Source organism: Homo sapiens, chromosome 8, assembly GCF_000001405.40.
Source record: "Homo sapiens chromosome 8, GRCh38.p14 Primary Assembly".
Lineage (NCBI taxonomy): Eukaryota > Metazoa > Chordata > Mammalia > Primates > Hominidae > Homo > Homo sapiens.
The window spans coordinates 63,355,940-63,477,835 of record NC_000008.11 but is presented as its reverse complement, the minus strand read 5'-3'; the positions used below and the strand labels follow the sequence as shown (position 1 = coordinate 63,477,835).

Here is a 121,896-nt window from a genome sequence, read left to right as displayed (position 1 = left end):
AGCTGAGATTACAGGCATCTGCCACCACGCCCAGCTAATTTTTGTATGTTTAGTAGAGACGGGATTTCACCATGTTGGCCAGGCTAGTCTCGAACTCCTGACCTCAGGTGATCCATCCGCCTTGGCCTCCCAAAGTGCTCATGTTACAGGCATGTGTTATTCCTTAGCTCTGGCACCTTAGCTGTAATGAGAAACCAGCAGGTGGCTTCCTAGCTGCAGTACATTTCTAAGTTGCACAACACCTCTGAGCATCAATTTTCTCATCTACAAATTGGAAATAAAAACCATAGTTAGTTGTTGTAAAGATTAAATAATACAGCGTTGTTAGAAAGATTAAATGAAATAATTTATATAAAGTGCTAAGCAGAGTTCCTACTACGTACTAGGTGCTAAATAAATACCAGTTATTATTAGAATTATTATGATAAAAGGCCCTTTCCATGGCGATGTAAATGCAATATAGGGACCCCATTGTGAAAGTCTAATCAGAGTTACCTGTTTAACCTCTTCCTATAGTCCACAATATCCTGCTTACCTCTGGCTTACTGCAAAACACCAGCAGAAGCAGAATGGACAAGTACAGAAAATTGATTAAGTCTGGACATAGAAGGTCTCCATACTGAAATACAGAAGAAAAACAAAGCAATGAAACTTTATCAAGGTAGTTAGAATCCAGGAAGTATGGGCATCCTTGAAGATGGCATTTGCAACATCTAAATCATCCAGTCTGCAGAAGTTGAATGCCCATGTGCCAAGATCTGTTCTGGGCACCGAAGACTCAGCAGTGAACAAAGAGTCAAGTTCCTCTTAACAAGCTTTTGTCCTAGTTGGGAGAGAAAAATTAGGTGGAGTTGAAGAAAGTACAGAACTGATGCAGTGCCCTCCCTCCCAGGATGCCTCAGAGCCTTCCCTGACTCCTCAGTGACCCAGTTGTACATATCAGTCAGCATCAAAGTGGCATTTATTTGATTTTCTCATATAAATTCCCAATCTCTTCCTCCTCCAATCCCACTGACACTACCGTCAGCCAGGTCTTCACCCTCACTTGCTTTGGTTACTAGACTAGCTCCTTAACTGGTCTACCTGCCACTGGTCTCAACAACCACTGAAATGCCCCTTTCTACTTCATCTGAAAAACTTGTACTCAACCTTCAAAACCCCAATTCACCTGCTCCATGGAGTCACGCTCAGAAACCTCCTCGCCTCACATTCCAACACTGGTAAAACTAATTATACTCACTTCATAATTTATTTGTGTTTCGCTTTATTGTTTTTAGTGTTTTATTTTATTTTGTTTTGTTTCAGAAGTGAGGTCATCTCAATATATTGCCCAGGCTGAACACTCAAATTTCTGAATTCAAGCCATCCTCCCACCTAGCCTCCCACATAGCTGAGACTACAGGCACACACCAGCATGTCAGGCCACATAATTTATTAATTTGGTTAAGCTTCCAGAATATCACTGCTATACTGTGACAGAATCCACTTATTCATTTGATAAATTGTTATTAAAATTTGTACCCTGGACAAGGTGCTGTGGTAGGCACTGGAGATGAAAGAGTGAATGAGACAGACTAAGCCCCAGTCTCAGGGACCCAGCAATTCTACCTCCTCGTCTTGAAGGTGGAGGTCATGTCTTGTAACCTGAGTGCTCCTGGCACGTGGCCTGTGTTTGGGGTTTATTGAATGTCAGCTACATCACCATAATTTGATCCAGAGAGAGGAGGAAAAGCTGACTTTGGCCAGGCCCAGCCCACCAGGTTCAATAACAGTATTAGGCAAATTGTTTGTCTACATCACCCAGTGCATTTCTCTAAAATGGAGAGGAGATAAATATACATCCTTAGTGTTTACCCCTTTATCCCACTGTTTTTAATTATATATGGGAAAAAACATCCAGTTCCCTTCATGGCAAGGGAACTTTTTTTTAATCTTCATTTTAATCTTTTTTTAAGGTAAAATCAGTCATTTTCTATCACCCACAAATATTTTCTTTAACAGTTATGCAAAAAAAAAAAAAAAAAAAAAACTTAGTAATTTGAATAAAACAATTCCTAAATTTTCCCCTCAGGAGAATTGTTATCATCAGAGCAGATTGAATAAGCATACAGATTGAGAGAAGATGCCAAGATCACAGGACTCTACAAGGTTTAAAATTGTTGCTCCTTCAACATAATGGCTTCCAGATAATCAGCATGGCCATCAGATACGAGAAAGAATGGGTGGTGCTGGTAGGGGAGGAGCTACTTTGAGGGATCTTATTATTAATGAAATGATTATTATTACTAAAATAAGGTGTAATAAGGCTATCTGAGTCAGCTTGGGCTGCCCTAACAAAATACTGTAGATGGGGTGGTTTAAACAACAGAAATGTATTTCACATGGTTCTAGAGGTTGGAAGCCCAAGATCAAGGATGCAGCAGATCCAGTGTCTGGTGAGGGCCCTCTTCCTGGTATGCAGATGGCTGTCTTTCTCCTTGCATCTTTCCTGGTGGAGAGAGATAATTGTTCATGCCTCTTCTGATAAGGGTACTAATCCCATTCATGAGAGCTCCATCCTCATAATCTAATTACCTACTAAAGGCCCCACCTCTTAATACCACCAATTGGAGTTTTAGGCTTCAACAAATGAATTTCGGTGGGACACAAACAGTTGGTCCACAGCAAGAATTATTAAATAAGCATAAGAAATTATAAAAGAACCATATAAAGTAAGAGGGTCAGCCTAAATAAAACTTCAAAGCAGTAGAATTATAATGTCTTACATTTTCACATGTGTCATTTTCTGCCAGGCCATCAGCTAAATGAGTGCCTGAACGGCTATAGGCCTTACCAGAACTGTGCTTTTGGCATGATAGAAATATTGAGGGAACTTATCAGTACTAGGCCTTTATTTTGCCTCTTCTATTTATTTTAGGATTAACTCATTCATTTCGTGCGTTTATTCAACATTGTTAATATACATCATGTGCCAGCCATTGTATCCTAGGCTTTGAGGATACAGAATAAAAATCGATCATCCCTCCCTGTTAGGAGCTCATAGTTTGGAGTGAAGACAGACAAGCAAACCCTCATAATCCAGGGTCACATAAGCTGTGCCAGAGTTAAGTGTTGAAGACTGGGATCTCTCAAGACAAGCACAGAGTTTGATGAGGGGAACAGGAAAGGATTCCTGGAAGAGGTGTGAGCAGCACTAAGGGAAATCCAGAGAGGAAGTATCAGGACAGTGAAGGTACAGAGTCCTAAGAAAACCTAAAGCACTTCAAGGGTGACACATTGTTGATACAGGTGTCAAGGGGGAAGAAGTGTTAGACAGAAGTAAGGGCTGCAGTGCCTGCATCACAGGGTTCCCCTTTATCAGGAGCCTTTACAGAAGGTCAGTCTTGATGTCAGGTAATCATAGGCCTCTCCTGGGCCATTCTGGGAACATGACCAAGCCTGCACACCCTCCTTGGTCAACAGTGCGGAGCGGTATTGGTATGCTCTATTCAGCTATGTCTTAGAACAAAGCAAGCATTCAACAAATTTCAGCTGAATGAAATTTTAAGATAAACATTTGGGATATTGGCCCTGGTTTCATCTACTTTTTCAGCATTATGTTTTTATCTGATGTTAGTGTTTTTATCTCTAAAAATCTTTGAAGGAAAGTGGATTATAAATAAGTTAGGTAAGTGCATTTTTAAAATACATCTTGCTTTATCTTCACGACTCCATTGGTAAGTAAAAAACAATACTAAAGAGCCATTTTAAAAATAAGAAAATTAAGGACTTGTCATTCTGGCCAAGAAGGAGTAGCAAAGACTGGTTTTACCTGAAAGGCTTCCTGGCCAGAACAACAAAAATACTGGAGGAAATGTATGAAACAACAGTTTTGAAGACACTGGATATCGAGTCATAAAGGCTAGGAATCCCTGAAGGGCAGAAAGCAAATAAAAAACCCATCACTGTTCAAGATTCTTCCTCAAGAGAGGCTTCCAGGTATGGAGAAGAGAAGGGGAGTCAGGCAGAACCCAGTGTCTCTCTGAGGTAAACAGTTGAAGGTGAGAGTCAAGGGAATAAGTTTGAAGTTTGAAGAACAGAGTACTGGAGAGGAGAGAGTTATACAGAGAGAGAACTCCAGTGATCTGCAGAGGGGCTCCCCTGAGTATTCAGCAAAGCACTGATCAGCTCATGTATGTGAGGAAAGTATGCTAGGCCAGAGATAGAACCATCTGAGAGGATTAGAGGGAAAATTACCCAGAGCTTACACAGGGTCAAGAATGGTGCCTTCCCACCCACCCTACCCCCACTTCCCCCAGTCAGACTGGAAATCCTCATGATTCACAGAGCATTAGATAAAGCACCCTGAAGGGTCTTGCCTCACAAACAGGGCGAAATTAATGCTAGATTAATTGCAGTTCTAGACTCACCTAACAAAGCTTAAAAGCAATACTTGAAAGGATCCCACCCAGTTTTAAATAACTTAAAGGCATCCCAGAACAAAGCTCAAGAAGATCTGTGGGACGAAAAACCTACTCAGGACCCAATAAGATAAAATTCACACCCTGTCAAAAATTATCAGGCATGAAAAAAAGCTAGAAAATACAATTGATAATGAGGAGAAAAATCAACAAATCAAAGAGACCAAGAACTGACATATGTTAGAGAATTAGTAGACAAGGACATGAAATCAGTTATTATAACTCTATTCCATATGTTCCAAAAGCTAGAGGAATAAAGGCATGGAAGAGGTACAAAAAAAACCCCATATCCAACACCTGGAGGTGAAAACTACGATGTCTGAGATGAAAAATATACTTGATGAGATTAAGAGCAGATTTGAACGAATATGAGTAGAGCACCAGTGAGGTCTGAAACACCTTCAGATGGCCCACTGGAGGGGTGGGATAGGCCTAATGAAATTGGAGTTCTCAAAGGAGAGGAAAGAGAGTAGGGGACAGAGGAAATACTTAGTTGCAATGAAACCAGCAAGAAACATGGAGAAAACACCAAGGGATATCTTAAATTACTAACAACAATGAAACAAAAACTCAGCATATCCCTAACTTCCTCTTCATTATATAAAAAGTGGGTCTATTCACAATGGTCAGACTTTATTTATATTTAAAGAGGTTATAGAAATGGATTGGCAAGTTATGGACTGGGAGTGAAAGAAGGAGGAGAAAAAACTATCCAGGCATGAAGGCAGAGATGCAACCATGGAATCTTTAATAAAATTTTCTAACACTTCATGCACCTGACCAGTGTCACCAAGACCATGCTTCCGAGGTCAGTGAGGACGCCCAACGTCACAGAGCATGGAGCCAGCACTTTCGTTCAGGTCACTGTCTTACCTACTTTCTTTAGTCTGCCTTCTTCCTCTCAGGCCTTAATTTTTGACTTCTTGGAATTATTGCCTTGGTCAGTGTTTTTCTTCTTATTCTTTTTCAGTCACTGGATTTTCTCTTGCTCTGGAAAAAAAAAATGCTGTGGGGGAGGGTGGGATATGTGTCATTTCCAAAGCTTATAAGACAAAGACAATTATCAATTATATTTCCTTTTGCTCATTTTGTATTTGTAAAGTAGAAATTCCAGCTACTGTTTCATCACTTATCACTCATACACTGGAAAATGCTCATTTATTCATTATTTACATGATGAGTATCCTTGTTCATTTGTTTTTTCTTAAGGAATCTTTTCATTTCTTAGCTTGATTTTGCATCTGTGATTTCTTACATTTCCATCTTAAATAAAAATAAAAAGAACTATTGGTAGAAATCTAGAATGATATTTATTATCAAGTTAAGTATACTTTTAGGAGTTTCCCTGCCTGCCCTCCCTCTCCACTCCACATACACCTAAATATTGTTTTCACTGAAGTTGAAATTCTTAAAATATAATCAAGATTTTACCTAACTAAAAATTATTCTATACCCTATTATACACAAACATCAAGCAAGACCTACCGGAGGATATAAAAACAAGTAACATTGACACTTCCCATGGAGAGTCCACAATCTAGAAGCAGATTTAGGCAAGACAAAACTAAACAAAATTCAAGCCAAACCATTCTAAGTACTTCCTTATTAATGGGTATTTTTCTGAATAGTTTGTTCAGATACCAAAACAAAACAAAACAAAAACACTTCAAGTTACAAAATTCTTGTTCTTTGTTCAAAATCAATTCAACATTAGTTGAGGCAGTATTCAGGCCTGGACTCATGAAATCCAACATGAATGTATGATTTTAAATAGTGCTCTTAAAGTTTTAGTCTTAACTAGTATTATTGTATGTAAACATACACCAAAAATACATAAAAATTATTAGGGCTATATTAAGCTTATGAAACTTAGAAACATGCTACAAGTCAGTGGGCCAAAAAAAATGAGCATCTTATAGCCTAGAAGTTTTGACATCCGGAAACAAACCTTGCTTTAAGCAATACGGGCACTACTTGTATATCTGCTTATCTTCTTCTACTTACAAAATAATTGCTAGAAATGGTTGTGTCTAACAAATATTATTATACTTGTTCATAATACATTATTCATAGTGATGTATAGTCTTGACATAATTGTAACTATGAAAGGCAGACCATGCAGTGAAATATACAACAGTTTGCCTTACAACTCTTTCTTGACCTCCTCACTTTCCCAAAAATTGCAAAGGGGAAGTAAATAGCTATAGTGCTGCACTAACTGAATATAGAAAAAGAGAAAGATGCCAAGGAGAACTATTAAATTTATTTTATAATTATTTTTTCTTTCCAATTCTCTGGACCAGCCACAGCCAGATCCATCATGCAGAAATCAGAAACTGTGGTTCAGATGACCGAGCAATCAGGGTGGCAGGGCTGCCCGTCCATTTGTCAGACTCAGCCAGACAAGGACAGAGCCTAAAGGAGCTAAGTGGAAGAGTGAGCACGCGTTATGTTCTCTGGCCTTGGCAATGGAGGTAGAATGTCAATGGGCAAATGGATGTCTGGGAGCAATGGGAAAAGAGAAGCACCTGAGTCTGGGAAAGGAGCCATGAACAGTGGGCTAAGTGAAAAGTGCCTGGGGACATTTGTGTGTTATTTCTGGAAGAAAAAATAAAAAGCTACTTGCAGCAAAATAGCTTTATTTCCATTTCTGAACTGTTTTATAGGTGATTTCCATAGAAAGACTTTTCCCCTCTAAACAATCCAGCATACATACTCTGAGGATTTTCTCTTTTCTATCCTAACAGCAGTGTTCATATCCTAACACTCTTGCAGTTAAAAGTGCTCTACTCTGCTTCATCATCTACACCTCCTGTCTTTCCTTTGTTATAAATGCTCTGCCTAGCAAGACAAAAGATTCTTTCTAGAAATAGCAAAGAGATGAAAGTGGAGGAATGAGGGAAGGAAGGAGTTTGGGAGGGGAGGAAAGAGGAGAAGAAGAATGAAGGGATACAGGAGGAGGATAAAGCAGGAAGGCGTGGCCTATGGCATCTTTGTTGGTCTATTGTTGCCTTTCTTTCTCTGGGCTGGCCTTGCTGATAGCTGCAGCCTAGGTAGGTGACTGCTGCTGCTGCTGCTGCTGCTGCTTCAGGTGCTCTTCACCATTGTGATGCATTAATGAAGTGGCGCTGCCCCGTCAGACCTCATCAGCAGTCCTGTGCAGGCAGAATGAAATCACTCCTATTGACCCCCTGGCATATTTATAGCCTCTCTCTTTCTGCTGAGACTGGTAGTTTTCACCTTCCCTTCCCTGTGTTGTGTTTATTCAGCAGCACGCTAAATCACACCCGGGCACAAGTGGAGCATTCATCAGGAACCACGAGCCCCTCTTTCAGTCTGCCAAACCTATCCAATTACTGGGGCTGGAAGAGCCTGCACAAACCCTTCTGCCAGGCAAGTTCTCTTGTTTGCACCCTCTAAAAATAATACCTTCTGAGCTCCGCACGCTTCCCCATCCAATCTTCACATTGACTTTGAACTGGCAGAGCACTCATTTATTCTTCATTGGCTTTGTCTCCGAGATCCCCCTTTTCTTCTTAAACAATGAGAAAGAGATGCTGCATTTCTTTCTGGAGGGGATGGGAGAGGATGTGGGTAGATCCACTTCCCATTCTTTTCTCTATTTTCTTGGCTACCTCTTCAGATGTGCAAGTTGTACAGTCAGGTTCTTCTGAAGGACAGCTGCACTCTGGTCCCATGCTGCCCTCTGTCTTTCTGTTTCTTGCTAAAGATGTTACAGATTTCTTTAACAAGCAAGCTGGGAGAAACAGTTAAAATTACTGGAAAAATTGTGTCACTTCGATTGAAAGTCATAAGAGCTACATCCAGGCATTCCTTTAAAAGTTGACAGATGATAGTAAATTGTTTAAACGTATGTCTCTCTTAACATATATATATTAATTTGTTAGGAGTTTTGGTTTTTTACCAATATTTTTACATTTTCTACTTTTCTTAATGTATCCTAGTTTTTAGATTAGAAAAAAAGCAAAGATTAATAGTATTAGAGCTAAATCTGTGGCTTGCAATGCTTTCTGAAGCTTATTACAATGGAATATTTATGATTTAGGATTTTTTGAAAATTATTAGAGAGTTGTATAACAGCAACAAAACCTACCTGGGACTCAGAAAACCCAGATTCTTGTCCCAGCATCTTTCCCTCTAACTAGAATTGTGACCTTGTAAGTCATTAATCACTCTGGGCTTTAGCTCCCTTATCTATGGTTCTGTCTAGAGCTAACACATCCATACTTACAAGCATAGGACCGAACAAAGGAAGCCAGACCAAATGATCATTTGATTAATAACCAAGCTATTTATGAGACCTGGGACAAAGGTTTATTACTTCCCTTATCCCCAGAGACTAATGCATAATAGCTGGTAAAGCCACAGGAGTAACACACAAAGCATACGGAAGACACCTAGATCAAGCATCAATCAACCTTACAGGGTGTGCTGGTACATACTTAACGAGTTCTAAAAAAAAAAAAATTAAACTTATTTGTAGCCTTTGCCAATTTCTGTGATGTAAATATCCTCCACCGTGGTAAATTTCAGCTACCATCTTGATTTCACTGATGGAAGAGCTAGAAAAAAATGCTAAATAAATTCTTAAGAGCTCATACAAGGGCACACCCCACCTCCTTCCAGAGATCAATTGGGCTTTGAGTGGGAAATGATAGAATTTCATTGACAGCCAGAGATATAAGATGAAGACAATAAAGAAAAGGAGCTTATCTTAATAGAGTTGTTTCGAATACTTCTCAAAAATGTCATAGCAATATCCCTAACAACATTGAAAAAGGAGTGGGAAGTATTTTGATGCCTCCAATCTGTCTGGATATGTAATCCAAAGACAACTTAGAAGAAAATTTATTTAAAATTTCAAAGTAAATTTAAAATGTAAACTTTGCATTCTATTTTGGGGATATCTGGGATGATTTTAATACAAAAATCATATAAAAATAATAAAATCATATAAACATTCTTTGCAAATTGGAAAAAAAGCTTTCATATACTCCTAGCATACCAACATGTAATTTCAATAAAAGACTGTAAACTCAAACCACAATTTGAAGGATTTAGAATGGTTTTTCCCATAAAGGAAAGAAGAGTGGAAGGAAAGGAGAGAAGGAAGGGAGGAAAGAAGAGAGATGGGAAGGGAGGGAGGCAGGCAAAACAAACTATATAAAAACAGTATCACATGGAAGGAGAGATGATTAGAAAGGTAGATGCCATAATTGGGAAATTCTTGTTATCACTAAGCTCACCATCACCCTCCATGGCAAAAAGGTTCCAAATTTCTGAGCTCACTGGCTCACTCATGAACACTTTTTCATTTAAGTTATTGCCTATTTAGGCAAAATTTGAAGAACAACAGAGGAGGTATTATAAAAGCCACCAAAATGACTGTGTTAACGGGAGTAAGTTGAGAGACCACAATGATAGTGCGAATCAAAAACAGACATAATGAATTATGAGGAGATAAGAGCTTTAGTTTAGAAGAAATTAATACCCTAATGGCATGAATATGCTTAGAGAGGGAAAATGAGCACTAAGCTAGAGGCCTTGCTGCCTCAATTAGAAAGGGAATATTTTAAATAATTTGGACGAATGGATCAAAATTTTTCTGAATTGATGTTGGACCATTCACTTTAATCTCATAAATATTCATGTCACATCTGTGAGTACAAAATCCCAAGTGGAACAGAAATTGATGTAAGAAAAGGGGCAGGCACAGGAAGTGTGGTCAAAAATAAAGATAAGATCATCACCCTAAAGAAGGTAAGGATATAACAAGGGTTGATAAGCTGCTATCTAAAGTACAAGGACGAATGACAGCTATGATAAAAGGTAAAAATACAGTGCTTGAGTAATAAAATCCAGTGGAGAATTAGGAAATGCACTGTGACCTGATTCTATTTCTATTCATAAATTCCTTTTTTTCTTGTAAGTAGTATATTTTGCCTATGCAGGAGAAAGGTAGGCATTTTTATTTCAACTAGATACATTCAGCTTCACCACATTTTTTCTTTTCTCAAGTATCATTTAGCCATGAAAAAAGAACTTTCTGTCTTACCAGCTAAGTCAAAAGGAGTTTACAAATTGCCTACCCTTCTGAAGACCTTGCATACCAATTCTTAGCGATGAGCTCACAGAGTTGTGTGGTCCGAAAACAGTTTCATATACTTCCCAATGCTGAAGTGAAGACTTGACTTTCAGGTTCCTGACATGAGTCTACAAATATATATGTTGAAAACATATTTTTTTCCACTGAGGGACATAATCCAGAAATTCACCTTAAAAAAACTGTTAATGTCCTATTGAAATTTTCTGTAATTTTAAATTTTAATAATGCAATTCCAGTGCTTATTACTCAAAAATAGAGGAGCATATGGATGCTGCCAAAAAGCAAAAATAAAAAACAGTCACCACCTGGTCCACAAGTTGGTTTACCTTTATGTCACTCAATGCCTTACACCTCATAGAAATCTAATAAATTTGATTAGTTAGTCAGGTGTATAGCTAAACATCCAAATACGTTAAAATTTCAGGCAATGAAATTTTTAGCTTTCTTATAACATTTTCTTGGCTCCACAGCTAAGGGCCCCATTCCAACCCACCTCAAGATGTAAAGCCAAGGATAGACAGTTTATCACCCCTCTCAAAACTTCCCCTAAGGTGAGGTTGTGATGGTTAACAAGTAAAATTCTGTAATACACTGAAACCATCCTTAAGCACTATATAAGTATGACCTTTTATTATAGCCCTGTTCCAATCTGCAACTCCATAGCTTTCTTTTCCCCTAGTTGTATATTTCCTCAAAAATGGACGTTGCTCTAGTTAGGCTACTAATGAAAGATTTGTTTACATTTGCAGGCCTTGCAAAATTCTAAAGAACAAAGTCCAACCATCCAAGCAATATTTTAAAGAATGAGATCTGTGTTAACACTTAAAGACATTTTCCACGTTGACCTCATGAACCCCAAAAGAAGGATGAAAGAAGTCTGGAATTAATGAATTTAGGGAACCTGTAAAACTCCAAAAATGTTTAATGCAAAAATGTGATATTTTTGGTAGGAAATTTCCATTGCTTTCAACAGATTTGGGAAGGGACCCAAAAGATGACTAAAAGCATCTGCATTTTAACCAAAATATCATTGATCTTACAATTCAAATGGAGCTTAATTTGGGTATTTTCTAATTTTTTTTTCCTGAAACTTACCCCTAGTCTTTATGTGGTTGCCAATACTTTATGTTGTATGGAAATTATTATATTTATACATCTTAAATTTTAACTTTTAGTTAAAACATACAAACTATTATCAAACCCTATCCTAAATTTCAATTTTATTTATACTATTTTGGACTTAATACTTACTACCATTTAGAATTTTTGTGATTCCCCTCTATACTTCAAATTTTTCTTTCTTTCTTTCTTTCTTTTTTTGAGACATAGTCTCACTCTGTCACCCAGGCTGGAGTGCAGTGGCATGATCTCAGCTCACTGCAACCTCCACCTCCAGAGTTCAAGCAATTCTCTGCCTCAGTCTCATGAATAGCTGGGATTACAGGCACCCGCCACCATGCCCAGCTAATTTTTGCATTATGACGTAACACATCAAATGCATGACCTGCTGACACAGTGGAAATGCAAAGGTGATTTTCTTCCCTTTGCCTTCCCTTTTATGCTCTCTATCCCATAAGAAATATTATTATGTTGAAAATAGCACTAAGTCAAAATCAATGTAATCACCTCTGGTTTTATTCACTATATTCAGAAGCATAATTTCCACGGAGGAAGAATAACTGGTAAAAGTAAATAAATAGTCAGCTTTTGATGTTTCTCTTAAATGCAGTAATTTGTTCTATAATGAATTCGTGTTCATAAAAAAATTTAAACCCTACATAGAGATACAGTTAGAAATTGTTAGTGTCATATTACTGAAAATGACCATATTCTCAGACAATTATTTTATTTGTGTGCCCTAAGTGAAAATTTTTACACTTTTATTTGAAAAGCTTTTTACATAAATTCATTTCTTTCTCACTGATGCTCTTTTTTTAGAAATACATTTTTTTACAAAAACACTTTCAAAAATATTTCTAACATTGCAGTGTTGGATAATACACATGGAAAAGAATGCTAGTGATGCAAAGGCTTCATTTGTTGTTTTAAATTCAACTCTTACCTCCTCAGAAACAAACTTTTAAAGTTGTCTCATGGCTTATATCTAAAAAGAAAAACTCATTATTTAAAAATTAGAAACTATCAACAGCAGTCTCTTCAATAAGACAAGGAATAAAAACTGGTTTCTAATGACTGCAATGATACAGATTTTGAGTTAGCCCAAAGGTAAAGTTCGGATCTCTGGTTTCGGATTACACAGACATTAGATTTATTGATGTTATGAAATAGTTGCCTGTGTCATTTACATTTGGGGACCTAGTAATAGCATTTTATTGCTACCTAAGACAAGACCTGCACGTGCATGTTTTTCCAATCTCACAATGAATGAGGATCTGAGTTAAAGCACCTGGGGAGCAAACGAAAGGATAATAAAGCATCTTATGGGGGTCCTCAAGGGACTAATAACTCCAGGTGGTCTTAGAAATCATGGAGAATATCCCATCAGGAGCTCTTGGGAGGAAGCCAGGGATATGCAGCTGGTACAGCGTTCAAGTCCTCTTCACAAGCTGCCTCAATACACACCCTTGTCACTCCTCGGGGCAGCCCTGCAGTGAGCAATAATTACATCACATTCTATAGATTATCTCTCTCCAAGTAATTTCTCAAATGTTCCCGTTAAGTTATATTTTGAAAGTCACTGACAACCAGCTAGGGAAAGACAATGAGAAGTGCAACTGGTAAGCACAGGGACTAAAATTAATCAGAGGCCATTGAGAACCCCTCACCCATCCCGCCCCATCCTTCTCTTTCCTTTCTCTGGCCTTCAGGGACAAAAGGCTTTGGAGGCTTTTAGAAACTGGAGAATGCAAAAGAACCAAGCAGGAGTTCTCCTCAACTCCTATGTTCACACACTGAATTCTGGTTTTGCCCCTTAACAACTGTGTGTCCATTAGATTGTGTTTCTTTAGGTCTCAGTTTAACGTCCAAGGAAACAAGGAAAAGACCCACTTTACAGACTCATAGCTGTTGATATGACTCAATGAAATAAAGCACAGAAGGTGCCTGGGCCAAATGCCTGCACATGGTATGCAACCGAGAAATTATCGTGTGAATAGTTAGAAGTAATTGAGTAGCTTATCCCTGCCAGGCACTGTGTCAACTTTTTCAACCATCGTACAGGGAGCATCGAGGGGCTTGTAGTTGTGTCCAAAATTCAGCCTTCAGAATCCAAAACATTAAAATGCCTGCCAGTTCCGCCTTACACTTACTCTTTGACTAGACAATTGTTGAGCACTTTTTATCTGTCAAGCTGCACATTTGAGACTGGAGATACAAAAACTTAACAAAATTACCTTCATATTTCACAATTGAATGAGAGACATATGTATACTAACTTTAAACACTAACTGCAAAAAGCAATCATGAATAGAGAAAAGATTATTAAAGATGAACCTTATAAAAATTTTCTCAAATGTGAATGTTTTTGTTTTTAAATGAATTTACTCCCATGTTTACTATTCTATTCTTTAACACATAATTCTGTTAAGGGGCTGCATTTTGCCACCTCTACAAATGGTGTTTACATTGGAACAAAGTGAAAAATGACAGACCCAAGCAGTATCAATCAGTCCTAGATGCTGTGATGCATCATTTCCAGCATTTCATAAGTTTGATAAGGTCCCTCAATTTTTATGGTAGGCTAAGGATATGGAACTGTTAATAGGGCAACAACAAGAAGAAAAACATTCCCCCCACCCCCGTTGCCACCGAACCCTGCCAACACTAGCTTTTGAAGACAGTCACTGCTGAAGCCTCACAGTACTGACTCAGGTACCTGTGAAAACAGAAGTAGAAAAAACAAAAATTGGAGGTGGTGTAGCTTTAGGAAAATGTAGGAGAGGATTGGGAGAGAGAAACTGCTCCAGCCTTATCCCAGGCCAAGGTAAGTCACTACCTCCATGCCTGCAGAAGCCTGCCTGGGCTTCCACTACAGCTTCCCCCAGCTCTGCACAAAGGGAAGCTAAGGGCTTAGTCCAGAAGTTCAGCTCAAGCTCAACTCTGAATATGCGTCTCAGCATGAGTTACATATCTAATGAGGTACATATCTAATAAGTAGCCAGCATTTAAAATCAAAAACAGCTTCGTTAAATGCTTATGATTGTGTGATATAAATGTTTACTCAGCACACAGCATCGAATTTATCCTCAGAGCAAGGCAATGACCTGCCAGGAATGACACGATTTAAACTGTTTCTTAGGCCCAAGTAGTGTTTGCAAACGCTTTAGAGACTTCCTTATAAATGTAAGCTGGAAAGCCAAGCTAAGCCTTTGTTTATAGCATCTGAAATCTTAGAAAATATTCTAGCCTGCGAATTATGAATTAGCAAGATTTCATTATTTTTCCTGAAGGAAATGGGAGGCACTGGCCCTGCCGAAAACCCAAACAAGTCCTTAGAACTATGGCATTAAAAAGCCTCTCAGTATTTACAGGCCTATATGTGGGGAAAGGTCAAGGCCTTAAAGAAGCACATCATTTAAAAGAAAAAAGCAGAGAGAACATCAGCATTTTCCTCTGAAAAGTCTACACTTTTCCCCTGGAAAAGGAGCAATTATCTGAGCCACACAAGATGTAGCAATGTTCTACTTGCCCTTCTAGATACAGAAAATAAATGTATTTCAATGTGAGATCTATCTTCAGTAACCTTTCCCTGCCCTGTTTAGCACCTTCGGCCATCTCTTGGAACCCCCTGAGTCTCTAGTACTATTTTCATGCCTTAAAATCAGACCTTTTCCCTCACCTCCTTCCCGTCCACACTTTCTTTTGTCCAGTTTGCTATTTCAAATGAGTTCATAATAAAGAGGAGAAATCCCTGGACTTGAGATCAGAGGTCCTGACTTTGAGTGGTTTGAATTCATGGAAGGAGTCTAAGCATCAGTATTTTTAAAAACTTCCCAAGCATTCTGATGTGAAGTTAGAATTGAGAAGTAACTTGCTGTTAACTGATGATATTAATACTCAACTAGAACGCCTCCTAGTAAGCAAGTGGATAAACTCCTGTTTTTCATTAATATAAATTTATTGCGATACCCAATATAAAAAAGAATTGTCTAAGGATGAATGTTTGGGCTCTCTGGCAAGCTAGTGAGAAAGCAATCTTGTGTGTCAGTGAGTCTTCTCAAATCTCCAACTCTGCCTACCCAGAAACTGGTCCTAACTCAGACAATACTTGTTCTTCCTTTTGCTGCCAGTAAGGGATACTAAGGGACAGCACGAGATAATCAAAATGCCACAGGGTTCATTCATTTAATTGTATTCATGGTTGAACTCAAGCATGATCTCATAAGTGTAGACCTTTTCCAATTTCCTAGGAAACAGAGTCTGGTAAACTGTATTTTTCCCTGAAAGAAGGACATTTTTGTTTTTCAGAGGAGAAAAATATAACCCAACATGCAAAACAATATGCTTAAATAAAAAGGTAAACCTACTCATATCTCCTATGTAAAGCCCAAAGAACTGTTTGAGGGGAGATCAGGAAGCATGTAAGTTTGCTGATATCATATCTTATCAATAAAAATCAATCCAGGCAAATATATTACCAAACCATTTCTGGAAAGCAGCTGTCTTCTCCCCAAATTAAGAGTAAGCTTCCAGCCAGTCATTTGGATAACATTCATTAAAAAGCATACTCTCACCTTCACTTCCAGATGAACCTTCTTGCTGTGATTCATAAACATGGCTGTACCTCTAAATAGACTGGGACTTCCTTTTGGTATGTTAACAATATTTACTAAATAATATTTAAGGGTGGCTCCTGGGAATTCATATTATTGAAAAATTTCTTGTATAAAGATGGATTATTCAATAAATAGGGTTGGGATAACTAGAAGTTCTGATCCAAAAAAATAAGTTGGATCTGTCCCTCACACATTAAAACAGGATAAAGTTTAAATGGATCACAAACTAAAAATAAATAAGTAAAACGATAAATGAACAAGAAAGAAACTATCATAAAAAATTTTTTGTCACCTCTGAATAAAAACAGCTAGAACACATGACAGAAAAGATAAATTCAGCAATGTAAAAACTATATATTAAAAATAATAACTATATATTTATATATGTTACAAATACATAAATGTATATCTTGTGTGTATTTGTGTGTGTGTGTGTGTGTGTGTATATATATATATATATATATATATATATATAAAAAATAAGTAAAGTCAAAAGTTAAACACCAAACTGGAAAAAAGCATAACTTATATGACACTTAAAATGTTGATTTTCTGGCTGGGCATGGTGGCTCACGCCTGTAAGCCCAGCACTTTGGGAGGCCAAGGCAGGCAGATCACAAGATCAGGAGTTCGAGACCAGCCTGGCCAATATGGCGAAACCTCATTTCTACTAAAAATACAAAAATTAGCCAGGCATGGTGGCAGGCACCTGTAGTCCCAGGTACTCGGGAGGCTGAGCAGGAGAATCACTTGAACCCTGGAGGTGGAAGTTCCAGTGAGCCAAGATCATGCCACTACACTCCAGCCTGGGCGACAAAGCGAGACTCTGTCTCAAACAAAAACAAAAACAAAAACAAAAACAAAAAACTGATTTTCTTAATGTAAAGGATTCCAACAAATCAATATGGAGAATTCTTGGAGAGAAAGAGAAAGACATGTTGGAGAGGGTAGGCAGGACAATTTAACATTACCCATGTCACTCCTTACCCAACTCCAGGCAGCACAGCATGGAGAGAGGTACCATCCACTTACGGAAGAGAGAGGAAAGTAAAGTGTAGGACTTTGCACCAGCCTCAAATACTGTCTCACCATAGTAAAACTCAGTACTACGAGATCCCCACAGCCCCTGACTCCAAGCTGGTACACATGGACTGAGTCTCTAGACTTGCTCTGGCACCAGAGGGGAACCCATAGTACCTACAAAATAAACTTAAGTTCCAGCTCGCATCAATGCCAGCCAACTTTAGTGACCTTGGGCTCCAAATAACTAACCCACGGTGACAGGCAGAACTCGGCAGCTGGGGGCTTGGCTTCCAGACCAGTGCTATGCCAGCTTCAGTGGCCAGAGAATTCCAGTCGAGCAATGCAACCAGCCATAATGGTCCTGGACTTAGGATACCCTCTAAAGCTGAAATTGCTCCAGCAGGCACAGGCTCAGTCACCGCAACAAATGACCTGCCTAGAATTTCTGGACAGGTTTACTGTTGAAGGATATTCCCAGGCAAAGCCAGACTGCGAAGGCTGGAGTAAGTGCCTACTTCTTCAATGTGCATTCATTAACCTACAACAAGGATCAAGAACATTCAAGGAAGCATGACATCATCAATTGGGCAAAATAAGATGTCATCATAAAGAGGTGGAGATATATGAACTCTCTAACAAAGAATTCAAAATAGCTGTTTTAAGGAAGCTCAAAGAACTTCAGTAATATAGAGAAACAATTCAGAAATTCATCAGATACTGAAACAATTTTAAAAATCAAATTATCGAGCTAAAATAATATAATGAATAAAATTAAAAATGAAATAGCATCAACTGCAGAGTTGATCAAGCAAAAGAATATGTAAACTCAGAAGGGCTATGTGAAAATATATGGTCAAAAGAGAAAAGAGTGAAAAGAAATGAAGAAAGCTTACAGGATTTATGGGGCAGCATCAAAAGTCATTGGTGTTTGAGAAGGAGGAGAGAAAGATAAAATGGTAGGAAGCTTAATTGAAGAAATAATAGCAGAAAACTTTCCAGATCCAGAGAAAGACATTGATATCAATGTACAGGAAGGTCAAAGGTCACCAATCAGATTCAATCCAAATAACATTACCCTATGACATATTATTCATCAAACTATCAAAGATCAAAGACAAAAAGATGATCCTGAAAGTAGCAAGAGAAAAAAAACACATATAAGGAAGTTCTTATAAGGCTACAGAGGATTTCTCAGCAGAGACCTTACAGGGCAAGAGAAAGTGGGATATTTTAGAGTGCCGAAGGAACAAATTGCCAACCAAAAATACTGTATCTAGCAGAGCTGTTCTTCAGAGATAAAGACTTTCCCAGCCAGACAAAAACTGAAGAAGTTCATTACCACTAGACATGTCTTACAAGAAATGATACAGGAAGTACTTCAAGCTGAAGAAAGGGCACCAGTGAGTAACATGAAAGCATCTGAAAGTAGAAAACTCACTGATGAAAGTAAATGCAGTCAGTCTTTTGTATTTGTGGATTCCCCCTTCACAAATTCAACCAACTGTTGATCAAAATATAGTGTTCATGTAATACAGAATCCACCAATACAGAGGGACAATGTTTTGCATCCGTGGGTTCTGCATCCCACGTGACTCCAGGACTTGAGCATCCCTGGATTTTGGTATCCACGGGGGGCTTATGGAACCAATTTACCGCAGATACTAAAGGTTGACTGTATGCAGTCAAATTCAGAATACTTTAATAATGTAATGGTGTTATGTAAATCATTTGTATCTTTAGTACAAAAATTAAAAGACAAAACTATTAAAAACAATAATTATTGATAATTTGCTAAGGGATATGGAATATAAAAAGATGTAAATTGTGATATTAAAAATACAAAATGTGAGGAAAAGTGGAGTTGAAGTGTAGAATCCTTTTGGAAACAAAGTTAAGTTGTTATCTTAGTTTCATGTTGCTATAACAGAATAACTGTGATGGGTCTTTTATAAAGAAAAAAGTTTTATTTAGCTCATAGTTCAGCAGGCTGTGGAGCTCAAGGTTATGGCCTTGGCTTCTGGTGAGGGCTTTTGTGCTGCATCATAACATGGTGGAGAAAGTCAAAGGGGATGTGGACATGTGCAATGAGAAGCATCCTGGCTTTTTAACAACCAACTCTCGCAATAACTAATCCATTTCCACTGGAACTAATCCAGTCTTGCCAGAGCAATAATTCACTATGGTGAGAATGGCACTGTGCCGTTCATGAGGGATCTATCCCAATGACTAAAACACCTCCTGCTAGACCCAGTGGGCCCACCTGTCAACATGGCCACATTGGGCATTAAACTTCAACAGGAGTTTGGGTGGGAAAAAAACTCAAACCATATCCAAACCATAGCAGTTGTTATCAGCTTAAAAACAGCCTATTATAACTATAGGATGTTTTTGTAAGCCTCATGGTAAGCACAAAGCAAAAACCTGTAATGTACACAGTAAAAATAAAAAGCAGAGAATCCAAATATACTACTAGAAAAAAAATCACTGAACCACAAAAGAAAAAGAGTAAGAGAAGAAGAAAGGAAAAACAATGATCTCTAAAACAAATAGAAAACAAGTAAGAAAATGGCAATAGTAAGTCATCTCCTATCCATAATTACCTTGACTGTAAATGCATTAAATTCTGTAATTAAATTAGATAGAGTTGCTAAGTGAATTTTTTTTTAAATCCCAACTATATACTGTCTAAAAGATACTCAATTCACTCATAAGGACACACATGGACTGAACATGAATGAATAGAAAAAAATATTTCATGCAGATGAAGACCAAAAGAGAACAGGGATAGCTATACTTATACTAGATAAAATGGATTTTAAGTCCAAATCTATAAAAAGAAAAATTAATAATAAAAAAAGCCAATAACCCAATAAAAAATGAGCAAAGAATTAGAATAGACAGTTCACAGGACAAGAATAGCAAATGGTTTGTAAACATATGAAAGGATACATTTTTCATAACAAAAAAGTAAATTAAAATAACACTGAAATATCTTTTCACAGTTCAGATGGTACAAATTCCAAAGTTTGGCAACACACTTTTGTTGAAAAAGGTATGGGGGAACCAGGTCCCTTTCATGTGGAGGGCAAATTAAATATCTGTGGTAGACAATTTAGCAGTTGCTGTCAAAATTACAAATGGAATGTCATTCAACCTGATAGCTTCTCTTCTTAGACAAACTTTCACACATATGAAAATATAAATGTACAAAGGTATTCATTCAACATTCTTTATAATAGTAAAATATTTGAAATAATCCAAATGTTTATCAAACAGAGTCCATTTTATTAAGTTATGGCTGAATTACACATTGGAGTACCTGGATGCTATAAAAGAAGATTGGGAAGTTTCTTTATGTACTAACATGTAATGATCTCTAAGGTAACAAATCAAAGGGCAATGCAGCCTATACATCATTGGATTATTTGTGTTTTGAAGAAAGCAGAGAGAAAGAGTCACTGATTTTCCTTGTTACCTGAATTTTCAGTCTCAGAAGAGTCACTATAATGACTGCCAAAATTTTTTATTCAAAATTCCCTGTCCAAATTGATAAACTGCTAAAATGAATCCACATGCAGGCAGCAACAAATGTTATGCATGATTCCAGGCAAGACCAGAGCGAGCTTCAATCATTTCTCAGGTGTTTTCCAGGAGGCATTGAGTCTCTGTTGATGTCTAATCAAGTTCCACATTATTGTCATCATCTTCTCCATATGCCAGGTAAAAATACCTTCTAAAAGCAGAAAAGAAAATATGTAAGCCTAAAAGATATAGAAATGTTTATACATATGAAGAAAAGTTTGAAGTGATAAAGCATATTGAGAGAGGTGAGTTCATAAAAAGAAAGTATAATTTATAACTGCCCCTGTAGAGTAGTGCTTCTCTAACTTTAATGTGCCTACAAAGCAGCAGGGGATCTCAGCAAAATGCAGATTCTGATTGAGTAGGTTTGAATTTGGGTCTGAGATTCTGCATTTTCTGACAAGCTCTCGGGTGATTTCAATGCTTCTGATATGCAGAACACATTTTGAAGCACAAACTTTGTTGTCACTGTGTACTGCACGTAATGAACGTAATGAACTCATGATGAGTTCACTAAGTGTTGAATATTTAGGTTGTTCATGCAGCTATCCTTGATATACAACAATTGGACAAACGAGCTGTAGTTTTTGATTGCCTGGGAATATATTATTTTTACTTGAAAAATAATATAAGCTCCAACTATCCAAAAACTTGCAATCCAACAGGTTTTCAGAAATGTGTGTGTGTGTGTGTGTGTGTGTGTGTGTGTGTATTAACTTCTGTATACATAAAATAACTCTGGAAAGCTTTGTAAAAATAACAAGAAATTTAATATTGAATAGATGGGAACCATGAATAGTAGGCATATTTCACTGTATTTCCTTTTGTACCTTTTGAATTTAAGTCATGTGACTACATTATTTTTAAGCCATTTAAAATCCTCCCTTCTGAAACTGATGACCTGTTGAAGTAGGACAAAAGGGAAGAAGGATTAATGCAGGTCTGAATCTACAGAAAGCTTTGCCAGGAAAAACATGGTGCTGAACTGACCCTGGCCAGTTTGCAATAATTTATATCTACACACAGAAGCTAATAAGCATACAATGGCCATATACTTATTAAATGAGAATTTTTTATTTTTTCAACAATGTTGTGAAAAATATTTACTAAAACTATACGTAAACAGGATTTTTAAATCACCTCATATGGAAGAACTTACACTGAAAAGAAACAGTAGCCTATCTACCAACCTCTATTTAGGATAGATCCACAGAGGAAGCCATTTTTAATATTTTCTTCCCATGATTATGTCTATGCTGACAAGTCTATAACTAGGCTTATGCACCTAGTTATAGATTCGGGAATTTATACATTAATCATATACTCTCTGCTGTGATGGATGAAGATTTAGCTCACACCATTCCTCACCTCCTCCCACCATCCACTTAAAATAGTTATATCAGTATTCATTTTAGGTTTTCCATTTGTTACACTTATAATGGTGAACAATATGTTTTCATTGTTATTTTTTAATCCCATCAATTGACGCATTATCTCTTGACTCCCCACTCTGTATGATGAGAATGTTCTTGCTCTTGCCCTTCCTTGTAGCTCACTCTCCACCTTTGGTCCTCCAAATATTGTCATCTGTATTTTACATTGACAAGCGTATGACATTTACATTCTGTTCTCAATCATAAATATGCAGCCCACATTTCACCCTAAAAGGTTTATCTTAAAAGTTGAACGTTGATATGATTTGACTGTGTCCCCACCCAAATCTCATCTTGAATTGTAGCTCCCATAATTCTCACATGTTGTGGGAGGGGCCCAGTGAGAGATAATTGAATCATGGGGGAAATTCCTCCATACTGTTCTCCTGGTAGTGCATAAATCTCATGATGGCTTTTAAAAGGAAACCCCTTTTGCTTGGCTCTCCTTCCCTTTTTGCCTACCACCATGTAAGATATGCCTTTCACCTTCCACCATGATTGTGAGGCCTCTTCAGCCACATGGAACTGAGTCCATTAAACCTTTTTTTCTTTATAAATTACCCAGCCTCAGGTATATCTTTATCAGCAGTGTGAAAACTGACTAATACAAACATTTAAGGCAGTGTTACATAACTATGACCATAAAATTATTGTTGACTATAGCCAAATAGTATATGATTAAATTTTATTTCTTATGCAGCTTTTTGTTTTTCCTGAAGTTCCTAATTAATTTCTTGTCTTTCTTCCATTAACCATTTAGTAATTTTAAGAACTCAGAATTTCCCCAATACTCTTATTTTTCTTCTAATATATCATCATATTTTTCCAGTCTCTCCCTTCCCAGACTCTTCTATTTTCTGCTGCAATCTGTACCACTGCCTGCTAACATAATTATTTTCTTCAGCTTTTCTTTGCTGCTGTCCTGGGTTGTATCCCTGCCACCTGGTGGGTCTTTTGACTAGAGGGAAAGCTCTTGGCCAATGCATCCCTCTGGCTACTGCAAGAAGACATTGCTCAGTCTAACAAGGGGTTGAGCTTCTTGAAGAAAAGAATATAAAAAGCCAAAATACCATATTCTGTGCTCTTCTTTGCATGCCACTAGAGTAGCAATCTGTCTTTTTGAGGAGTTCTCTATAATGATGATTCAAATAAGGCAATTTGGAACTTGATCTTAATTTAGTTATTTAACTCATGCCAGTTGTGATTCATTCTGTTTCATATTGAAATCTTATACTTTATTTTTATTTCTGGTATTATTTGGCAGACATGAAATAGAACCACTTTTTTATAATAAAGAATGCTTCATTGTCAAAGAAGTTAAAATATCATGCATAGACTAATGATTAAGGTTTTACAATATTTTACTAATGTACTCTGATTCTATTTCCTTTATAATGATCTATTATTTTAGAGTCTACTTCTTGAGACGCTGTTAGATGAGGTAGGGAAGAAGGTATATGATTACTCACCAACCAGATTAACTTTTCACTTTTTGACAAAGTATTATGTCATGGTTATATACAGCCCTGATTCCATTTAAATATCTGTGTGACAAATATTCTGCAGAGAAAAAAAAAAACAGGACTTGAGTAATGTGACTAATTCAGCATACATAATTTGTTAATGCAGTTAGTTCTGATTCAGAACTATGAAATTTTTAGAATTAATGGAATGCATAAAGATGGACAATCTAAGTTTTACTTTCTTGGTAATGGTTCAATTTACACCAAACCCTAACCTTTTTATGAAGAGATCAGTATCTTGAAGACATTTAATGTACAAATGGCTTATTTTGTTCATTTCCATTTTAAAACCAGACCTAGAAAACTTAATTTGTTTTCAGAGCTCACCGTCCCATCTTTTGCTTCTGCTTAGTGAATGTTTACTGAGTGTGTAGTGTTTATGGCTTCCTCCAACTTACCAAGCACAGTGCTAGATTCTCAGACAAATCAAAATAATTGAAATATACACCTCACTCCAAGTATCTAGTAGTATAAATAGAGATATAAGAAATGTACAGATGAAACAAAAAAAAATATTTAGAACAGTTCATTGTCAGAAGTACCTTGTATGGCACTTAGAGAAAGATGAAGAAAGAAAAAAGAGAAACAAGGGCTGGAATGCCCATAGAAGCCTTCATGAAGAGATATGTGATGATAGAGTTAACCTGCAGGTGATTTTGATGCAAACATTTCAAACCAATTTATTGACTATGAAAGACAAGATTTTTCCACGTCATCTGGAGCATTATTTAACTTCTTGGGTATGTTTTCTTTCTCCCTATGTGATGGGCATAAGATAAAAAGATTAATGCTTGCTTTTGAAAGTTGGCTCTAAATGTCAACATTTTTGTGTATGTGTATGATATTGAGTAGTGCCTATTATTATAACTAAAAATCATACGAGAAAAAAATCTTTATTCTTTGCAAGTAACTTGAACTCAGAAGACATGAACACTTTAGAACATGCATGGAAAGTACCTGACGACCAGCCTAAATGCAATGGAGCAGTCATCCCCCATGACTCTCTGGATAAGCTGACTTTCAACACCAGACCCGTAGCCAAGAATTTATGATGTAGAAATATTTCACTTAAAAATAAATATTTCCTGAAAAACCTAAAAACTATGAAAAGCAAAAGTATTAAGTTGAACCATATTGAACTGCTAGTTCTGTAGGTCAAAGTATCAGCAATTTTCTATGGTGCAATAGAGGATAAGACTGTTTTCCAACATGATTTTCCTGGTAGCCATTAACTATAGATCAGTCTTGGCAAAATAAATAAATAAACCTATAAAGGCTACTTTTACTAAATTTAAGGTTAACAATAGATACATCATCTTTAAAGCAATCAAAATGGGCAACCAAACTTTTCTAAATTCTATGAAGTTTCTTGAAGAAGAAACATCCTGAAGATGAAATCTCCTTGAGGAAGATTCCTTTGTGGATCTCTTGCATTGATTGAGAATCACTAGCTTAATAAAATGTGTATTTGCTTTTCTGTAGATTGATTTAATAGATAGTGCTTATACTAGACCCTTTTAGATTTTCATATAGGAAATAAGGCCAAGAAGACAGAGGGAAAATGTTTGTCAGCCTTGACCCAGAGTTCTCAGGACAAAGAAGAATAACATACTGAGATCTATTCAGCCTTGGCTTCTCACAGATCGTTACAACCAAGATGCCAATTAACACTGAATGTGACAGTGGCTTTTGTGATGTGGACAGCTGGCCACTCAAGGATACACAAGGACCACCTGCTCGTATAACATAGGCCACCAAACAGGCACCAGATGGTGACAACATTTGAATGTGATTACTACAGTCACTTTCATCTCGGCTCCATTTGAACTGGACATTAAGAGAAAGAGCTGTGAAATTCACATTTGATTTTTGGAACAATATGGTTCTCTATAAATCTCACATGTATGACTTACTTGAAGCCAAAGAATCATTGCTGGGCATTGGTGGCCCAACAGAAGTTCTACATCATGTGGCAATTACAAACAATTGGCTTTAACAAGATATACTATACCTGCTGAGATACCCGTATGGAAAGCTTAGAGAGAAAAAAATGTAGAAAAATTAACTACAGGGAAAGACTTGAGTGAGGTGATGGATTTGGGGGTAAATAGAAAAGTAAAAAATGTTTTCCAGAAGAGGCAAGTGTCAAAGCAGGAAAGGAGCCAAGATATGCATATTTTTGGCACTATATCCCAAGTCCTTGAAATTTGATCCTGGCTATACAGATTGATAAGAAAGAACATTCTAGAAATTTTTAGACATGCTTATTGCCCGCAAAAACAATGGTGTACTTTTTCAATCAATATGCAATCTCTTCCCAAGATTGAACAAAATGTTCTGTTAAAGTGGTTGATGCCCAAAGCAATACAGAATAGTTATAAAGTAAAACTTATTCAGCAATTCTTGATACATAGTTTGTACTTTGGATGACGAGGAATCCATGATTGTATTTCACAGGGAGGAAAAGACTTGATATATCATATCCAAATCCTTAGAAAAGAAAATAACATTTCTAAAAGCCAGGGATGATGTGTGGAAAACATCAATAAATTATATAATAATCAAAAGCCCATAGAGATTTCACTAACATAATTTATTCTGCATTATAGACTGATGTGGTCTCTACCCATCTATGAAAAAAAAAATCAGATTCCCATTTCCCTAACAATGTAGGTGAATCTTGTTGAGAAGAGCAGCCAGATGTCCAATATGATTTCCTGAATTTCATAATGCAACTAACTTAGCAGGTGACCCTAAGTCTCTAAATCAAATTGTTAGGGCTTTGGAGGTCTCCTAGCTAGGCAAAAAGGGGTCAGTATGAAAACAATTCTGAAAAAAGCTAGAAACAGCAAAAGGAAAGAGCAGGAAAAAATATTGGTGAAATTTGACAAATGTATTTCTCAGCATTATGTCAAACATGTTTACTGAGCTGCACAATTAATAAAAAATATTCTGTACTAGAGTCCCTAATTATTATTCTACACAGGACAGAACACCTCTTCATTATCCCTTTTTGAATTGATTGTGTACATCAAACAGTCGAGATATAAATAAAATATGCCTGCATGCATAATACCCTCACATTAAAGCTGGAGGCAATTAACCTATGATTTTTCATTAATTAAATTAAAATAACCTTCTAAAAAATGTCTAAAACCATAACAGGTTTTTTAGTGTGTATTTTCCTCCCAATGATGCAGAGAGGCTGTTTACCAGATTTATCACAAATGCTGTTTTTGATTTTATCCCCGGCTTGTCTCTAATTTTCTCCTGAGGTTCCAGTCTCATTTAGCTAAACCCAATTACAAAGTCAGAGGTTTGGGGTTCTTTTTTCTATCTTTAAAAAATACCTGTTCTCATCAAGATTTTATTATTATTATTAAACTGTCCAAGCATCTTCTCCTTGAGTTGTATTTCTATTATGTAAGTGGAGAGCTGCAAATTATTTGGTGAATTTGCTGAATACAGGCAGTTGAGCCACATAAATGGGATATCAGAAGGAAAGAATAGGTCTGAACATGGGGTTCCCTCAGCTAAGCTGGAAAGCTCTCCCTACCTCCTGCTTGGGCTCCTTCCAATTCCTCCTTGACTTTTCTGATTTCCAGTCATCACAAGTTGTTCATTCTTCCAGTATTCTCCCCTTTAAAAAGTGTTTTTATTTTAAAATAGGCATAAAAGGTTATATATATATGTATATATATATATATATATATACATATATATATATATATATATATATTCCAAGGAACATAACCTTAATGCTGGAATTACTTTGTTTTGCTTTTCTCTAAACCCCTTCTCAGACCCACTGAAATCCCACTATATTAAGGGACCACATATTCCCAGATTTCTCCCACCTAAAGTCAACTTTTCTTGGTAGACAATTAGGTGTTCAAATTTTTCCTAAACATCATGTATTGGTTGGCTTGTCTTTTCCATATATATTTACTCTTTTTCTCCTATGCAGAGAATCTCTCCCTAAAATATTGTATTGCTTCCTTTTTCTTGATTCCCACCACCATGACCTAATATGGACACTCATAACTTTGCCCTTATACCTAAGTTCTCCCTCTAATTTGACTCATTGCCTCTAAGTTATCCTTCTACAATGTGCACTACCTGTACAACACATCTTCCTACAGCCTTATTTTCCCCTGGACCCCCTCATCACACATCTACATCAGCGTGATAGCAAACATTATCCATTACACATCCGACAAACCTTGTCACCTTTCCCATCTATTTCCTGCTAGGAGAGTTCTGAATTTTGTATTCTAGTGTATTATAGAATCTAGAAGAGATTATAATCTTACCCCAAAAAAATGGCCACTCCTCCATTCTATGATGGTCTACACCAGTCAATGGCTTAGGAGTAGGCACTTGACCCAGTTCTGGCCAATGAACTTTACAGGAAAGTCAGTGTGGGACTTCCATCCCTGAATAAAATGATAGCATCTCATAAGGAGAAAAGATCATACTCCTACACTTTTCTCACAGCTTGGAATACTGGTATAAGAATGTGATGGCTAGTGCTATGCCAATGATAAGAATAGATCAAAAAGACAAAAGATCAAACAACTTTGAGTCCTTCATGACACCAAGCTGCTGAACTAATGCTTCAAGGCTTTTTATTAAAGAAGAATAAGAAATGTAAAGTTAATATACTGAATTTAATTGAAAAAGATCAAAAAATTATTTTACTGTACAAAATGAATCTGCAAAAAGACTACGTAAAGTATTGTTGTTCACCATACCAGGTTTGGAAACTCACTGGCACAGAAGACCATGAATATACCCAAGACTATGTCATGATAAATTACCATAGGAAATTGATAACATATTACACAGGACGTAATGTCAGGGTACACACTATTTCCAATCTGACAAAGACATCGGAGAAATTTACTAAGCACATATTTGAACAATCGTAATCTGTCATGTGTATTCTCAGAAGTCCCTGGAGAAGTACATGCCTGACAGGGTACAATGGCATTGGAGAAGCTATTATAGTCAATTCTATGAATCAGATACCCTGATTCTCCAAGGCAGTTTTTACAAGAGCAGGTCAATGTCTTTTGATTAAAGCTTTATTTTAAAGTGATAAAAGGAATTTGAGGAAGGGTTTCCTTTTGGTTATAATATCTTTTAAAACTACATTAAGATAAGTGCTCTTTATACAAAGGTATCTTTTGACAAAAGAGGATTTTACAACAAATAAATCTTGAAATGATGCATTAATTTAATTTTTACTTCAGATCATCAATAGACCACAATATACTATGCAGAAAAAATTATAATGCACAAAGAGATATAAAATATTAATGTGACTGAATTTTACAAATCTGTACATAAGATTTTTAGGTACTTCAAAGCAGTCAACTTGTAAGGTCATGTCCTTATTGTGATATGCTCTAATATACTCTGCATATGCATCCTTGACAGTGGCAAATCCTCAACCTTTAAGAATGGAATTTTGTTTTTAAAAATTGGCGTTACATTTAATGAAATTAATCTCACCTTGCCAAAAGTCTTGTTCTCCTCAAAGCCCAGGAGAACTTAAGTCTCCCTCATACCCTGTGTCCTGCAAGTCAGGCCATACCAATGTCACATGGGTCACAGGACCCAGATTCCTTGCCATGACTCTTGCACATCAAAGGCCTTATTCCTTCAAATGAGGACTCTGGAACTCTCAGAGTCCAAGGATCCAACCTTTCACCATGCATAAACTGAAGAGCGTTCCTATGATGTAATGTAACTCATGGTCTTAAATCCCCAAATTCATGAGATCAACTCAGTTCTCTTGACTTCATTTCCAAAGGCTCACCTAATCTAATCTATCTGGTACATCTTGACCTACCACTATTACTCCAGTGCTTTTACACCATGGTATGCAGGGCTCATGCCTATACTTCACCAGTGTCCCTGAGAACTCAGGTCTCAGTATCCTCCATATATTATTTTCACACATTCTTCTCTTTTGTGTGGCAGGCTTATCAGCTTCTGTTGATGCCCTTTCAGTACCTTGTTTATAGGGACCATGTCAGAAAGTATGCTGAATATTGCATCAGCCTTTGTAGTCATTCCACCTTTCTTTATCTCAAACCCCATAACTTCCTCCAGCAATGACTCTCAGAAATCATTCCTATTCTTATTCATGCCATTCATTACATACCATCAACCAAAACTCCTATAGATACTCCTTAAAAGGTACAAAAGTTTGGAAATAAAGTACATATGATAGTTCTCATCATTCTCTGACACTAAACTGTAAGGTCAACATGTTAGCTCTTTGTTTCCAAACTTGCATTATATGAATAAATCTAGATAAACATTTTTTATTTAGGATTGGTATCCCCCATCTCTCCAAATTCTCATTACTCACTATCTAAAAATTCAGTATAAAAGATTCAGATGAAGTCATCTGACCTCACTGTCTGAGCTCTTGCCATTCAAATCCAGTACCAAATATTAATAGATTAGGGGATGTCGAAGGATATTTACTGGGCCAAAATTATAGAGCCATATGGAACACAATGACTCACAAGGCCTTCAAGACTTCATTAAAATCAGACTTAATATATTCATATTTTTAATAAATAATGTGCATATGAAAGGAGGATTTGTCAGCCATGAAAAAGCACAGATATGGGACAGACAAAGAGTAGACCTGCCCCAACTTGTGCCCCAAACATATTTCAACATGCTCCTCCTAAAAGAGAGGACACTTTAGCCAAAGCTTTAAGTATTTCTGGTCTATTTCAGTAAAACAAGTTAAAAAAATTGTTTTTAAATGGAACACTATGTGGATCTATATATAGCACGTCCTTCTAGGATATCAGAGTCTAGCCATTCATTTTCTTCAAGCTATTTTACAACTCTCTCTAAGTTGATAAGTGCATAAATTATGTCTTGTCCAGCAGAGTTTTCATTGGTTTCCTTTCTCTGCTGTAGAAAAACTAGTTTTGCCTCCACTTGCAGTTCAATTCCTTTATTCCAAATACATTTGTGCTTTTTTACTTTTCATTTCAACCAGTTATAACATTGGCCATGTTACTTCATTGAATGAGTAAAATAAATTCTGTAACATGTTCATTTTTAAATATTTATATCTGTACGAGTCAGGATTACAACTTTTTCCTGAAAATTATCTTTCTTAACAACCTTAAGGCTATCTTAATGTGGTCTGAATGAATATTTGCCTTAACTAATTTCTCTTATAACAATTTGATGTTCAACAAGTATTTATTTGATTTTAATTGGCATTCCATGTTGACCTTCCTTTTGGAAGAGCATGCAAATATAAGTGTTTCAGTTCAGTGGCAGTTATATATTTTATTATAAACATCAAATAACTCCACTCAAATGTAAATGATGAGCACGCAAAACAGTTTTGAATAAAGATGAAATATGGGCAAATATAGTGGAAGAGCATGTGCTTTAGAATCAGACCTGGAATTAACTTCTAGCTGTGCCAGTTTATAAGCTGTATGACCTTGGGCAAGTCACTTGATCTCTCAGAATCTGAGTTTGTACATCAGCAAATATGGATACTAATACAGGATTGCTGGGGAAATTTGTAGTGCCATATTTCTAATCTAATTGTCAGCAGAGATCATCTTTTCCTTTTCATGCTGCAACCTCTGGAAAGTTCAGTCCCAAAGGCTCTATTGAGTCCCACTTCCATGGTCATCTCTTCTTCTAAATTACTATTTCTACTAAATCTTTGATCTCTTTCACATCCTGCCTCTTGTGTCTTCCTCTTTTCTCTAACTGTGCCACCCCACAGGAAGCACAGCCCCTTTTTTGTCTGATTTCCCCAAAGCACCACCACTCACTCAAGCCTTTATGCCTAGTAGACAGTAACAGAATATTAACAGACTTTAAAGTAAATATTCAAAATATTGAGGGCTGTTGTCTGCTCCCAACCAACTTTCCTGCTAAAATGGCTTCCTCTCATACCAAAACATGGCAGAGACACAACAAAAAAAGAGAATTTTAGAACAATATCCCTGATGAACATCGATGCAAAAATCCTCAATAAAGTACTGGCAAACCAAATCCAGCAGCACATCAAAAAGTATATCCACCATGATTAAGTGGGCTTCATCCCTGGGATGCAAGGCTGGTTCAACGTACGCAAACCAATAAATGTAATCCAGCATATAAACAGAAACAAAGACAAAAACCACATGATTATCTCGATAGATGCAGAAAAGGCCTTTGACAAAATTCAACAGCCCTTCATGCTAAAAACTCTCAATAAATTAGGTATTGATAGGACGTTATCTCAAAATAATAAGAGCTATTTATGACAAACCCACAGCCAATATCATACTGAATGGGCAAAAACTGGAAGCATTCCCTTTGAAAACTGGCACAAGACAGGGATGCCCTTTCTCACCACTCCTATTCAACATAGTGTTGGAAGTTGTGGCCAGGGCTATCAGGCAGGAGAAAGAAATAAAGGGTATTCAATTAGAAAAGAGGAAGTCAAATTGTCTCTCTTTGCAGAGGACATGATTGCATATTTAGAAAACCCCATCATCTCAGCCCAAAACCTCCTTAAGCTGATAAGCAGCCTCAGCAGTCTCAGGATATAAAATCAATGTGCAAAAATCACAAGCATTCTTATACACCAATAACAGACAAACAGAGAGCCAAATCATGAGTGAACTCCAATTCACAATTGCTTCAAAGAGAATAAAATACCTAGGAATCCAACTTACAAGGGATGTGAAGGACCTCTTCAAGGAGAACTACAAACCACTGCTCAACGGAATAAAAGAGGATACAAACAAATGGAAGAACATTCCATGCTCATGGATAGGAAGAATGAATATCGTGAAAATGGCCATACTGCCCAAGGTAATTTATAGATTCAATGTCATCCCCATCAAGCTACCAATGACTTTCTTCACAGAATTGGAAAAAACTACTTTAAAGTTCATATGGAACCAAAAAAGAGCCCGCATCGCCAAGTCAATCCTAAGCTAAAAGAACAAACCTGGAGGCATCATGCTACCTGACTTCAAATTATACTACAAGGACATAGTAACAAAAACAGCATGGTAGTGGTACCAAAACAGAGATATAGACCAATGGAACAGAACAGAGCCCTCAGAAATAATACCACACATCTACAACCATCTGATCTTTGACAAACCTGACAAAAACAAGAAATGGGGAAACGATTCCCTATTTAATAAAAGGTGCTGGGAAAACTGGCTAGCCATATGTGGAAAGCTGAAACTGGATCCCTTCCTTACACCTTGTACAAAAGTTAATTCAAGATGGATTAAAGACTTAAATGTTAGACCTAAAACCATAAAAATCCTAGAAGAAAACCTAGGCAATACCATTCAGGACATAGGCATGGGCAAGGACTTCATGTCTAAAACACCAAAAGCAATGGCAACAAAAGCCAAAATTGACAAATGGGATCTAATTAAACTAAAGAGCTTCTGCACAGCAAAAGAAACTACCATCAGAGTGAACAGGCAACCTACAGAATGGGAGAAAATTTTTGCAATCTACTCATCTGACAAAGGGCTAATATCCAGAATCTACAAAGAACTCAGACAAATTAACAAGAAAAAGACAAACAACCCCATCAAAAAGTGGGCAAAGGATATGAACAGACACTTCTCAAAAGTAGACATTTATGCAGCCAACAGACACATGAAAAAATGCTCATCATCACTGGCCATCAGAGAAATGCAAATCAAAACCACAGTGAGATACCATCTCACACCAGTTAGAATGGTGATCATTAAAAAGTCAGGAAACAACAGGTGCTGGGGAGGATGTGGAGAAATAGGTGTGCTTTTACACTGTTGGTGGGTCTGCAAACTAGTTCAACCATTGTGGAAGACAGTGTGACAATTCCTCAAGGATCTAGAACTAGAAATACCATTTGACCCAGCCATCCCATTACTGGGTATATACCAAAAGGATTATAAATCATGCTGCTATAAAGGCACATGCACACGTATGTTTATTGCAGCACTATTCATAATAGCAAAGACTTGGAACCAACCCAAATGTCCATCAATCATAGACTGGATTAAGAAAATGTGGCACATATACACTATGGAACACCATGCAGCCATAAAAAATGATGAGTTCATGTCCTTTGTAGGGACATGAATGAAGCTGGAAACCATCATTCTCAGAAAACTATCACAAGAACAAAAAACCAAACACCGCATGTTCTCACTCATAGGTGGGAATTGAACAAAGAGAACACTTGGACAAAGGAAGGGGAACATCACACACGGGGGCCTGTCATGGGGTGGGGGGGGGGAGGGAAAACATTAGGAGATATACCTAATGTAAATGATGAGTTAATGGGTGCAGCACACCAACATAGCACATGTATACATATGTAACAAACCTGCACATTGTGCACATGTACCCTAGAACTTAAAGTATCATAATACTAGAAATAAATAAATAAATAAAATGGCTTCCTCTCATACCCAACATTTTCCTCATATCTCCCCCTCTGCTCCCAAACACCAAAATTTTTGTTGTATTTTTTTCAAAAATCAGTTTAATTACCCCTTATTTTCACTCACAAGGACATTCTTGTGCCCATAGAGACTGTTTCTGAGAAGAATTTGGTGGTCAGCATTTAAAGTAACGTTATTTTCTCTTAGCTACATTCCTAAAATTCCTGGAAGAGCAGACATTCAATTAGTGGTAGTTATTATCATTATGTGTATAGATCCCCAAGGTAATGACCTTGAAATGCTATTCTCACTTGAATATATAAATTCTTTCATGTCTGTTAAAAAGCCATTTCCATTATTTTATGGTTATCCCATACAAATTACCATTCCAGAGACCATGGAGAATAATTCAATGCTTTTGTTTTTTAGAGTGCTGAAAAATAACTCACTATCATTACATTTTTAATTATATCCCAACAAATGGACAGCTTTTTCTTTGTTTTGCTCCTACAATTACTTCTTTTCTTGTGTAAAACATATTCTGCTTTGGATTTGGGAAAATCCCCCATCTGTGCCTCCTCGTAGGCTGCTGACACCATGGCCAGGGTCTACAATGTGACCTAGGACTAGAAACACCACGTTCTACTTGCGGACCTCAAGTATTGGTCAGAAATGGACACATTACCAAAATCCATTGAATCATACCAAATCGGACTTAATTCTAGGATATTAGCAGACATTTTTAGGAAGGTGGACCATCCAAACTGGAGCTCTTATAGACATCTTATTATTGTCATATAGGGGGATAATTTGTCTGAGAATAAAACCAATGCAGCAGAAGACTGCACTGAAAGCTTGAGAGAAATCTGATCCTTGTGACATTTGCATGAACCGTTCGTCAGGCAATATTTGAGGCCAGGCCTATCCCTAAATTTCTGCTGTTGTTATATAACAGAATAAGCTCTCCTTTTTTTTAAGCCACCTTGGATTGAATTTTCTATCCCTTGTAACAGAGAATCCTGTGTGACTGACTCATTTCATACAAACGGATTTAAATAAATTCAAAGAAATACACACAACCATACATATAAAAGTAAACAGAGGCATGGAGGCATACAATTAATAAATGAAAGAAATTTAGACAAAATTATGTGTAAACCAACTGTGCAAAACTGCATGTAATTAGTTTCCAAAGGAGAGGTCCAAATTCAGGACATTCCTAATGGCTAATTAATTAATAGTTGTGAATTGCATAATATCCATGAAATTAAATAAAATCAATTGAATAGAAGGGCCCCAGTGTCCTGGTTCAAGAGGGAAAATCTTTAATAGATCTTCATAGAGGGATATTGTATGCATCATGGAAGGCAAGGTCCTCAGTGATAGACTTACCAAGAATGGAATAGTGAGCTTCTTTTAACTGTTTCTTGTAATGAAGCTCAACAAAAAGCCAAAGTAATGACACCAAGACACAATTTTGTAAGAGCAGTTACATGAAAGACTGAAAGACTGTGGTCTTATTACACAGCTCTCTGACAGCTAAGAGCCCAGAATTAGACTGTCTTTAGGTCAATGGTTCTCAAACTTTTTAGCAGTAGACATTTTTATCCGTATGAAACTGTGTGTGGAGCTGATCTGTTTGACTCCTGACTGGGGAGTCCGGAGAACCCACTCATCAACAGACCTGTCACACCACTTACCCTCTGTCTACCATGGCAGTCCCTGTGGAACACCAGGCCTCTGACAGTTTTTTTAAAGAAAAGAATATATTCTGCACCATAAGACAGGGTGAAAAAAAATTTTACATAAAAAGAATATATTAATGTCAATTCAGAAATAGTCCATAAATTGTATTTTTCCACATTTGAGCTATCCGAATTTCAAAGCAGAAAACTCAATTTCAAATTATCTAACATTGAGGAAGGGCAGGACCTATATGCGTTAGTGATCAACTAAGTGAACAATAGGATTTCATCCTTCAATCCTTTCATACCCCAGGAAAATAAATGAATTCCATCAAGATATGTTCCTGAATATCAGACTATCTATCTCTGAACAGAGATGCATAAAGGTAGTACCTGAGAGGGTAAGCCACAGCTTCCTAAGGAAACAGTTCTGGTTTTATCCTGAGGCAAAGACAAGTAGGCAATAAGGATCCAAGAATTCTGTGTCATAGAGCCTATCTTAAATCACAATATCTTATAAACATTTCAAACAATATAGAACCTCTCATAGCCTTCACAGTGTCCAACTTTGAACAATGTAATTTCTTAGAGAACTCTTAAAAATACATTGGCTGAAAATACATCTTCATGAAAATGAACAATTTGAGAAAACATAATTGAATATAAGCCAATTAAATGTTGGAAGGTATTTACCAAAAATGATCATTTGGGATCTAGAATAGTGAAATGATGTACATTCATCTTTTAAGACAGCTTGATAGCAAAATCAATTATAACTTGAGACAGAAAACTCATGTTATTGATGTAAAGAAAAATATTTATCTTTCGATTCTGAATAGCATGAATCTATTTACTTCAGAAGCAGTTTCAAGTCATTATGATATCAGGAGAACAAAGAAGAAAATATATGCCTATTGTGCACTAGCATATTTTCAATGAGCCTATTCTCAAACCAGTGGTAGGCACCAAGTATCTCATTTTGTCGGGAGGTTTTAGAATGCAGTTTCTTTGTGAATCTCAGTAATGAGGAGTTTATATCACTTTTATATGGCTTAGTCTAGAAGCTGAAAAACTACAGTCCACAGGCCAGATGTCTAAATAAAGATTTTTTGAAACACAACCACACCCATTTGTTTATGTGTTATCCATGCTGCTTTTGTGTTCCAATGTACAATCTGAGTGGCTGCAATAGAGACTTTATGACAGTGAGACTGAAATATTTATTCTATACTCCTTTAAGAAAAACTTTGTCCACTTTGGACTTGGTTAATACCTGCGAACTGCCCTGGATCAAAGGCCAATAAAATATCAAAAAATGTTAAGTACTTTTTTATTCACAAAGTTATGATGTAAAGTCATGGGTGAATATTGTCAATATTAGATGAGTAAAACTTAAAGCCCAGATGTTCATCATGTAGAATATTGGCCCAAGAAGCACACATTTAAAATCAGTTTGGAAGGAAACTAATAGCGTTCAGAAGACATGCCTGGTTAATCAATGGACCTATAATGCAGGGCAAGGTAGAATAATTTTAAAAACTGAACAGTTTTTAAAAACTTTTAAAAACTGAACAGTTTTTAAAAACTTTTAAAAACTGAACAGATTAATCAATGGACTTATCTGGTGAAATAGAGAATACCTTGCTAAGGATTGAATAATGGGCCTATGACATAGAATGAAGCAGATCACTTTTTTAAAACTATTAATAATCTACTGATTATTCTATGAGCCCATCCAGATGGAAAAAATACAGAGCCCGTAGTTTGCAAACAAACCATTTAAAAATCCAGAGAGCTAGAAGTCTTCAAGAGGAATTTTACTTAATTTGAGCTCTTCAATCAGCTATTCCAAGCAAACAACCACTGTTTACATTATTAAAATCTGAAAAACATTTGGAGACTACAAAGTTCAAGCAGTTCTCCTCAAATCAAATTAACCTCCTTTGTTGTACTTTAATGAAGGTTTACCTAATCCATGTGTTTTCCTCAGAGATGTGAGAGCTATCATTCCCAGGAAAACTCAGGACTTGGTGTGAGTAAGAGAAATAAAAGAGAAAATATCTATAGAAGGGCCAAAAAAAGAATAAATGAAAGAGAAAAATAAATGTGCTCCAAATAAGAGGAACAAAACATTTCTTAGCATAAATATTACAGACCACAGTAAAGCCTCTCTCATTTAAACCTGGAGAGAGCAGAATTACCTGCCTGCCATCTGTGCTTGCCAAGCCAGAAACAAAGCTTGCCAATTGGCATGCCTTAACCAGATTCACAAAGCTCAAAACCAACTTTCCATTTGGAGCAGACCCCCATTGAGGAAAAAGATCTGCATAATGGCAGAAGAAATCAACATCAATTACCTATAATAATCAACCTAGACCCTTATAAGTAATTCTAAAATGAATTAATAAGAAGCTGCTCAGCATTTGAGAAGTATCAACAATGTGAAAGAAAACTGAAAAGATCAGAAGAATGAATAATTTTGAGTAAAACAAGATTATTTGGGGGAATGGAAGACAACTTTTTTAAAAATCTAAATTCGATAAATTGATTAATGACAATTATGATACCCAGAAAACCAGACTGCCATCTATAAAACAAAAATTATATCAATAAAAGAACACAAAAAAGATTTTATAAAGTAAAAATATGATTGGAAAAAAATCAATAGAAATGTTGGATAAATAGTTATGGTACTCTCCTAACCTTTTAGCAAAAAAGACAAAAAGATTTTAAAAAAATAGAGAAATGTCTTATAAGATGAGTTAAAACAGAAGAAACTACAGGAAAAAAAATAGGAGGGAAGTAATAATCAAAGATGTAGTCGAAGAAAATATTTTAGAGCTGAAGAAAATTACTAGAATAAATGGTATCAGAAAGATAATTGAAAAAGCCTTATACCTAGACACATTCTAGTAAAATATAAAAACAAGGATACAGACAAAATTCTAGAAGCATCCAGAAAGAGAAAACAAAAATAACAAATAATCATATTGCTATTACATATTTCATTCAAAATAGTGCATGTTGAAAAGCAATGGAGCAATGTCTTCAAAGTTCCAAGGGGGAGAAATCAATATGACTCTAGAACTCTTCACGTAACTAAACTACTAATAACATGTGACCACAAAATAAATGCATTTTAGACATGCAAAAACTTTGAAACTTTTTCACAGATATATTTTATGTAAAAAAAAAATCACTACAGGAGATAATTGAACAGTGTTCAAGTCAGTGACTCAAAAACACTGACAGCTGAATGTATCATACACACAAAAAAGGGAACCTAGTAGGAAAATGACAAAATGTTGAAGCCACAGGAACACATTTCCTTTTCTATGGGTGACAACTTACTGCTTGATTGTTCACTAAATAATAGGTCCTCAGAGTTTAAAAGTAACCTAAAGACAAAATAGGATTCTTAACTATATTTATAATATTGAATAAAAACATTAAAGCACTTGAAAATTTGTAAATAAAAATATTGAAATTTTTCTCACTTTACATAGACAAAATCAAAAGATAATTATCTGAAGTTAATTAAGAAATGGATTTAAGTATAATATTTAAAGTTATAAATGTACAAGAATAAAGAGTAGTATAATTATTAAAAATTATGAGTAGGGAGAAAGGTATAAGGGTGACAGGATTAAGTTAATGTTTTCTTTTTATACTGGGGTGTAAACAGATGTTGTTTAAAGTTGCTAAATACAGAAAGAGACATAAGATTTAAACAAGAAGAATTAACAGAAACTGTGAAAAGTGGTTATATCTAAAAAGTGGGACTACAGTTGAGTAATATCATAGGAGATTTTTCATTTCATACTTTTTTGCACTGTTTCAAATTTTTCCATGGGCATATATTACTATAACAACATTAGCAATAATAAAGATAATTATGGGAAATGCTAACCAGGATATGGGTTTCCAGCACCTCACTCACCATATTCACCTATAAGAAACACAACCCCAGAATCTACAGTTATTCTAGCACCTCATTCACCATATTCATCTATAAGAAACACAACCCCAGGATGTACATTTACTCCCAGTTCTGAGCATCAACACAAGTCTTACCTCAAGCTTTTATTTGATATTTTTAGAAGAAACAATACTCTTAAAATTTAAATATGATAAGAACTCAGGTGGGAACTCCTGAGTTCCCTCTTTCTTGTTGCACCAGTAATTTTAGCAATGTAGTTTTTCACTTACCATCATTCTTTATCAAGTCAAAAATTAGAATTTGTGAAGTGGAAAAAAGTTCCTCTCTTGAGACATTCAGTAGATCCTGGGACACCAAATAATTATCATAAAAATTCAAAAATCTCTCCAACCATTTTGTTCTTCTTAACCCTTTTATCCAATCAGGAGTACAAATAGGCCGCAGGTTGAGGGTAATATGAGAGGAAATTGATCACTTTCTGCCTAGTCCAAAGACTCCTTCCTAAGTATGGCAGTAAGCAGAGAAGAGATAATTATAGTTGTTTCTCAGATCACCCCTAGGGCTCCATTATGTGCTTTCATTCAGCAGGATCTGTTTCTTCTAGTGAAGAATTATTCATTCAGATTAATTCAACTTACAAAGGAGAAGAGTTCCAGAGACACAATCCTCTCCTCTGCAATGTGTTCCAGGAGTGGTCCGTGGAGCACGCCCCAATCCGGTCATTTCAATGTCCAGAGATAATTACCTCCACCATGGAGAACCCACAATAAATAACAGTTCAGATTATTGGTATCAAGCCAGACATCCAGTAGCCTATGTAAAACAAGTGGAACTTCTCCAGGAAAGGCTTTTGGATTTTCCTATGAGACCAAACACCAAGAAGTCCTGAGAATAAACAGGATGGCGGTGGTTCGCTTACCTTTGTTTACCTTTGTTATTTTGCCCTTAAAACAAAAGTTTTGAAATCATGGGGATAAAAATATTGCTATTAACATTGAGATAATATTAAAACCTATCAGGAAAGCTAGTTCATCTAGATCTTTATTTTTGAAACCCCAATGAACCACATTTTTAAAAGGAATCTTAAGAAGTGGCAATTTTCAAAAAATCTAATCATAAGAATACAGTTTTTCTTCTTAAGATTTGGTGGCTCAAACACTGCAGCTGTTGTTGAGTGATCTGGCCCAAATAAAAAGGCTCCCCAAACTCATCAAACCCCACATGGGATAATCTATTGACTTTTTATGTCATAGTACCCAAACTGGAGTGTCTCATGGTGATTTGTACAGACTCCAGAAGAAAAATCTTCATGCAGGAAAAAAGGAGTCAAGAAATGAATGGAATTCAGGTAACAGTTACGCACAATAAATATAATTAGTATATGTATCTAATTGTACTCTAAAGAACTGTGCATTTATGTATACATATGTAACAAACCTGCACGTTGTGCACATGTACCCTAAAACTTAAAGTATAATAATAATAAAATAAAAATAAAAAAAAGAACTGTGCATTCACTGTATGTAAAGTTTACCTCAATTTAAGAAAAAAAGAAAGAAAATGAGTTACCCTGAAGTTCTAATCCTCTGAGAAGGTGAAGGTATAGAAAGTATTGCTTTATTTGCAGGCTGTTCTTACTTTGCACAGTTCCAATATGCATGAATTTCAATTATCACAGGTTAGTTAAATAACAACAGTTTCCCAACAACACAGTTTAAATTTCACTTACCACAATCACAGTCTATTAACAGAACAATTGCATAAAGCAGAAACTGCTGCTAACTTGTCAGTTCACAAATCACTATGTAAATAACAGATGCACTGATAATCGGTGAACAATCACATCATTTGCTTCAAAATCTGTTGGTGACAGGCCAGTGGTATCTGAGGTTCAGTTCACACAGTGTGTAGTTGTGTTGCCTCCTGGTCGGCTGGAAATAAACCGATGTCACATTTCATGAAAATAGATACTCAAAAGAAAGAATTGGCCAACAAAGATGAAAGTGCAATGAAGAAACTAAAAGCGATAACAATATAAGTAAAATTTAAATCAAACATGCACAGCACAGAAGACATAGCTGACTGGGAATATTGACACCGCAGCCATTCAAGAGAGTCTAGATATGCAGCCAGTGGAATTTAGCTAAGGTGAACAACTTACCAATATAAATAAGCAAAGCATTTGTGACAAAAAAGAAAAGAGGAAGATGTCATAGAGGAAGTGATGCCAGGAAAAATCTTCACATTAAAGGACATCTCAGAAATATTTCACATTAAAAGCACAAAAGATAAACTGCTGGAAGCTAATCCAAACTTTGGAAAGAGTGTGACAATTCACCACGCAATAGAAAAGATATTCATTCTACATTTTAAGTTATATGAGAAGGCAAGCATGTTCAAATTATTTTTGATACTTTTTTTTTACAAATAAATAATGGAATTCAATTATCAATGTTTCTAATGTTTTAAATTATGGTGCTATAAGTAAATATTAATTTAGCCAGCTTTTTTTTCATTTTGCTATATATTTCCAACCTACAGTAACAGAGTTTTAGTGTTTTAACATTTTTAAGAATTGAGGACAATTGTAATTTTTCTCATTAGTTATTAAGATTGCTTTGCATAGATTCAGTTTGCATGGTCTTTTTATTATTATTATTATTTTTGTCCCACACACTATGCAAAGACTGTCTCCTAAGACTGGATTTTTAGTGAACACTGAAAAGCCATTTTAGAGGGGAACAGGTTTCATTGAGAAAAGAACCTCTTGATCATTTGAACCCTCTAAATGAATCATGTGGGAGTCTAGTAGAAACGTTTATGAAGCTGGGAGAAGCTATACCACGGCCTTCAGTCTGAATCAGATTACCTTTTACATTGCCTAATCTTTCCTTTGGAAAACAGTACGAAGTATTAAAGAAGCCCAGTCTCAGCTGCCTCCCTTGGCCCCAAAAGCTTTCTCAGTGAGTAGCAGAGCACTGGCTCAAAGGGCAAAAGGATATTGTCTCTTTTCAGTTAGTACCGTCCCTTCTCCCATCAATAACTATTAATGCCTTCTTTTTGTATTCTCATGGTAGCAGTTCTAACATCTATCCCAGGCCTTATCTCCTTCTAATCCTCATCTCCAGTGAGACAGAGGGTTCCATCTGAATAAGAAAGATTACTATCTACCAATGGGAGTCAACTAGGTTTTATTTCCCGTAATCTAGAACTTGTTTTTAAGATGGCTCTTACAGCAGCACCTATAGATTTTCCCCCAAGAATGCCTCAGGAAGCTCAACATTGCTTAAGGACATATTTGGCCAAAACAATATTAGGAGGGTCTTTCCTCACATATCATCTCCTTTTGCCCTTCCACTCTTGTCATTCATACAACTTGGATTCTACTTAACCCAAGTCCAAATGTTTAATTCAAGTGGACACAGATCTGCTTTTTAAAATGTCTTTAAATTTACTGGATCTCTTTTACAAGCCCTATCGGTTGAGAAATGTATGTGATGCAGGGGTAGGGGGACAGTCAATAACTTAAAACTTCCTTCGGGTAAGTGCTCACTCTTCCCATGTAAAGCTAAAAGATTTCTGTTTCCCTCTTCTGCTCCCCTATAAACCAGTGTTTGAGTGTATGGGGGGACATGGTTTAAATGACCTGGTCTGGGCAGAGTTACAGCGTCTGAAACTGCATTTGGTGTCTTTCTGCTGTCACGTGGGTCCTCACTGTCAATTTCTACTTTGATGCTGTTGAATCAGATGTGTACTGTAGTTCTCTCTGTCTCTCTCTCTCTCTCTCTCTCCTTTTTCCTCTCCTTTGCTCCCTTCCTGCTCTTTTCTCTAGCTGTCTAATTTGAAATCTCTCTCTTTTTCTCTCAGGTACTATGATCATCCCTAATTATTTCGTCCACTTCAACTCTCCCCAGCTCTGAACGTTCCTTAATTCCTGGATGTGACTTCCAATTAATTTTGACCCAGGCAGTATATTCTACAATGCTTGACTTCAGGGCTACACTTTCCAGAAAGACCTCAAATCAGACTTTCAGCTAACTCCCTTGTGGAGAAGGTAGGTCCCAAACAAAACGCATGAGAACCAAAGTGGCCAAGATCTAATCTCTGAAACTCTGCTATCCAATCAGGATGTCAAGTATGCTCTACTGAAGCCATCCCCTCTGCTCTCCATATTCCCTGGTCTTATCCAGCACATACCTCCCTCAGGGTCTTCAACCCAGAAAAGAGAAACCAGAGCCCTGCCTCCCTTCAACACTGCTGTTTGGCATATCCCTGCACCACGTTGGAAATGCTCTGCTCAGGGCTTCTTCTAGGCTCTAGTGCCTAGAGTCTCGCAGGCCCACCCACCTGGGGAATCAGGTCACTTGCCGCTAGCACTGATGTTTTCTACATGCATGTGTCAACCCGAACGTTTCTAAACTGTCACTCTCATATCAAGTGTTGGAATTGATTAAAACCCTAGTGCCTGCTCTGCTCTCTCCTATCTGACTCCCTTTTACTTCTCTTCATTTCTCAGGTTAGGCTCAGCTTATTCTTCCACCAAAGCATCCATCTGCTAGGAGAGCAGGTTCCTTAGCCTAGAATTGCTAAAGGAAATATTTTCTCTACACTCAGGGTAGAAAATAAATGCTCACTGACTACCAGCTTTAGTTCTTAGTATGCTAATGCAATCTCTACACAGAACCTAGATTTTAAGGCAGTCTTGCTGCAAATCCTCTTTTAGATACTAGCTGGTAACTATTAATGTCTTCTCTTTGTATTCTCATGATAGCAGTCCTAAACTCCATCCCAGGCCCTATCTCCTCCTTATCCTCATCTCCAGTAAGATGGAGAGTTCCATCTGAATAAGAAGATTAAGCCATGAAAATGCAAAAGAGAAAGGGATATTAATGTACTTCAAATATTATTCCTCTTAATTAAAATAGGTGAGACAATGAGAAACATCTCCATGCCAGGAGTGCGCAAGAGCTGTCTGCAAAAAGATGTCTGTGGCCCCGGAAAGAGTTGCAGCCCAGTAAATCTCCTGAGAGGATCATGGCTTTTATAACACTATAAAAAAGGAGAATTCCACTGAGGGCAGCAAAAGGGCAGTAAAAAAAAGAGTTCAAGGTGATTGTTATGATCCCCTTTTAAGGATGTTTATCTCTGCTGCTTCCACTTTGCCTATCAACTATTACATAAGCAAATCAAGAGAGAGACTACTTAAAATATTTAAAATTTTTGAAATTAAAATTAAAGTGCAAGAGTTACACACATATAAAAAACCAATAGAGGCTAAAAAGTAAATTTAAAACTCAAAAAAAAATCAAAAATTTAAAAGGAGAAAACAGAAATTTGCAGAAATAATTTGTCATGCTGGGCTATATCACCTAAATTCCCCCTTCAAAAACTAAAGACTTTCTCCCCCACCTCCAGTGAAGGTTTTTTGCTGACTTCTCAGGTAATTGTCCCCATGAACAGAGCCAATTCACCCTGAGACAGCTGTATTCACTGTGGGGACATAAATCATTGTGGGAAATAAAGGCCAGACCCTGTTATGCCAACTGGAGAAAGCCCTAATCAACCATTCTAGTTTCAGAGCTCCCAAGAGTACGACAAGTTCTTGATTAGATGCATGAGCTTCAGGCAATGTGATATTCAGGGATCCTTTAATACAATTTGTAGGAGTACAGTGGTCTATGACATTTTGGAAAATGCCCATTAAGAAAATAACAAATTATCACATCCCACGCTGTCCAGCACAAAGAAGAAAGTACTATGCAAGGTAAAACTATTTATGTTTTAGAGGCAACATATTGCACCTGAGAATACTGCTCCCAATACCAGGTAGCACAGAAGGCTACCAGCTTTGAGAGAGACCTAGAGCAGGGGAGGATTCTATTTTGAGCAGGTTTTAGGCTCAAGTGCTAGCAGCCCTGATGTGTGAGCCATACAATGCATCCATAGCAGCCATATCCTATGATGCTAGAGGTATCCATTTTGGGGAAGGATACTGTGTGGAGTTTATGACAAGCTTCAACGGGAGAATTACAACCCAGACCTCCAGGGATCTGGAGCAAGGACATTCCATTTTCAGCAGAGAATGATGGATTACAGCAATCCATTGTAAAATGCAAGTGGTATAACGGAGATTAAGCATAAGCAGAAGTGAAGAGACAAAGCAGGCTGAACGAGCAGGTAACCTGGACCCCCATGTGTCCCATTGTTGCACCTGTGCCCCTTCCCTTACTAATACATATGGTTACATTTGTGGAGAGAAACAAAAATCAAGAAGAAAAAATAAAAAGTTCCGTTCATGAATAGGTCAGCTAGGTATTTGGGTTTGTTAAAGTGAACTAAAAATGGCCTGAGAAGGACTCCATACTTCTATATTTGAGTCCTTGTGGATGAACTGTAACCTAACTTAATAGGTAGACAAGATTGAAAACCTAACTTAGGAGTATATGCCTGTAATAATAGTCAGTCTTGGCCAATTCCAGTAGCCATGTTTCAACTACTCATACACCGTTGAGTGTTCAAACTGTATTCAAATAAGGCAAATGTCAACCTGCAACCAAGACAGTTGTTTCTCTATCTCACTTCCAATTTCTGCACACCATGCCTCTTATTTTGTTTATAAATTTGTTCTGACCACCAGGCATCCCTGGAATCTTTATGAATCTGCTGATTCTGAGGGCTCCCTGATTCACAAATGATTCATTGCTCAATTAAACTCCTTTAAATTTAATTCAGCTAAAGTTTTTCTTTTAACAGAAGATTGTTTGGAAAGCTAAGTCTTCCCTCTGTCATTAAGTAAATGTTTTCCTTTTTCAACAATTTTCAGTCATCATTTTGGCTAAATGAATGACTTATGGTTACCTGGAATTCTACTTCATAATATCAAGTGTTTTAAACTTTTAATATATTTGATAGGCTTCCCAAAATCCAATTTCAGCTTCCAAATTATCTTTTCCTTTTTTTCATCTCTTTATAGAAAACATAATTTATATGAAAGGGCTTTACAAATGAGTACATTTTTTATAATCTTTTTTTATTTCAATAGGCTTTTGTTGAATAGGTGGTGTTTGGCTACAGGAATAAGTTCTTTAGTGTAATTTCTGAGATTGAGGGGCACCCATCACCTGAGCAGTGTACGCTGTACCCAATATATAGTATTTTATCCCTCACCCCATTCCACCCTTTCCCTTGAGTCCCCAAAGTCCATTGTATCATCCTTATGCCTTTGCATCCTCATAGTTTAGCTCCCACTTATGAGTGAAAACATACGATGTTTGGTTTTCCATTCCTGAGTTACTTCACTTAGAATAATGGTCTCCAATTCCATTGAGGTTGCTGCAAATGTCATTATTTTGTTCCTTTGTATGGCTGAGTAGTATTCAATGGTATATACATATATATATATATATATATATACACACACATTTTTTTATCCACAAGTTGATTAATAGGCATTTGGGCTGGTTTCATATTTTTGCAATTGCAAATTGTGCTACTATAACGAATGTGCAAGTATCTTTTTCGTATAACGACTTCTTTTCCTCTGGATAAATACTCAGGAGTGGGATTGCTGGATCAAATGGTAGAGCTACTTTTAGTTCTTTAAGGAATTTCCATACTGTCTTCAACAGAGCTTGTACTAGTTTACATTCCCACCGACAGTGTAAAAGTGTTCCCTTTTCACCACATCCAGGCCAACACCAATTATATTTTTTATTTTTTGATAATGGCCATTCTTGAGAAGTAAGGTGGTACTGTATTGTGGTTTTGATTTGCATTTCCCTACTAATTAGTGATGTTCAGCATTTTTCCATATGCTTCTTGGCCATTTATGTATCTTCTTTTGAGAATTGTCTATTCATGTCCTTAGCCTACTTTTTGATGGAATTTTTTTTTTTTGCTAATTTGTTTGAATTCCTTGCAGATTCTGAACATTTGTCCTTTGTCAGATGTATAGATTGCAAACGTTTTCTCCCACTTTATGGTTTGTCTGTTTACTGATTGTTGTCTGTCTGTCGATTATTTGTTTTGCTGTGCAGAAGCTTTTTAATTTAATTAAGTCCCATCTATTTACCTTTGTTTAGTTGCATTTGCTTTTGGGTTCTTGGTCATGAAGTCTTTGCCTAAGCCATTGTCTAAAAGGGTTCTTCCAATGTTGTCTTCTAGAATTCTTATGGTTTCAGTTCTTAAATTTAAGCCTTTGATCCATCTTGTTGATTTTTGTATAAGGTGAGAAATGAGAATCCAGTTTCATTCTTCTACATGTGGCTTGCCAATTATCCCAGCACCATTTATTGAATATGGTATTCTTTCCCCACTTTACGTTTTTGTTTGGTTTGTCAAAGATCAGTTGACCATAAGTATTTGGCTTTATTTCCGGGTTCTCTATTCTTGTTCCATTGGTCTATATGCCTATTTTCATACCAGTACCATGCTGTCTTGGTGGCTAGAGAAAGTGACCAAAAAGGAGGAATTGCTAAAGTGAACTAAAAATGGCCTGAGAAGGACTCCATATTTCTTTATTTGAGTCCTTGTGGATGAACTGTAATCTAACTTAATAGGTAGACAAGCTTAAAAACCTGACTTAGGAGCAAGCCCCTCTAACAAAAACAGAGTCTTTGCCAATCCCAGCGGCCATACCTCAACCACTCATACATTGCTGAGTGTTCAAACTGTGTTCAAATAAGGCAAACACCAACCTGTAACCAATACAGCTGTTTCTGTACCTCACTTCCAATTTTCTGTGTGCCACTTCCCTTTTCCTGTTTATAAATTTGCTCTGACCATGAGGTATCCCTGGAGTCTCTCTGAATCTGCTGTGATTCTGAGGGCTGCCAAATTCGTGAATCGTTCATTACTCAATTAAACTCCTTTAAATTTAATTCAACTGAAGTTTTTCCTTTAACAGGTTCAAGCTGAAAATGGACAGCAGCTGTCCTATATGCCTACTTGAACTTTAAAGTGCCCCTGAAGGACAGTGCTGAGAAGGAATCCTCCAACTAGGCCTATTTTCAGGTGGTGCATTTGGTGAACTACTTTGAGTGGAAGGAAAAGTGGCCTGAAGTTAGCTCAGCATTTCTAAGAATGTATGGGCAGTTGCAAATGCCTCAACTGATTGGTCAGGTGCCTAGAAATAAGTCTATCAGAATATCATGGACTAGGAAAACTATAGTAGAGGTATATGATGAACCAAACAGGAGACATAAAGTGGGAAGATCTAAATATTACACGTTAACATCCCCTAGAGAATATCCACCATAAAAGAGCCACCAAAAAGCCAAATGGACACAAAGACTCAGCAAATTGACATCAGTCAGCCTCTGACACAAGGGGTGTATGAATGGAGCAGCTGTAGAGGCAGAGATGGATGCTATTAATAGGCCCAAGATCATGGGCTCCCACTTATCAAGGCTAATCTAGATTTTGCAGCTGCTGCATGTCTAGCCTGCCAGTAATAGATGCCGAGGCAGAGGCCCAACCACACACTGAAAAGAACAACTAGTCACAGGGTATCAGGTTGACTCTATTGGAGCCCTTCTGTCCTGGAAGGTATTTTATCGGGAATTGCCATATATTCTGGATATGGCTCAGTCTTTCTTTCCTGCAGAGCCTCAACTGAGGGCTTTGAGAGTGTTTGTTTCATCAACACAGCATCTCATATAACATCACATCAGAGCAAGGAACCCACTTGTCATCAAAGGACACATGACATGGTATCCCCTGTACCTATCCCATGCTACCCCTCCTAGAAACTAGCTGCTGGACTAGTAGAGCAATGAAATAGCCCATTAAAGACTCAGCTGAGGCACCAACAGATATGATATCCAGTAAGGACCGTGTCATCCTCCAGGACACATTATAGACACTAAAACAATAACCATTATGTGGTGCTCTATCTCTATTAAGAATATATGGGTCTTGGAAGCAAGGGTTAGAAGCAGGAGTGATCATGCTTACCATCACTCCCAGTGGCCACTCAGGGAATTTGTGCTTCCTTTCATCTTAACCCTGAGCTCCATGCATTTAGAGCTTCTGGTTCCCAAAGAGATACACCTCCATGAGGGACACAGGAAGAGAATTTTAAGCTGCTGCTGCCATCTCATTTCAGTCCCCTTGAGTCAAGGGGACAGCAAGCAAGAAGACTTGCCATCTTGGCAGAGGCAGTTGACTCCACAGGCATAGTAACCAGGTGCTAGCATCCCTAAGAGAAAGAGTCTGTGCCCTTCATGAGGTCAACCAATAAACCACCCATCATAAAAGTGGAAGGTTAGCAAAATCTAGATCTAGATCAGTTCATAAAGGAAGGAAATAAGTATCGGCTGTGGACTCAAGACCACATGTCTCAACAGGGCCACTACCTTTTCTTCCAAGTTTTTTATAGTTTCTCCCAAGAAAAGAGACTATTAAACTCCCAGAGGAGCTGCTTTGAGAATGTAAATGAGTCTAGTAGATACAACAGTACTGGGGTATACAACCTTGAGTACTGTGTTATGAGCCAATCAGATCCCGCACTGAGGACTAGAGGGCTTGTTCCCCTAGCTTTGGGAATGCTTGTTGATGAACAGCTCCTAGCTGTCAGCCTTCTAGAAGGAACTGCCCCAGTTGAAGAGAGACACAGGCCCAAGGGCTTCCCAGGGTAGCCTGAATTCCATAACTCATTGACATGGAATCTATAAAGACGCAGCCACACCCATCTTGTGGCAACTCCAAAGAGTAATCCCAAATACTCTTCTAATCTCCTTTTTGGTGATTGGTACCCAGACATAAACCTGCAAGCTATCTTCTAGGCCTTCCTCTCCCAACCCCCAATAGTCAATGAGTGATTTCCATGCCCCAAACCCTATACCAAGTGCTTTGCCCTCATAGCCTCCTTTACGCTTCCCCACTGCCCTCTGAGACAGTGACTGATATTATTTCCACTTTATAGATAAGGGCAACCCAATTTGGAGATATGGAGTAAGTTTTCAAAGTCACACAGCTAGTAAGTGAAGAAAACATTAACTTCTTTTTTTACTATTATTATACTTTAAGCTCTGGGGTACATGTGCAGAATGTGGAGATTTGTTACATAGGCATACATGTGCCATGGTGGTTTGCTGCACCCATCAACCCGTCATCTACATTAGGTATTTCTCCTAATGCTATCCCTCCCCTAGACTCCCAAACCCTGACAGGCCCCAGGTGTGATGTTCCCCTCCCTGTGTCCATGTGTTCTTGTTGTTCACCTCTCACTTATGAGTGAGAACATGCAGTGTTTGGTTTTCTGTTCTTGTGGTAGTTTGCTGAGAATGATGGTTTCCAGCTTCATCCATGTCCCTGCAAAGGACATGAACTCATCCTTTTTTATGGCTGCATAGTATTCCTTAGTGCATATGTGCCACATTTTCTTTATCCAGTCTATCATTGATGGGCATTTGGGTTGGAAACAAGTCTCTGCAATTGTGAACAGTGCTGCAGTAAGCATACATGTGCATGTGTCTTTATAGTAGAATGATTTATAATCCTGTGGGTATATACCCAATAATGGGACAGCTGGGTCAAATTGTATTTCTGGTTCTAGATCCTTGAGGAATTGCCACACTGTCTTCCACAATGGTTGAACTAATTTACACTCCCACCAACAGTGTAGAAGCATTCCTATTTCTCCACATCCTCTCCAGCATCTGTTGTTTCCTGACTTTTTAATGATTGCCATTCTAACCAGCGTGAGATGGAAGGTCATTGAGATTTTGATTTGCATTTCTTTAATGACCAGTGATGATGAGCATTTTTTCATATGTTTTTTGGCTGCATAAATGTCTTCTTTTGAGAAGTGTCTGTTTATATCCTTTGTCCACTTTTTGATGGGGTTGTTTGTTTTTTTCTACCAAATTTGTTTAATTTGAATAAATTTTCTCCCATTCTGTAGGTTGCCTGTTCACTCTGATGATAGTTTCTTTTGCTGTGCAGAAGCTCTTTAGTTTAATTAGATCCCATTTGTCAATTTTGGCTTTTGTTGTCACTGCTTTTGGTGTTTTAGTCAGGAAGTCTTTGCTCATGCCTATGTCCTGAATGGTATTGCCTAGGTCTTTGTCTAGGGATTTTATGATTTTACGTCTTATGTTTAAGTCTTTAATCCATCTTGAGTTAATTTTTGTATAAGGTATAAGGAAGGGATCCAGTTTCAGCTTTCTGCATATGGCTAGCCAGTTTTCCCAACACAATTTATTAAATAGGAAGTGCTTTCCCCATTGCTTGTTTTTGTCAGGTTTGTCAAAGATCAGATGGTTGTAGATGTGTGGTGTTATTTCTGAGACCTCTATTCTGCTCCATTGGTCTATATATCTGTTTTGGTACCAGTACCATGCTGTTTTGGTTACTATAGCCTTGTAGTATAGTTTGAAGTCAGGTAGCATGATGCCTCCAGCTTTGTTCTTTTTGCTTAGGATTGTCTTGGCTATGTGGGCTCTTTTTTGGTTCCATATGAACTTTAAAGTAGTTTTTTCCAATTCTGTGAAGAAAGTCATTGGTTGCTTGATGGAAATAGCATTGAATCTATAAATTACTTTAAGCAGTATGGCCATTTTCACAATATTGACTCTTCCTATCCATAAGCATGGAATATTTTTCCATTTCTTTGTGTCCTCTCTTATTTCGTTGAGCTGTGGTTTGTAGTTCTCCTTGAAGAGTTCCTTCACATCCCTTGTAAGTTGGATTCCTAGGTGTTTTATTCTCTTTGTAGCAATAGCGAATGGGAGTTCACTCATGATTTGGCTCTCTGTTTGTCTGTTATTGGTGTATAGGAATGCTTGTGATTTTTGCGTGCTGATTTTGTATCCTGAGACTTTGCTGAAGTTGCTTATCAGTTTAAGGAGATTTTGGGCTGAAATGATGGGGTTTTCGAAATATACAATCATGTCATCTGCAAACAGAGAAAATTTGACTTCCTCTTTTCCTAATTAAATACGCTGTATGAGGTGTCTGTCAGCCCCTACTGGGAGGTGTCTTCCAGTCAGGACACACGGGGGTCAGGGACCCAACTGAGGAGGCAGCCTGTCCCTTATCAGAGCTTGAACACTGTGCTGGGAGACCCACTGCTCTCTTAAGAGCTGTCCGGCAGGGACATTTAAGTCTGCTGAAGCTGCGCCCACAGCTGCACTCTTCCCTCAGGTGCTCTGTCCCAGGGAGATGGGGGTTTTATCTATAAGTCCCTGACTGGGGCTGCTATCTTTTTTTCAGAGATGCCCTGCCTAGAGAGGCAGTCTGGCCGCAGTGGCCTTGCTGAGCTGTCGTGGGTTCTACCCAGTTCGAACTTCTCCCCGGCTTTGTTTACACTGGAAGGGTAAGACTGCCTACTCAAGCCTCAGCAATAGCAGACACCCCTCCCCCCACCAAGCTTGAGTGCCCCAGGTCAACCTCAGACTGCTGTGCTAGCAGTGAGAACTTCAAGCCAGTGGATCTCAGCTTGCTGGGCACCATGGGGGTAGGACCTCCAAGCCAGTCACCGGCGGGAATCTTCTGGTCTGCTGGTTATGAAGACCATGGGAAAAGCACAGTATCTGGGCCAAAGTGTACTGTTCCTCCTGGTACAGTCTCTCACAGCTTCCCTTGGCTAGGAACAGGAAATCTCCGACCCTCTGTGCTTCCCAGGTGAGGTGACGCCCCACCCTGCTTCAGCTCACCCTCCGTGGGCTGTACCCACCTTCCAACCAGTCCCAGTGAGATGAACTTGGTACCTCAGTTGGAAATGCAGAAATCACCCACCTTCTGCGTCAATCTCGCTGGGAGCTGCACACCAGAGTTGTTCTTATTTGGCCATCTTGCCAGCAAGAAGCAGAAAACATTAACTTCCGTCTGCTCTAGAATCCCTACTCGGCCAATTCCCCGTATGGTATCTCCCCTTATTTGTTGTTCGACTTTCCTTGGTTTCAGTTACCTATGGTCAAATGCCATCCAAAAATATTAAATAGAAAATTCTAGAAATAAACAATTCATAAGTTTTAAATTGTGTACTATATGAGCACCATGATGAAATCTCATGCCATCTCATTTTATCCTGCCTGGGACATGAATCAGCTCTTTGTACAACATCTCCATATTGTAGACCCTATCTGCCCATTAGTCATTTATAGTTCATCTCTGTTATCAGATTGAGCAAACATAGTATATATAGGGTTCAGTACCAAGCACAGCTGCAGGCATTTACTCGGGGTCTTGGAACATAGCCCCCACAAATAAGGGAGGACTACGGTACTTTTTTGCATCAGAAAAGCCAACATGTCCCTATTTTTTAATTGGGCAACCTCACCCAGTTATTTTTAGAGAGTAATATTAATTATCCAAAGACAATTTTTTAAAAAAATTTCCTGCTTGCCACAAGGAACAGAGAGGTTCATTCAAGTTACCTCATGCATAGTTAACCTGGTATTTATGCTAACTAGCAATGGAAACAGGGATCTCTCAGTATCTAGAAACAGACATGCAGACAGGCCTCTTGGGGAGGGAATCCAATTTAGGGACAAAATGGATGATTTTGATCCAACAACTCCAAAAGCCAGCTTATCTCAGTGCTTTCCAGCTGTACTTTGTTATGTTCACTGCACTGATGTTCATCAGTTGGCATGGCTCAGCTCTCTCTCTGTCTTTTATTCTTCCTGGGTATATCTTTCCACGTGTACTCGTACTACTGATTCCCTCTCCTCTAGATCAAATTCCTGAGGGTGATTGCCTGCCCTTGGGGAAGTTCCGGTTCAATAAAATTTGGGTAGGATTAAGGGGATAGAGGGAACTGGACACTGTGGGTACAGGAAATAGCCAGAAATGCCCAAAGACCACCTGGGAAAAGAGCCTTCAGCAGATGATGGAGAGTAGGAGGAAGGCTGAGGACAAGGCAGGCCTTTTGAAATTTGCCCCCATGGAAGATACATCAGGGACCGAGCTCATAGTGAGCTCTTTACCACTAGAGTAATACTTTCCCTCACCTATTACAAGAAATTACTTATTTCTCTTTTTTCTATCCTTACTGGTTGCTGCAGTTTCAAAGCATGATGTAGATAGGGCAGGACTTCAAATGTGTTTCTTATGTAGGCTTAGAAATATGACTGCTGAAAGGAGCCATGGAGTTGCAAACTCTAGGATTGGCCTCTGTGGGAAATATGACATTAGGAAACAGTCTGCTTTCTTTACAGATTGCACTAAATATAATCAATATTAGAGGAATTATATGATCTGGTCGTTTTTTTAGAAGGATAATCACAACAGTGGGGGTAATGAGATGTTGAAGGGAAAGGGATGAAAGAGCAGTTAAGATGCCTTGCAATCATTTAGATGAGAGAAGGTGAGGGTCTTACCTAAAAAAAAAAAAGACAATGTAAATGGAGAGAAGCACAATGCTGAGGTATTTATGGTCGGGAAAAATTAAGGTGCTGATGAAAATGAGACTATGAAGTGAGGTGGAGTGGGTGGCAGGAGTAAGATAAGATTGGTGAATTTAGAGATTTGAGCAGCTTTAGTTAAGGCAGGAAGTACAAGTGGAGCAGAGGATGGATGTTTTTGTGGGGAAAGGATTATGTATGACACATTTGATTTTGAACACATTGCATTTTAGTTTTCTTCAAGTGATTCATGTGGAACTTTCCAGAAGGAAGTGAAAATCTGTATCTGGAGCTTAGAATACAGGTTGGAACTCGTCATATACATTTGGCAACATGTGGTCTATTCTAGCCTTTCCACTTTGAATATTACTTTCAATAAAGCAAGCAAGCCAATGAGAATGTGCATGTCTGTCTTTCTGTGATCATCTCTCTCTAATATAGAGGTTATCTCCTTTCTCTTAATTCTTAAAACATGCTGAATTGCTGAGGAAACAGAAAAGCCAATCCCAAAAGATTACACACTAAATGATTTCATTTGTGTGACATTTTTGAAAAGACAGGAAAATACAAAATTTTGGCAATGGAGAAGAGATGAATGGCTTCCCGGGCCTCTTAAGAGGGCACTGAAGGGAAGTGGTAATGGTGGTGAGAGGGCAAAATGGAGGAATTCCTTGGTGATAGAACTGTTGGGCACCTTGACTGCGGTGGTGACCCCAGGAACCTTCATATGTGATAAAATTGTATATAACTAAACACACGCACATTAATACAAGAAAAATTGGAAAAATCAAAATGAAGATTGTTGGGTTATATCAATGTTTTTTTCCTGGTTGTGATATTATAATATAGCTTTCAAGATGTTACCTATCATTAGAGGAATTTCAGTAAAGGGTATACTGGATCTCTATTATTTCTTACAACTGCATGTGAATCTAAAATTATCTCAAAATAAGTTTAATTTTTTTAATATTGAGGCAAAATAATTTTTAGGGAAAAAAGTGTGTTTTCTCCCATGTGTTTTCTCCTTACCATTTCTCAGTTTACTTCCTTGATTCAGGCAAGGTTTGTGGGTAGCTTGTGTAGACAATAGGGTTTGAAGAGAAAGGAATATCCCCCAAGTCTAAGAACAATTTTCCCTCATTGGGATAGAGTGGGGTGAGAGAAGTTGAGAAAAAAAGAGAGAGAGAGAGAGAGATTGAAGAGTCCTTAGAGGGCATGAGACAACTGGGACAGAAATGCTTCAGCAAAGGTTCTTGTTACTATGACACATTGCTTGAGGAACCAGGAGTTAAATGAACCAGGATCATGAGCCGTGGTCCACAAACTATCTGACCTTCTCAAAGGTGAGCACAACCCAGCCTTATCCTATGCCAGCTCTCCTAAGCACCTGTGGCCAATGAAGGGCATCCCTTGGTCAGCAGCCAGCACTATTACCAAGCAAAAGGGTTCACTGCCTGATGCACATAGAAACCAATACTATGGTACCGGTTTCTGAGAAAATAAAGGCCTTATTGTGAGATTGACCAGCAAGGAAACAGGAGGTGATGCTCAAATACATCTCTCTTATCTAGGGTTTGGGGCAAGTTGTATGGGTTAGGGAAGTTTTATGGGTTAACCTGTACAGGTTGCTATACAGATGCACTGGCAGAGCAGGTTTTGATTACAAGAACTTCAAAGACTATTTATGGTAAGGTATGGGGAGGGTTCTACTCACCAGACATTCCTACAAAACAGAGCCCTTGCTTTTAAAAGAGGTCAAAGTTTCCTGTCCATACTCTTACTGTTAAATTTACAACTTTTTAGCTCTGTGCTTGCAAAATAACTGGGCATTCTGTTATCAACAGAATATGACCAGATAAGACAGATCCGGTGGTTATAGCACCTTATCCAGTGACTATACAAAGTAATACTTATCCATAACTTGATATTTTCTTGTCCCTGTCCAAATTACCACCACAAAATTCCAGCATATTTATAAACCCAAATAAAAGAGATGAAGCCTGTAAGTCTAGTGAATGGTGCTCCTTGAAGGAGATGTTCTTCCGCCTATAATATTTAGGAAATGATGCTAAACAGGGTCAGCTTGCGAGCCAACTTTCCCACCCTCCTTGAACTGCTTCAGCCCAGCTTTAGTTCCTTTCTGTTTCTCAAGCAGTCATCTTATGCCTGTGAAAATTCTAGATTTTAGTTTTCCTATCATCTTTTATGCCTTTTTGATATTGAAGTCTAATATTAAAGCAATATTAGTGGATTTCTTACAAAACTAGACCTCAGCAGACAGCATTTCATGCAGCTACATTGATGTCTTTTTATATCTCTACATTTTCAAGTACATTGGGGCTATATTTTGTTTTCTGAATTTCTATGTTTGGAGCCTTCTACCTATCTTAAGCCACATTCTCCCCCATAAACACCTGCCAATCAGCTATACTTTTCTTCGATTTTGTTTTGATTTGGGTTTTTTCAACAAAAATCTATATGTCTGATTATTCTGGGAATTATCTTATATCTTTCTTATTATGAAATCTGAGATGTCTTCCATTACTTCTGCATCACCAGTGAGTTCTTCCTTACTAGTAAGAATTAGCTTCAATGTTCTACATATTACAACTTCTCTCTTCTTGGAGAACAAAGTCTCATCAAGGCAATTGAAGCATTTATCAAAGCCCTGCTTTTAGCAAAATAAGGCTTCCAGCAGATGTCTGGATAGTTCAAGTTTCCTATCACAACCAGATCATATTCCTGCACCTGTTTTATAATCTGTATGAGGAATGCATCCTTCCCTCCTCTCACTGTCCAGTCATCCACAGTAGTGACATCACATCTGTTTCCTTCTCAATTTACCCTCAACCAGATGTTCTTAACTGTGTTTCCAAAATCAGTTCATTAACTTTTTCTGGAAGAAACTTCTTAGAGACAGCAATACTTTCCAATTATTTCTATTAGGTGTTATTTCTTTTGTCCATGTTTAATGTCACTTTCATTGCCTTTTATGGTATTGGTGATTTTTATTAGCACATGTGTATCCATTTGTGGTAAATTCTTCATTTATTTCATTACTCCATGAAATAGTGTGTAGGTGCCTGTAATCGTAGGTGGTAATCGTGACCTTCCTGTCTGTTTCACACCCTGAAAGTAATTAAGTTCTTTCTCATCTAAAAGGGAAAGCAATCTCACAACAGTAATTCTTGATGATATCAAAACTGTATCAAGTTCTCTGTGGAAATTTTTCTTCTTTACCCTCAATTTTTACCTTTCAGAGACCTTTTCTAACAGGTCAGTGAGACTCTTGTTAAATATGTTCTTGTCTGCAAATTGCCCAATGAGTCATTATGGACTGAGTTATAAATACTAAGAAAAATCATTCTCATGTGAATCATTGTTCAACTTGTTTGGCAGTGAGGATGCAAATTTAAATGAAAGAGAAAATTCTCCCATTGCTCTTTGTGGCTCTAAGCAACTAATTCTGACAGGACAAACTGCATTATGTGGGTGAGGCAGAATTTTTAAATAAAAATGTTTTCATTGTTTTTAGTTCTTCTCCCCCTTTTTTTTCATTTTGAGACATGCTTTATGAGATGAGTAACAGCACTGTACAAGCTTCTCACAGATGTCAATGATCCAAAATAATATTTTTTTAGTGTAATCTCTATGCTTAGCTTCCTCATATTACTGCAAAAGATACCCCTCCACTCCAAAACGTCTAGTTTAATGACGGCTTCCAGAACACAGGGTGATTAGTAGAGTTTTGTTTTGGTTATTTATATGCTTGTTTTAAACAATGTTAAACAAAAAAAGATCTCTTCTGTTAGTATTGAGTCCCATTACAAATATTTCTTTCAATCCTATGATACAGCAATAGGGGTGGCCGTTCTAAAATGAGAATGTTGCTGATATCCAGATACAGAACTGTTTCCAGAAAGGAGAGTCCCCCTGGTGGCCAATTTTTTCCTAAGAAAATTCCTGGTAACAACTACATGACAGGGAAGTTAGAAGCTCAAATAAACCAAGCCTAAGGTGGCCAGTGCATAACACCTTAGCCGTGCAAGTCATCTGTTCTCAAGGAATATATGGCCAAAGCACAGCAGGAAAGAACAACAGAAAATAGGAATATGCAGAGAACAGACATAACGTAAATATAACTTAAATTGCAATTAATGAATAGCAGGGAAAACATCAAAATCAACAGTGTGGTGCAAGATAAGGAATGTAACCATAGGAAATAGAAAAGTTGCAAGAGGTAAATGGCAAAAAGGAAAAAATTAAATAGAGTGCAAAAATACCTGTGTCAATAAAGCCATAGTTGCCACTGGTATTTCAAGCCTAAGATGGAAAAAATAACACAAAGGTGGGCTTCCTGGGCCCTTAATGGCTCAGGATGGTAGGAAATAGACTAAGTGAAGACAGGTAGTTCCAATGAGAGAGGGGCAGGAACACAGCAGTCCAAACTAGAAGATCCAAAGAGGTATGGTACACATTGGCTTGGTATAGAAGAACTCCAATGGCCATAGAAATTCAGTCTCTGAGGTAGGACAAAGCAATAGAATGTTGCAAGCAGAAGTGAGGCCATGTGTCTAAGAACTCAGTTCACTCCTTGCATGACACCAAGCAGCAAGTGTAATTGAAGGGAAATGCTCTATCCAGATACCAAGAGGACTAGTCACGAGACCAGGCCTCAAAACAGGAAAATGGTTCCAATGGAGAAGTAGAGTATGAGTCAAGAATTGAGAGATGAGCAATATACATTAGCATTATAAAACACTAAAGAAAGTATACATGCCTAGAGCCTCTGAGGCACACTACAAAGAAGATGACCTGAAAAGTGACTGCTTACAGGGTCCACATATAGGTGACATGAAAGTTCCCTCAGCCTTGTCAGTATGAATGAGCCTGTAAAGTGAAGATGAATGAGAAAGGGATTAGATGAGTCATCTGAGTCTGTAAGGCCCTTGCAACAAGAGCATGAAGATGATAAAAGAGGACAGAAAGGGAACAAGTTGGGTGAAAAGAAAACAATGAATTAGGGTGAAAAGATCAAGCCAGTGACCAAACTCTCTACAACTAGAAAAGACTTATCAGTTTCTCATGTAAGTCTATTATCTTTACTCCAACTCATCTTTTCCATATTATTTAATTAATATACATAGGAAAACTGTTTGGTAAAATCAGAAAGTACTTATTCATAGGTAATTAGTCTTTTGGTAAGCAAATTACTACTTGTTTAACGTTCCAGTTAAGAAGCCAAATAAGATATCATTTACATCAAAAATGAAAAAATAAGGGGGCATCTACTTTCTATAATAACGACCTGGGAAACTCAGACCATCCTTCCTTCTGAGGACGCTGAAAAAAACTGAATCCAAGAACTAACAACATATTAAGGAACTGCCAGGTGGTGACCCAGCATGCTAAGAACACAGCAAGGTGAGAAATGCACTCAAGGCCACTTTTGCTGATTAAAAAGGGGAGCCTAAGGGATTCTGATGGATTTTTGGTAAACTTCTAGGACTAAAGGTGAAAAGTCAAGGTCTTGATCTGCCAGGATAGTAACCTTGGTAAATAACCTCCCAACCTACTTTGAGCCAAGGCTCCTAAAAGCTGTATCCATCCCAGTAGTAAATGTTAACAGATTAAAACTAGCATTGAAAGAGTTTTAGAATGTCTTCTTTCATCTGGATAGCCCAGGATATTTCAATCCTTAAACATGGATTAAAGTTATCTTGAAAGGCCAGCACATCCACGCACCTGGGAGGCAAATACAAATCACCTAAGGAGGAAGATACCCTCATTCTTGTCCTCAAATTAGCTCTACAAATAGTTCTTTAAACACAATATCCAGCTCAGAAAGGCAACCATACAGACAACACAAATACAAAGATGGAAGATAAACTAAAACATACCCACAGAAACAAGGGAAAACAGAAAGACCAACAAGAACTTGAGATATTAGAAATAACAGTTATATACTATAAAATAACTAGGTTTTCTGTGGTTAAAAAAAAAGTAAAAGACAAGCTTTAGTGACAGAGTATTTTTAACAGTAGATGAATGTAACAGTAGACTAGATACAGGTGAAAAGAGAATTAGTACCTTTGAAGGTACATGAGAAAAAAAATCCACAATTTAATATAGAGACAAAAGAATAAAAACTAGAGAAAAGATGGTAAGACATATTGAATATATTAAAAGCTTTATAATAAATGTTTAAATGAAGTCTGTGATGGTTAGTTGTATGTGTCAACCTGGCTAGGCTATAGTACCCAGTTACTCAAACAAACACTAATCTACATGTTGTTGGGAAGGTATTTTGTAGTTGTGGGTAACATCTACAATCAGTTGCCTTTGAGTAAAGGAGGTTATTGTCAATAATGTGGGGGATCTCATCTAAACAGTTGAAAGGCCCTAAAAGCAAAACTGAGGTTTCCCTAAGGAAGAAAAAATTCTGCCTCAAGATTGTAGCATCAACTCCTACCTCAGAATTTCCAGCCTGCTGCCCTGCCTTAAAGTTTTCAGACTTGCCAGTTCCCACAATTGCATGAGCAAATTCCTGGAAATAAATTTCTCTCTCTCTCTTTCTCTGCATAAATATAGTATACATATATAATACTAATATTGTTAATTAATATTGATTGTATAAAACAATAATGTTAGTGGGATTTAAAATACATTTTGAGAGGGAATGAAATTTACCAAATAAATGACAAAAGTTACACACGTGAAAAATGATGAAAGTTACACAAGTGATCTAAGATTCCTGTGTTATCTGGGAGAAGAGTATAAATTTTGACTAACATTGGACCTTGATAAGTCAAGGAGACTTGCTAATTTCTAGGAATAATCACTAAAAGAACAGAAAAAATAATATAGACTTCTAAATTAATAAGGTAAAGAAAATTGAATGATTAAAAATACCCAATTCAAGTGAAATAAGAAAAAAAATCAGAAAGAGCAGATCAAATAAAACAGAGGCAAATGGTAGAATTAAGCTAAATATATAAATGAGTTCATTAAATGCAATTAGATTATAAAGTTTCCATTAAAAGACAAAGTTTGTTAGCCTTTTTTAAAAAATAAAATATATGCATTTAGAAGAGATATTTAAAACGAAGGACAAAAAGATTTAAAGCAAAAGAATGTAACGAGGTATGTCATGCAAACATAAACCACCAAAAAACTGACGTAGCATATAAATACTACACAAAATAAAACTTAAGAAAAAAGGCACTAGGAAAGAAAAAGAAGCTCCTTCATAAGGATAAAATGTTCAATTCACAAGGAAGATATAATTCTAAATCACACTCACCTAATAATATGGTTCCAAAACAAAATAAAACATGACAGAAATGCACAGAGAAATTAATCCATAGTTACAATAGGGAATTGTGACACACCTTCCTTAGTATTTGAAAGAAGCACCAGACAAAATCAGTAAGGAAGCTGGGCGCAGAGGATCACGTGTGTAATCCCAGCACTTTAGGAGGCCAAGGTTGGCAGATTACTTGAGGTTAGAAGTTCAAGACCAGCCTTGCCAACATGGTGAAACCCTGTCTCTACTAAAAATACAAAAAATTCGCCAGGCATGGTGGCACACCGGTAATTCCAGCTACTTGGGAGGCTGGGGCAGGTGAATCACTTGAACGCAGGAGGCAGAGGTTGCAGTGAGCCGAGATCGCACCACCGCACTCCAGCCTGGGTGACAGAGCAAGACTCCATCTCAAAAAAAAAAAAAATTATTAAGGATAGAGCAGATTTGAAGAACATAATTAATAAACCTGAAATCAGTGGGCATGTAGAACAATCAAACTCAATAACTGCAGAATACACTTTATTTTCAAAAATGCATGAAACTCTTTTAGCAATAACAATATATAGACCAAAATGAATATCTCAACAAATTTAAAAGAACTGAAATCTCAGAGTATATTTTCCAATTACAATGTACTTATGCCAGAAATTGATAAGCACAAGATAACCCTTAAATTTTCCCAATATGGTTTAATCTGAGAAATAATACATCTAACTAACCAATGGATCAAAGGAGAAATCAGAAAGATAGTTTTTGAAATGATGAATAACAAAATTAGTATCTATTACGGAACTGAGAATACACAGGATTTAGAAGAAAAAATATATACTTAAATGCATATATTAGAAAAGATGAAAGACTTGAAATTTAATGAGCTAAGATTCCAGATCAATAAGTTAGAAAAAAAGAGTGAATTAAATCCAGTAATGAAAAATAAGGAAATAATAAAGGCATGACTATAAATGTAACAAAAAAGTATACAAATGAGAACCAAAAAAAGCTTAATTTATAAGTGCTTTGAGAGACTGATCAAGGAGAAAAAAGGAAAAGAACAAGTAATCAATGCCAAGAAAAAAAAAGGAGACCATGCTGCAGTTGCTGCAGATATTAAAGATGAGGAAAACACAAATGACATTATGCAAACAAATGGAAACATAGAAGAAAGTGACAAATTATTAGAAAAACATAACTCAGAAAGCTGACATAAAAATAAGTAGACTTTAAAACATTCCCACAAAGAAACTGCAGGCCTAGATAGCTTTACTAGTGAGTTGTTCTACATATTTAAGAAAGAAAGAACACCAGTCTTACAAGAAATCTTCCAGAGATCAGAAAAAGAGGATACATTTCAAGATAACCTTGGTACAAAACTTGACACAAAAAATCATAGCAGGCCAATCTCACCTAGGAACAGAGATTCAAATATTCTAAATAAAATATTAGTAAATTAAATCCAGCTATACATAGAATTAATACAATGTGACCAACTTTGATTTGCTCCAGGAATTCGAAGTTGTTTTAACATTAGAAAATCAACTGATGTGATTCAGCACATTTACTGAATATTATGATGACCTGGGCAGAGTCAGAAAAGACAACTGACAAAATTCAGATCCTGTTGAGATAAATATTAGCAAACAACCTAGAAAATCAAGCATTATATTTAATGGTGAAACATTAAACATTTCCTTCTGAGACTTGGAATGGACAAGGATGACATCATTACTTCTATTCAACGTTGTACTGAAGGCCCCAGACACTACAGTAAGACAAAAACAGAATGGAAGATAAAAGGATTGGAAAGAAAGAAACCAAACTGTCATAACTCACAGATCAGGTAGGCGTGTATAGAAAAATCTAAAAGATTCCATTAATCATTAGAATTAATGAAGATGTAGCAAGTTTACCTGATTCAAAAATCAATATACAGCAATGAACTGCGCTGACAATGTTCTATTTCTTTACTTAGGTAGTGGCTATATGCATACTGGCTTTGTAATCGTTGCTTAAGCCGTATTTGTGCTGTGCATTTTTTATTAACTCCTATGCATCGCCAGGACCCTGAAGGTGTCATACTCTTCCTGACAGGACCTACCAGCTTGACGGAGAGGCAAGTGTATACAGCACTGCTACTCTGAAAAGCAGCAGTACTCTTACATGTGAATGCTGAAAACCTCACTTAACGGATACTTTTGATGTAAATCCATTTATGCTCACAATTTTGGCTCCATTCCATTCTTGTTTTACTGTTTAAGTTTCTCTTTAAAGCAACAATTTTCTTTATATCATTTACAATAGACCCCACAATAGTATGACAGAAGCTATTTTTCTATCGAAGCATACTATTTTTCTTCTAGAGATGTCACCTTGAAAAAGACATTTACTTAACAATTCTATATTTCTAGCTTTCATTCAAAGAGACCTGTATATTTTACCTCACCCTGCTGCACTGATCTATCCGTAGCCTTTTCTTGAAGGAAAGGGTCACTCAGAAAGATCTGATAAAAACCTATAAAACAAGTCATTGTCAATAAAACCGAAATGTTTTCTTAAAGGCAAAGTATAACAATTTCCTTTTATCCACTGGTCAATAGATAAAAATAAGTTGGATACCAACTTAAGGGCACAAGCCAGTACTTCATTCATTTATTGTTAGTTGCTTTGAACATTGTTAAGAAAAAGAAAATACCCACTGGAAGCCCAAAGAGCCATTAGCAGAGGGCAGCAGTCATAGCATCATCATCACTGAGCCTAAAAGCAGAATAGAAAAGCAATATCAGACCTCATGTAGGGATACAGTTTAGAACTCTGGCAAAACTCCCATGCTCCTAGGGTACCTATTTCCTCTTACAAAAACATCATGTGCTTTAAATGCCTGAACCACTTTTCATCTAAAAAATACCATCCACTACTGCACGGTTATTGTATGTTCATTAGACATTAAAAACACAAACACTGACATTCTTTGCCTTACCTATTATGGCATAAGAAAGTATAAACGAGTCTGTCAAGTAACAAAAGGATTTTGATAACTATCCCAAAACTAATCTGTTATTATTCTGCCTGTCAGGAGAAAAAAAAAATCAGAAAACACAAATTCATATCATTTTCTGTTAACCAACTAAAAATAGAGGGTAAAATGTAATTCCACTAGAAAAATGAATAAGTACTTGAAAACCATCACATTCTATAAAGGTCTAGCTTTTGGAAATTGTAACCCTGTCATTAAATTATTTCCACAAATCCATTCACACAGTCATGTGCTGAGTCTAAGAGGAGGAGGAAAGATCATTTTTTTCCCCAAATTTGGTATCCAGCTTTCTAAAAAAAGACAAAGGCACATTTTATCATCCTGGAAAAAGTGACTTCAGTGAAGCAGATAAAGTGTCTAATAAGGCCTAATTATCTCATGTTGTGATTCTTTTTAAATCACTTTTAACCTCAGGAAGAATTTTAATTATCTTGTATAATAAAGTCTTTCCTTATTTCACCCCCTGTAGGAGAAAAACATATTAAACCTTATTTTTGTCAAAAGATAAGAGCAGTATTAAGTTTAAATTGATGTCATTATGAAATATTTGATATCAGGATTACAAATTTCAACTTCAGTAATTATTCGATTGGTCACAAAAGGGTATCATTCCACTGCCAACTCCTAGCAAGAGGCCATCAGAGTTATCAGCATGCATGCGATACACCCGGGACAGCTGGGGGAAGAGAAAAATGTGTTCTTTCTATTCCAGTAGAGTCTTGTGATTCCAAGGTTAAATTATTGAAGCAGTTTGGGAGGTACTTTTTAATATGATTTTCAAAAAGTTTTCTCCTCATTATCAACTCTTTAATAAACACTTCAAAGTTTCTGTGAGCTTCTCCATTGGGAAAAATATTAATTCATGAGCCTTCTTCCCAAACATACGCTCATTTCTCTCATTGGGATTCAAGAACTCAAGGAGGAAATGTTATGCAAGTGTCTGCATATAGAAAGACAAAGTTTTCCTTCCTCTTTTTTCTCATTTCTCCTACAAAGGCATTCCCTTCATGCCTAGCATATAACTAACTTCCATCTTGCCGTATGATTCTGGCATGAGGTGCAGTCTCTCCAACTTAGGAAGGGTCTTTGACACAAGGTACTAATCTATTCTTCTCCTCTTCATTCCTGATCTATAAAAAAATAACAAAAATAGCGTTGACTAGGTGCTAGGCATCGTGAGGAGCACTTTCCAATGCATTCATTTCATTTAATCTTCACAGCTCTATCCCCATTTCCTAAAGAAGAAACCTGATCCTTGGAAATGTTCAGTGGCTGCCCCAAGGTAATACAGCTGGTAAATGGTAAGATTTGAATGCATTTCTAAAGTTTGAAGAGAGAACCCATTCATTTAACTTCCACAACAATTCTGTAGTTTTTTATTCTGACAGAAAGGAACTAGCTGTGTTCATACCTTATAGAAGGATACCATTTGGATATGCATGGTGCCCTGAAAAAGAATGGCATTTTTTATATATACCTGTCTTGATATAGTTCACTTTGACTCTTGCTATAGAACTGCGTGTGGGTGAAACTTTAAAGCAGATCACTGGCATACTAAACTTCATGTTAACACTCATACTACAGAAGAATTAAATAAGTGCAAGATTCAATTACACCATAGTTTATTTCAGGGAGCTCAAATTACTACAGAAGAAGTCTATGTATTATTCTGCTAAAATCAGGATAAATACAGCGTGTAGGGGACCGGTAGGAAGATTAGCTCCATGCCTTTAAGGACCCAGGTGGTCATGGGCTCTAACATCATGCAAGATCATTGTAGTTGCCAACCTGCAGCCTGGGGCCCTAGAAAGAAAGAGTGGAGGACAGAAGGGAAGGGTTTGCTGGGTCAGGTGAAGAAGTGCCCTGAAAGAAGACAGAAAAGACTGGGTGAACAACTAGCCAGTTTCATTTACTTTAGGTATACAGAGTAATACAAAGTTGATGCAATAATTAAAATTTGAAGAATTAGTTATGGGTATTTCTAGGGCATGCACTAAAATTTCATTTTCTTTTTGTTTAATGTGATTCTTTTTTACTGTCTCTCAAATTTACTAACTGTTGTTTAGTTTGTGTCTTGGTAAGTCCCTTTAAATCTTCTCTGGGAGAAAATGGGGTGGGGGGGCTATACTTAGTTAATGAATATCCTGTGGGACCAAGTAATAATAATGTTAATACCTGCTAATATTTGTATATCATATATTATGTGCCAAGCACTATAGTACTATTCTAAGTATTTTACACATACTGACTCTTTTTTTTTGAGATGGAGTCTTGCTCTGTCACCCAGGCTGGAGTGCAGTGGTGCGATCTCGGCTCACTGCAACCTCCGCCTCCCGGGTTCAAGCAATTCTCCTGCCTCAGCCTCCAGAGTAACTGGGATTACAGGCACCCGCCACCATGCCAGCTAATTTTTGTACTTTTAGTAGAGACGGGGTTTCACCATGTTGGCCAGGATGGTCTCGATCTCTTGACCTCGTGATCCACCCTCCTCAGCCTCTCAAAGTGCTGGGATTATAGGCGTAAGCCACCACACCCAGCCCTGAACTTTTTTTTTTTTTTTAACCAGGAGCACGTGCACTTTATTGAATGCCATTGTAGAAAAGTGTGTGAGGATAAAGGGCTGATACAGGACTTGGCTCTGGGGGCAGCGCAAGGAATGAAAGATGAAGTGCGTGGGATACAGGTCATGGGCAGAGCTCCTGGCCTGGATGATGCCTCCTGATCTATCAATAGACTTGGAAGATCAACACTGGGATGATGATGAGCAGAATGGTCATGACAATGTCCACGATCAGGGCCCAGATGTTCAGGCACTTGGCAGTGGAGGTATAGGCCTGGGCCCTGGTCAAGTCACCAACCTTCTTCCTCTCCCTAGACTTCATAGAGTACACAAATGCTGTGAAGCACAGGCAGCCAGAGTTCATGAAGAGGGTGTTGAACAGCGACCAGACGACATGGTCAGGCATGGAGGTCTCACTGTGGAAGTGGATCATGGTGGACATCGGGGGAGCAGGGTTTTGGGGCGCCCCCACCACAGCCACCTTATGCTCCTCCTTGAGCATCTCATAATTGCGGGGGTGGCCGCTGTTGGCAGGAGTGAAGAAGGTTTGGAAAGTGTGGTTCATGGTGTCCAGGGAAGACCAGCTGTGGTCGGGTTGCTGGGATGGTTCTCAATAGGCCCTCCCTCTCCCCAGTAGTTTCAATTTCTCCTGAACTATTAATTTAATGAAGAAGCCCTTTTCCTGTTATCAGTCAATGCAAAGGTAAACTTCAGCCAAGCTTACCTACATAAACTGTTAAAACACAGATTGCAGGGCATCTCTTCCAGAGTTAATGATTCAGTAGGTCTGGAATGGGGCCAAGAATTTTGTTGCTCCAAGTGAAACTGATGCCATTGATATAGATGAAGCAAAAAGACAGTCTGAAAAGGCATGATAAAACCCTAAAACATATTAACCTTTGGAGTCTTAGGGAAATGCAAGAGAACAGGTTATAAGAGTGGGTACAATTCTGATTTTTATCAGAACCAAAGAAACAGTGTCACTAGATATTCATTAGAATATGGTTTCCAAAAGTCATGGAAGCAGACAAGACTTCAGCAGAAATGACGTCATATTGAGTTAGTCCATTTCCATAGAGTAAAGAGATGCTCTGTTCTGCTAGTGAGCTTGCTGAGACTTCCAAACCCCTTCTGGAAAGAAAACATCACGGGTTTTAAGGCAGACTGATATTTAGAGCCACCTTAATATGGAAAAATGAGACAGCATACAGGAAGAGATCTCACAGGCCAGCAGTAAGGGATGTCGAGATAATCAAGAGAGATGGACTCTCTAAAAACAAGCTGGAGGAGCACACTCCCCAGCCAGCTGTCATAACCAACATGGGGTAGACAAAAGCAGAATAAGAACACTATCCCTCAACTCTGGACTGAGTCTGACTTTGTAATTTGAGAACAGGGCAGAGCATGACAATGTGATGGATGCCCTATTCCTCTTCCTGCCTGCGTAATATTGCTTAGGATCTCTTTAGCGCCAGAGGCAATTTCAGGGGCTCTACAGAACATGATTGTATCTGGGGACTTTTAAGTTCCAACTGTGAGATTGGTTTATAGGACATTTTTCTAAAATGAATTGTTACATGTTTTGGTCTCTGCTCCTGATTCTCACTGCCTTTGCTAGATTGGCTATTTTAAAATCCTACTTTAACCATGAATGAGCAACATGATTCTTTCATGCGGGGAAAGAGATTGCTGTTGTTATATCCACAATTGATCTTTCCTATTTCTCTAAGATTGGGTTGGCGGAGAAAGGGATCACCTTCCTTGTCCTCTTCTTTCTTTCCACTTGAGAAGCAGTAAGAAGGATACCCAAGTGTCACTGACAGCCACAGGGCCTTATGTACTATGGGAGTTCAAACATGTACAATTCAATTTAGGAAAGGGAATTGCTCTCTGAGTATCATTAAGCCATTAAGCATTTTTTATTATAAAAGAGGAAAGGCAGGACATGAGCTGGGAGAGGGCAAAGAGGAATTAGTCCATCCTAGCAATTCTGCCACTATTAGTTCATTTAATCATTCAGCAAATCTTTATTAAAAATCTCTCCATACCACCACATGGCTGAACTCTGGAAGTAGACGGGAAAAACAGGTACACAGATCATCCTCTTGTATACATTATATTTCAGCAGGAAGACCAGATATTAAGCAGCTAAATTCATTATTAATTAATTGTGATAGCAATAAGGCCTGCGAAGCACAACTACAGCCCGGAGCTGGTCTGGTCATGGGATCAGGGAAAGCTTCCCTTGATGAACTGACACAAGCAAGTATGAAAGATGAGTTGAGTTCTCTGATAAGAGGGTTTTAAATAGGGAAAAGACCCGTTGTAAGGCTCAAAGGTAGGAGCACATGCTATACACTAGAGGAATTAGCAGAGGACTGCTGGAAAGGCGGTGAAGAGGACAGAACATTCAACAGGAGCTGGGGTGCCTGGACAGTCTGTGTGGGGCAATTGTTGTGATGACAACAAATGAATGTAAAACGTTCTCCAAGCATCAGGGACTTTGTCTAGAATAATCAAAGAGCCATCCGCCAATCCATCTTTTTGAATCCAAAGCATCTAGGGTATATAGCTCAGCAGAAGAAGGTGCTCAATGAATGTAGGTTGAATAATGAATAAATTAATCAAAAATGTAAGCATGTGTATAAAATCTATCTTTCACACATTGGAGTTGGCTTTGGTCCATTTACTGCAATATTTCAAAACCATATAAGTATCTGAGTTCCTTGAATTTGAAAAGACAGCTCAAAATAATTACTGTATTCTGAACCACTATGCTCTCAAATTAATTCCTATTGCAGCATGTGTACTCTCGTCCAGCCTTTTTAGTTTTCTGTCCAAATAAAATTAGGACTGTTTTCAAAAGACATATTGGAGCATTAATATCATATCAAATACTTGAAAATTTCATTAACAAGATCCAGAAGAGATCATAGTATCGGAAGCAGCTTGAAACAATACAGACAATGAAATGAAAGACCTTCTCCCTACAACATTCTTTTACTCTTCACACGTTTTTATCTTCCATTGCCATCTCTGAAAGCATTAGGCCAAAACTTGAGAAATTAAAATAACTTTTTAGACAGTTGATGCCTTTTCATTCATTCAAATTGCATTCACATTTTTATTCATCTGTTCATATCTACTGAGTTACTACCATATATGGAGCACTGTGCTAAATGCTGGAGATGCAAAGATGAAGGTAACATGTTCTTTACTGTCGAGAGCATTAGGAGAAGTACATAGACGATAAGTGTTAACATGTTTCAGGTAGAGAATCTGCCTTGGGGACAGTGGAAACACCAAAAAAGGAACAGTCAGTTCTATCTTGGGCGGGGCTGTGGGAAACCTGCTGCGTGGAGGAATGTTCAGGCAGGAAAGGTTCACAGAAGAGCTGACATCTTCCTAAGTCTTGAAAGTGTCCACCAAACAAACAAGGGACAGAGAGAGGTAGCATTTCAGGCAGAGGAAACAACAAGAGAAAAAGCATAGAGATGTGAGATAGCTTGTAAAGTTCAAAGAGCTGCACATGGTTTGGTAGAGAGGAGCACAAGATTCAAGGTAAAATAGGAACGAGTTTGGTCATGGACATATATCAGTGAAAGGGCAGTTATTGAAGGACCCTAAGCAGGGGAATGATAAAGCAAGCCAAGAATTTTATCTCAAAAAAAAAAAAAGTCCAATGACAGTGTAAAAAACTGGTTAGACGGGATTTAAGACTAGAGGCAATTTTCTAGTTGGAAGTAGAATGTTTATGAAGGTAGAACTGATAGGATTAGGATGGCTTCCTGAAAACTCATGTCTAAAATAAGAGGATAGTTATGCACTTTTTCTTTTAATTTTTTTTTTTTTTTTTTTTTTTTTTTGTTTGAGACAGAGTCTTGCTCTGTCGCCCAGGCTGGAGTGCAGTGGCGCGATCTCTGCTCACTGCAAGCTCCGCCTCCTGGGTTCACACCATTCTCCTGCCTCAGCCTCCTGAGTAGCTGAGACTACAGGCGCCCGCCACCACACCTGGCTAATTTTTTTTTTTTTTTAGTAGAGACGGGGTTTCACTGTGTTAGTCAGGATGGTCTCCATCTCCTGACCTCATGATCTGCCCACCTCAGCCTCCCAAAGTGCTGGGATTACAGGTGTGAGCCACCGCACCCGGACTTTATTTTTCTATTAACATATCAGTACCTTTGTACAAAATTATACAAAGCTAGAGTTGGTTTGAGCTACACAGCACTTAACCCAGTGCCCTAAGTTTGCCGAGGAACTGAGACCCAGAGAAAGTAAGAGCTGCAGAGCTAAGCAGGACAGAGCACCCCCAGGTGTCCTCAGTCTAGTTCATTACTCTTCTCCCGTCATCCTTCCCCAATTTACTAATCAATTAATGTTCAGCTATCAAATAGTAGTACTAGGATGCTACTTCAAGGAACTAAGCAAAAATTATTTATAATAGAAATCACTTAATTTTATATTTTTTGCATTTGTATGTTTACATATTACATTGTGCCTGCCTAAAATTATTTAAAAACGAAAATAAAAACTGCTGACACAGCTACTGTATGTGAGATGCAGAGAACTACGACAATTATGAAAGAAAACAATCATTAACATTTATAACTCTAATTCACGTTCATCTTTAGTTTCCTCAGTGTGGTCATTCCAAGGGAGTCTTTTACTCTTTGAAAATTATAGGCCTATGTTTGCAACCTAGTTCTGCCACTTGTTAGCTGGGTGATCTTTGTCAAGTCACTTAACCTCTCTAAGCTTCAGTAAAATCGTTGTAATAATAAAATCTATCTGATGAGGTTGTGGAAGCCTTAAATGAGTGAATGCACTAAACTAGGTTCAGCACATAGTTAAGTACTATATAGTGCTAACAATATATATCTAAAACGGTTCAACTAGCCATGGGGTAATGTGAAATGGGATGCTAAAATTGACAAGGCCAAATTTTTATTATATGTCACCAAAGAGATTTATCTATAGTTGTTTGCAACCTTCCACGAGTCTCTTAGGTTGCTTCACATGATCAAGTTAGATTTGGATGAGGTGATTCTCCTACTCACCTTTTTTGCAATTATTTTCTTCTGGCTTTCTGACTTTTCAAGTATTATCTTTTCTCATTAAAAAAAAAAAAATGATGGTCTATCATGGCACTAAACTTACTGAAAACATCACAAACCCTGTGGAATGTTTGCCAGGGATGCAGTTGAAGTTCTGAAAATAATGAGAAATCCATTCCTGCATTTCTTGATCCTGTAGTCAAATGCTAATTTTTAGTCTTCTAACAATGGGTACCCACTCATTCAACAATAAATGCATACTAGAGACATAGTATGTGGGGAACATTCTGTTAGGTGCTAGCAATGTAGAGACAGTACCCATACTCAAGGGAATCACCATGATACAGGGGGGTTATTAACTGAACCTTATCCACAGAGAATGAAACCAACCTGGCCCTCTTGGAGCATCAGGTCTAGTGAGGGAGACAGGGAATAATAGGGAAACAAAGAAGCACACAAGCACAAACTGGGAAGAGGCTTGTGAAGGTAAAGAACAGGTTAAAATTATGCTACCACTCCCCATCCAAGGGAGAAAGTCTGTATAGATAGTGTGAGCATTACGAAACTGAACATGGGTCTGGCTCACCCAGCACAGTAAAGCCAAACACTGACACTGAGGTTTGCAGCAAGAAAAAAAAGGACATTTATTCTCATGGTGCCAAACAAGCAAGAAAGGCAGCTCACACTTAAGACCCAACCTCCTTGATGGCTTACAGGCGAGGGCTTTTAAAGACAGGGGTACATTTCAGGGAAGCAGAAGTTATACAGGCAAAATTGCAAATTAATGTATGAAGGTCACACATTGGTTTGGCCCAAAAAAGCAGGATATCTTGAAGTGGGGGCTTACAGGTCATTGGTGGATTCAGAGATTCTTTGATTTGCAATTGGTTAAGGAAGCAAAGCTTTGTCTAAAAACTTGGGGTCAACAGAAGGGAAGGTTACAGTTTGGCCTGTGGATGTCACTTCCTCCAGGCCTCTCAGGAAGAAATTTAGAGCAAAGAACAGAGCTCAGAGTTTAGTCCTCAGTTTCCCCTTATCTGAGGTCTACATGACAGTAGTTGGCATTTTCCAAGTGGTGGGGGTCTGGGTTTCTAAAAAATAATTGAGTTACACATGTCAAGATGTTATCTTTAGTTTGTATAGAGAACTAAACATCTTGTGATTTTAACTTACTTGGGTGGCTATTGTTTAAGCTATTATTATCCTCTTGCTTATCACGTTGGTTATTTACTTCTCAAAGCTATTCAGGCGCCTTCAATTCTCCTCAAAATACTCAAGTTTTTTTTTTTAATTTATTTTTATGCTTGGGAGGCCCAGCAGGCCCCTAAAAAGGGTCCCTACTCTATTTCATGAGCAGGGAAAGCCACAGTGGGAAAGCAATGACTGGGCTGAGACCAGTTCAGAAGCGGGGGAAAAGGTCATCCAAAGAACAGGGGAAAAAATGATCAAAGCAAAGGGAAGAGGATGAGTGAAGGTCCTGTGATGGGGAAATACTTAACTGTGTCCAATAGCAGAAAGTAGCCCAGTGTGGATGAAACAAAGGTAGGACATACCAGGTGAGAACACAGAGGAGAGTAGAAGCAGTAACATGTACATTACAAGCCACAGCCAAGAGTATGTATGTGTGTTTTTCTTAATACAATGGAAGATTATTAAAGGATTTTAAGAAGTGATGTGCAGTCTACATTTTTTTTTAAGTTTCTCCTGGACTCTTGTGTTGGGAATGGGTTGGAAGGCAGAGCACTAATGTAGAGTTGGGGGAAGAGGATAGACCACGAGGCAGTCCATCCTATAGCGCCCTCTACAGGTCACTAGGAAGTGGCCTACCTCGGAGAGAAGCGGAGGAATTCTGATCTATTTGCAAGCGGAATGTAAGGTTTTCCTGCTGAATTCGAGCTGTAGGATGACGAAAAGGGAAGAATCAAGGATGATGCTCATGTTGAGTGAATAGAGGTGAACATCTGGGGAGGAACTTTTCTCCTGAGGGAAAATCTGTTCACTTTTTATTAGTCTTACACGGAGAGACCTTGCTATAATTATCTTACAGTAAATTAAATTCTAATAGAGTTACATATCAGTAATCTGGAAGACTGTTTTATGAGCTTCCTTGATACACACTGAATTAAACGCAGGGGAGAGTTGCAGTCATCCCTAGATCACTTTCCTCTCTGGACAACAGGCATCTAGTAATAAATGTACTTGGGAGAGTAACCCTGGGAGTTAATAATATCCCAAAGAAGTTTCGCCTCTTCTCCTCCCACTTCCAGCTTTGCTTGGAATGAGCACAGACCGCACAGGAATGCAGATGAATCCTTAATGAATCTGGCCATAGAACATGAAATGGGCAACCATCTTAGAATACCATATTACACTGAAATTGTGGTGTATTTTAGTAGTTTATGTGGCCCCCTCATTATTAATGCGACTGACATAAAGTGAAAGGGGAAGCCGAGAGTCAAATACTCCCCAGATGAATAGCCGAGGTCACTCATGGTATTTCAAATTCCCCTTGCAAATGACTGATTCGGGGATATGCACATGATTCAATCCTAGTCGTCAATTCAAAGTGAAGGAAAATCTGTTTGAGGGCATTTAGGAATGTGTTTCTGTGTTCTAACACAGAAACACAAGGAGAAACAGTTCTTTCTTTGTCCCCTGGACTTTGTTATATCTGAAACTGCTGTAGCCACCTTGCTCACAACCTTAGAAGGAAGCCAATACACAGAGGTAGACAGAATCAAGAGAAGGCACGCGATAGAACAGGAGCCTCTCTCCTTCTCCTGGAGGCTGCCCCGTTCCTCAACTTCCTATCACACGAGATAATAAACTGTCTTATTGATAAGCCAGTTTGAGTATGGGTTTTCTCTTGCTGAAACTAAATATATCCTTACTGACAAAGGTAAGTCCCATGACTTAAGGAAATGATAAAATTACTGTACACTCAAATCCACGAAAAACAAAATGGTCTTGAGGGTTCTACTCTATTTTTAAATATTATAGATACCCATTTTGGGAGAAATATGTATATTCTTTCAAGAATTTATAAATATGAATCAAGATATTTAGAATAAGTTTACTAACAAGAAATATGTCAATTGTTACAATACTTTTCAATAATGTTTTCTATGGAATTGTAGAATAGTTTTTAAAGAGAAGTAAGTGGAGGAAATCCACAAGTTTCAGTTGTAAAAAAAAAATGTGAAAATATAAAAGTAAGAACAAATTGAAAACTATCCTTTAGTAAATAACCCCTGAAAAAGAGAAAAATAAAAGAATCTATGGTAAAGGTGGTTTTCTTTCTCTCTCTCCTGTCTCTTGATTTATGAGCTACTAAGTCAGATGAAAAATAGAAACAGTACTATTGAAGTTAAGAGGAGAAAATTATTCGGAGGACACCTCTGAAGTTGTAAACAGCAGGGAATTGTTTGAGCATCAAAAAATGTCTTTGGATGGCAGGTTATGAAGAGAAAGGACTTTGTGGGCTTTGTGGTCCCCAAATCCTGAAACAAGCAAGCCACTAGAGCAAGGAGAGATTAAGATGGATCACAAGATGAACAGAAGATATTAAAAAAATATATTTCTTGTGAAAGTGAACACTGGGGTCCTGAGAACAGAGAATGACCTAGACCAGAAATATCAATATCCTCAGTGGAAGAAGAATGCAACTCTGTTTACACTGCTGCAAGTCACAGCGCCTCCTAAACCCCACGCCTCACTAGCTACCTCTCCATGAGGAAATTTTAGCTTGAGTTGCGCAGCGTGGCCATTATAGGATTTTGGTCATGATGAGTTAGTCTATTTTTCTGGTCATTCAAAAACTGTCAGGTTAGGTCTAAAAATTATAGTAGAATATTTTTGAAATAATTAACCTCTTAAAAACATAAAATCTTCCAAAATTTTCATCTTCTAGGTAGTGAGTAGGCCCGTGTTGTTTTCTTCTTGAGATTAAAAGTTTTTTCAATTTATTCCTTTATTTCATATGATTTGTATTAACTGCAATTTATTCTATTGGCAAATTTTCCACTAAACTCAGTCAAATGGACCCACACGAGTGATCACTTACATCTAAATATACATGGAGATGTCGTTTATTATAGCCTGAAATCTGAATAGACTAATCTAGAAAATAGAGATATCTAATCTCTTAATCTAACTTTACAAAATTCCCCATTATAAACTCCCCATAAATGCTGAGCTTCTAAGATAAATTTTTATAAAATTACTAATTTATAAGCACTGATTTATGTAACATGCCACTGCTCTCTCTCAACTACATCCACTTCAACATAGTACAAGTCCTCTTACGATGTATGTGTTTGTATAATAAAACTTTCATTACCTATGCAATTGATTTTTGCCCTTTAAAAATGTTTAAACACATTTTAATTTTTTCCCATGGTAAAAAGGTAACTGTAAATATGGCCAAATAACCTAGGCCTTGAGAAATGTACCATTATCAGAGTATTTTGATTTTTTCTTTGAAGTGATGGCAAGACAGTGCCCTGTTGTGATAGGGCTCTCTCCAGAAAAAAAAATGTGGTGCCAATTAATATGCCAGGTAGTTGTTCTCAGAGCTGGGTATGAGACAAGACTTTGACCAGGACCTCCTTCCTCTTTCTGGAAGGACATCTTATTTCCAGTGAGAGGCACAATGTAGCCCCAACCTCCGGAAGGATATGAGGAGTCTGTACTGTTGACCAGAGTTGGAAGTGGCAGTGGCAGTCGTGCAAAGAAATGGGGTTGGTGGGGAGGCCACCACCTAGAATAGCAGTCAAGTCCTATAGCTTCCCAGAGGCATGGCAACAGCCAGGACACTGACTCTTTGCACCTAAGACAGGAAGCATTCCATGGCAGACTAGCAGGGTATCCAATAGCATCACAGGGATGCCCGCTGTGCTCAACAGAACACAGGCCCACCAGGGTCTTAGCAGTAGAGGAAGCAGTGTGGCAACAGAATGGGAAAGCCAGAGCAGAAGCTACCAGCAGGTGTGTTAGGGAAGCCCTGTGAGGCACCCCCTGTGAGGACACCTGTGCTGTGAGGCCTCTCTCTGCGAGGACAGCTGTGAGGACACTGTGTGGTTTCCCTGTGAGGACACCTGTGAGGCTGCCTCTGTGAGCACACCTGTGAGGCCTCCCCTGTGAGAATCTTCCTGAGGCCACCCTCTGTGAGGAAACTCACAGAAATATTGGCAAACACATTGAAGGACACCAATTTATTTTAAATGAGCTAGAATGGGATTGTGTATATGGATCCAGGGCCTTTTACTTGCCTTTCTCCTTTTCTGAAATGTTCTTCCAGACAAGAAAATAGCTTCCTTTCTCACCTGTTTTGAATAGAATATCACTTTATCAGGAAGTATGACCTGACCACCCTTCTTAACATGGTAACACACACACACACACACACACACACACACACACACACACAGATCTAGTACCACCATTTTAATTTTTCCAATGCACTATTATCTTACATATCTGACATATTCAATAATATTTTTATTATTTGACACTTTCCACTGGAAGCTCTGCAAGGTAGATATTTATGCCTGTTTAGTTTACAATTTTATTCCTAGCACTTTGAGTAGTGTTTGGCACATAATAAACATTCAGTGATTATTTGTTGAGTAAGTAAAAAACTCTACCCCACATCACGGCCCATGCCTCACAGTTTTTTTGTCCTCCTCCCCTTCCCTGGCTTGGTCTGGCTGCTCCAATAGCCATGTCTTGGGACTTGTCATGACCCAACATCAGATGTCCCATGCCCACATCTCTCTCCTCTCTTGCCTGTTCAACTTCTCCCACCATTCTGCAGACTTATTAAGACTCCTTTACCATCTTCAAACCATCAACCGTATCCTTCAAACCCAGCTTTCTACTCCTGTAGGCTTAGATTCCACAAGATATTGTTTAAATGACATTTCTCAATGCTCTATATTTTAGTTGTCTTGTCTTGCTAGACTCCAGCACTGAGTGACTCAGCTATTCACTTCTCTGTGACTTCACCTGTTGCTGAAGAGAGTTACACAAGACAGCAGATTATGAATGACTTGAATCCTGTGGCCAACTCACTTAGGTCCTCAAAATTCCCCCTTGTATTTCTTCACTTTCATTAGACACCTCTCCCTCTAGTTTACAGAGAAAATAGAAGCCATCAGATGAGAACTCCTTTACCTTTTCAATAATGAACATATAAGCCTACCCACATTGCATACATTCTATCAGCTTTCTTACCAACTTGAATCCCATTCTTACCTTCTGAGGAACGTACACCAACAACTATCCTTCGTATGTTCATCTTTTTCCTATGATCTTGTATCAGTTTTCTAGGGCTGCCAGAACAAAGTACCACAGACTGGGTGGCTTAAACAACTGAAAGTCATTGTCTCACAGTTCTGGAGGCTCAAGTCTGAAATCAAGGTTGTGGGCAAGATTAGCTGTTTCTTAGGGTTGTGAAAATGAATATATTCCATGCCTCTCACCTAGCTGCTTGTGGAATCCTGGCAATCTCTGGTATTCCTTGGATTGTAAAAACATCACCCCAATCTCTGCCTTCATCTTCACGTGGCATTCTCCATGGAAACATCTCTGTATCCAAATTTCAGCTTTATAGAAGAATACCAGTCATACTGGATTAGAATCCAACCAAAACCAGTATGACCTCATCTTAATTAATTACACTTACAATGACCCTATTTCCAAATAAGGTCACATTCTGAGGTACTGGAGGTTAGGACTTTAATGTATGAGTATAGGGGGACTAATTCAACCTATAACAGATCTGTAACCTCCCTATTGGCTTTTACTAATGCTCAAAACTCTCCCCTGAAAAAGGTTAATAAAGCTCACATTTCTTTCTAGATCCCTTGTGTCGGTCTCTATTCACTCTTTAACAGTAATTTTTTAAATTGTTTTCTTTACCTGATTTCTCTATTTTTTATTTCCCATTCTCTTCTTGATCTACTTCAAATAACTTTCTGACAGCTCCCACAAAGGTCAACAGTGGCCTCCTGCTGAAAAACACAATGCTTATTATAGACCTTCACTTCTTTGGCCCCTCAGAAGCACTTGGCAACATCAAGCATGCCCATCTTCTTGAAATATTCTCTTCTACTGGGGACAGTGTTACCACTGACTTACTTTTATCTTTCTACTCACTCTTTCACTTTCTTTGCAAACTATTCATCATCTGTGCAGCCTATAAGCAAGTCTACAATCCTTGCTCCTAAATCCTCTCTGTTTTGCACACTACACTCCCCTCCCAGGGTACCCTGAATGCCTATGGACTCAATTACCACTCAGAAGTTGGTATCTCCAGCTCTCATCTCTCCTCTCACTGCCAGACCTGTGAATCCTACTCCCCATTGGCTTCTTATTGAAGGTTCTATACTTTCCTGAACCTCACATTACTAAAATTAAACACAAAATCCTTACTCCATCACCACCACTAATAGAGCAGTCCTCCTCTTGTGTTCCTGACTATAATAGGTTAAAGTATAATGCAGACTTGACTGGAGGACCACATGCCAAAGTTTTTACATCTTCCTTTAACTTCATGTTGTTCTCCGATTACTTGGGTCTAAAAGAATGTATTAAGCACTTACAGTTGTGATTATTCAAAATTTAATTTATAATCTCAGTTCTCACACAAGAAATTACAATCTAATTGACAGCTATCATTTGAAATAATTTAAAGGAAATCAAAACAAGCTTTTGATTTCTGTGTGTTCACTGTTAAGCATTTTACATGTAAAGTTTCATTGACTCTTAATAATTCTATAAGGTAATTTTATCTATTTACATTTTGCAAATAAGGACACTATATTTAGAGAAATTAGCAACTCCCTCAAGATGACCTAGAGAGCAAATAATGAAGACTTGTTTTAACCCAAATCAGAATCTGAGCCCTTATTCACACCTAAGTTGTGATCAAGTTCCTACTATATATTGAAGTCATCCAGAGAAAGCAGAAAACTGCATTTATTCTTGGTTTTGAGGAATTTGAGAAAGCATGGATAGAGAAGTGAACAAATCATGCTATCTGAGCAAGGTGTGGATTAAAATGACCCTGACATAAGACAGGGACAGCGGAATCCATTTCAGCAGCCCAGAGGCCCTGTTAAGGACTATTATATAAAGGTGAGCATGTAAGCTAGGGTCATCAGATGGAGTTTCTTGAATGCCAGGCTGAGAAGTTAAAACTTGAAATTCTAAGCAACAGGAAGTCAATAGCGAAAGCACAATGCTTTTGAAAAGAGTACAATAATACACTCTGGTTTTGCTTCCACTGTCTTTTGTGATAGCACACAAATCTCTAATAGCCATTTTTGGTTCAGATATACATTGAGCCATTAACTGTGAGAACATAAATTCTTCCTTCTTGAGTTAAAATTGATCATTTATGGGTAGGCACAATAATGTAATCCCAGCAACCAACACGCATAAGAATGGTTAGAATTTTAAGAGTAGATGTGAAGGTACTTGATATTACACAAATCATTTAAAAAATGTGCTTCACCAGACCCAGTTTTTCTCCATCAAAGATCTATACCAGAAATTAACCTGAAGAATGAAACACAGGAATGGCACCACAGTTCTAGGAGATGATAATAATACATTCCTTGTGATGACTGTTCATATCAGGTTCCAAAATGCCTTATTTTTTCAGCAGGGTTGACATGTCAAGAGATGAATTTGTTGACCCACAGGAAGGCTGAAGTCATTTATAGATTAAAAATACTTAAGATGGGCCAGTTTGCTAAGAGCTCCTTGATTTACTATGGTGTTATAACCCAATAAACCCATCTTAAGTTGAAAATATTGAAAGTTGAAAATGCTCTCAATGCACCCAACCTACTAAACATCACAGCTTAGCCTAGCCCATCTTGAATGTGCTCAGAACACACATTAGCTTACAGTTGGGCAAAATCATCTAATACAAAGCTTAGTTTATAATACAGTGTTTAATATATCATGTAATTTACTGGATACTGCACTGAAAGTGAAAAACGGAATCGTTATAGGCGTAATCAAAGTACAGTTTCTACTGAATGCATGTCACTTTCATACATGGTAAAGTCAGTAAATTGCAAGTGGAACCATCATAAGTTGGGGACCATCTGTATATGTAGCAAAACAGTCCCTAACTTCACAAAGCTTACATACAGTCTTTGGGGGAAGACAAATACTAACCAAATAACCACAAGCTCAAATTTATATTGACAAGGACTTAAATAATTCACTTCAATGTGACATGTGAGATCAATTAAAATCTGTTTTGGTTTTGCATGCCATAGGCCCTGATATACATCTTGGAATTCTTGCAGTACATGGGCGGTTTGCGTAGGTCCTCAGGCAAGTTATTTATTTTTGCAAAGGTTCAGTTTCCTCATATGTAAAATGAGAGTAATAATAACAAATACGGATTTTGATGAGGATAAGTGAGGTAACACGTGAAAATGCTTAGCATTATGCCTAATATGTAGTGAATATTAAAACATGTTAGCTATTGTTACTCTTCCAGAAGTGCCTCTTATGAATCTGCATCTTTCATGCTAGGGGATACAGAATCTGATTAGTCAAATAGTTCTTATCTGCAACAGTGTCAACAACGTTTTGTGGTAGCAATAAATGTTTACTAAACACCTCTTACAGGCAAATTATTGTGTAATATTCTGAAGGTAGTTGAGGAAGATAGCAGCTTTTATTAAGTAAGGGAAATGGCAATAAGGATATCGAGTGACATAGCCATGGATATGGGAATGAGGTGGGAGGTGGACATGGTGAGTATGGCTGAGGATGGGCCAGCCAGCCAGAGGATGATGTACTTGGGAACACTGGGATGATGGTTATGTCATCAGCAGAGAGCCTTATCTGGATTCTGAGGCATGAGAGGATGAACAAACAGGTAACATTTCAATTTCACCTCAGCTTCTTGGTGGGAAGAGCATCCTAACCAATATTTTACTGAGTCAGCCTAGAGAAGAAAATGTTTAAAAGACACATGTTTCAGGAAATGTTTCTGTTGAAAACACTATGGCAGTGATCATACTAGCTGCTTGAAACTGACTTCAATACAAGATGCATGTGAGAGATAAAAGGCAGTCCTATGTCCCAAGTGGTTACGATTTCCTTACATCTCAGAGTTATGGTTTTAAAAGTCTCAATCTGAAAACTTACATCCACACAAAAACCTGCACATGAATGTTTACAGCCGCTTTATGCATACTTGCCAAAGCCTGAAATCAACCAAGATGTCCTTGAATAGGTGAATAGAAATAGGTGAAGACGAATTTGAAGATGAGTGAGTTAAGACATGGAGGGACCTTAAATGCATATTGCTAAGTGGAAGGGGCCAATCTGAAATGGATAGATACTGTAGTATTTCAACTATATGACATTCTAGAAAAGGCAAAACTATGAAGACAGTACAAAGATCAGAAGTTTCTAGGGCTTTAACAGGAAGGAGGGATGAGTAGGTGAAGCACAGGGGAGTTTTAAGGCAGTGAAACTATTCTGTGTGATACTCTAATAGTGGATACATGTCTTGATAAATTTGTCAAAACCTGCAGAACTTGCAACACCAAGAGTGAACCCTAATGTAATCTGTGGACTTCAGCCGATAATGATGTGTCAATGCTGGTTCATTGATTGTAACAAATGTCCCACTCTGGTGTGGGATGTTGAAACTAGAGGGGGTGGCTGTGCGTATAGGGCAGGGGGCATCAGCATATGTTAACTCTGTGTGCTTTCCACCTAAAAACCTAAAACTGTAGGTTCTGTAAACCTAAAACTGTAAACCTAAAACTGCCCAAATAGATAATGTCTATTAATTGAAAAAAAAGACTCAGTGGATAGACACTGTGTAGGCAGGTGATAAGTATGGAGGGAGACTTGTTTTTCCTTGTTTACCCTTTCAACATGTTGGATTTTACATCTTGACAATATCGCCTATACAGTAAATAAATGTTTAAGAAATTAAAAGGTAAAAATGAAAATTCATATAAAAGATATTTGTTTAAAGTTTACAAGCACAGATGGTCCCTTGACTTAGGATGGTTTGACTTACAAGTTTTCTACTTCATCACGGGTTTATTGTGGTAAAAAATGTATTTTTTACTTCCCATATTTTCAATTTAGGAAGGGTTTATCAGAATGTAGCATCACCATAAGTTGAGGAGCATTTGTAATTCAATAATACTTAGTCATATACGTGGAAAACCAGATTGGTAATCCTGAAGCAGCTTTTAATTGTTAACCCATTTCAGCACTCAGGGAACAGATACAGGCACATGAAATACATTGCCCCAAATCACACAGCAGTGTGCTAGAAGCACATTGATCTGACCAGGACCACATTTCCTATTTTTCCTCCTGTTATTTTGTAACGCAGAAAGAATAACGGTTTCAAGTAAGTTCTAACCTGCTACAAAGGTCATACAGTCAGCACCACAGACTGTTCAAAATTAATAAACCTGGAACAAGCTATGTGGTTTAGAAATTATAATTGACCTTTACACCTGATCACTGACCTCTGCGTGGCGGTCAGGCCATATCATTCAGCCAGGTGAAAGGTTTAAAGGTAATTCCATCATACTTCCAATATTCCAATAACACAGCACAAGAATACACTCTCAGAAATTGAGAGGCTTTTTAGTTCAAGTTTCCAGATAAGGAAATCGATACTAGAAGTGAAGGTGAAGGGTAACAGTAATAGCTAATATTTATTGAGAACAATGTGAGAGCCACTGTCCTAATCACTGTTTAAGTATTAGCTCATTCAACCCACGTGCCACCCTTAAGTGCAGCTGTTGTTCCCATTTTATAGAACATACCCAGAGATAAAGTAACTTGTCAAGGTCACCCAGAAATTGAGTCAATGTAGAAAACTCTGGCAAATTGCATCCACTTAGTAGAGAATGCATCTGCCTATACATCCTCCCATGCATTCAGATTTCAAAACAGAGGCCACAGCTATCAGCAGGGTTGTGAGACGTTGTGGCAGGGAAGCTCAGTGGTTTAAAGTATTCTGGGGAAGCAGTCTGAAGATTTTGTTTAATTCAGAAGTCTAGCTTTCATGGAGCATTAGAGTCTGCAAGGAGGTACGAGTGGGAAATAGTCGTCGTTGCCTTAGAAGCCGGGATCAGAATCTCAGGCACCAATCCCACGTGGGAGCACATCGTTACTGTGACCAGTGTGCTGCAGATTCTCAGGCCCCATTCTCAGGATTAATGGAGAAATCTTAGGGATTTCTCCGTAGAATACTCCTCAGAGCAGTGATTCTCAATGTGTGTTCTCCAAACTGCAACCTCAGCATCACCTGAGAACTTGTTAAAAATGCTGATTCTCAGCCCCTATCTCAGACCTACTGAATCGAAACTGAGCTCTGTGTTTGAACAAGGAAGTATTCTGAGTGATTTTGATCTATGCCCAAGTTTGAGAACTACCGCCCTACGAGACCCCAATATTCCATCAGTGTCCTCTTTCCTGAGTGCCCTACTTGATAGCAATTGTCTGAGTATTCTTGGAAGCACTTGAGCTTTCTGTAGGACACCCACCTGTGGCAATAGCGCATAAACAGAGTGAAGGTGCGAGGGGAGGAGACCTGGGGCTCTGATTTCCATTCCCTGTTCTATTTTGAAAGAAAAGAGAGAATGTTGATTTCTCTTCCTTTGAAAATGCCAAAGGCAAACTAAATCATCAAGATCCTTTTTGAAGGAAATGAATCACTGTGGAAAAATCAAACTTAAAGTGATTAATTCCACTCAAACCCCAAGTCACCCCAGTAGCCTTGGCCGTTTTTGGCATGGTAAAAATTCAGCTAAATCAAATGGAGCCCAACGCCTGTGTGGGCTGATATTGCCAAATCTCCCTCAGGCATCGTTTACAAACCAAGGACAGGAAATCTCAAGGAACCTTCAGAACCTCCCTTTCTCCCTCTTCCGAGTAAACTGAACGTTAAGAGGACATGCAAGTGACTGTTCTAAGTGTCTCTTACTTCTGCTCAGAATACAGGAAGCTGCGGATGCTTCTGCTGTGGACTAAAGGAAACGGTTTCTGTAATCGCGGTTCCACAGAGCATTGCGTTCTTCACACTCCCTCTTGTGGCTGCTCAGAGATAATGCAACCAGGAAAGGCCTTAGACTGCATATTAAAGCCACACTTAACGGAATTAGAAATCTAAGAATACAGGATTTGGGAAGCTTGTCTTTCTATATATTATGTTTGCTTTGGGCCTTGTGGAAATCTATACAGCTATTTGTTCTTGGAGGATTGTGAGTGCATGTCCCAAATAAAGCTGTTGTGTAAAAAATGGCAAATAAATATTAGCTTTTTGTTTAAAGAATTTAAAACAATTAAGAGGGCTGCAAGTACAGGGTATAACTGAATTACTGTTTGCTTGTTGCTGTGTTTACACAGGCAAAGCAAAGGACAAGAGAGAGTTAGATCATTTGCAGGATTATTCATTAGTAAAACCAAAAACAAGTTGTAAAAGAAAAAATGGGTGCATACATGTATGTATTGGCATCGTGTATGTTCAGTGTACATCCGGCACTGCCCCCAGAACAAATTTCTTCCTACCGTTGGTAGGTTCTGAAATTTGGCATCCTCCACGTGACTATCCTACACCTAGCAGGGAGAAGGTGATGACTTCCTTGGCTCCCCCAAGGGATGTGTTACTGCCCTCCCCATAACCCTCCATTCTTCACCTGAAAACATTTTCCCTTTCTCATTAACCTCTGAGAATTCAAAGCCTTCCCTAAGATGTGTGTGAGTTTAGCATAGCTGTATTCCTGCTGGCTTCTCTTCTAGGCTTTAGTAAAGAAGCCTACCTAAGGTTATAAGCTCCTAATAGAAAGAAACAGATCCATTTCCACTGTGCAGTGTCTAGCCAATCACCTCTACAAAATATATTAATGAAAGTTTCATAACGAGAAGATTACATTCATTATTCAGTTTTTCTAATTGTCTAGAAATAAAAATGGATTGTCAGAAGGTAGGCAAAAATTTCCAGAACAAGGAAATATAGGGATGGGTGAGGGGATTAAGAAGCATGTAAGACTTGGGCCACAGCTTCACAACCTTGGCACTGATGACAATGGAGTGGGATAATTCTTTGTCGTGGGGGCTGTCCTGTGCACTGCAGGGTGTTCAGCAGCATTCCTGGACTCAACCAGCTACCTGCCAGTTTTCACTGCCCCAAATTGTGACAACCAAAAATGTCTCCCAGAATTGCCAAATGTCCTCTGATGACAAAATTACTCTCAATTATGAGCTGTTGATTTAGGAGGACAGTGTTGGTAGTAGAATTGTTAAACATTGCAATGAGTAGACCAAGCTGAGGTGGAAGAGTTCTGGCTGTGAGGCACTCACTGTGAGGTAAAACAGACAGAATGGACTTTGGAGTTAGTAAGACAAGGGTTTGAATCAAAGGATGTGGCTGTAGGCCTCTTTTTTTTTTCTAAGCCTCGTTTTACATGTTAAAATAATAATGGTATAACAATAGTAGTAGTAATAATAATGCTGTGGAGAAGTTAAATGAAATAAAGTATCTAAAGGATCAAAGAACATTGCCTAGTATATAACAATGTTGGTATACATCAGTGTCCTTTTCTCATCTCCAGAGGTCTCCAGAAATAAAACATAATTTCTTTGAGATAGTTTAAAAGAGCCTTGGAGCGTGACCTTAGGGGGGGTGGAAAGAGCCCTGTCCTTGAGATTCCTGGCAAATAATGTCACTCTCGCTTCCTTCTGAAAAACTGTTTCTGCATTGCAGGCTGTGCTCATTCAGAACAAAGTGCCGGGCAGAAATGTTAACTCTCCAGATAAGTGATCACTCTCCGGCAGCAAAGCAGATGAGTCCATTCCAAAAATGGAAATACAGATAGCCCTTAAATGCCCAGTTTTGTCTCTATTTTTCCAATCAGAAAAGTATAAAATCTTTCTTTTCCTATATGGAGTAAAATCTGTGTACTTTGCGTCAAAGAAATCTTCTTGGTGAATTTGATGCAGAAGAGATTTTTGCAATGTTATTTATGTCTGATACATGTCTCTTCTTGAAATGATGAATGTTGTGTGTTCAGATTAATCCTAAAATGCTTGATGGAAACCTAGAAACATCTTCATTGCCCCTACTGTTTATTACAATTTTAAGTAAATCATTTGTTTATATCTTATATAAGTTGCCTAAAAATAAAAAGACATATTAAAACTGGCTTAAAATACCTATAGATTAACAATCATGGCATTAGCAATTTATTCTTGAATTTCATCTGATTGAAGATTCATTCTCAGCCAGGCACAGTGGCTCATGCCTGTAATCCCAGCACTTTGGGAGGCCGAGGAGGGCGGATCACGAGGTCAGGAGATTGAGACCATCCTGGCTAACATGGTGAAACCCCGTCTCTACTAAAAATTAAAAAAAAAAAAAAAAAAAATTAGCCGAGTATGGTAGTCCCAGCTACTCGGGAGGCTGAGGCAGGAGAATGATGTGAACCCGGGAGGCAGAGCTTGCAGTGAGCCGAGATCACACCACTGCACTCCAGACTGGGCGACAGAGTGACACTGTCTCAAAAAAAAAAAAAAAAAGATTCATTCTCCTCTTCCCAGAATCCCTGTACTCTAAGCTGTTCACATTTCTGATTTTCCCCTTTCTCTATAACGTTCAGGAGCCCTCATTTGAAAATGGTGAGCCTGGTAAAGGATTAAAATGCCCCATTTTTTAAGTATTTTCCATGTCATCACTCTTACCACAAATATTTCTTAGGTGGAATCATATAAAATTATGAATATTTGACTTTTTGACCTACAAAAATGAGTTCATATGGTTCAAACTAAAACTCTCCCTTTACCTTTCATTATGAAAATTCTGCTTATCCAATGTCACTTTCCCTGTTTTCCACAATCACTCCCAATGCAAAATGATCTCCCCTTCCTAATGATACCTACTTTGCAATAGAACTGTCGTTGCTCCCTCCTTACATAACTTTTGGACGTGTTTCCTATGAGAGAGCACAAACTGCAGGCTTTAGCCGGGAGAACTGGATTTGAATCCCATCTCTTCCACGTACTTTTTGGGTGACCTTCAGTGAGATATTTGGCCTTCCTAAGTCTCAGTTTCCACATTCATTAAACAGTTGTGTTGAGCATGAGGATAATGGATTCAGTATTTTACATAATGTCAACTAAATAATAAGTTCTCAGAAAAGGTTCATTTTAAAAAACAATTAGCAGTAGTAATGAACTTCTGAGGCCATTTCCTATTTCTGCATCCTCCCATGGTTCTTTGCATGCCAGAGGTGTCCTACACATAATAAAAACAGAAACAACAATATGATAACTTACTTTTGTTAGGCACTTACTCTGCCTCATACTAAGCTGAATATTTTTCTTGCATTGCCTCATGTAATCCTCACAGCAATCTTATGAAGTAGATGCTGTTATGATCATTTTTAGAGGTGATTCAAGATGATCACTTTAGAGGTGAGACAAAGAGGGTTTAGATAAATGGACCAAGGCCACACCTATGAAGGATTCAAGACTGGAACCAAGGCCATGTGACATTGGAATACATAATGTCCTAGATGTTTTGGAAAGGCCTCAAAGCCTTCTTCCAACTTTAAAGAGTCCATGATTCAAATATGATATTCTTTAAATATCGATTGCTATTTTTATTCACAAAAAATAATCACTCATCCCATTTTTTTCTTTGTCCCATTTACTGTCTAATATTTCATTTCTTTTTTTTGAGACAGAGTTTCAATCTTGTTGCCCAGGCTGGAGTGCAATGGCGTGATCTCGGTTCACTGCAACCTCCGCCTCCCAGGTTCAAGCAATTCTCCCGCCTCAGCCTCCCTAGTAGCTGGGATTACAGGCATGCGCCACCACGCCCAGTTAATTTTGTATTTTGAGTAGAGATGGGGTTTCACCATGTTGGCCAGACTGCTCTCAAACTCCCAACCTCAGGTGATCCGCCTGCCTCGGCCTCCCAAAGTGCTGGGATTACAGGCATGAGCCACCGTGCCCAGCCTGCTCATTTCAGTTTTAAGTATCTAGAGATTTTGTTAACACAGCTGGGTGGTACTAAGTTGTGGTTAAAATTAATAGTTTAGTTCAATTCAACAACTTATCTGCTGTGTGCAAGATACCAGGTGGGGCCCTCCATACATATATAGGAATACCATACACTCCTTTGTTCAAAGAATTCATAGCTGTATCATTTTAAAAAAAAATTGAACTTGAAATAACTCATTTCAATTTGAACTTGAAACACATTCATTCCTTCAACAAACAGATTTAGAGCCACTACCTGCCAAGCCCATGCAGGGAGCTGGGACAAGGTTAAACACATTCAGGCTGGCTCTGATCCATGAATTGTACAATTTAGAATACATGATAGATTTTGTGAGAAGAGAAAAAAAAAACAGTCTCACAGTTTAGAGAGTTTATTGAGGATGAGGACCACTGTAATTGAAGAAAGCCTCTTAAATGAGGGTGGAATTTGACTCTGGTCTTCCATAAAGGATGGTAAAATACCATTTAGTACTTAATTCCCAAAGCAATCAACAAAGGCCTATGATGATGGTACTATTAATTTCCTATTGGTTGTAAAAGTTTCCAATGGAAAATAACTACACTAACAAAATATGCATTCATATTCACATGAACCTTAACATTTTAAGCTTAATACTTCTATTTCATTCCCTGAAAGAACTAAGGTAAAAGTAACATCAAATTTGAAAATATTCTTTACAAAGATTCCTATAAAATAATGTTAAAAAACCAAAGTCCTGCACTATAGTCAAAATTGGGGTGTTTTCCTTTCAATTCAAAACCTCAATTTTCAGACCTTAATATCTTAGACTTTTCAATCACAGGCAGTGGGAAGTTGGTTACAGAGAACAGTTACTATAAAGAAGGAGACTGCTGATAGCATACTTCTGAAGTACAACTGCTGCATGTCGTCTTAAAATGGTTAAGTAAGCAATCCAAAGAAAAATATGTTGAGGGGTAAATTGCTAACTCAATCAAGATGAAACATGTAGGTAGGTCAAACTGTATTTTTTTTTTTCATTTCCTTTACTACTGGTAGATAGTGTAAGAAGCCCAGCTGTTTTTTTTTCTATATAATGGTCTAGAAGAGCTTTTCACAATGTAATTTACATAGTATCAGGGATTATCTTTTTATCTGCAAACTAAACAAGATGAAATTACGTCGGCACAAGTCTCTACAGACAAGGTATGTCAAAAAGATAAATTACATGATTTATATTTGCATTCCTTTGCATTTTTAATATTGTTGTATTCTTTGCAATTCTAATTATATTTGAATTTTAAATATTGAATTCATTTTTAATTTTTGTGGTAAAATTATGTGATATAATTAGGAATGGATGGACATGAGACACTTTGAGAATCTTTTCTTTTGCTTTAACTGCAATCAAAGACTTTTTTCCTTCCCATGGTAGTATCCCCAAGTACCCCCAAAGACCACTATCATAAAATTAAGCTCTAGCTGATTAATTTGGTACATCTTAGTATTATTCACAATTATTCTTGTCCTCCTCTGTAAGCAGATTAAAAACCTCCACCCTTATGAAGCCTCCTTCTAGGCAGAATATATCTTCTACCTCACTGTTAAGACCAGTTATGTCAATGGATGTTTTACAGATGTCGGCACAACCTCTTGTGCTCTTGCCTCCTGCCACAAGAACATATGTCCCAGAAAAGGGCCACTCCATCAGCCTAGGTCCAGAAATGAGAGGACACATGGACTGAACTTGAAGATGGCCCACAGCAGACCTGCAGTCAACTCTCAGCCTTTATGTAATGCGGGAAAGAAGGAAATGTGAATATTATAGACTACTAAAATTCTAAAGTTGTAACATAGCAAAATGATCGATACAATTAGCAGTGGCAATCAGTCTAGCATATTGTCATGCTATATGCATGCTATAAAACTATTGAACAAAAATATCACTATCCTATCATGGACACATTGGACTTTTCTTTTCTCCTTATGACTGCATCACGTGTGATGATCAGAAATGGAGTGAAGACAGAAAAATAAGAAAATTCAAGAATGTGCTACAGAGTGATCCTCTCCCTCTTAGAGCACCCACAGAAACCACTCATGGCTTCTCTGTCTGCATCCTCTCCACACAAACATATTCTTTAAGGTACCAGCCCCATATCACATACCTGTATGTCAGCCCATAATAGGCCTTACCTTAGAAGCCAAAGATCCATAACTACACAGTATTCATGTTGTATAATGTGGAGCAGCACCAAAAAATAAAGTGGCAGACAATAATGCCTATGACTAAAGTGACCCCTTGATCCCCTCCCAAAGCAGTCTCCATATCATAACTGTCAATTGTAAAAATAGTATGTATTTTATATATTCTCCCTAATAGGTAACTCTGTATTTTAAAATCTTAGGCTCCAAGTTTTAATCTACTTCGTCCCATCGGAGTACTTTTTTTCAATTTTCTCATTTACAAGGCCATTTTTATTTTTGCCTCACTCTGTGCTGATGGCCCCAGATCTACTCAGTCAGTTTCTTCTCTTCTATGATGTCTATATTCAGACACCTAGGAGATTGACAACTCCTAGAAATACCACTCACTCAACTGCTCCTTTCCCCTTCTTTCGTACTTGGGCATAAACTTTACTGTATCTTAAACACATCTTCCTAAATGCCTCACGACTATGATAAACTTGACATGCTTACAACTGAGGGGATCTTGTCCAAGTTTTGTTCACTTGCCAATTTTACAGAAAGTGCTGAAGTGACTGTGTGTGTATTTGTGTGTCTGTGCTTAAATCAAAATGTTAACTGCAGTTCTCTCTAGCTATTGAGATTTAGGTTGTTATTTCTCCCTCCTCCTACCTTATCTTTCTTTTCTGTTTTTCCTTTTACCTCTACCTCTACCTCTCTCTCCTCCTCTAATTCACACCTCATCTCTGGTTACAATATTTTCAATACACTTATAATGATGTTTTTATAATGGAAGTGGCTCACTTTCTGTTAGCATCCAAGTACCATGAAGCCCATAGCTGTCAGCACTTGAAAGTTTGATGCCTACCAACTCAGCTACTCATTTTCATCTTCCATGTCAGCTTGGCGCAATGTTTCCTAAGGCAGAAGGTTTGCCAGCTACAGCTCCCTCACACTACTTAAGGTCATGGTATGAAAATTTTCCCATCCAAATGTGGACATCACCTGTGTTAAGTGGATATAGTATTGGAGACCCTAAAATAAATCTGTATCACCAAATGTAAAAAGTAGGTATAAGAATCAATAAACAGTAGCTCTATTAAGCCTCCCAGGATAACCCAAACTTTCACTGTATAACTGATGAGAAGGATGTGACAACTGGTGTTCACCTGAAAGTGACTTATGAAAGTGTGTCAATGTCATCATGCAGTCATTCATCCAGTATATTTATTGAACACCTACCATGTGCTAGGTGGGTTGTGAATGCTCTTTAGAATGAAACTTTTGGTAACTGATAAAGGGTATTCATAAAAGAAAGTTTGAATGTATCCTTATGTCAAGGATACAGCAAATATGACCAAAGGAAAGAATATTCTTGCAGCATACTACAATTAACCTGGTTCATTTGAAAAGGGAAGACCAAACCCACCAGTTTGGGCTGGCAGTCTCCTTCAAGATAATCCATCTACCTTTATTCTGATTGAACTCAGTAGGGGTTTCTTTTCAAAATGTAAATATCTGTATTAAAGGGGTTTTTTTCTTGATAATATAGAATCTTTTTTAAAAAATGAAATTAAGTGTAGAGAGAGTGGAAGTCCCCTTATAATTTCAACCTCTAAATGTAAACACTGTTAACAATTTGCGATACACTGGTAGACTTTCTAAGTGTATTTATGAATACATTATTAATATATAGTTCTTCATAATATATATACTGTTCCATAATCTTCCAAATAACCTGCTGATTTTTTTAGGAAGAAAGCTTACTTCTTATGAAACTGAAACAATAAATAAGCAATATGGATATTTTGAGCCACTTAGCATCTCTCTTGGTATAAATAAATACATTTACATTGTTATTTAAAAGATAAAGTAAATTCAAAATCTAGAGTTTGATCTCCTCACAGGGAAATAATTTTTTAGAAAGCCTTAAGGATCAATAAAGTAACAAGTGGCAAGTTCCAATTGCTCTCCCATCTAAAAAAAATAATAAAATCAAATTTTCTGAGAGGATTCTGTGAAGATGGCAAAGTAGAAAACATCAGGAATCTGTCTTCCACCTACACAACAATTGCATTGGCAGAACCTGTCTGATGTAACTATTTTGGAACTCTGTAGTTTATTGAAGGATTGCAATTTTCAAGGAACATCTTGGATGATGTTTTAGTCTGCTCAGGCTGCTATAACAAAATACTTTAGACTTATCAAGAATAGAAATTTATACCTTATTGTTCTAGAGGCTGGTAAGTTCAAGATCAAGGCACCGGTGGTATCTAGTGAGGTCTGCTTCCTCATAAACCACACTTTTTCCTGTATTCTCATATGGTAGAAGGGACAAAAAAGTTCTCTCAGGCCTCTTTTATTAAAGGGCACTAATAAATAAGAGAACTAGGAGCCCTCATGATTTAATCACCCTATAAAGGTCCCACCTCTTAATACTATTGCATAGGTTTCAACATATGAATTTTGGGGAACACAGACATTCAGGTCATAGCAGATGATAATTACAGTTAGTTTTAGTCAATTTCACCAATTAGCACAGTAACAGCCATTCATAATCAACCCCCATCTCTGGCAGGCAGCCTTATGCGTATTCTAAGAGCAGCTTGCATGTAGCTAGAAGGAGTCACTGTGGGCAAAAGGCACCCAGTCTTCCAAATATTAGAGATCTGATCTCTGATTACTAATTTTTGTTTCTGCTCATAATAAGGCAGCCATTGTTGTTGCATCTCCTCTCATTATTTCAAGCCCCTCCCCTTCTGGCTGAAGTGACTTTCAGAAGATTTAAAGGGCTGGCACCCTCCTGCACCCTTCATTTTTCTCCTTGTCTTATTTGGGGAGCCAGAGAGTAAAGACTAATAATAATAATAATTCAAAAATGTATTAGTCCATTTTCACCTGCTATCAAGAATTACCCGAGAGTGGGAAATTTATAAAGAAAAGAAGTTTAATTGGATCACAGTTCAGCAAGCTTAAAGGGACACATGACTGGGAGGCCTTAGGGAACTTACAATCATGGTGGAAGGCAAAGGGGGAACAAGCACCTTCTTCACATGGTGGCAGGAATGACAGAGCAAGGGTGGAAGTGCCGCACTCTTTTAAACCATCGGACGTCTTGAGAACTAATTCACTAGCATGAGAACAATTAGGAAAACCTGGCCCCATAATCCAATCACCACCCACCAGGTCCCTCCCACAGCATGCAGAGAACAGCCCCTTTGGCTGCTTTCACTGGCTGGCATTGAGTGCTTGTGGCTTTTCCAGGAACATGGTAAAAACTGTCAATATATCTACCATTTTGGGGTCTGGAGGACAGTGACCCTCTTCACACAGCTTCCTGATGCAGTGCCCCAGTGGGGACTCTGTGTGGGGGCTCCAACTCCACACTTCCCCTCCACCCTGACCTAGCAGAGGTTCTCAATGTAAGCTCCAACTCTGCAGCAGACTTCTTCCTGCACATTCTCGTGTTTGCACCCACAGGCCCAACACCATATGGAAGCTGCCAAGGCTTGGGTCTTGCACCCTCTGAAGCCACAGCCTGAGCTGTCCCTTGGCACCTTTTAGCCATTGCTGCAGCTGGAGTGGCTGGGACACCAGGGCACCATGTCCTGAGGCCCCACAGAGCAGTGGGGCCCTAAGCCTAGCCAAAGAAACCATTTTTCCCTTCTAGGCCTCTGGGTCTGTGATGGGAGGAACTGCCTTGAAGATCTCTGAAATGACCCGAAGACATTTTTCCCATTGTCTTGGCTATTAACATTTGGCTCCTCTTTAGTTATATCAATTTTTGCTGTCAGCTTGAATTTCTTTCCTGAAAATGGGCTTTTCTTTTCTACTGCATGGTCAGGCTGCAAATTTTCCAAACTTGTACACTCTACTTTCCTTTTAAATATAAGTTTTATTTGCTTATTCAAATGAGCATAGGATTTTAGGAGCAGCCAGGCCACGTCTTGAATGTTTTGCTGCTTAGAAATTTCTTATGCTAGATGCCTTAAATTATCTCTCTCAAGTTCAAAGTTCCACAGGTCCCTAGAGCAGGGGCACAGTGCCACCAGTCTCTTTGCTAAAGCATAGCAAGAGTGACCTTTTCTCCAGTTCCCAATAAGTTCCTCATCTTCATCTGAGACTACCTCAGCCTGGACTTCATTTTTAATATCACTATCAGCTATTTGGTCACAATCATTCAACAAGTCTCTATGAAGTTCCAATCTTTCCCACATCTTCCTGACTTCTGATCCCTCCAAACTATTTCAAACTTTGCCCATTACCCAGTTACAAAGTCATTTTCACATTTTCAGGTATCTTTATAGCAATGCCCCACTCCTGGTACCAATTTTCTGTATCAGTCTGTTTTCACACTGCTATAAAGAACTACCTGAGACTGAGTTATTTATAATGAAAAGTGGTTTAATTGGCTCACAGTTCCACAGGCTTAATAGAAAGCATGACTAGGAGGCCTCAGGAAACTTACAGTCATGGTGGGAGGTGAAAGGGAAGCAAGCACCTTGTTCATGTGGTGGCAGGAGAGAGAGAGAGAGTAAGCAGGGAAGTGCCACACACTTTTAAACCATCAGATCTTGTGAGAATTTACTCACTATCGTGAGAACAGCATGGGGAAATTCATCCCCATTATCCAATCACCTCCCACCTGTTCCCTCCCCAACATTGAGAATTACAATTCAACATGAGATTTGGGTGGGGACACATAGACAAACCATATCAAAAAGCAACTGCATATATGGGGAAAATTATTAAATAACTGTGCCTGCCCAGAAAAAGACACAGACTCAGAAAAGACCTGGGAAGACCTTAAGTTAACACCTCAGCATGATTCCAGGCACAGAGATAGACTGCAACAATATTTTTAAAAATAACAAAATAACAGCAAACCCTGGATAAGGGGAGAATCTGATTTTCAGGGTTACCCCATTATTCAACTCAAAGGTTAAATTTTCAACAAAAAATCATAAGGCACACCAAAAAAAAAGAAACGGATTGCTCATTCAAAGGAAAAATAAATAAATAAATCAAAACTGTTCCTGAAAAAGACCTGATGTAGATATACGAGACAAAGACTTTAAATCAACTCTCTTAAATATGCTCAAAGAACTAAAGGAAGATGTAGAGAAAGCAAAGCAAATCATGTGAGAAAAAAAGGGAAATATCAATAAAGAGCTAGGAAACCAAAAAAGAAACAAAAAATAAAATCTGGAGCTAAAAAGTAAAATACCTGAATTTAAAAATTTACTAGAGGGGTTCAAAAATACATCTAAGCAAGCAGAAAAAATAATCTGCAAATTTAAAGATAGGACAATGGAAATTATCAAGCCTGAAAAACTGGAAGAAAAAAGATTAAAGAAAAGTAAACAGCCAACCAACATGACTATTATGGCAGTCAAAGAAGGAGAAGACAAAGAGAAAAGGGAAGAGAGGATATGTGAATAGATAATAGCTGAAAACTTCCAAAATTTGATGAAAGACATGAGTATACATACATCCAAGAAGCTCAATAAACTCCAAGTAAGAAGAAATCAAAGAGACACACACCAGACACATTATAGTCACTTTCAAAAGATGAAGAGTCTTGAAAGCAGCAAGAGAAAATTTGCTGATAATTTTCTGATAATAAAATGTACTTCATTTACAATAGCATCAAACAGAAAAAAATACTTAGGAATTAACTTAACCAAGGAGGTGAAATACTTGTACAATGGAAACTACAAATTATTACTGAAAAAATTAAAGATATAAATAAATGCAAACATATCCCATGTTCATGAAATGGAAGACTTAATATTGTTAAAATGTCAATAATACCCCCAAAAGACCTACAGATTCCATCTAAGCCCTATTAAAATTTCAGTAACTTTTTTTGAAAAAAACAAAACAAACAAAAAAAAAACCCTGAAAAACCCACCCTAAAATTCATAAGGAGTTTCAAGGAAACTTGAAGAGACAGAACAATCAAAAAAAAAAAAAAAAAAAAAAAAACCAACAAAGCTGAAGGACACAGACTTCCTGATTCCAAAACTTACTACAAAAGCTACAGTAATCAAAACAATGTGGTACTGCCATGGAAACAGATATGTAGATCAATGGAATAGAATAGAAAGGCCAGAAATAAACTGACATATGTGTGGTCAATAATTTTTTGGCAAGATTGCCAAGATCATTTAATGGGGAAAGGACATTCTTTTCAACAAATAGTGCTGAAACAACTGGATAGCCACATACAAAAGAGAATAGAATTGGGCCATTATCTAACATCATATACAAAAATTAACTCAAAATTGATCATACCTAAATATAAGCTCTAAAATTATAACAACTCTTAGAAGAAGAAGACATAAGGTAAAAGCTTCTGACATTAAGTATGACAATGATTTCTTAGATATAAAGACAAAGGCTCAGGCAACAAAATAAAAAATAGACAAATTTAACTTCATGAAAATTTAGAAGTTTTCTACATCAAAAGACATTATCAACAGAGTAAAAACACAACCCAGAAAATGGGATAAACTATCTGCAAATCATACATCTAATAGGTAATTAATATCTGGGATACATAAAGAATTCCTAAAACTCAACAGCAATTACAACAAAAACTCATTTCAAAAATAGGAAAATGACATAAATAGACATTTCTCCATGAAAGATACACAAATGACTAATACGCTTTTGAAAATATGCTTGACATTACTAATCCTTAGGGAAATGCAAAACAAAACACCAATGAAATGGCACCTCACACCCATCAGGATGGCTACTATCAAAAGAACAAAAAATATGAAGTGTTGGTAAGGATGTGGAGTAACTGGAATGCTTGTGCACTGTTGGTGAATGTATAATATTACAGTCCCTATGGAAAAGAGAATGGCTGCTTGTCAAAAAATTAAAAATAGAGTTATCATAGCCAGGCACAGTGGCTCATGCCTGTAATACTAGCACTTTGGGAGGCCAAGGCAGGCAGATTGCCTGAGTTCAAGAGTTCGAGAACAGCCTGGGCAACACAGTGAAACTCTTTCTCTACTAAAATACAAAAAATTAGCTGGGTGTGGCAGTATGCGCCTGTAGTCCCAGCTACTTGGGAGGCTGAGGCAGGAGAATTGCTTGAACTCAGGAGGCAGAGGTTGCAGTGAGCCAAGATCATGCCACTGCACTCCACCCTGCGTGACAGAGCAAGGCTCTGTCTCCAAAAAAAAAAAAAGAAAAAAATAGAGTTATTGTATAATCCAACAATCTAAAAGAACTGAAAGCAGAGACTCGAACAGATATTTGTACACCCATGTTCATAGCATTATTCACAATAGGTAAAACGTGGATGCAACCCAAGTGTCCATTGACAAATGAATGGATAAGCAGAAAGTCTGTGTGTAATGAAAAAGTATTCAGCCTTAAAAGGAAGGAAATTCTGACATCTACTACAACATAGATGAACCTTGAGAAAATTATGCTATGCGAAATGTCAATCACAAAAAGACAAGTATTATATGATTCCACTTAAATGAGGTACGTAGAGTAGAGAACATCATAGAGAAAGAAGGTAGAATGGTGGTTGCTAAGGGATAGAGAGGAGTGGGGTAGGGGGAGTTATTGTTTAATGGCTGTAGAGTGTCAGTTTTACAAGATAAAAATTGTTCTGGAAATGAATGGTGGTGTTCTGGAATGTTCTCGAAATGGACGCTTGCAGGCATTATGAATATATTTTATACTACTGAATGATACACTTAAAAATTTTTAAGATGGTATATTTTAAGTTATAAGTATTTTACAACTAAGAAAATGGAAAAAAATCAATTATCTAAATCCACCGTGTGTAGAGAACCAAGTCCTTTTATTGGAAATTGACTGTCACAGGAACAAAGGGAGGATTCTGAGCTATGGGAACTCAAAGGACAAAGTCTTTTTTTTTTTTTTTTTTTTTTTGAGACAGAGTCTCACTCTGTCCACCAGGCTGGAGTAGGGTGGCACAATCTCAGCTCACTGTAAGCTCCGCCTCCTGGGTTCACGCCATTCTCCTGCCTCAGCCTCCCAAGTAGCTGGGACTATAGGCGCCCGCCAACACACCCGGCTAATCTTTTGTATTTTCAGTAGAGATGGGGTTTCACCGTGTTAGCCAGGATGGTCTCGATCTCCTGACCTCATGATCCGCCCGCCTCGGCCTCCCAAAGTGCTGGGATTACAAGGGTGAGCCACCAAGCCCAGCCTCGAAGGAGAAAGTCTTGACTTAAGGTTTATAATTAAAGACATCCTTCCCACCAAAACTACAGCTAAGGGAAAAGGCAATAAATTACGATAATTTTCAAGGTTTGCAACAATAGAAATCCTATTCTTTAATACTTCTGAATAGAAGTTAAATCTTGACAATAAAAGAAATATAACAATAAAGTGAAATTATATGATCATTTTCAGAATGAAAACATAAGGTAGTTCTCTCTTCTGATATTTGTAAGAATCTCATGTTTACACATATCTTACAATGTTTATACATATCTTTTGTGAGGAGGGTTTGGTTTACTGATTGTTTCATACTTTAAGTAGTACCTGAAATGCTTTACTACATTGAACCTACTTTTTATCCTAAAGAAAGAGTGACTGTCTTTCTAGGCTTACTTTAATCAATTTTAAAAAGTTCAAATGTCAAATTATTGGGGTAATTTTTCCAAATTTTTTTTTCAAATTTATGGTCTTTCGAGATGATTTTGAAAGTGTAATATGATAAGATTTTAAATGGGCTATGAAAGCAGAACAACTTGTGTTTAGATCCCAGTCCTGACAATTAACGTGATTGTAGGAAATCAACTTAGGGTCCTTGTGCCTGGGAGTTTTTTAACTTATAAAAGGGATATATTTAGTAATACTCCATCAAATTGTCATAAAAATTAAATGGGATATTGTCTATGAAGTGTTTAAAATAATGTCTGATACAATAAGTTAAATTCTTGAATCTTATGTAAATATGTTTATTAATTATATAAAAATAAACATATTTCAGCTGCTGGCAGAGTGCACAAACACAGCGTTGGGTACTCAATAAATTCTACTGAGTGAAAGTTAAAAAAACACCTGCATTGGCAAGTAAGTGAAGTGTTATACAAAGTGATGTGTCGATCATTTTCCACCTTCTCCAAGTAAGGTTAGAGCTCCCTTCTCAAAAATCCCTCACCATTACATTAAGTTCATGTTTTTATTATAGGACTTTTTCTTTTCTTTTCTTTTCTTTTTTTTTTTTTTTTTTTTTTTTTTTTTTGAGACAGAGTCTCGCTCTATTGCCCAGGTTGGAATGCAGTGGCATGATCTCGGCTCACTGGAACCTCCTTCAAACAATTCTCCTACCTCAGCCTCCCGAACAGCTGGGACTACAGGTGCCCACAATGACGCCCGGCTAATTTTTGCATTTTTAGTAGAGATGGAGTTTCACTATGTTAGCCAAGCTGGTCTCGAACTCCTGACCTTTGGTGATCCGCCCACCTCGGCCTCCCAACTTGCTGGGATTACAGGCATGAACCACTGTGCCTGGCCTATTATAGGACTTTTAACTATAGAGTTCTCTACTGCCACAATTGTCTCTTGCTCAGATCTGTAACCTCAGAGCCTGGCATGGTGTCTGAGGTTTAAGAAGTTCTCAATAAGTTTTATTTGAATAATTGAATTTCAATTACTTAAATTAAAGATAAGACTCATTTGTAGCAGAACATTTGTCAGAATAATCCCCCAGCCAAACTGACTGTTCCTGGGGAAGGAGGGACAGCTCTGAAGAATGCTAAAATTCATAAATTTTAAGTAAGAAAGGTTCGTAATTTGTGGCCTCAATTATGCATTGAACAGTCAATTAATAAGTACCTTCTGTGTGGAAGACACTGTAGAAGATGCAAAACTAAAAGAAAATAACATTTCCCTGCCCTGAGAGCTTATATTTGAGTAGAGAAAATAACATTTTTACATAAGTCCCTCAACGTAAGATATGACAAATTCTGTATAATAAAGTTTCTTTAAAAAAAAAAAAAAAAAAGGCTGGGCGTGGTGGCTCACGCCTGTAATCCCAGCACTTTAGGAGGCCGAGGCGGGCGGTCACGAGGTGAGGAGATCCAGACCATCCTGGCTAACACGGTGAAACCCCGTCTCTAGTAAAATACAAAAAAATTAGCCGGGCATGGTGGCGGGCGCCTATGGTCCCAGCTACTCGGCAGGCTGAGGCAGGAGAATGGCGTGAACCCAGGAGGTGGAGCTTGCAGTGAGCAGAGATCGCACTACTGCACTGCAGCCTGGGCGACAGAGCAAGACTCCATCTCGAAAAAAGAAAATAAAAGAGAGGAGAGCAGAGGACAGGGGAGGGGAGGGGAGGGGAGGGGAGAGGAGAGGAGAGGAGAGGGACGGGCGCGGTGGCTCACGCCTGTAATCTCAGCACGTTTGGAGGCCAAGGCAGGAGGATTGCTTGAGCTCAGGAGTTCAAGACCAGCCTGGGCAAAATTGCAAAACCGGGCTCTACTAAAAAAAGGGGGCTGGGTGGATTTCCACCTAGTGTGATAAGGATGTGCATCCTAAGACAAAGGTGGGTGTTACAGGTAGGTAAGAGCTCAGTGAGGAGGGGGATGGATAAGGAAAAAGATGGAGAAAGGACATGTTAGAAGAAACAGCAAAACTGTAAATAGAAGAGAATGCAAGATGTTTTTAGAAAATTTCCAGCTTCTCAAATGTATTTGTAATGTTTGTTGAATGAATGAATGAATGAATGAATGATTTAGAAAAGCCCGTATAGAGGTGTACTGTCAAGAACTCTGAGAGCCTGGACTTTGTTGAGTTTAGGAAGATTTAGAAAAATTAATGTGGTATAGTTAGAATGCGGAATGGTTTGACAGCAGGAAGGAATAATGTGGTATAGTTAGAATGTGCAGAATGGCTTGAGAGCAGGAAGGAATCTAGTGTGAAAACTCAAGTTGAGATAATTAGTGCCAGAGCAAGGAATTGAAGGTAAGAGAAAAGCCAATGAGAATAATCTATGAGGTCAAATTGCTAATGTTTGCAACTGACTGAATATAAGGGATCAGTGGAGAGGAGGCAAAAATGACTTTTCATCATTAGACAGTCAACCTTTGGCCAGCAGATGAGAAATCCCTTCCTTGTGACTCATGCATTACCAGAAGTCTCTGATTTCCTGGAATTTTTGATAAAATTTCTGAATCTCTTAATGATAAATTTTAAAACCACAATTTTTAATATTTTGCTTATGTAGTAGTATCTCTATGACAGTTTTTGGAGCAGACATTCTTTTCCAATTCCTGATATGATCAGTCCCAGTGTTACCACATTTGACTAATAATTGGTCTCTGAGATATCTATTACCTGAATACAATTTGTTGCCAATCTTTTTGTGCTAGATTTGCAGTGAATGAATGGCTGGATTCATGGTGTTCTTTTAAATAGGAAAAATTCTTGGTGAACTCATAAAAGGTAAGATGGGCCATCCCACCATACTGATCACAAGTTTCCAGGATTCAATCTGTGTGCACACTGTTCACTGCAGCTACTGGGAGTAGATTCCAATGCATGGCAATTGAGGGACTACGTAGCTAATTCACATAACCTAAAGCCACATCTCTGGGTCAGATTTCTCTCTTTAACTCTTCTCTTCAAAATCCAAATATGTATTTAGAAATCTTCATCTAGATGTCCCATGGGCACCTCAAATTCAACATAGTCAGAACAGAGTTCATTATCCTTCACTGAAAACCTACTTCTTTTCCTGTATCTCTTGACACCTGTGTCTCAGAGTCATGCTGTTCCCTTTCTTCCTCTCCTTTTCTATGTTTAGTCCATCAGGAAGCCACTGCTTGGCAAATTTTATGACAGGACCCTCCTCTTCAGTTTAATTTTCTGTTTTTGTGATTTGCTTCAGTCCTATTTTGTCATTGTGGATGATGTCTGCAATCATCACTTGCCTAGGGTTTCTGCAATAGCTACAAACAAGCCTCATGCCCTCCAGACTCGGCCTGCTCCAATCTACTTGCTGCATTACAACTAGAGTTATTTCTCTAAAATGGAAATTTGAAAATTTGTTATCTTACTTGAAACTCATCAATGGTCTCTAATTTCAAAATAAAGTCTAAACTCTTAAATCTAGTCCTCTGCAACAGCATGTATTATGTTACACAATGACTGGTTACTCTTTTATCTAAATCTTCCAACATAATGAAAGCTTCTAAATGTTTTTGGAATGAACAAATGAATAGCATATTGTATACTTTTATGACATTGAATTCTCACAGAAGAACATCATCAAATAAATACAGTTTATATTCTGCAAAGGAAAAGAATAAGACTCAGAAAGGATATTTAACTTGTTCAAGTAACAGAGAGTAGCTGACAGAAACTGGATTGAAGAGCAAATCTATCTAATCCCAAAGCACTACAGCTCAATGCCCTTTCACATGGCCCTAGGTCTGTATTCGTTGTTTTCTGATTTTGTAGCAGGCAGGCCTAGATGAGCCTATGATATACCTCTCATTGCTATTGTGTATGTGTATATGTATGTGTGTCATTAGATTATAAGCTATTCAAAAGCCATAATCACCTTCACAGCCTCAGTACCTAGAATAACACCTTTTAGATATGCCTTTGGTATGTTCTCAACGATTATTTATTGAATTAAATAAAATAGTGCAATGGGGAAAATGATTTTGTTATTTAAGAAATAATGAAACTTAAACTAGTCATAAACATAAAGAAATTTTGAAGTACCATTTAAGTAGCACTGTGTATGAGATGTATAGTAGTATATAAAGAAAAAATATTTGCTATATGCATGTACCATTTGTAGCTTATGAATTTTAGCTACTAAAGGAGACAATATATGTCTAAAAGTTTGGTATTAGTAATAGCTCAGTGTTCACAGGGCAAAATTTTCCCATTAGATTATTAATAGGATTTCATTTTGCTTTAGATTCAGATCATCCTTGGCCAATGTTATTATTAGTCTTTCATCTTGAAGTCTCTATATAGAAAAATTTGTCTGGAATCATAACTCCTACCAATAATGAAAGCTTCCAGGGTGGGGGAAGTCAGTAAGTTCTTAGAGAAGTGATCTCCTAGGAACCCTCTGGTTTTTGCAGAGGTGATCTTAACTCTGTATTGATCAGCTCTAACTATTGAAATGAGTTCTAGAAGTCACACTTCCATGATAAAATTTGAAAGAGTAAGAGAACAAGATGGAGTTGTCCTTGTGAAAACAAAATCACTGAAAAAAGGTTGGGAAAATTGGAAGCGTGTAGCCTAGTGAGATGCTTCAGGAGAGGGTCATTTCTGTATTCAAATATTTGTATGGTGTTTGTAAGACACACATATAAAATTGCTTACTGCATGCCCTTTTTCTAGAAATTGCTCTTCTTTGTCCCCTTCTCCCACATGGTTGCAGCAGGAATGTCCATGTTCCCACATGACAGAGCCCACAAGCACAATAGATTTGTTCAGCAGTGGAACGTGTTCCAACCAGAGCAATCATTGTCTTTTCCAGGAATTATGGGACAAAGAATAAAGGGAGGAGGGGGGTGGAAGTCCTCTGGATGGCAGAATCTGAAACATGTAAAACTTGGGGGCTGGCCGGGCGCGGTGGCTCACGCCTGTAATCCCAGCACTTTGGGAGGCCAAGGCAGGCAGATCACGACATCAGGAGATCGAGACCGTCCTGGCTAACACTGTGAAACCCCATCTCTACTAAAAATACAAAAAATTAGCCAGGCGTGGTGGTGGGCGCCTGTAGTCCCAGCTACTCGGGAGGCTGAGGCAGGAGAATGGCATGAAGCCGGGAGGCAGAGCTTGCAGTGAGCCAAGATTGCACCACTGCACTCCAGCCTAGGCGACACAGCAAGACTCCGTCTCAAAAAAACAACTTGGGGGCTATTGGTGACCATGCTTTCTGCCACATGAACTCAAGAAGAAAGGAAATGAGGAGTGAGGCAGAGAGTCGGGGAGCGGAGAGAAACATAAGCCAGGTTAAATCACCAATGAGAAACATAGAGAGAATCTTGATATTTTTGACTCTCTGATTCCAGGTCATTCCTAAGACCTAACTCCATTTCTCTTCTTAGTTTGTAGTAGACAACTTGGCATTCTTATAATTAAATTCCTCTTTTTGCTGAGGTTAATTAAGGCCACCCAAAATGCTGGGATTACAGGTGAAAAAAAATTTTTTTTAATGTGATGTTTGGTGGAATGGAATGTAGCAACTATAAATGACAAGATGGTGATGAGAATTTGAGAGGAATTGCTAACCTGATACCAGCAGACTAGTCTTGCAGGGACAGTATGGGAGTTAGATAAGAAAGCGTATGAATGAAAAGTATGAGGGGCTGGGCACGGTGGCTCATGCCTGTAATCCCAGCACTTTGGGAGACTGAGGTAGGTAGATCATGAAGTCAAGAGATCAAGACCATCCTGGCCAACATGGTGAAACCCCATCTCCACTAAAAATACAAAAATTAGCTGGGCATGGTGGTGTATGCCTGCAGTCCCAGCTACTCAGGAGGCTGAGGCAGGAGAATCGCTTGAACCTGGGAGGCAGAGGTTGCAGTGAGCCGAGCTCGCGCCACTGCACTCCAGCCTGGTGACAGAACGAGACTCCATCTAAAAAAGAAAAGAAAAGAAAAGAAAAGTATGGGGAGGCATGACCTGGAGACAGCTGGGAGGCTCCACCAGCTTCATGACAGGATACCAAGTATTCCCAGCATCTAGACAGTGCCTGACACATAGAAGATGCTCAGTGAAGTCATTAACTAGATGGGTGCGTGGGTGGATGGATGGATGGATGGATACATGAATGAAAAGATAAAGCAATAAAAAAATTCAGCCAAGAAAATATGAGAGGAACCTAAGAAATTAGAATTAACTTACAGAGCTCAGTTGAAAAACCGTCTCTTTAAGGCTAGATTACGTGCGTTGGATCTAATTTCCTATTTCAAGCCTCCATTCACTTGGTTTCAGAAATAATTGTAAGTCTGACCACTAACATAGAGCCCTTACTGCCTTTCCAAACACTGAGTATATAAACTAAGGAATCCCAACCACAGCCACAAACATAGATTCTCCATCACCACAGCTCAGACTCACTCCCCGAGAGCATAAGACTCGAGCTAACCAATGTTACTTCTCTGTCCTTCAATCTGAAGCAGATTTTAAGTGGGAGAGGAATCTCTGAACTAAACAAGAGGTTTGAAAACAATTTTGATGGTTGGAAATAAATTAAGGTGCTTAAAATGCCCATTAAAGACAGTGAAGAGCTTGAGTCATGCTGGTAACAATATAGAAATCAGACACTTTTGAATCTGAAAACTCTTGAGTTACGTAAGTGACCTGAGGTTGCTGGGAAGAGAAGCCTCAGAGTGCCTTGTTCAAATTCCTAACTAGAGCTCAGGTGCTATGAGGATTGGAGAATAACAAGCTGCTCCTTTCCCCAGCACCCTTTCTACTCTTCACACATTCAAGCTCTGTTTAAAGGATTAAATTTCTTTTCCCTTTCTACTTTCAAACCCTTGTCTTTCAGCTGTCTCATTTCTTGCTTGGAAGTTTTGGTGCCCTGAATTCCATTTAACCACATGCATCAAGCACTGAAGGCCAAGGAGAGAAGGGCAGAATAATTCCTTTAACCATGGACACCAGCATACTAATCAAGTGCTCTGAATGGCCAAACTTTCCACATGCTGACTTAGCTTCCTACTCATTTCGTCCTTGATTTCTTCTTCTGATAATTAATCCACTTGTGTGATTAAAGAATATTATGCTAAGTCTTAGGCCAGGCAGGCAAAATATTAGCTTTAGCATTGATGGGGAGCAAGGGGTAAGGTGTTATGGGGACCAAGGATTTTGAGGGCTAAAATTTCACTGAAAAATCACTGAGGTGAAGCAGATTGATTAATAGGAGAAAAGGCATACAAACTTACATAGCATGCATACACAGGAGTCTTCAGAATGAAGACCCAACCGCCCAGTGAGGTACAAAAGCTTATATACCATCTTCAGGTTATAGAAGGAGTGGGGGTTTGGGTCCTGTTTAAACAGGTATGAGAAGGGGAAGAAGAGGAGTTCAGCTGAGAGGCAATAAATGATTACTAGGGAGAATGATTGGATCACAGAACAGAAATTAACTTGTAAATAGCTCTCTTTGGAATTTAAATGATCCTTGGAGACGGTCATTATCTTGAAAAAGGGTCTGTTCAGCTGTGGTTACATTTTTGGTCTGAAATCTTTCCTATAATGGATAATGAGATAACAAGGAGGGGAACAGGAACAATTGTTCTCCTTGGTGGGTCAGTCCTATCTTTATGTACACAGAAGGAAAGTTTCTTCCAGGGCTTGTTGATCTCTAAGGGTTTTTAATTCACAATACTCATTATGCCAAGGAACCATATTTTGGGGTAAAATATTTAGATTTCCTTCAGTGTTTTATTTTTTTCTTTTGTTGAATCTAGTTTATAAGAGGAGTAACATACAGAAGGCATTTTAAAAGGAGCCCATACCTTTCAGTTTTGCACTTGGTGCTAGTAAAAGACTGACTTATACACTCCAGGAGAAAGAATGACCCATTACAGTGTTGCCTACAGAGCACATACTTGTGCCACCAACATGTACCAGCATGGTTCACCTAAGGATTCAGCTTTTTAAAAAGCTCCTAATGTGGCTAGTGTCTGTCCTAGTCCTACATTAGTCCTGATGCTGATTATTTACATCTGATACCACGTCATTTCTTTCCCATCCACTTCACTATGTATTTATTTATTAATTCATAGCCAATTTTATTTAATTAATATAAAAACATTTTTAAACATGGATATTCAGGTTATTACCATATCCTGTGTCATAAGGCAAAAGTCCCTAACTATTGACACATTAATTCAGAAATCTCAGTAGCTTCACATAGCTCAAGTCCAGTTGGTGGCAGAGATAGAAAGCAAAAGGTGCTCACATCCACATAGTCATCCAGGGACCCAGGCTCCCTCCAACTTGTTGTTCCACTATCCCTTGATACACTGGGGTCCTCTACTGTATCATGGCATCCAGTACATGGAGGAAGAGAGAAACAGATCATGAAGATTGCCCATGAGGCTTTCATAGGCCAGTCCTGGAGGTGGTGTCCTCACTTCTGCCCACACTCCATTTCCTGTAGCCCATTTCAATGGGCTCACCTGTTACAATGAAGGCTGGGTGTGTGTAGTAGCTATGTGCTCAGGAGGAAAGAAAAATGGAATTGAAAAAAAAACTAGCCAGCCTCTGCCATATTTAGTCACTGAAAAATAACAATAATCTAATTAATATTCAACATTTTTGAATACACACTCTCTACCAATCACCGTGCCAAGCACCTGAAACTTATTCCTTAAATAATTCTTTCACAAAAACTTAAAAACTAGGCCTCATTATTATTATTACTGTAAAAAATAAAGTAGAGATTCCTCTTCAAAGACTTTCCTCCCCACTTAATAAGGAATAAATAGTAACTTCTCTTAGAAGCAAAATTTATTCAAAGACCTGTGCTAACATTCTTAAGTATCTGCTAGCCGTGATAAAGAAATCAATGTACTTTGTGTTCTTAGCTCCCACAATTTAGCTCCCACAATATTTGCCCTGGCATGCTTATACTGGTCCAAGCAAACGTTAGGTCATAGCCTGTTCCTCTTCCTTATTTAAAGGTGTTTTTACCTTTCTCAGCATTCCACAAGTTACTTCCTCCTTCCTTTGTTCTCCTCTACCTTTGCCTCTTTTAAAAAGTTCTAAGTTGCTAGTCAGTCGGGACAAATACAGAATGTGAGGTCCCATTCCAGCCAATGGAAACAAGACACAGCAGTAGGTGGACTTGTCAGATTATAAATGACTCTGTCTCCTTTGTTAGGTGTACTCTTGCAGCAAAACTGCTGGCAAGTGTACCCTTTCTGCAGGAAGTAAAAATCGCCTTGCTGAGTAAATTAAATTTATATTCAAGTGCTATTTCTTTGTGGCACCAGGGAACAAGCATTTCAAACATTACTATCTCATAAATGAGGATTCTGAGGCTGAGGAGTTGAGTAATTTAACCAAAGTCATACTGTTTTCCATGGCACACAGTGGGAGCCCAGGCAGCATTTCTGGAGTAGTGTTCTGCAATCACTGTCAAGACAACCAGTGTCTTCAGCCACCTGCCCTCTTGTCTTCTTCTACGGGGTTCCACACTTCAGCCCCAGGACCATGGTATCAGTTGCTTCCTAGGCCACCTCTTCCCATCTGATCTTGTCGTATCGACTGAATAGAGTAGTTATTATTTCACTTCAAGACTTAAAATGTAATCACAGAGTTTTAGTATGAGCAGCCCCCTTCCATATCTGTTTAGACTAGATCCTAAGCTCAGGTGGTCCAGCTCTGCTTAATGCGGCAGGTATGATATATATGTAGCCTGTGAATTCATTTGGGGAAAAATAGCTTCTGAGCAGTTAGGCAACTACAGGCATGATCCTCCATGGGCATATCCTATTTCCTACCTCCCTGTCTTTCTGCTAAGAATATTATAACTGCCCAAAGGTTCTCCTTACCTGCTGCCTAGACAGAGCTGATTTATCAAGACAGGGGAATTGCAACAGAGAAAGAGTTGATATAGGAGTTAAAAAGAAATTATTTAGGCAGATAGTGAGGGTAACAAAGTCCTCAGTAAGGTTTTTCTTTTAAAGAAAAGCAGCCTCAAAATCATTTCCTTTTCTAACAAAGAGCAGCCTGGAAAATCAAGCTCCAGACATAGACAAGCAAGCTGGAAACTTGCACAGGTGAATGCTGGCAGCTGTACTAATAAGAAAAGGCTATCTGGGGGCTAGGCATGTCCAACATGGAGGCTCCATCTTCCCTTTTTCTTGCCACTCAGTGTGCAGTAGGGAGCAGACAACATAGTGTTGTCAGGCAAAGACCCCATTTGCATGATAAGATTAGGGTGTGGCAGGCCAGCTTCCCCACATGCTATGTAAATGTCACACCTGGTCCAACCAATATTTGGGCCCTATGTAAATCAGACACTGCCTTCTCAAGCCTGTCTATAAAACCCTGTGCACTCCACCACCAGCCGGAAGACCCACTTCGGTGCCCCTCTCTCTCTGCAAGGCAGTTATTCCCTTTCCTCTTTCCTTCGCCTATTAAGCCTCTGCTGTTAACCTCACTCCACGTGTGTCTGTGTCCTTAATTTCCTTGGCATGAGGCAACGAATCTCGGGTATTACCCCAGACAATGGCACTGCTTCAGACTTTAATTCATGCAGAGCTGGCTGTACCGAAGACTGGAGTTTGATTACTACTCAAATTAGTATCCCTGATAATTCAGGAATCGGGTGTTTTTAAGGATAATTTGGTAGATAGGGAGTTGGGAAGTAGGGAGTGCCAATTGTTTGGGTCAAAGAATAAATCACAGGGGTTCAACGGGTTTTCCTTGCTGTCTTCTGTTCCTGGGTAGGATTGCAGAATTTATTGAGCCAGTTACAGGTCCGGGTGGCATCAGCTGGTGCATGGGAATACAGAATCTGCAAAACATCTCAAGCACTGATCTTAGATTTTGCAACAGTAATCCCAGGAGCAATTTGGGAAGGTTCAGAATCTTGCACCTTCTGGCTGCATGACTCCTCAGATATAATTTCTAATCTTGTAGCTAATTTGCTAGCCCCACAAAGGCCGACTGGTCCCTGGGAAAGAAGGGGGTTTGTTTTGGGATAGGGCTGTTATCATCTTTGTTTCAAAGTTAAACTATATACTAAATTCTTCCCAAAGTTAGTTCACCTGTGCCCAGGAATGAACAAGGACAGCTTGAGGTTTAGAAGCAAGAAGCTAGGTCAGATCTCTTTCACTGTCATAATTTTCTCACTGTTATAATTTTTGCAAAGACAGTTTCAATATGTTCATTCTCTGCATGATCTGGCTGTCAGAGATCAAAGTCCTCCCTCTGTTCCCTATGTTCTCTCTCGCTCTGTCTCTCTCACACACACATGCACACACACATACCAAAAACCACAAACAAAAACAAATGAAAATTCCATCTGGGACTGGAGAGAAAGTCTGCATTATTTTTTTCATCCTCCAAGTTTCCAAACCAAACGCATATGGATGACATAGGTGCAAATATGAAAAGTAATGGAAAAGGTGATAGAACAATATTAATTCTAACTGCTATGACTTAGGTGCTCTGGAATGGTTCTTAAAATATTGCAAATGGTGCGGAACCAATGCTGAACAACAGACATTAGAGACAAAAGGAAAAAAGTGGTTGCAGCTTTTGAACTAATTCCCTGACTCCTATCCTCCTCCAAATAGACAGTGGAGCCCGAGGCCATGCAATTTCAAACCGGTTAAGTGAGCCTGGAGCGTCCTCCTAGGAGCTCTGAAATTCACTGCAGGCTCAAGAGAGCCCTTTAATGGATTCAGTTTTTGGACTCAAATGCAAAAGGTGAACTCAAATGGGCTTCTCTAAACCTTAAGCTGTTAAACAGGCAAGAACAAAAGCTCACCAAGAGCCTCTTTCAAACTGCTCTCAGCTGCAAAACATTTTCTCAAACAGACCTGCTTTTGGAGTAATAGACAAGGCTTCTCTGTTAAAAATTGAGGCAAGATTTTTTTAGAAGCTTCATGTTGTTATGAAAAAGCACAAGTCTCATACAGTAAATTTTTTTATAATTCTCTTTATACCTTTAAAGGGAAAATGCTCTGGGTTACTAAAGCAGAATTTTTGATGGTTGCATTTCAGGAGGAAACCATCATAACTGCTTTAAATAGACAACACTGTAATAAGGGCAGCTGATAACACAATTAATTCACTGAAGGGAGGAAAAGAGATAGAAAAGGCAAACTTTTGGCAAACTATTAATAGTACTTTAGTAGAAATAAGCATCCTGTGAGCCTAAATTACTGCTACAGAAAGACTGAAGAAATTTTTTTAAGTGAGGTCAAAGCCATTCTAATAGGCCTCAGATTTGTATTTAAGAGTCCCAGGAGTTGCTGGTTTGGTTGCACTCTATGCCAAAGCAAGCTCATATTAGATCACCTTGGAGACAGGAGGTGCAGCAGGTGAGGACTCTGAGTCGGAATCTGCTCTATCACTCACTAGCTGAATGAGCTTTGGCAAGTCACTTTACCTCATCTGTCTGCATCTGTAAAAGGAGATATAATATTACCTAAAGCACGAGTCATTCTTGGCATAACTGATGTTTGTATGTCCCACGTGTGCTCCACTCCTCAACAAATGAAATTTAGCAGCAAAGTCTTAAAGAAAAGTGGCATGAAACTGCTCTGATTGGACTAAAGGACACTGCAGTGGAGCCAGCCCCAGGTCCTAGTGTGCAAACAAAGAAAGGAGATTGAGGGGACATCCAGACACTCTTGAAAACTGCTATTTGGCATGGGTTAAAAAGCAACTTTTGAAGTTGACGATTTAGGTCTTGTTTATCTCTGCATTTCCAGTGCCCAGAATATGGTAGAAATATTCGATTAATGCATGGAGAATGCATGCATACATGAGTGAATGAATGAATGAATGAATCTTCTAAATCTTTCACCAAATTTTGCTCAGTTTGCAGTGGGCCTTTCTCTGGCCAGACTGCTGATAGCCAAGACCCAGAATGTACATCTGCTGTTGTTAAAGTTAAGCAAGACCTGTAAGAATGGCCAGAATATATTGGGTATCTTGAATCTGCTTCATAAGTTCTCTAGAATTCAAAAAGAAAAATGTCTGGCTACTTGAAAAAAGTGTATTGCCTGATAAATATTCAATAATTTTTAAAAAATAAATAAAAAAGATAACCAAATCTGTTCAATTAGTACCTGTGTATGTAGCCTTCCCTCCCCAGCCTCCTTTGCCCCGGGCAAGCTGAGGACACTTCTTTCATTATAGTCTGGAGCTGAGGGATCTGCTGAGTTGAGCTGAAAACAGGAGGCTTTTGTGGTGGCCCCTCCTCTGCAGCCACATGCCAACAGAGATTCGCTGCAAAAACAGGAGAGCTGCAATGCAGTATTTTCCTCTGGAACTTTGAAGCTATATTAAAGATTTCAGACATACAATGAAAGCCTATTTGTTTTCAGTGTTCAAATGCAACTTAAATGGTAGCTGTTAAAGGAGGCAGATGAATTATAGTCAGCTCAGCAGCACTTTTTTGAGCTGGCCGATCATAATGGTATTTTTCTGAACTAAATTATTTTAGGTCCCCTTAAAAATTACGTAGCTCTTCCCTAGAAAGGACCTGCTGCTAATAAGTGTAGCCCTTTAGTACCATTGTGGAGAGTAGAGCTGGAGAGAACTCAGCTGTCTGCTGAAAACAATCAGCCCTGAACCTTCCAGACCCAGGGAAAGAAAACTGATAAAGGACCAGCAGGGAACTCATAGCAAAACAAAGGGAAATTTCAAGCTACCTCTCCTTTTTAAAGGTCATTTGTCTTACTCCTACTGATGGTAATCACAGGGATTAGGATTTCTCACTGGAGACCTGTATCTCACAGGAGTAAGATCTGTGCAATCTTACTCCTGCGTCCTCTCGTTTCTGCACACTCGGTGTTCCAGGGTATGCATTACTGTCTAACACGCCAGCACATTCTTTTTCTTCCCTGTCTTGCCTGCACTTTCACATGCATGCTGCTAAAAAAAATTTCTAGTCTCAATATAATAAAAATCTGTCAACACCAACTAGTAGAATACATCTCAGTTGCCAATTCTGAAGTCCGACTTAATTCTCAGAAATCAGAAGAGAGTTAAGGCGAAGAAGAGGATCTGCAGTATTGGAGCTAAATGTCATGGGTGAAGTGTGAGAATGCCAGAGAACGGAAATGCAGCATTCCTTATCCACTCATTTTCATTTAGTAGATTTTTATGGTGTGGTATGGAAAGTGGAATTTGGTGCTGCACTTTCAGAGGGTGATACTCAGAACCAACGTAAGACTCCATTAATCCTCCTAACCCTTCAGCAAGATAAAGAGCTGGCTACAAACTCGGCTTTATAAGTACGGAAATGGAACACTAACAGGTTAAGAAACGTGGCCAAACTACTTGTCATATTAATGCAGAAAACCACACTGTGTGTGTGTGTGTGTGTGTGTGTGTGTGTGTGTGTGTGTGTGTGGTGTTTGGATTTAGGTCTACCGTTCTATTATTTTGCTTTCTGTCTTCAATAATTTTTGTTTCTCTTTTCATCCTTCCTTGCCCTTTTAAATTTATTCAAACATGTTTTAGTAGTCTGTTTTAATTTATTTCATTCTTTGATTTATTCCTTTGTATTTTGCCTATTTACATAGATATATCTGTATGTATATATACACATAAACTTTTTATAAGACTTTTCCCAGTATCTTCCCATTTCAAGAAATTCATACAATCTTATTAGAGAGTGAAAATGAGTTAAAATGTCTTTCAGAAAGTCAATCTTTGTTTTCTTCCCTTCCAGCTCACTTTATTTCCCCTCTCTGTCATCTCATAACTGGTTAAAAAAACCCCAGGATGGCTCATCATCAAATCATTAAGCCAGGTCTATGAAATTGCCACTTGGTTAGCTAACATTACCCTGCACTCAGAGGTGAAAATATTGAATCTTTAATTAACCTGAAACTTTTCTGCAAGCAGCTAGACTCTTTTATTCCCGAACATTAGATCCCAACTCCTCTTCCCATAACTAATATCTTAAAAGGGAATTTTCACAAAAACCAAACAGCTTCCTAAATAAGCTTTCTGCTTCTCTTCTTGAGAAATTGCTTCTGCCATGGAATTCTTTGAATGTCCTTCTCATATTCCCTACCTGAATTAATTCATCAATATTCTGTGAGAGCAGCCATATATGGGTATGAAAGAGAGAGTTTATACAGCCCTTCACCCTGGGCACCCCTGAAATGAGACCATTGCTTAAACCAACTAGCCTATCATAATATTGGCAATTTATAGAGATTTTTATGAGCAAGGTAATGACCATCTGAAATGATCACCTTGACTTCTCCTGATCCTTCAATTCTTTTAGCTTATTGTTATGAGGCAAAAGCTATGAAATATCTTATCCTGAGAGGCACATAAATCATCAGTAGAGAGATCATAGCAGAGTTCTGACTGAAGCAGCACTGCCATCCACGTTCAGTGGTGACAGATCCTGTGGGGGCATCATGAAGACACACCCTCTCTGCTGGTCATGTGGACAGAACTTGTGCCTTTGCTCCGCCATGCATTTGACTGCCTCTAGCATCCTCGGATGGCATGATGCCCACCATTCCATCATCTCTGCTGATCTTATGCTGTGCTCCACAGCACAAGCACCTGTGGTTGGAACATGTCTGCCTGCTAGATGCACTCCTTGTTGTACATAATAATTACCCAATGAATTCAGATTTCTGGCCCCAGCAGTTCTCTTTCAAATAGTTTCTGTCTGTCCCACAATAAATAAGATTGACGCCAACCACATATTTTGATTTTCCATCAGAATCCAGGTTTAAGTTGCTCGTCATCAGCAGTACCCTCACACTTGTTAAAAGGTATATTCTGGGCTGGGCACGGTGACTCACACCTACAATCCCAGCACTTTGGGAGGCTGAGGTGGGCATATCACAAGGTCAAAAGATCTAACCATCCTGGCCAACATGGTGAAACCCCATCTCTACTAAAAATACAAAAATTAGCTGGGCGTGGTAGTGCGTGCCTGTAGTTTCAGCTACTTGGGAGGCTGAGGCAGAATGGCTTGAACCCAGGAGGCAGAGGTTGCAGTGAGCTGAGATCGAACCACTGCACTCCAGCCTGGTGACAGAGCAAGACTCCGTCTAAAAAAAAAAAAAAAAAAGTATGTTCTGGCATTTGCGCTGCAGGTTCAATGTTGTGACTAACTCATGTTTGTGCTCTTAACCTTAAACTGATTTCTTGCTCCCCATATCCTGCCAGCTACTTTGGCTGAAGGAAACCAGACTAGGCACGTGCATCTCAGGTTGAAGGAAGACAGGCCATAAGGGAACTCCTTTCCAAAGAGGAAAAGGATAGGAATCAAGACCACGTGAATGTCCTGTATAACAGAAAAAGACAAAGTTGAAAAATCAAGTATTGTCCCTCTCTTGGGATGGAACCCCAAGGAGAAGCATAATAAAAACATCCAGAGAGTTTGAAGAAGCCAGAGAGCAACGGGTGAGTCCATGGCACACCTCCAAGTCTAGCTTGTGTGCCTATGGGGAGGGAGTGGCAGGAGAATCCCCACGTTTAGCCATAGCCATCTGGTGCAGGAGCAATATTACGGCAGTGGGAAGGAATAGTTATAGGAGCTGGAGGTGGTGCCCATGGCTCTTTCATAGCCTAGCCAGTTCCTACAAAAGCCCAAAATTCTCCCTCTGTCTCAATTGCAGGATAGGACCTGCACAGTTACCTAAAGTGCTGGGAAAGCAAGAGAGGTTTGAAATTAGGTTAAAACAGCTTCAACACATAATGACTTCATGACCAACTGAAACCACAATATCCAGTAGTGAATGCAGCCCTCAGAGAAGGCCCAGCAGTCGACAAGGCCCAATAGCAGGATGAAAGGTTCTGGACCTTCCCACCTCCCCACACTGTCACAAGATCATTAGGCCCTAGATGCCACCTTAGCAAGGCACAGGGGAAAGAGGGGAAATGTGAAAACTTACCATCTACGTAAGATAACAGTCATTCAAAAGACCATTTCAATCAAAGGAGACTAGGTTACATTGATTCAACAAGCTAAGTTTCTCCTCTATATAGAGTGATTATTATAGGAAAGGATGGAGCTGGGGAGGTTAGACTGGGAATAAATGTATTCATTATTTAATAAGCAAACAAAACAAGACTCACAAATTCTATTTTTATGTACAAGCCTTAGAACAAATCTTGTTCCTGAGTATAAAATGCACTCATAGTAGGATTCTTTATTATTACAAAAATAACAGAATGATCCAGATGTCCTTCAACAGGAGAACGGATAAATAAATTTAGGTAAAATCACACTATGAAAGACTTACCATAAAAGAAAGTTATGTATATCAACATGGATGAATGTCACAAACATAATATTAAGCAAATAATGGAAGTTGCAAAAGGATACCTATGATATCATTTATATGAAATTTAAAAACATGCAAAAGTATGGATTTAAGATAACAATGATTGTAGACATTTAATATGGAGCTTCTAGGTACTATTCTAAGATTTTATGTGTATTCAAGTAGTTACTCTTCATAACCTTAAGAGGTCAGTACCATTATTATCCCCATTTTACAGATTTTTTAAAAGACCAAAGTATATATAAAGAAATTAAATAACTTCTAGAGGACACACAGCTAGAAAATGGGATTCCCAGGACATAGACCTAGGTTGTCTGGTTCCAGAGTGTATGCTTTCAACTACTATGCACAACTGCCTCTCAAACTGTATAAAAACAAAGTAAAACAATAAAGAAATATGTAGAATGATAAAGCCAAAATTCAGAATAAGTGGTAACCTATGAGAACAGAGAGAACAATAAAATGGGACCAAGTGCATGGGCCACAGAGAACGGGTTTGAAAATTGCAAAATTTTCAAACATTACATTTTGTACTTTGCAACTGATGGTTTTGGGGTCCCATATAAACACATTTTTTCCTCTTGGGAAAATGGGTGTAACTTCCAATCTCTGCCTAACACTCTTCTGAATCAACAGAGATGTAGGATTGATGAGTTTCCCATTTTTGTTGTTGTTGTATTTGTTTTTGTTTTTAAGAATTAAAGTTATTTCATTTCTTAAGTTTGGTGATATTTATTATGTTAACATTTACACGTTTATTCCAATATACCTGGAATATCTTACCAAAAATTGTTAAGTAGCTACATTTTTTACACATCTAAGTATAGTATGGGTTAACTTAAAATGCTATTACATACGGCAACATCATCTGGAATACTATTGGCTCGTGAATTTGGGTGTAAATTGGGTTGCAGTTTGGGCAGGCTGTTCAGCATCAATCAAGATCAGCATAAATAACTTTAAGAATGGCCCATGGGGATATACATCAAGCTGTCCTTCTGAGGGTTACCTTCTAGCACTGATCAGGGTAGTGAGAAGTTTAGGGACTCCAGTAAAGCCAGATTCACATAATTGGAGGAACACAGTTCAAAGTAGATGTCACAGCAAGGTTGAAATACCTATGGTTTTTCCATGAGGTATACCAGATTACTGCCAAAGAAGGATCCAAACGAGCTGAATGAAAGGAAGACTGTGGAAGGTAAGCTACGAGGCATTTTCCCTGATGCAGTGCACTTCAAATGGCTGAGCATTTGTGAAATATGGAGTAGAGCCTGGTCAGAGCCCATAACCTTCTTCACCCAACATGGAGAATTGGCTTCTTTACCAGGAATCACCTTTGGGAAAGGAACATTAGGCCTGAAACATTCACCCACAGCCGTGGGGCCCTCTCGGTAACTAGAAAGAATGTCTGAGTACCCACAGTCTGGTTTGGAGGGAGAGAAGAGAGCCAGAGGGCAGTCCGCATAACCTCATCAATGATCTCCAGAGGTCTTTGGGGAGGTGGCAGGTGGAAGCTAGTGCAGAAAGAGTGGCCTGGAACATGGTCAGATATAGGATACTGCTGAGAAAGTGGTGAGTATATTATCCAAAGGCTAAATAAGCTTACTGACCTTTTGTGGATAAAGAAGAGAGAAACTAGTGATTTTCCAGCCTTGTAAAACTCTGCCAAGAACTTTTCCACCTCAAATTTATGGATGATTCTTAATCCTGCCTCAACCTTCAGGTTGATTCAAAAGTTATTTTTTTTAATGTTCCAAGAAATGATAGTAGCTCTCCCTCCTATGGCAAAATACTTTCACTAAGCTGTGAATTGCTCTCCTTAGCCTGCTCCCTCGCCCTTGGAGATAAGCCAAAGCTCTTGACTTCAAGGTTCAGACAATGCTTGCTGCCAGCTGAAGAAAAGAAATGAAAAGAACTTGAAAGGAAGAAAAGAAGAAGCAGGCAATTTTATTGGCATTGTAAAATTTTCAAACATTACATTTTGTACTTTGAAATAAATGGTTTTGGGGTCCCATATAAACACATTTTGTCCTCCTGGGAAAATGAGTGTAACTTCCAATCTCTGCCTTAACATTCCTCGAATTAACAGAGATGTAGGATTGATGAGTTTTCCATTTTTGTTGTTGTTGTATTTGTTTTTGAAACAGAGTCTCATTCTATTACCCATTGCACATTGGAGTGCAATGGTGCAATCATGGCTCACTACAGCCTCAACCTCCCAGACTCAAGCAATCCTCTTGTTTCAGCCTCCCTAGTAGCTGGGACTACAGGCATGTACCACCATTCCCAGCTAATTTTTAAATTTTTTGTAGGGCTGGGTTCTCACTAGGTTGCCCAGGCTGGTCTCAAACTCCTAGACTCAAGTAATCCTCGAAACTTGGACCCCCAAAGTGCTAAGATTATAGACATGAGCCAGCACTCACAGCTGAGATTTCTATTCATTTTCCTAAATTTTCTGTGTCAATAACTGCTGTTTTGAAGAAGAAATAGAAGGGAAGACAGAATAAAGAAAACAAATTGGGCCGGGCATGGTCGCTCACACCTGTAATCCCAGCACTTTGGAAGGCTGAGGTGGGCAGATCATGAGGTCAGGAGATCTAGACCATCCTGGCTAACACAGTGAAACCCCATCTCTACTAAAAATACAAAAAATTAGCCAGGCGTGGTGGCAGGTGCCTGTAGTCCCAGCTACTCGGGAGGCTGAGGCAGGAGAATGGCGTGACCCCAGGAGGCGGAGCTTGCAGTGAGCCAAGATGGTGCCACTGCACTCCAGCCTAGGTGACAAAGCGAGACTCTGTCTCAACAAAAAAAAAAAGAGAGAGAAGAAAAAGAGAGATAATACAGGAAGGGAGGAGAATTAGAGAAAAGCAATTAAAAAGAGAAAAAGGAGTAAATGGATACATAGATTACAGTGTTTCCAATGAGGTATTAGCAAGAAAACCAGGGTTTTGTATCCTGGACATGAGGTTCTACTTTTCTAAGATAATTAAGGATTGTTCTCAAAGTTAGTTTCATAATACCATTGTTTGAGATTTTCTAAGATAAAGAAAGCTGTAGAATTGAAGGAGATAGAAAAGATCTGAGTTTGGCTGGGCCCAGTGGCTCAAGCCTGTAATCCCAAAAATTTGGGAGGCTGAGGCCGGCGGATCACCAGAGGCCAGGAGTTCAAACCAACCTAGCCAACATGGTGAAACCCTGTCTCTATAAAAACACAAAAATTAGCTGGGCCTGGTGGCGGACACCTATAATCCCAGCTATTTGAGAGGGCTGAGGCAGGATAATAGCTTGAACCTGGAAGGCTGAGGTTGCAGTGAGCCAAGATTGTGCCATTGCACTCCAGCCTGGGTGACAAGGGCAACATTCCATCTCAATAAAAAAATAAATATAAATAAATAAATAAAAGATGTGAGCTCA

At 38.2% G+C, this 121,896-nt stretch overlaps 3 long non-coding RNA genes and 1 pseudogene across 8 annotated transcripts, besides 3 other annotated features; 1 reads left to right on the top strand and 3 right to left on the bottom strand.

Moving 5' to 3' along the window:
- Positions 1-2,353: 2,353 nt before the first annotated feature.
- Positions 2,354-11,987, bottom strand: LOC102724612 (uncharacterized). The gene is made up of 4 exons (NR_125825.1): positions 11,839-11,987; positions 7,890-10,694; positions 5,334-5,466; positions 2,354-2,488 (listed from the first exon to the last, which is right to left on the bottom strand). It is a non-coding gene; the product is annotated as an uncharacterized LOC102724612 (long non-coding RNA).
- An 8,622-nt stretch (positions 11,988-20,609) lies between these two features.
- Positions 20,610-42,074, bottom strand: LOC105375874 (uncharacterized). Of its 5 annotated transcripts, none has more exons than XR_928976.3 (5): positions 41,689-42,074; positions 40,229-40,460; positions 23,830-23,920; positions 21,758-21,828; positions 20,610-21,078 (listed from the first exon to the last, which is right to left on the bottom strand). It is a non-coding gene; the product is annotated as an uncharacterized LOC105375874 (long non-coding RNA). The 5 variants fall into 5 exon arrangements; XR_928979.3 differs by lacking the exon at positions 41,689-42,074 and adding an exon at positions 40,598-40,657; XR_928977.3 differs by lacking the exon at positions 40,229-40,460.
- Positions 42,075-59,913: 17,839 nt separating this feature from the next.
- LOC105375875 (uncharacterized) lies at positions 59,914-93,011 on the top strand. Of its 2 annotated transcripts, NR_188106.1 has the most exons (5): positions 59,914-60,396; positions 64,119-64,452; positions 64,585-64,725; positions 66,867-66,928; positions 91,930-93,011. It is a non-coding gene; the product is annotated as an uncharacterized LOC105375875 (long non-coding RNA). The 2 variants fall into 2 exon arrangements; NR_188107.1 differs by lacking the exon at positions 64,119-64,452.
- On the bottom strand, positions 68,208-68,818 carry IFITM8P (interferon induced transmembrane protein 8 pseudogene; annotated as a pseudogene).
- Positions 86,038-86,187: an enhancer, noted in NCBI's record as "active region_27454". NCBI's record gives its function as "activates an Ori minimal core promoter by ATAC-STARR-seq in GM12878 lymphoblastoid cells {active_cell/tissue: GM12878}" and the evidence as "EXISTENCE:reporter gene assay evidence [ECO:0000049][PMID:35858748]".
- Positions 86,211-86,505: an enhancer, noted in NCBI's record as "tiled region #7401; K562 Activating DNase unmatched - State 12:CtcfO, and HepG2 Activating DNase unmatched - State 12:CtcfO". NCBI's record gives its function as "activates a minimal TATA promoter and a strong SV40 promoter by Sharpr-MPRA in K562 cells, with weaker activity in HepG2 cells {active_cell/tissue: K562 | HepG2}" and the evidence as "EXISTENCE:reporter gene assay evidence [ECO:0000049][PMID:27701403]".
- Positions 114,632-115,163: an enhancer, noted in NCBI's record as "OCT4-NANOG-H3K27ac hESC enhancer chr8:64275231-64275762 (GRCh37/hg19 assembly coordinates)". NCBI's record gives its function as "activates a minimal SCP1, AML or CMV promoter by ChIP-STARR-seq in naive H9 embryonic stem cells {active_cell/tissue: H9 hESC(naive)}" and the evidence as "EXISTENCE:reporter gene assay evidence [ECO:0000049][PMID:30033119]".